This window comes from Patella vulgata, chromosome 4, assembly GCF_932274485.2.
Source record: "Patella vulgata chromosome 4, xgPatVulg1.2, whole genome shotgun sequence".
In the NCBI taxonomy this organism is placed as follows: domain Eukaryota; kingdom Metazoa; phylum Mollusca; class Gastropoda; family Patellidae; genus Patella; species Patella vulgata.
In genome coordinates this window covers 20,686,297-20,820,126 of record NC_065882.2, presented here as the reverse complement: position 1 = coordinate 20,820,126, position 133,830 = coordinate 20,686,297, and the positions used below count along the sequence as shown (strand labels likewise).

Genomic DNA, 133,830 nt, shown 5'->3' with positions numbered 1-133,830 from the left:
TCCATTTCCAGTGATCTGAGACAAGAGTCCGGTTCAAAAATAATGAATTGGCCGGGGTGGGGGCGTGCGTCGGTGTGCCCCCACTAGATCCGCCTTTGAACTTTATTTGTAGAGTTAGGCTGTATATTCATTTTTCTTTTATGTTTTGTTTCTTCCAACCACACCAACACCCTCACACTCTTTCATTAATAAAAGTAATTCTTTATATTCTTTAAGTGGCATTTAGTAACTGGGTAGATAAATAAATTATACACATACTTATGGAAGACTGCTACTGATTTATTTAGGCGACGTTTCGAAGAGTATTCTCTCAAAGTTTTTAAGCTAATACAATAACAAAATTTGAAGCAACATAGACAAAATTACAATAACAAACTTGAAAACGTTGAGAGAATACTCTTCGAAGCGTCGCCTAAATAAATCAGTAGCTGTCTTCCATAAATATGTGTATAGTTTATTTAATTGTTTATAGTTGAGCCAAAATTTGTGATGCGTTTTCGGTGTACGTAAATGTCTGGATAAAAGAATGCGGTATTTAAGTCTTGGTTGTCAAGAGTGATTTTACTGCACGGGTATTTTTATCCAATCAAATGCCAGTTTATTCATTACTCCGATTCTTCCTTTTCCGCTGAACATTCAACATGGTGGGAATTAAATTTTGACTTACGTTCCAAAAATCCTTTATCATCTTCTATTATTCGATATATTTTTAGTAAAATAGAATACAAACATTTGGTTATATTATCCCTTGGTCTATTACAAAACTTTTTTTCAAATGAAGCGACAGGATATCTCGTTAAATCTTCTTGAAACACGTCTACCCTTAAATTCTTTATCATTAGGTTGATGAACATCAACATAGATTGGATCATGGAATTTTGTGGCAAATTGTATAGATTATATTTCATTGCTACAAATACATGTGAATTTAAGAAATGTGGTATATTTTTAATTCCATTTCCAAAGACGATCGATTGTTGGACAGAAGTGAATATTGCATTAATAAAAACAAGCTAAAAGGTCGAATTACAAAAATGTAAAAAAATAATTCGGTTTTATTTTTTGGTTAGCCTGAACTCAAGTGTGAGACAAAAACAACAATTGTTTTTTTAAGCCATGTCTGCTTCTGAGATAGTACTCTGTGTTTCGATTGTAATAGGGAAGCCATGGTGGCTAAGTCAGTGAATAAAACGCTGCATGGCTCGCTAGCCTGGAGGTCGGGGGTTCGCTCCCGGTGTTGCTGTTGGCCCAAGAAATTCATCTGGATTTTCCGGCGTGGTATCCCCTCGTCAGTGGTGCAGGGACGGAGGGCCTGACCAGGACAGCTGTCTAGTCGTTCAGATGATGTGCACGTCAAATATTCCTTGGCACTTTTGAGTTCGATACAAGAGTAGCTGTTGTCCGGGCAAAATTTCCCTTATTAGCACACTCACACTGTATGGGCATATGCGCGTCTTCATTAGCAGAACCCCTGCATTGGCCGAGAAAGTTCATCCTGATTTTCCGGCGTGGTTCTCCCTTGTCAGTGATGCAGGACGGAGGGGCTGACAAGGACAGCTGTCTAGTCGTTCGGATGGGACGAAAAACCGAGGTCCCGTGTACACATTGGCGTGCACGTTAAAGATCCCTTGACAGTTGGAATACGATATAAGAGTAGGCCGTAGTGCCGCTGTCCGGGCAAAATTTCCCTCATAGCACACTGTATGGCGTATGCCCGTCTTCATTAGCCCAGTTCGGAGCAAAACAGTAGGACGTTAAACCCCATTTCATTTCATTTCATTTCATTAGCAGAACAAACAGTAGGATGTTAAACCACATTTCATTTATTATAGTAATAGTTTCTTTTGGAAAGTTCTACTGACTTCTTCGCCGTTCGGGGGTTGGATGGCAGAATGGTTAGCACGTGCGAGCTGTATCATAAGGCCTGTCATTGAGTCAACTGGCGTGGTTTTGAATCCCAGGTGTACGTGACAAGAAGTTTTCTCCGGGTCCTCCCTACTGCTAAAGACCCCTATGCGCAAGCGAATTATTGAAATAAAATTAAACCACATGTTAGTCCCGAAATGACTGAGTTTGTGTCGACTGGACATTAAACCCCATTTCTCTCTCTCTTTGCCATCCTTAACAAGCTGGAATATGAAAATACCGCTCTACCCCTACCTCTGTTCTAAGGCTGTTTTGGAGTCCTTACCTTCTATTTTTCACCGTAATCCATGTAACTCATCAAACGGAATAATGTCGTGGCATTGTTGGGTTGTATAGACTGCATTTAATGCCTTGGCCTGAAATCCAGTTGAATTCCATTACTTAATAATAGAGATAGCTATACCCTGTTGCAATTTTACTGACTGAGAAATGATAACGAGGCTAAAAATAATATGCTGGCTTTGCATTGTTACACCTTGTTTTGTAAAATCAATGATAGGCATTCGATCTTAGTCAAATTATCAACAGACCATATTTTTGTAGCGTCTTGTTCGTCATTCTTCCGATTTCTACTCTATATTATGATGTACATGTATTTTGTCTCGAGATATCTACTGGTAGACAATATTGTCTGCAAAAGTTTTCTACTGAACTAAACAATATTGTCAATGGAAAAGTTTCCTACCGCACATTGCACAAATAAGGATAGATATGTTACCATGTTTGTCGTAAAATGATAACGTGACAAGGAGTAGGGTCGCCTGTCAAACCTCGTGGGTTTTCTCCGGGTCCTCCGGTTTCCTCCCACTGCTAAAGACCCCTACGCGCAAGTGAATTATTGAAATAAAATTAAAAACCATATGTTAGTCTGGAAATGACCTACTGTCTGAGTCTTGGTAAATTTTAAACAGATTTCTTCGATTATGAACAAACTACTTAACTTTGATTATTATAAACTTACCTGTGTGTTTGTAATCAACTCCCGTTCGATAAAATCTATTGCACAACTAATTATCACAACGATGAAAACAAGTTCTCTCTTGAAAAATTGAAATATCGCAAACTTTTCCCAGAGAAAAATACCAATATTGAAGATGGTTAAGTCACTCTGCGGAGGATATCATTTCGTATTAGGGGTGACAGCATAGGAAATTCAAGTACAATTACGACAAGAATCCATGACCACTCGGACCAAAGACCACCCGGTTCAAGACCAGTCGGACCAACTGATAGACCACTCAGCCCAAACAAATAGACTACTCGGACCATACAAAAAGACTATTCGCACCCAACAGAAAGACGGCTCGGACCAATAATATAGAGTTGTTTTAATAAATTGATAATTGCGTTTGTTTTAATATGATTACTCGAACCAATAATAAAGTGTTATTTTAATAAATTGATAGTTGTGTTTATTTTAATATGACTACTCGAACCAATAATAAAGTGTTATTTGAATAAATTGCTAATTGTGTGTGTTTTAATATGACTACTCGAACTAATAATAACGTGTTGTTTGAATAAATTGATAATTGTATCCCAAATCGCAAAATATCGAGAACCACACTTGTTGTCACGTTTAAAAAGGTGCATATTATAAACGTCCGGTCTTCGTATTATTATGGGCTGTTTATATTAACGCATCAAGGGCGGATAACTTGAAAACGTGTCCCCCCCCCCCTCCCATATATTAACCCAGTGGTTAGTGGGGTAGAACGGAATGAAACCACTGGGGATACCGCGAATTTGGAAAAAGTAAAATTAGGCCATCAGATAAGAACAGTATACCCGTATATGTAGAAACTGTCAAAAGTCTGGACATACCGAGTCTAATTGCAAGAGTAAATAAGAAAAATTAGATTGATATTTTTTTTTGTCACCATTATTAATTAATTTTAAAACTAATCGTTGATTTATTTTCCGTACACAAAATTGAACTAAACAACTCTAAATATAAGAATTCCGTATAAGAATTATTTGCTTCTTTGTATTGTGATTTAATAATAAATAAATAGCATAATGTCTAGCCTTATAATATAATTTAGTTGGTCCGACTGGTCTTGTTTTGGTCCGACTGGTCTTAGTCCAAGTAGTCTTTGGTCCGAGTGGTCTTAGTCCAAGTAGTCTTTGGTCCGAGTGGTCTGGATACCTACGACAATTGGCATTGAGTTTGAGCGTTCGCACACATAACTACCCGCATTCCTGTTTTTTAGTTACCGTCTTTTACATTCTAGTAAAATCTCTGCAAATTTTATAGCTTTACTTTTTGAAATACTTTGTTCTAATTATTTGATTAGCGATTCGGATGGGATAATTTACTTTTGAACACGCATGCCGCACAAACACAACTATACATTCGTTTTACGGGCTTTATCACACTTCGGTCAAAACTGTCGAATCGAGAATTAATGTTCCGCTTCTTACGGGGTCATACGGGCTTAGTAGCATTATATACCCACCCGGGCACCAAATAGGCATGTTGAGGGCTGTCGCAACACGCTTAAAGATGTTACTGAAGCGGTTATTATTCGATCGAAAGAATGCGTATAAAATTAAAAATGCACTCGGAGAATTCGGAGGTAAGCTTCATGATCCTTGTTAAATTATTTATAACAGAAAGAAGATAGGATATTTATAGTTTATATATGACTTTATTTTTACAAGTATCCGTGCAATCAGTGATAATTTAATTGTGAAGAAAATTTGATAGACTGGCGATCAATGGTTTCCATATAAATCTCCTATGTAATTGCCTTCAATTGATATTTTTCGTCGCCCAAACCCATATACGATCAAAATGATCGCGCTGTCAAACTATCTTTCAATGTTAACCAACCCCCGCAACAGGTATATTGGATTCGACCAATACGTCACGAAGACATTGTTGACATCGACTCTGTCGAAATTACAAGTAAATTTTCAAATTTTTCAAGAGAAAACTTGTTTTCATCGTTGTGATAATTAGTTGTGCAATGGATTTTATCGAACGGGAGTTCATTACAAACACACAGGTAAGTTTATAATAACCAAAGTTAAGTAGTTTGTTCATAATCGAAGAAATCTGTTTAAAATTTACGATGGTTCACACAGTAGTTTGTGTCAAGTGGATGTTAAACCCCATTTCTCTCTCTCTCTCTCTCTCTCCTAAAATGATCGAAGTGTTACATTGACAGACATTGAACGCCATTCTGTTCTGACTATATATATAGCCTACATGTACACATTTCAAAACCATGATCTTACTGAATCTTGGCAATCATTTTGATGTAGAATTGTTTATTTGTTTTAGCCGAGTGTCAGAACTAAAACCATCAAGAAGGCTTCTCGAGTCATCATCGAGAAGTATTATATGAAATTGACCACCGATTTCCACATCAACAAGAGAATATGTGATGAAATTGCAATCATCCCTAGTAAGAAACTAAGGAACAGAATTGCTGGGTAAGTTAATGTGTGTGTAATTGCTTTAAATTATATTGTTTCCTCTTTTAAGCATATTTATCAATTTAAAGCTTGTGAACATGACACAACACCTAGTTTGCGACAGACTTTTTAATAGATGAATCCTATTGAAATTTGTAATTTTTGGTCAAATATTGCTACTCTGGCTCTCCTATTTAATTAATCACATTTGGTATTTAGTTCCAGAGATATTTCTTTGTGTCCTCTAAATCCCATTGCAATCCTGCATAAAGACATTCAGGATTTATTTATGGAAATACCCCTACCCACTTCGAACCATACCTGATGTTTCAACTATGACACAATTACTCCCTGCCATACATCGATTTCAATACATTTCTGTTCATAAATATGTATGGATATTATTCCCCAGTCAACTTGCTTCGATAGCTGCTAACTGTAGCTATGTTACGTTTATCACGTGATTGCCTAAACATGCGGGGAATAAACTGAAAATAATTATCAAAACTGTCCTGCATGGCCATCCCCAAGTATGAGTTTGCACAAACCTTCTGTTGTCTCAGATTCAGCTACCCCTACCCCCCATTTCCATACTTATGACAGATAGATTGTTATCTAGGGAAGAATCCATCAAATATTGATATTCCATCTTAACCCTAGACAAAAAACTATCAAAATTTCCATTTGTTTACTTATGAAATCCATAGGAAACCTAATAAAAGTTTTTCCAACTATTTCAGATACTGTACAGATTTGATGAAACGTATTGCTAAAGGTCCAGTAAGAGGTATTTCTATTAAATTACAAGAAGAAGAAAGAGAAAGACGAGATAACTATGTTCCTGAAGTAAGTACTGTACCTAGTTAGTCTGGGGGTAAAAATTATTTTCCAATTGGTTGGGATTGGGAAAAGGATCTTAAAAGACACAATGCAACAGAACTGTTAAACATTTTCCTTATTAAACTTTACCAAAAATACTGGATAAACATTAATAGTAATTTAGACGATTAAAACATTAACCCAAAAGCCATAATATAAAGAGTCTGGTCAAGTTTAATGGATGAACATTAGACTAAAATAAATATACAATAATGTGTGTTGGTGAAAACAAAAATGATAGTCCTGCATAAGAAACAGTGGGTAATGGGTGGAATCTTTTTAAGAATATGTATTTGCGTAGCATTAAGATTAATACACTAAGAATAATAAGAAATTTTGTTAGAATTCAGACTATATATGGCTATAATACAAACTATATTGACCTTATAGGTTTTGGATAGAAGTGAGTTATTAAGACAGTCTGTTAAAGTAATGTGAACATTAGATGGTCATAACTCGATTATAATTTTTTTTAAGACCTTGCAAAACAAGTTAGATTTGGATAGTATCAAGTTTTATTTTGTGTTTCAGGTTTCAGCTATTGATCAAGATTTGATCGAGATTGATCCTGATACCAAGGAGATGTTAAAAGCCATGGTGAGTTTACATTGTAATATTAATTTCAAGCTAAAAACAATGCTGAAATATTCTGATGAGATATATTCAGGAATAATTTCTTTCCGACACCAGTTGTGAAGTAGCAGTAAAAGTAATAAATCCATTGGAAGAACATGACACGGTTTTGAAATTGGATATAAAGGAAAAAATGTTTTTATATATGTAACTTCCTTTTCACCTAAATACAATATCTTCAATATAATTTTTAGACTGAGTTGATATAATGTCAAATAGAAAATGTTATTTTGAATTGCAAATTTTACATTAGAATTCTATATAAACTGTCTGTCCCCATCTCACCTCACAGACCTCATTCAGTCACATTAACCAAATCGACCAGTTCACTTCACTCATAAAATAAGCACTCATTGGTTGTGGGCCACACGCTAAACTGAATTCCTATGGAGATAAATCCTTCAGTGTCTGCAGACCGTGTCTGAGTAATAACTTACCATTGGAGGTAGTTCTCAAATGTTAGCTGTCTTCAAATCCAAACTTAAAACCCATTTGTTTGTTACTTAACAGGATTACATGTATCTATTATTTTCCATGTGCTTATAGATGGAGTGAGGGCAATCGTAAATGTAAATTATTATTGTTAGGCAGAGTTGAAATAACCTGGAAATATAGTGACACCCCAAGAGATTTACATTGATATTTGATCATTCATTGCAGGACTTTGCTAATATCCCTAATCTTCAAGTTGTACAGCCTATTGCAGCTGTGGGTGGTACACAGAATCAAGGACAAGGTGGTAACAGACCTGTTGGTATGCACGATCGTGAAGAACGTAGTAACAACAGGCCCAACAGACCTCGATAAACTTTAAAAATGTAATAGAAAAAAATACACAGAAGAAAATCCCATATAGTTCTTTGTTTTCTTTAGTGTTGGGAGGAGAGGGGCAAGTGTAAGGGGGTTGGGTGTCCACCATCCTTTACTAATGTAATTCAATCATTGTATTTGAGAAGAACTGTGACTTAACTCACCACTGTGTTTTCTTGGTTCGAATTAAGAAAATGGCCAAGTTTAAGCCCCATTGTCTCTTGAGGTCTATGTATGCTTAATAGAACAAATGATAAGCATTTTTCAAGATCCTTCATTGATGAATTTATTCCATTAAGGAATGAAGTTTTAGTGACATTTTGGTGTTCAAGTAATAAATCCTCCCATTCCATACTCTACAGTCCAGGTGCATGTTTCATGAAGTGTAGGTACATTTGCATACACAAGATTAAAATACTTGTAAATTACCCTGCTCATATAATCAGCCCTACCCTCAACCCATGGTTTGGTAAACCCAGCCCCTTAAAGATTGATACAAATTGTTTAACTATCGACAGCCATTAATGATTACTAAAAGCAACTATTTAACACGGTATTTGCGTCTCTAGTTCATAAGAATTTCAACTGCATAATGGCATATGGCTGTGTGTTAAATGTATGTAATAATGGCAACAGTAAAGATCTACTTTTGGTATTTGTTGACTCTTTGGTGTAGTACCGGGAGTGATAATTTACATTTCCTATCAATTTTTGTTGAATATTCATGGTTTTAAGGTGGAAGGATGAAAGAGATTGGTTATATTGAAATATACGGGCCAAGCGTTACTAGATTACTACTTCCAAGTTTTCCTGCTTTTCAGCAGAATGCAACAGCCTATTGCTCCATCTGTAGTAAAAACCGTTCAATTCAATGAAAATTCTAGCCGGTCATAAAGGTGAGAATTAACAGTCAGTGTTGGGTTAATCAATGGTGATCTGTGTGAAAAATGTTAGCTGGTATTATGGAGTTACTTCCCCTATTATGTTAATCATTTAAAAGGTAATATTAAAGATACATTCCTACGAAAGTATTTATAGGCTATTTACGTACTTCTAATACAAGTATGACAAATTTAGTATATTGTATAAAAAGGAAACCAACTGGACTAATGACGATGGGCACACACCAGAAAACTTGCCCACACAGCCACGTTTCTGCCTATTCGTCTCAGATGAGACGAGAAAACAACTGAGAACTTGTCCTGGCATTGCTAAGGGATGGCCCTTCTTTAAGCTAACATAATGTTGAATCTTAATGAAAAATTGGGAGGTTGGATGGTTAGAGCGCGCGCTGCATCATAAGGTCTGTCATGAGTCAACTGGCGTGGGTTCAATTTTCTGATTGTACGGGACAAGGGGTAGGGTCGCCTGTCTAACCTCGTGGGTTTTCTCCGGGTTCACAGGCTTCCTCCCACTCCTAAAGACCCCTACGCTCACTCGAATTTTTGAAATTAAAATGGACCATATTTTAGTCCCCCGAAATCAATTAGTTTGTGTCGAGTGGTCGTTACCCCCCCCCCCCACTTCCTCTCTCTCTCTCTCTCTCTCATGAAAAATTGAAAGAATACAGACAGTCGTAGGTTAAAAAGAGTCGTTGGTTTTTTGACGCATGCTTTCCACTAAGTTGGCGGTAAAGTGACCAACCAATGGGAAGTACACATGGAAGATCCCTAAGCTGTTGGAGCAGCCGAAAATACACCAGTGGCTCGCTGCATGAACAACAGTTTCAGCCGGCATTGCACCCGTTACCATAAAAAAAAAAAACATTTAATCTCAAAATGACCGATGTTTTGTCTGAACTATATATTAATTTTTCTATCTTCGTGTCGTTATAGTGTTTCGTTTCGTACATTTAATCTGAAAATGACCGATGTTTTGTCTGAACTATATATTAATTTTTCTATCTTCGTGTCGTTATAGTGTTTCGTTTCGTACATTTAATCTCAAAATGACCGATGTTTTGTCTGAACTATATATTAATTTTTCTATCTTCGTGTCGTTATAGTGTTTCGTTTCGTACATTTAATCTCAAAATGACCGATGTTTTGTCTGAACTATATATTAATTTTTCTATTTTCGTGTCGTTATAGTGTTTCGTTTCGTACATTTAATCTCAAAATGACCGATGTTTTGTCTGAACTATATATTAATTTTTCTATCTTCGTGTCGTTATAGTGTTTCGTTTCGTACATTTAATCTCAAAATGACCGATGTTTTGTCTGAACTATATATTAATTTTTCTATCTTCATGTCGTTATAGTGTTTCGTTTCGTACATTTAATCTCAAAATGACCGATGTTTTGTCTGAACTATATATTAATTTTTCTATCTTCGTGTCGTTATAGTGTTTCGTTTCGTACATTTAATCTCAAAATGACCGATGTTTTGTCTGAACTATATATTAATTTTTCTATCTTCATGTCGTTATAGTGTTTCGTTTCGTACTCGACGGTGTTTTATCTACATCTTATATATCTAATACTTAAAATCTTGATGCGTGATATAGGAATCCCTTGCAAACTACAATATTGTTGAAGTTTAATGTCTATTAGAAATATCGGTCCAAATCAAAAATGGCTCAATTCCGTTCAGTATTTTTAAAGTTATGATAAATTGAAATTTCAACGATCTGTCCTGTTCGCTATGTATCCAGACGATAGCGTCTTTTTTTTCTTTTTTTTTTTTTGGTATTGTAGAAACATGATGGGCCTAGTTTAAATCCGATTGAATCCGAGCGTTTGTATTTTGATTATGTTTTCTTAATTAAATGTTATATAATCAATCTGCGTATATAGTTAGTGTGGATAAAGCCGTGAGAAATTTTATATTTGAGCGAAAATGCAAATTACGCCTCGAGCCTTTAAAGGAACCCGGTGATATTTATTTCGAGTGTTTGTGACGCCTTCTATCAACGAAAAACGTAAATAGATCAAGACCCATTTACTTCTTTAAGGTAATTTCCGGATTTCTCCGCGGTTATCTTCCGTCCATGGCCAATAGCTAAAGATCGTGTCCAAACTACCAATTTCCTGAATTGTTACTAACCCATTGTTAGTCCCTCCTTAAGAATAACGATTAATGTGTTATCAGGCACTTTAATCAGCCTTTAAAACATAACTCAGTTCAGAGCTCTTAAACACAGAGCGGTTCGAAAAGGAAAGAAGAGGAATTTAACAGGATCTCAATCAATTTTAAACCGATAACCGATAATTTTATAAACTATTGAAGTATCAAGGATTCTTTTAGCTTCACATCAATGTGTACACCAGTAAACCTTGGATTTTCGTACCACCCGAAGGACTAGGCAACAATTTTCTAATCAGTCTATCACCGACAAATGGCATAAAATAAAACAGGGGAGAAAGCCTTTGTAGTGTCGATTGGGAAAATGTCACATACTAAATAAGGTAGGCCTATACATGGCAGGACTGTCTAAGCGAGCCATGGACACGCCCGTGGTTAAATGTTTTAGGCGACGCTAAGTACAGCTCAACAAAATAGGAAATGAAATGAAATGGGGTTTAACGTCCTACTGTTCTGCTCCTAAACTGGGCTAATGAAGACGGACATACGCCATAAAGTGTGCTATGAGGGAAATTTTGACCGGGCAGCGACGCAACGGCCTACTATTATATCGAATTCCAACTGCCAAGGGATCTTTTACGTGCACGCCAATATGTACACGGGACCTCGGGTTTTCGTCCCATCCGAACGGGTAGACAGCTGTCCTCGCCAGGCCCTAACAAAATAGGACAAACAGTACACAAATACAACACAACCAAAACAAAGCAACGACATTAATATCTCATATTCCTGACATCAAATTTTGGACTAAAATTTTATTTTTTCTGAATTAACCATAAATGGGATAACGGTAACACAATCGATGTTCAAATATTAAACCTTGGTTAAACAGATTTGGATTTTCCCAAAAGACTCTAAACATGTTTCCTATGAAAATAGACCTTTTCTTGCTGTAATGTACATTGATTTTCTCACCAAATTTCGTTTGCTTCAATTAAGAAAAGAATAGAGGAAATAGATCAGTTAGTACCTAGTAATGCTCGGCTTTATCCCATTCTCTGTTTTCTGAGTTCGTCTTAAACCACACGCATGTTCAAATCTGAGCCCTCCTAATTGAGAGCTTTCTCTCCTCCAATAGCATTAAGTTCCACCATATTACGTTTAACACTATCCAAAGTATACTCTTGTATTTTTTCTTACGCTCTTCTTTGTGCTATTTTAAACTTGCTTTAAGCTACAAGGAAAGGTTGAGTTCACACATTATACTAGTTTAATGAACACGTTATGCGTATCCAAAAAAGGAGTTCAATCATTAGGTACAGACGTCATAAAACAAAACTATGAATGTAGGCTAATCAGTTTAAAATGGAATCCAAAAATGGATCGTACAGTGGTGTAGGATTAATAATTAATAAAATGCAATGGATTTTCCTTCAAAACACTTCGTGCTAACCGAGGACAGCATAAACTCACCCTAGAGAGAGAGAGAGAGAAATGGGGTTTAACGTCCACTCGACACAAACCAGGTCATTTCGGGACTAACATATGGTTTAATTTTATTTACATAATTCGCTTGCGCGTAGGGGTCTTTAGCAGTGGGAGGAAACCGGAGGACCCGGAGAAAACCCACGAGGTTGGACAGGCGACCCTACTCCTTGCCACGTACAACCGGGGATTCGAAACCTCGCCAGTCGACTCAATGACAGACTTTATGATACAGCGCGCGCACGCTAACCATTCAGCCATCAAACCCCCCTCACCCTAGAGAGAAATTGTCAAGTAAAGCCAGACTTGATACACCCAAATTAAAGTGTGTTCTTACATTGTTATCGGCTATTGGTCTGTCTCCAAAATTTATAGTGGGGTCTCTAAGACTTGGAATTTATTTGCAGTATTTATGCTCATGAAACGAAAGATCCTACTGTATTTACGGCCCTTGATTATACAGACAAATCTGATTTATCGTCGTTATTTTAAGAGTTATTGTCCTTGTTTACTTTTAAGATTATTTTGGAGGCCCTGGCCGTTAAAGTGATCTACCGATTGACTTTGTTGCTATGTTTTCGTTGGTTTCCGATAATTATTTTATGGGTTGTTTACCTTGATCATTCTTTAGTGTTTTGTAAATGCACTAATAACAATACGTGTAGGATAACATTAATGGAGCACCCGGACGACTCAGTTGTCGTTGACCTATACTTCATTGCTTGATAGCCTATTTCATAATAAAAGAGAGAGAGAGAGAGAGAGGGAGAGAGAGATGGGATTTAACGTACACTCGACACGAACTAGGTTATTTCGGGACTAACACATGATTCAATGATATTTCAATAATTCGCTTGCGCTTAGGGGTCTTTAGTAGTGGGAGGAAACCGGAATACCCGGAGAAAACCCACGATGTTGGACAGACAATCCTACTCCTTGTTACGTACAACCCTGGAATCGAAACCACGCCAGTTGACTCAATGACATACCTTATGATACAGCGCGCACGTGCTAACCATTCGGCCATCCAACCCCAATCATAATAAAAAAAAGTTTCGTATGTCGACTGTTGCAATAAATGTAAATGTACCAATAACTGTATATAAGGGTCATTGCAATACAATTAACAGATAGCAAGACACAATAGAGACACAGTGTCGTCGATAACTTTTAAGTATTTAATCCTTTGAGAAATCATTTACTTTATTTTATGAAACCTCATGTAATAATACTGCGGAATATGAATTTACAATGTATTTAACAGACACGCCAGTTTAAAGATGAAATAAAGTGAATTTAACTTATATTATCAATGTGGTAGTTTACAGACGGAGAACGATGTGACATTAGTTGACAGTGCGCCATGACATGTCTGGCGAGTAAAGATTTTACCCTAACAAATGTATTTGAAAAGCACTAGGGCTTTTTGGGAAATAGCAACGGAAATCAAAACAAGTTTTACATGACATCAATGATATTACACACCCAAAAACCTACATTTCTTTAAATAGATCGATTTAACAACATCAAAGAAGTCAGCCATTCAGAAAGAAGACCACCTATCCTATAATTGGTTGTAATCTGTTATTGTTTATGATCAGCTTATTATAAGTCTATTGATTTATAGATATTAATATCTGAGTATTGTTTACATTTGTCTGGATATCATCTCACCTTTCCTCATCATTATAGTATTATACACCACTAACGTGGGACAGATTCTTTGACATTGTCTTCTTGAATAATATTTGAATTCATTTAATAACCTTGATAATGTTTTTCTTTTGCATTATTCGCAATTTATTACAAAGCAATTGCCATGCGGATTATTTTAACACTGAAAGCCAATTTAGTAAGCATGTGTAAGACAGGAGATAAATAATAGTCGTTCGAATGCAATACCTCGAGTGCGACTACGGCCTAGAGTATTTGATTATTATCACTAAGAGATAAAGTATAGGTACATTACCAATGTAGTGTGACTTATTGCTTAATTTAAACATGCATTATACAAGAGTTAAATCTGCCTATTACACATTAATTAACTTACCAAGATTATAATCAACTCTGGATAACATCGGATGCCTGCGATATTTCGTAGATTCAAATACGTTTTGTGCCGGATGTGGTTAAGGTAAAAATGGATAATCGAGACTTTGTTTATTATCGTAATAACGGTATTAATGGCAATCGAGGCTAGCCTATAATTATATCGCCGATTCCTTGGCTCAGAGTGAAGTAATCTGACTAACATTTTCAAAATAGTCTCTTTTCATTACCTGTCAGCTCTTTATCTAATCTTACCTAATACCGCTTTAATTAACCAGAGGACAAAGAACAGTGGTCTAAATACAGACCCCTGAATAAGATCACATCTTAGAGTAATTAATTATCGTTACTGGGAGATAAGATGTAGATCAAAAGCAAAGCAGTCGACCCGATTAAACATAGGATAATTAGAACTAGTAATCAGAAATTCATTAAAATTAATATGAATCGTTAATATTGTGTTTTCCATGTTTACAGATCAGTCTAATTCAGACATAAAGGACCATTATCAGCTAAATAATTACACCTTTAGGTCTGTATACACAGGAAAAAATGTATTAATATGTACTCTATAATTATACACTCCAATCATTTCTCATAAATTTGACCATTCCCACCCGGCATATCATCTCACTTGTATTTACCCCCAACTCAGAGTACAATCGAAGATCTCATTGGTTAATTGGGTAGCAATTTTGTTATCTGTTAAACTACTGGTCCTTGGGGATATTTGATTACACTTTCATCGTGTATATGATCAATTATAGTCACTTTTTAAAATGTATCCCACGATAATCTTATCTCTATTGTATATCATTGTTTTTTTCTTATGTTACTAATTTAGAAACAAACGCATTTACCAGTTTAGTTTCAATGAAATGTTAAAAATGTTGTCGTTTCAAGTAAAATACACTTTAAAAATACTCCTAACGTTTTGTTGATGTCATAAATGATTTTTATGTGGACTTTTTGTTTCGACCATATATATCGAAGCTGCTGCGAATGTTAAAAATGTTGTCGTTTCAAGTAAAATACACTTTAAAAATACTCCTAACGTTTTGTTGATGTCATAAATGATTTTTATGTGGACTTTTTGTTTCGACCATATATATCGAAGCTGCTGCGAATGATGGAAACAGATTAGGAGGAACGCCACTCTTGGGGTAAAATTCTCCTCCCCAACACTGCACACGTGGCCTTAGGAAAAATAATGCATGTTATATGACCGATGTATATACTGACGAGACGTCAAGCCCCATTCCTATCCTCTGAACCCAAGTTTATATTTTACACCTTCAGTCTCTGAATCCAAACCATTACTCCAGCTAGCCATGATTCGCGACTGATGGCGTGTACAAGCAGATTTGTTTTACTTTTTTAGAACACCTAATACCACTTCCCAATTGGGAATATCTAGGACTTTTTTGTCGTATTCTTGTATTATTCATATTATTGTTTACTCTAGATTCCGACTTTTTGTAATGTTAATTGATGACTAATGTTATCACCAGACTCCAGATTGTGATTGTACTTGTTGATACTGACAAATATGATTAGTATAACCCAACTAGATATTATTATCTCGGTTATCATATGAAAATATGATAAAATACCATAGGTCTGTTTCCTTGTATTCTAAAACTTCATATTATTGTCATACAACAGAAGCTTGCACTCTTTGTGTTTTGTGTATGGCTCCACATTTGTCACACAATATTCAATCATAGAGGAATAAAAATAACAACATTACGGTTTTATTTAGCCGATGTTTAAACCTAATCAACGGCTCAGCATCCGGACGCAATACAAGAAAGAACTTTTGGGGATTTTCTTAGGAGCGTTCTTAGCCGGCCACATCCTCAGCCCCTCCAAAAAATTCCATAGCCCCCCCCCCCCCAAATTTTATGAGCTGGCTACGGGTCCGACAGGAAGACCACAATACACGCAAAACAAAACCGATAAGACAAACCTGCGTACAAGACAAACTACAGAAACACGGCAAGAAATAAATGAAATGAAATGGGGTTTAACGTCCTACTGTTCTGCTCCTAACCTGGGCTAATGAAGAGGCAAGAAATAAACAACAGATATCAAATCAGTGGAATGGATCCGAGGTCAAACCGTAAGCGTCCACTCCGCTGTACAATCCCGGGCCTGTAATGAGACAGGCTTCACTCATCTGTTGGACTCACTTAAAAACAAATTGGTAGTGGTTCCCTGGCAGTGGAAGTTCGTTAGGCGAATTTTGACCGAGCTGCTACGTTCTGTCATATGGAAAATCGAGACTTCGTTTATTATCGTAGCAATTTCATTATCTTTTTCTACTAAACTATTATAGCAAGAACGACCGGCTCCTGATCTAAATCTTACATAATGCATCTTTAATATCGGAAAGGACCAAATTGATTAGAGTGATCGTTATTCCATACCTATATATTAAGATAACAAAAAAGAATAGCTACAAGATTAAGAAAGAAATGAATGTAAATAGGGTTTAACGTCCTACTTTTCTGCACCGACTGGGGCGTACGTCATACAGTGTGATATAGGGGAAATTTTCACAGGACAGTGGCACTACGGCCTACTCATATTTCGAATTCCAACTGTCAAGGGTCTTTATGTGCATGCCAATGTGTACACGGAAGCACGGAGTTTCGTACCATCCGAACGACTAGACACAGTCCTTTCAAGGCCCTACATTCTGCACAACTGACAAGAGGAAACTGCGCTGGGAAATCACCAGGAAATTTCTCTTCTAACACCGAAAGCGAACCCGAGAGCCGAGAGCCAGCGTTTAACTCCCTGAACTACCGCGACTCCAAGACCCTACACATTAAATTATATTATCGAATTGCATAGATTCGACACAATGCGGAACCAGCGTCCTGTTTAACATATTCAGACCAATATATCTATAGACTATAGTCGGCCCATATATATAAGCATCACTTAATTCCTCAGTTTGCTTCAGCGACTAAATGCCAGAAATCTACAGGAGTACCCCGACGGAGAAATAAAACAAATTGAACTCGAAACAAACCCGGGTTGTAATCGGTCTCATCCCGACGTAAATCTTTAAAACGATTTTGAATTTTATTACATGCTTAGTTGAATTTATCGCTTGACGAGTTGACAAAAATCACTTGAGACAAATCTGACAATTTCGCCATTTTATCAGATTCACTCCACTTAGCAAGGAGGTGTTAAATAAAAGGAATTAAGCTCAAGTAAATCACGTTTTCGCAGTTAGAAACACCAGCATCGAAAATCGATAACATTCAAAGGAATTTACTCAAGAAATTGAATTACAGATGGAATTGGCTAAATTTGGTTTTAAAATTCAATTAGAGTGGAGATTTAAAGAGTTAAAGCGTTAGTAGTCGTGTTTTATCGCTTATATACATTCTGTAGAAATTAGATTTACATTGTCTTTGAAAAATTTATGCCACTTTAAGTTAGACTAGCTGAGATTTGTTTCAACGTGATGATGCATACGCCGGCAAATTTCAGAAGATGATGACGTTATGCCTTTTTACCCCATAGATATTTACTTTACAAGATAGCAACATTTATTTATTGGTGTCTCCCCCCCCCCCCCAGTAAATGTCTACTTAAATATTACCAACAGCAGTTTATTATTACATGAAGAGCGGTCACAAATGAGATTTGTGCGAGGTTTGCATTGCCAGATTTGTTCAAATGACGTTGCTCCGGCCCACAGGGCAAATGTAGACAATTTTTATCATTCCTCCTAAATCATGTTTTGAATTTCATACAAATTTTCTTTTGTGGGGCGCCAACTAATTGTAACTAATTGTTTATATTGGAGTGAAATGTAAAAAGAAATTAAGTGTAGATATGAACAGTCTGAACCGGGTCGTAAAATGTGGTTTGCTTGAAATGATTATGTGTGACTTTCGGTTTGGTATTATGGGTTTCTAACATTTAAAAGTAGATTTTACGACTGACAATTGATCAAATTAATAAGTGACTACCACTTCTCATTTACTTTGCGGGGCGCGGGGGGGGGGGGGGGGTTGTAACGCGTGTAACCACTGGTAAAGACTCCTACGCGCATGCGAATTAATGAAATGAAACTGAACCATATGTTAGTCCCAAAATGACTTGGTTTGTGTTAAACTCTCTCTCTCTCTCCTCTCTCTCTCCCCCTCTCCCTCTCTCTCTCTCCCTCTCTCATTAATAAATAACCACTGGTAAAGACTCCTACGCGCATGCGAATTATTGAAATGAAACTGAACCATATGTTAGTCCCAAAATGACTTGGTTTGTGTTAAACTCTCTCTCTCTCTCCTCTCTCTCTCCCCCTCTCCCTCTCTCTCTCTCCCTCTCTCATTAATAAATAATAGCTTGTGAACCGTATCAGGCACGAAGTAGAAGAGTAACTTTTATACAGCACCTCATACCACTTGAGGTGTTCCCATTGCTAACAAATTTTCATTCTAATTTTGCAGCTAACAATTTCTTTGGATTTTACAAAAAAAAAACCCATCATATATCTTCATTATCAATTCTGAAGAAATATCTTCTGTTGACGTAAGCCAAATTTCACGAAAACAACATTCTTTAATATGTCTTAGAGAAAAATTAACTGATTCCATATTCATAAAGCTATTCCCGAGCGATATAAATTATACATGCTTTTGATGGGGAATCAAATGAATTTCTGATGTATTATTAAGAATTCTTTTGATTCCAAACAATCTATATCTATCTATTGGTGTCGTAAATTGTTGTTTTGATTACAAAAAATGAGAAATTGTTGTAAGTTGTTTCCTAAGTTTTGCAACAAGATTTAGTGTTGTTTGTTCAGTCTATATTTTTAACAGTTTTCCCGAACCTTCTTTGAATTAATATACAAGTACTCGACGTTAGAAATATGATATCTCTCATTCTTTGATTCTTTGAGCGGCTAATAATTATGGCTATCCCACACTGTTACGAAATCCTCGAGTAACACGTAATGGTTTTATTTTTTCAAAAGGTTATAAAATAAAAAGCCTAGCAGTTCGATCAATATGGTTTTGGAGAACAATTTGGAAGGATATTCTTTTACAAATGAAGTAGTCTTAAGTCACCGGTTGAATCATTATTAAGAGAAGCTATCTTGATCATAAGGGAACTCTATAGAGATTTTAATAATACCGATGCTTCGTGTTGTATCGAGGATATGACACCAATACAAATAAGTGAATTGATCCTTGGGAGTCTTGTGAGCACGATTACATCGCCTTGGCTTCCAGTCTTTAATTTCTATATTGATGCTATTGTTTGGTCAGAGACTGACCCCCGTGCCGGACACATGCCGAGTAACACGACCTTTGGCTTTACTAAAGCCCTTACATGAACATTTCATCAAAAAATATTTATCACTCCGGCTCATTTTCTAATTGCTTCTCTAAATGACGGATCAGACTGGCAACTAATACTTAATAATATTCCCAAGGGATTTTTGTTCTTTTTCCACCATCTAAATTTTCAGTTATTTTTCCAATACCCACAGATGAGTGGTCGTAGTATGTGAGATAATATATGACATCAGTTCAAAAAGTGTATGCAATTTCTATTGTTTTTACTAATAGGAGGTTCCTATACAAATTGAACAAAAATAGCGGGATAGACTTTGTAACAAAATGATATTGTTATCATTAATTTAATAAGGGACATTCCCAAATATGTAATAGTGCCCATGTAATAGTACATCCCTTAATACGAGAGCTGGCTGAAAAGTTCTAAGCCTATCTGTGAAAGACGTGTATAAAGTCGATGGTTTCCATTTATTTTTCTACATAGTCCTCTTCGAGGTGTACAAGACCTGGTTTCCATTTATTCTTATAGATAGTACCCCTTCGAGGTGTACATACGTTTACCAACGATGTTTCAAGGCCTGAGTGCCAGTCAGATAGAAAATTTCTTCAGCCACCCTAAAAAAAAAAGTCATTCACAGCTGATATGACGTCATCGTTACCAGAAAAATGGGGACCGGCTAGTTCCTGCTTCAGTTTTGGAAAAAGGCCCATTCATTTTTATAAATTGGGCCAAAAGATTATCAGGATCTGCTTTAAAATAGGCGCAGATTTTCGCGGAAAAGGAAGGGACATCACCCCCATCCCATAAAGCGGAGACCACGTCGGCATGTATCTGTGTTGAGGTTAGTCCTTCCAGTTGCAGGTACTTGATGACTACTCTAGAGTATGTTTTGTCCATTTAGTTATTTCAATGGGTAGGTTCACAAGATGGTCTTGTAAGAAAACAATGATAACACTACAGTTGCAGTTATGATTCATTCAGTAATTATATATGTCGGAGGCAAAAATTTGTTTCAACACAATTGATCTATCCTTTTCAGGCTTAGAACTTTTCAGCCAGCCCTCGTATATTAAACTGAGAGATTGTAGGAGAAGATTGGAGGACGACGCTGACAGACAGTGGATGGCATCGAGATCGAACCCCTATATGTAGACGTGGCCGTTCAGATGATTTATCCCCGTTTGATGTTCTATGGATAAACGTATTGAGACGTACCTGTAAACCATGTATAATGGTGAGGTAACCAATAACTACATCCTACTGAGATATGCCTTTATTTCTGGGAGCTGTGGTGGTTCAGTGAGTACGGCGCTGGATCGCTGACCTGGATGTCCCTTGCCGGTGTTGGCCAAATAAATTCTTATCAATTTTCCAACGTGGCTTCCCATTTATCTGTGGTGCTAGACGGAGGGTCTGACAAGGAACAGTGTCTAATCGTTCGAACGAGACGAAAAGCCAAGGTCTCGTGTAAAATATGGCGTGCACGTAAAAGAACCCATTACAGTTGGAATTCGAAATAGGAGTAGGCTGGCCGGACAAAATGTCCCTCATAGTACACTGCATGGTGTATGCCCGTCTTCATTAGCCATGATGGAGCTGAAAAGTGGAACGTTAATCCACATTTCAATTCATTTAACTTGTGTTATATAACCTGCTTTCCTGTAAAGTGAATATGGGTGATTTAGAGAGAGTTTAAAGTCCACTCGACACAAACTAGATCATTTCGGGACTAACACATGGTTCAATTTTATTTCAATAATTCGCTTGCGCGTAGGGGTCTTTAGCAATGTTAGGGATCCGGAGGACCCGGAGCAAACCCACGAGATTGGGCAGGCGACTCTACTCTTAGGTGATTTAGAAGAACGAAGACAAAGAAATTATCAGAGTCTATGCGTACCGAAGAATTGGAAAATGAAACATTCAATTAAAGAGCACTATTGTTGTTTTGTTTTGTTTTGTTTTTTAAATGATAGAAACCCACTTATTCAAACAAAAACATTCCAAATATTTAAATCCAATAACAATTCTAAATTTGTTTTCTTTCTAAATTATGGAGATATGTTTTGAGTCATAAATATTCTAATGAAAGCAAAGAAAAACGAAATAAACTATAATGAAGCAAATGAATGAAGATTAGAAGAAACCTATTTATTATGGACGGCAGATGATTGTAAAAAGTAACTTTTAGAAATGAGGTAACGTCGTAAAGTTTCCAATTTCGCCGACAGTCTGTGCTTTTTAGGCGATAGTGTATTAAAGTATTATTATGGTAATTCGTGGTTGGTTTTATTCACGGATTTATCGCTGCCTTTTTTCAGTTATGTTTGTAATCTTATGAATATTTGTAATAAATTAAGGATAAAAAGTAATAGAGTCCAGGAGAATAAAATAAATCATCGAAAGGATAGCTAGAGCACTAGATAATTTGGAAGTACAAGGTAGACGAAATATAGTTACATGGAAAGCGGGGTAATGTCCACTTAATCACAATGGTCCTAGCCTCGGCGGTCTACCCTTGGTGCACAGCCCAGCCCCTTTATTGTTTTGTATTGGCATCGTAGCCAAATTTGACATTTGATGGGCTTTTGACGGGACGTAATATAGGCGGTTGTTATGATACTGTTGGCATGGTGTTTAGTCTTTATTATTTACTGTGACGGATCGAGGAAAAGCTGAAGACCAAGGTGAGCCTTATTCGTCATAAACACCCCATAGCCCTTCCTTATCAGCATCATATTGGTATATGTAATCTAATTGCGAATCCCAATTGTAAGTAGACCAAAATAGAATCATCATTTCCAATATCGCACTGCTGTATGACTAAGAATATACGTTTCAGTATCTTATTTTACGAAATATTGAAGATTTTGACTTCTTTAATAAAAGTCGATTCCAGGAAAATCCCGTATGTTTTTTTTATTTGGATCTTAGTTTATTTTCTATCTAGTAGCTTTGGTGTTCGAAAACCCGGTCCAGATGAGTAGTGACTGGTGTCATGCACGATGCAAGTTAGACATATTCTTCCTAGATCATCCTATACCTCATTGAATAGCTAATAAATGAATGTTTTAGTTGTGTTTATAAATCCCAGGCCTGATCGTCTGCCCTACTGCTTCTGAAATCCAGGTTACAAAATTCGGCTTCTTAATTTGTTTTATTAGTGTATCTTGTAATATGTTGATTTGTTTATAATTATCAGTATAAAACCTCACTAGGAATGATGAAACCCATTAAGAATTTATGTATTAAACTGTTCATACCATTTGTCTTTGCTGGTTGACACTCTATCCCGACACTTTCATCACAAAACCAGTCGGCTACTTCGACTGTTCACTGTACAAATGTATGAGAGCCGATTGATATGTCTTCTTCTGATGGTTCTTTTTATTATTTAGGACACCACTTGTTTGAAAGCAAAAACCAACCAAATGCCCTCATTGGTACTATATTATATAAATGATGTTTTCAAAATATTGAACCGGATGTCAAAAGCTTACTAAGAACAGTCGGTTACTACCGAAGAGTATATAATTTAGGGATAAGTGACCAGTCAGCCTTTGATAGCCTCCGTCGTGTAACAGATACTGAATTCGGTAATATCGAGTGGTTTTTTTTTAGTTCAGCGGTTTCAAAGTGAAAATGCAATTTAGAAAATTCGTTAAAACTCGTTAAAATACAACGTAGCTCGACATAAGATACCGATGTGGGTAACAAGAGTAAAAGATTAAATAATTATAGAACAGGCGTTCTAGTTGATAAGAGGAATTAGCCAATGAAACGATCTGTTACGGCCAGCTTTTGGCGTGTAGTGCGCGGAACTGTGGGTAATCCACTAGAAATATCAATGCTGATTGGTTAATCAAATGTCTGACGTCATAGGGTCAAAAGCCGCTCGTATGACGCGACCTCCCAAAACAACTGGTCAGATATTCATGTAGTGTGAGCCATCGAAAGTATAAAAAACATATAGATCTGTATTTTAATCATATTGGTTTTTTAGTGTGCTACTTAAGTTTGTGTATTAATGGTGGTCTGCCTCCAAACCGTTATAGTCAAGTTATCCGGATGTTCGTACTACGTAAACATTCCTTTAGATTACCCAACTTTTTGATGTGTGGCTTTCAGTTTTAGAAGCAGCTGCGTAAAGCACTGTGTAACATTTGGAAATTCCAACCTTGAATAACAATGGATCAATAAAAGGGGGAGTAAGAAAACGGAGAAAATTCTCTACTGGAACAGTTTATCTTAGGATAAGTCTTTCAATGTCCAATTTATTCATTTAGGAGGATGAATTTTCTATTTTATCTGTTATCTCCATAATACAACAAGCAATGAAACAATTCGTTGTTTAATATACGAAACTATTTCTACCAATAATCGCTTGTTTGAAGACATGAAAAAAGAAGAAAAGAGCGTAGAGTTGTCAATCTGTTTAAGACTATCTTAGAAATAATGAGAATACACGAGACAGTAAGATGATCTCTAGTCTAAGATGTTCTTAATCGCTTCTCGACTTTTGCTTGTTTTAAGTTGATTGCTTTCCGATTTCCCCTTCGTGTATCGATCAGTTTGGGTTTTCGCCTATAATTTAATCTTGTTTATCGACTGTTCGCTACTTCTTATCCACTCAGACGTTAGACTTGACGATAGAACAACATGGAACCACGGATAATTTGCTGGAATTATTTCTTCACTTTTACTTACTCTTCCAAACAAGATTTCTAATAACCTACTTGAAGAAAAATTATCACCGGCAGACAAAAACTTTAGTAAAATATCATAAAATGAAATGACTTGATTTTAGTCTGGCAGAAACACTTAGAAAATAAAAAAAAAGTTGAATAAGGGCACTTTCTCCTGGAAGCATATTTCGACCCTTCAAAATTGTATTATCTTTAAATTTGGGATGGTCAACAAACCATAAAGCATAGCGTTTGATCGATATTTGTATGAATCATACATACTACTATACATGATCTATTAGTATCAACGTGATGTCACAGTTTTGTTCCAAAGTCCAAATCAGTGTTAGCTATTACACAAAACACAATCCGAAAGGGATGAACCTAATATTGTTCGTCCAGTTTTATATGCTATAATATAGTAAACCTGGACAACTAAATAACAATTCATGCAGCGGCAACACTGAATCCAAATGTCAACATGATGATTTTTAACGTCATCTTGATTTCAAATTCGAAAGTGATTTCAAAAGACAACGTTTTTAAATTTCAACTTGATTTTAAATTTCAAAGTGGATTCAAAAGTGAACGTGATTTCAAATTTCAAAGTTATTTTAAATGTAAATTTGGTGTCAAATTTCAAAGTGATTTCAAATGCAAACGTGATTTTAATAGCTGTTAGATACATAAACTCAGGACTAGTTATCAAATTTTCCAGCTATGAAATAATCAATTTTAAACCCATATAAGAAAGAGCTTTATTTTTCCTGAATTTGTTTTGGAATAAGACGGACATATTCTTGATTTTCTCAGAAAGAAATATTAACATCCAAGAACAGGCGGTATACGTATATAAATCGTTTGGTTCCAGAGCAAATGCCAATCTTAACTGCCATTGCACCGTTAATCATTGTGTTTGCCGTCTCCTTGGAATTTCAAAGATTAAATACGAGTGGATGTTGTAATTTTCTTTATAATCAGATGAACGAAATTTGGGCCTTTATTGTTAAAGACAGCAGAACAAGAACGCATTTTAAAATCAAAACTTTAATTCCAGATATTACACCCAAAATACATCAGCAATTAAATTGTATCATGGTCTTGGTATCATAAATCCTACAACTTCATGGAAGGGATTCTTGCATGGGGTTACATGGATTATAACTATATCCGACGATTGTAAGACACGCATCGACCTTTATCGCCACATCAGAATTAACCAAGGAAGAAATTTCACAGACACTCACATCTATAAAATCTTGACACTAAGCATTTAATAATACAGCGATCTGAAGGCTTTACAAAACATTCTCTTCTACTGAAGGACTTTATATTGTCGTTTAATGCAATAAAGTTGTTATGTATGTCATCTGTGAGGTGTTAAGATAAATCAAATCCGCGTAATGGTTTAACACCTTCTGTTTTTTCGGCCTGGAATTTCTGGATCAATACGAAGAATGCGATACAGCATGTTATACCCCCGTCTGTTGTTGCCGCTAAATTAGAAATAAACCAATAAAACAAGTCGAACCGCTCAAGCAGATAAACAGTTCGGATGTTTAGCAAATATTCACAAATTTGGCAGATTGTTAAAGATTTATATCATTTAGAGAAAACCAAGCGAACATGATTCAATTATATCGTTTTGGTTTGAAGAGGAAAGAGAAGAGATCGATATAAATGAGGTTTGCTGTGCAAACATCACTAGAATCTAATATAAGGTTTAACATAACGAGTTAGATAAACTGATAGATTGTATACACAGATCAAAGTTTGGTAATATGATAGCAACAAGGTGACCACTTCTATTACACCCCGCTCTTTTCATTCTTGTCATGGCTTTTCTTCAGATAACTTGCGCCTTCCTGGCATCGGTGCCAATTTTTTCTGAGTTTTTCTGGCATTCTACAAGAGAGATTGTAATAGACTCAAACAAGTTGATTGATTGCTCAGTCGAGGGATGAGGTATCAATTCAGCCATGCAACTCTTCGCATCCTTTCAGATTTTCTTTAAAATCCTATCCACCTGTCAATCAATGGCGTGTTTCAATTTGACGTTTGTCAGTTGTAAGTTTTATGATATCATAGGTTATATCAACAATAAAATAACATAAATTGTAGTTATTTTTTGACAGTTTGTGTAAAATTTCAATAGAAGGGTATGCCGTAACCAAAAAGAGGGATTTGTTGAAGAGGAGGAGATACAGATGATTGGAAGACCGGTTAGCGGAATAATTTCAAAAGTACATAAACATTGAAAGAATATAAGATTCATTAGAGTTGTTTTGGATTGCAGAGATGCCATTTAAAGGGGTTCCAAAACGCATAGACATCTTGGTCATTGGGTTGATTCGTTTCGTTGTTACTGTCTTATCCATAGTGATGATTCTCGACTAAAAACTTTATATTTCTAAATTTATCATTGTTGTGCTTACCTAATCCCCAACAAGCCCCATCTGCCGTGCTCAGAGCAATTTAACCATGCTCTACAATCAAAGCACGTCCTTGATTTAGTTCTTAACATTTATAAGCAATAGCTAGCGACAAATTCTACTAGTCATTTCCATTCTCAAAACATCAAGTACTTTATTTCTCAATGTCTTTTCTTGCTTGTTTTTTCTTCTCGAGAAATTGTTATTACATTTCTACATTGGTTGACTTGGAACATTATCTGTGATTGACAAGATGGCTGTAAGAAACAAACTTAGTTACAGCCTTTCTTGTACCTAACGATAATTACGTGAAGACGGGAGAAGAATGGCCATCTAAAGCCAGTATATATCCCTATCAGTGTATAACAACTTTAAGCTCATATAAATCTCTCGATAACTAAGCTGGTGACGAAAATGGGATTTAGCGAATTACCTCGTCAAGGGGAAAATAGTTTATCTTATAACGCCTACCTTACGAAGTAATTGCATAAATTATAGGCGAGAACGATATTGTTGCAGGCGAGACGCGCTCCTCGATGAAACTCTTAAGAAAATCTCTTCTCCATTTTCTCGCTTCTTCTCCAGGCGATTGACAGCCCAATTTCTCTTCATTTAATACATTCATCTAAGTAGAATTAGTAGATACTCCAGCTATGGACTTTTACATCGAATGATCAGCCCACTTCTCTTCCCGTGTCTTTCAGACATTTTGAGCAAGGAAATCACAGCGTTTACGATCCCGTCTCACAATATCACCCCTTCATTACTCTTGATTGACAGCATGAAATAGACATCCTGACTTTGACAAATTCCTAATCTAGGTTTCTTAGATAAACCTACGACTCGGCAGGTCAGAAAATGCCAAAGAGAAGAAAAATATGGTAATAAGAAAATTAGCATCTTGCCATCAGTGTCTGTTAAAGGATAGCTATTAATACTTCAAACAACACGAGTCTATAACAGCCAGCTTGTTTGTTACTATTTACTCTTTACATGGTAACAGGGAGTTTTTAGCACGGTATTGAACGATATCAACTCGTTGTCCGCTACAAGTATAGTAATCTTAACTTATGCCATATATACAGCTGAGTATATCATAGTATCTGGGAGGGGTTGGGTGGTGGAGTGTTCTAAGGCGTGCACTGTAAATAATCAGATCTGTCATTGAGTGAAGTGGCGTGGTTTCGATCCCAAGCTTGTATTTGACAAGGAGTAGGGTCGTCTGTCCCACCTCGTAGGATTTTTGAGGCCCATTTAAGGATCTTCGGGTTTCCTCTCACTGCTAAAAATCCCTATGCGCAAGCGAATGGTTGAGATTAAATTGTATCAAATGTTAGTCCCGAAATTATCTGGTTTGTGTCTAGTTGACTTGATTTGATGTTGTATTTTATATTTATTTACATATTTTCTTTGTTCCTTGTTATCATTAGGTCTTTTTTAAGTACGGTATTGTATATTATGTATATTATGTATGCTTACCATTTTAATTGCCAAAATTCAATGGCTGGGGTCGCGTTTATATAACAGTCGAGTCATTTCGAGAAGCGCTTCTATAGTCCTGATCAGTTTTGAAAATTCTTAAAAATCTGTATATGTGTGTGGCTTTTGTCTGTTTGAGGTTGCCGGATACACCAGGGCAGCTCGAGCTAAGAAGTGTTGTACTACTTCCGGTTTCTCGAAACTCCTATAAGGAAGCATCGTAGGATTCAACAGAGAGAGAGAGAGAGAGAGAGAGAGAGGGACAACCCGTGCAACAGGTAAACAACTAGTTTAGCATGTAAAAGTTATTGCTTTTGTTTTTCGTAAGCAATTTACCCATATTATTTGTACACCAAAACGGCTCGCGAGTCTCTTTGACAAGAATTTAACTCTCAAATAACTATACACCTTTTACATCAGTTAATGGTGTTCTATGGCCAAATCGTCTATTTGAGCAATGAATTTATGTGCAATGTAAATTACTGAAGCCATATATTATAGGGAGCCAAGGTAGCTCGGCGAGTAATATGGCACTGACTCACTACCAGCAGGTCGCGGGTTCAATCCCTGTGCTAGTCAAGAAAGTTCCTAGTTTAGACTTGTCTTTGGTGTAGGGTGGGGATTGGGGCAAGGAAAAAAGCGTCTAGTCGTTAGAACGAGGGCCCATGTATGCCACTGGAAGAATATGGCATATGCCCCATTTCATAACAATGTTTGTATAGGAAATTAAGACTTTACGTCCTATTTCATTTCCCTAAATTACAAAAATATGTAAAAATATGGCATGTATTAAGGCAATGCTGAATACAGACTTTATTAATTTTATGGAATTCCAAAGATTCATAACGTTCTAACCCGACCTTTTGTTTCATCCAGAGATTTCTTTATCTCTTTGAAATTTTTTTGCTTGAAAGTACCAAAGGCGATCTATCACCCTTTAATTCGAACTATTAAATCGCCAGTACTTACGCTAACGGAATAGAATTGAAACGGGAAATCTAATATGACCAATCACTTATATATCAAGTCGAAGGAATCTTCATGCCAGAAAGAGACAAAAGCCAGGCTATCAGCGGCACTTTGAATAATTCAATAAAACCCGTGCTATTATCAATAAAATAGTCATTGGGTGCCACTAATGGCAATTCCATTGTCTCTTGAGTCCTTTTATTTGATGCTTTGTCTACTGTGACTGTTTATCAATATGACAGCTCTGTCATAATGACCGTTTCCAAGAAGAAAGCGACACAGAGGTGTATAGAATTTAAGGTTGTCACAGTTAGCCCAGGAGACGAGGACATATCGAAGACATTTTTCAACACCGTAAATGAGTGTTGTTCTAGAATTGTTAAGATTACAGGAAGATCAAGGAACATTTACCATTTTTTATTTACTGCATATTGTGTTACTTCTTATATTATATTTATACTTTTAACTCGTGTAACTAAAGAACGGCTGTTGACTATTTGTCGGGGTGTTGGTGGGGATTGGGGTGGGGCTTCGCACTCACTCTCCTCGTGATCTTTTAATGTTAACAAAACCAACCTAATTTTCATTTTGGTTCATTAAAAACAGGACAACTTTTACGACATAACCCATTCCCAAACTTTGTGCTTTATCTGATCTGCCCCGGTTTGTCCTGTATGTATTGTCCGTTATCGACCATAAGTCCTACTTCTGTATATGGGATACTATCATGCATTTCTGAATTTCCGAAACTTTTAAATACATACCTTCATAATATATTCTAAATCTAACATCTCTAGAGATTATCTACTTGAGGAAGACTTAGTAACTCATGCGAAAGATGAGGCTAAATGCTTGAACATTGAATATAGATATCTATGGGGACCAATAAGAAGTGCTCCATATTAGATTAAGGGCTTAGAGATTTATGATATAACTTTACAGTAGTCATAAATAATTCATTTATCATACTTGTTAAGTTATTGCTATATCACCTTATCTGTGTCTCTGTTTTTTGGTTCTATCCTATATTATCAAAACGTATTGAATAACTTTTATTTTACGTGTGTGAGGGGTTCTTCACTGGACTAGAACGTCCCGGGTTTAGGTGGGGTTCATCACTGGACTAGAATGTACCGAGATTGAATAAGGGCGTGGGCCAAGAAGAATCTTGGAGATTTGCCAATCTGGTTCCCACTTGTCAGGGGTAACGACCGTGGGACTGCCAAGGAATGTGTGCATAGATATTTCTGGAGAGACGAAAACACGAGGTTTCGTTTACGAATTGGTAGTGCACGTAAAAATAAGATGGGTGGGCGGAAACGACACTCTCGGATAAATTCCCCCACCCAACCCCAATACATAAAAATCATAAATTGCCCATATTTTTTAGTCTTAAAATGAAAATGAATATAAAAACAGAACCAGACATTTATTTTGAGACATTATTTCCTAATACCGGCGATTGCTTTACCGAAAAAACTGCCATTTCCGTCTTCTTTCATCTTCACTCTTATTTCGAATTCCAATTCTCAAGGGTTATTTTACGTTCTAGTCAATGTGTAGACGGGACCTCGGTTTTTCGCCCCACCCGAAGGACTATCCGTTCTGCACCACTGACAAGGCCAACACCGAGATTGAACACGGGATCTCCAGGTTAGCGAGCTTAATCATTGTAGAAATTTCCATCGATGTCTGATTTTTACTCCTTCAACTCAAGCTTTTTGATGTTCTCTTATAATGTATCGTAATAGATATGTAGACAATATAATATCAAGCAACCTAGGGGAAAAAATCCGAAACAAATGATGTTTGCTTTTTTGTGAGGTGGTTGTACACACTCTTAACTAGGGCAATTTTTTATGGACAATTTAGTTTTGGCACCCGACCTCAAAATGAATGATCCATGTAAAACCGCCCTATTTAAGTTATTCTCAACACCATGATTTTTTTAAAAAAAATAATAATATTATTAGCTCAACTATTAATATCCACCATACTCGTCTCATTTGGTAGGATGAACTGCCATGGTATTGTATGCTGACGCGGATGGGGTGATGGCTCAGTTTTTGTTGACTTTGTGGTGTTGAGTTACATTGAGTAGCAGGTTTGTGGTTAAATGTTGAAAAGAATTGTTTAGGATTGCATTATGGGGGAGATCATGGTCACAAATATTGAGGGACGGTTGGAGAGTGTCGTGATGGTGGCTTTCTTTTGAAAGTGACATCTAGAAAGGGAAGACTATTGTCTCGTTCTGTGCCCACGTTGAACTTAATTTCACTATGCTGTGTGTTGAGGTGGTCTAGTAAAGGGATGTGTCTGTGGGCGGGGGGGGGGGGGACCCAGTCGGCAATACCGTAGGGACGAACTTACGTTGATGTTATTTTAGTCAAGTGAAAATAAAAATTTCGAAAGGTATTGGGATGTTTTGTAGTAGACATAGTCTCGGGAGCACATATGTAACCTGACTTTGGATGAATTTTGATGGTGAAGACGCGTTTCGAATCATTGGTTTGATGAGCAGAAATGGGGTCTTACGTTACCTGTGTGTAGTCTGATTGGTCTTGAAGCGGGTTGACAATACTGTCGTAGTCAGATGTATCCATTATTACAGCTATCGTCTCTTTGTCCGAAGGTACTGTGGTGATGGCCCTGTCTTTCTGAAGTTCTTTGAGGGCTTTGTGTTCTCTTTAGGTATGGTTGATGAGTAGTCACCTGTGCGGAGACTAACATTGATAACAGTTTTGGTAATATATTCATTCTGTGATGTTTTAGCAGGTGCTTGGGTTGAGTTTTAGTTGGTCGATATTGGTATGGCTGCATTTCACAAGGATGTATAGTTTGGCATTGGCTTCAATGTGGAGGCGAGCTGGTGACGCTGAACTCAGATAATTTGAACTGTTTTTTGTACTCTAACAGCGACGAAAGAATCTGCATCGACACTTCGCCAGAAATAAACACCTTAGTAACCTGTGATTTATACAATTGTGTCATGTTACATGTTTGAAATGTTCTGTATCGGGTACATGTAATTCAATAGTCAGTGAGAAGCCCAACAAACTAGTATACGTCCTCCTCTGGATCAGAATTATTGGATTTGTCTGTCAAGGGTTCATGATCAGAATCATCAAGGTCATCAAGAAATGCGTTCGTTCTCGCAATAAAGAGTTACAGTGAGCGCGAGGAGACAATTATTTTTGTGAACGGTCCGATTTACAGTTTGTATAGTTCCTCCTGGCAGGGATACTTCATCACTGATTTGTCTGGGAGTGGCCATTTATGATTCGTTGGAATATGTTGATGGTTTTCGGGTACATTTTATACGTTAGTCATGTGTACATTAGCTTTTCGGGTGGAGCAATTAGATTCCAGGTTGGGATACTCCGCTATTGAAACAATCGGGCCATTGCCATTATTATGAGGAGCGGGGGGGGGGGGGTGGATGGCCGAATGGTTAGCACGTGCGTGCTGTATCATAAGGTCTGTCATTGAGTCAACTGGCGTGGTTTCGAATCCCCGGTTGTACGTGACAAGGAGTAGGGTCGCCTGTCCAACCCCGTGGGTTTTCTCCGGGTCCTACGGTTTCCTCCCACTGCTAAAGACCCCTACGCGCAAGCTATTTATAGAAATAAAATTGAACCATGTGTTAGTCCCGAAATGACCTAGTCTGTGTCGAGTGGACGTTAAACCCCATTTCTCTCTCTCTTATGCTGAACATTTGTCAATAAGTTTCGTGCGATAAGGAAATGGGTGCATTTAGCTTAGCCTTTGGTGTGAGGAAATAGGAACGTCTGGATGGGAAGTTTACCCAATACAGGCCAAGATAATTGAAGTAAATTTATGTCAGTTTCTCACAATAATGAGGTAGTATTTGATATTTAGTTAGTATTGGGTAGTAGTGAGTAAATCGCTCAACCCGGCGGGGATACCCCACCACTGGAAATGTCTACGGGTTGGTCTTTATTAATACATGTGAATTCGCTGAACATTTTGCAACATATTTCGTGTGGTTAGTAAATGAGCTAGTGGGGTTGGGTGGGGCAATTAGGGACGCCTGACGAGTTTCACCCACCACTGAAAATATCACTTTTGATGCACGTGACGATGCTGAACATTATGGAACAAATTCCATGCAGTTGTTAAATGCGATGTTCTAGCTTAGCTTTTTGGGTGGTTCCTGATTTTGTCGATGGTCTCATAGCGGGAAAGCATTTGTGATGTACAAAAATGTTCTCAGCATGCCGAAAAAAGTTAAAACAAATTGTAAATTTTGTAAGTCGAATGAGTACGAAAACGTTTTTTGCCCACGGCCGATTTTGGCGGATTTTTTTTCCTGAAGTTGTCCTCATATAGACCTTTCATAAAAAGCAAATATCATTTGTTTCGAAGTTCTCCTACCAGCTAGTATATATGACATTATAAAGATACATCACATTGGTTCACGATGATTCAAATCCAAATTCAAGATTTATAAACACACAAAAAAATACGACATGATTAATTATTACAAAACGTTCCCAACATTAAAGGTATAATTTTCTGATCAACCTAAGGCAAATTATTAGTGGGCAGAATTGAAGTGGACTGACACCCCATAAATCACACGGCACACCACAGCGATTACATAAGATGAATCTTCTATGTCTAATTAAAGATTGCTCAATAATTTCCAGAAAAAACTACAAATTTAATAACAATAGCATGCGATGCGACAGTTACGTGTATGTATCCCGAAAAGCCACTTATCCGACAACCGTTTAATGCAGCAATTCTTTCAGATATATTACAAAATTTTTAATTTCTAATCGCATCTGTCTGACGTTTCGCATGAATGAATTTTATCAGAGATTGACGATTAAATGTTTCATGTGAAGTCGACAAAGGTTTGTTGTTCTACACTAGACCACTTTGATTTGGGTGAAATAAAATGTCAGTTTTTATGATTTTTATTTGTTGATTTAAAGGAACTAAATCTCTATCCTTTGGCACGGACATTAATAGGTCGCAACGCATATAATAATGTAATATGAATGTATATAAACTGATTTGAATTCAATCGTTTCTGTTTTACTGTAATTTCTAATCAGTTATGTTTGGCGAAATACGCGAATATTTAGTACTATCCGACTTCTTTTCTTGTTGTGTTTGTTTCTTCGTTATCGTAACAAGACTACAGCATTGATGGTTTTACAACTTTATTGCTAAGCTGTAATGGCTTTGAAGGTTCCTCGTTCTCAATAATAATGGCTGCTATGAATCTCTGATCCATGCCGCTCTACACCCTAATTTATACCCCCCAATTTCTGCAGGTCTTAGATAACCTTGACGTTAATTTCCATCCCAAATATGGAATAAACCTCTTTATGTCACACGACTATAAAAGGAGGAGACATTACCTTCGGCGTCTGGCTATTCCAGTTTACACCGGTAGTATTGTTCGGTGGGGTATGTTTAGCCTCGTTCATCGAGTCGCTCCATTACATATGGCGCTCGGAAGCCTTCTCGCACGCGATTCGTGTGCCAACTTTAAAATTTTCATTTTGTCTTAAATATTGGATATCAGAAGCCCATCTCTTTACGGTAAGATAACAAGATCAATGTTAATTTAAATTGACCAATAAGTGTTTTGCATGTCGAAGAATATGGATGATATTGAGTTAGCCCCCTTTAAATTGTGGGGTATTTGTATTTAAAAATTTTACGTTTACCAATAAAGCAAGTGTGTTCCACCATTGACAGAGTAAGTCAGAATTTAAACTAAAATTAGTAAAAAGTGGCTTTATCTTTTGAAACCAAAACAAATAAGCATAGTGAGCTTACCCTATTGCTAATCGAAATAGCACACCGGATTAACCAAATTTTATGCATTATTTTAAACTAAATCAAAAAAATAGAGTTGGATTCTCTAAAGATGCGTTATGTAAGATTTAGATAAAAGAGCTGGTTGTTCCATAGTTTCAAAATAGACAATGCAAAACGAATATATTGAAAATTTCAGTCAATTACTCGTTTCTGGGCGAAGTTATCAGATCCCTTGGCAGTTGGAATTCGATATAAGAGTAAGCCGTAGTGCCGCTGTCCGGGCAAAATTTCCCTCATAGCACACTGTATGGTGTATGCCCGTCTTCATTAGCCCAGGTTAGGAGCAGAACAGTAGGACGTTAAACTCCATTTCATTTCATTTCATTTCCACCATATTATATAATCTCGATTATCAAGTACCATTGTTACAACAGTAACAAAAACTCGAATATCCAGTTTTGAATTATTAAAATGCGATCGTGTTTTAATATCGATTGAAAATCGTGACCATTCAATGGTCTAAAGATTTGATTATGGGCTTGTCATGTAAATAAATGTCTAATTAATAATTTATCTAACATTTGAGTCCAAAAGAAGGGCCTGCAATAGGCATATTTATCTCTTTCATAATGCATGTTTAAGTCCTACTCCGATTCCAGCAAGCATTGGCTTAACTATTTGAGATTTATTGCCCCAGACACGATTTTTGATTAAAGGATATTATAACATAAGGTGAGTTTTGGGCTAATTTTCACAAAATTTGGGTCGTAAGATCATTGTTTACATTCGCGTGTCCTATTACAGCGTGTGTTACTTTGTTTGGCCGACCACCTATTTTTTATCGTTTTAAATAAGCCACTTTAAACATCATCTGTGCCAAAACGATTTTATTTAATGCAAGATTATCAATGTTCATAAACTATTGTGCAGTGGACAAGAAACAACTCATAACCTGTAGTCTCTAGTGATTTAAAGGCATTAAATCCGGGTCAATAGCACAACAAATGTTATTTATAGGGTCTTTATATGAAAATATTACCCCAAACTGGTCTAATTAGGGATGACAACTACATTCGTGATTTATTTCAACTCCAGGGGCTAATTTTCGAGAAGGATATCATTATTTCTACTTTCAGATGACCGATATATCAGTAATTATTAGTTGTAGTGATAATATATTGATTGATTTGGTCAAACCTTATATGCAGCTATATATTGCCCTTCTACCTACATATACATCACATCCGGCTGGGGAGTGTGCATAAACTTGTTGATTGATGATATCGAGAAAAGCTAAAGAGGAAGTTCAGTCGTCACGGTTTCTTCATATTTTATTTATTTCATTTTAATGACTGCCCTGTGCCAGGTTATTCATGCTTTCATACTTTGAAAGTTGCAACTCAACAACAGCACCTCATCCCCTCTATCATTGGCCATCTAATACAGGGCGAGAAGCAAACTATTAATTGTGGGGTTGCGAATCGAATGATTTTATCCGATTGCTGTTGTACATATTATAACTCGTACATTCAATGCCATGAAGCTCTTGTCAGAGGTAGAACTAGCAATTGTCAGTTGAAAAGGGTTAAACCACCATCAAGTTCAAGTCAGCGCCATTTTTATGTTTGGCGACGGCATATTGATTAACAGTTGCGATTGAAAGGAGATACTATATTTTTTTAAAAGTTATTTCGAGTAGCTATAATTATTATCTTTATTTTGTAAAAATATAGAAACAGATGGAGTATCCAATTTCATGTTATTTGGTTTGAGCGGGGTATGATGGCCGAACGTTTAGCGAGTACGCGCTGCGTCATACAGTCTGTCATTCAGTCAACTGGCGTGGTTTCGATTCCCCGTTTGTAGGTGACAAGGGGTAGGATCCCCTGCCAACCTCGGGGGTTTTCTCCGGGTCCTCCGGTTTCCTTCCACGGCTAAAGACCCCTACGTGCAAGCGAATTATTGAAATACAATTGAATCATATGTTAGTCCTGAAATGACCTAGTTTGTGTCGAGTGGAGGTTAAGCCCCTCTCTCTCTCTCTCTCCCTCTCTCTCTCTCTCTCTCTCTCTATTTGGTTTTGAGATATATTGTGCTATAGATTAAATGATATACAATAATGTTACCGTATTGTCTATGATTATTGTGTTTATGGTTATATAATCATACTACATCAGTTTTACAATTTACACTTGTCAAAGCTACAAGGTACTTTATAGACCTGGCCCAAATTTTAATTGAATCACACAGAACATTCCTCCACAGCTTATTTTAAAAAAATTCCAGTGTTTTTGTGACCATAGATACACACACGAGAACTTAGTGAAAGACCGATAGAAATGAAATGAAATGAAATGGGTTTTACGTCCTACTGTTCTGCTCCTAAACTGGGCTAATGAAGACGGGCATACGTCATACAGTGTGCTATGAGGGACATTTTGCCCGGGCAGTGGCGCTACTGCCTACTTTTATATCGAATTCCAACTGCCAAGGGATCTTTTACGTGCACGCCAATATGTACACGGGACCTCGGTTTTCAGTCCCATCCGAACGACTAGACAGCTGTCCTTGTCAGGCCCTCCGTCCTGCATCATTGACAAGGGGAAACCATGCCGGAAAATCTGGATGAACTTTCTCGGCCAATGCAGGGATCGAACACCCGACCTCCAGGCTAGCGAGCCAGCGTCTTAACCACTTCGCCTCGTGATCCCTCAAAACCGATAGAAGAAACGTTACAGAAATATAATATCAAAGACAACACAATTAAATATACACCCAAAATAAAACTGTAAATTGTCTTTTAATATTAGCGCTTTACCTCACGGGGGTTGGATGGCTGAATGGTTAGCGTGCGTGCGCTGTATCATAAAGTCTGTCATTGAGTCAACTGGCGTGGTTTCGAATCCCCGGTTGTACGTGACAAGGAGTAGGGTCGCCTGTCCAACCTCGTGGGTTTTCTCCGGGTTCCTCCGGTTTCCTCCCACTGCTAAAGACCCCTACGCACAAGCGAATTATTGAAATAAAATTAAACAATGTGTTGGGTGGACGTTAAACCCCATTTCTCTCTCTCGCTTTACCTCACCATTAATATGGCGATCTCCCCTTGACGAAATGTTCTTCAAACTGATGCCATCAAAACTGCAACTAAGCCATTGCACTAAGTATTCGACTTTAATAACTTATAGATTTTTCTTAAGACTGGTTGTCACATTATATTTGTAAGAGGAATATCAACAGTAACAAGATTATATGTGACAAACAAGTCTTCGTAGCATTTTTTTCACCACCTTCTGAATACGTCGCCATTTTTGACATTTAGTAAAAGTTTAAACGAAAGTGTTATATAAATATTTAATTTAAATTCTGAAATAACCTTTAAAGTCAGGAACTGTGATAAACGTTATTGTTAAAATGAATGGTTGGATGCATTTTCGCTTTATATTTAAATTTTCAGATTCGGCTATTTGTATTTATTAGAACGTACAATATAATTTTCTACAGCTGTTACAGTAACAGACAAACATTTTTCCAGTGAAAGGTGTGTGATTCACGAATTGTGAATATACGAATTCTAGTTTAATTTGACAAATAAATAAAATTCAGCCAAATCTCATACAATTTTATAAAAATAAATAAAACCAAAATTTACTAACTAATCTCCCATACAAAAAATTACTTAAAATTGCGGAAAATTCTTCGGATACTGAATAATCTTAGTTCCATAAATTATTAACTTGTCCTTTATCCCTTGAAGCGATCAAAACGAAAAGAAATGTTACTTCCGGTTTAGCCCTAAAGAATAGCCCCCTGGTTTTCAGCGAGCTTCGTCAAGTTATGGTCATGAACGGCTGATCCCGGTCATAAACGAACTGTTCACAAAAGAACAAAAGAAGGGAAGAAAAGAGAGAACGTAGCTATTTTTTTTATACTTACAATAATTGAAGTCCTTGAAAACCATTAAAATTATGTCCATATCTCAGCAATTATTTGGTGGATTTGATTCAGATTTTGAATAGGCCTACAATCGAAGACTTAATGGTTCAATTACACTGACCAAAGTGCCTCCTTGCAAAAATGAGCTTGGCATTCTGCATACTTTTAAAATTTACCTTTTATATATTGAAGAGAATAGGGTTTATGCACTGATCTATCAGTGAATTATAAATAATAGTTCTATATTAATCAGTATTGTTATTTAAAGGAAGGTTAGATTCTTCTAACTCAAATCTCCAGTGATTACCGAATTATTGGGAATGGTTCCAGTGTCAGTATTGAAAATTAATTAAGAATCGTGATCCTATTTACGTCTGGAGTTGGGGCGCTCTATACCATCTATCTGTGATTTCTAGCAAGGTTTATTTCTTAGGGAAGAGAAACCCGTCTAGACTAGATGAGCAATACAAGAATTACTCATTTATAATTATACAAACTATAGATTGTTTACAGTTAGCAACTGGAATAATAACACCTATAATTTGGCTCATTATACAATGCTATTCAAATACAGATTTTACAATGCATGGAATATAAGAACAAATGAAATGTGAGACCCCACCCCCGCCTTACACACACACAAAAAAAAAATGAAATTTACTAAATTAATGAATTTTAATTAAGACGTTGTCCACCAAATTTTCACAGCTCTAATTCTTTTAGAAGGTACAGCATTATCAATTTTGTACATACCTTTGGTAAGATTTGCTACAGTTCTGTTATTAAGGGTTATTAAGGCGACTCGTTAAAATAATGGCCCTCGGGCATACTCTAGAATGTTTTAAATAAATATGAGAATGGTATCCGATACAGAGTTATAATACAACTAGAAAAGAGATCAAATACAATGAAAATGAATTAGGATCGTTAGAACTTATATAGGGGATCAAGGTGGCTAAGTGGGTTAGACCCCGGCTCGCTAGTCTGGAGGTCGGGTGTTCGATCCCTGCATTGGCCAAGAAAGTTCATCCAGATTTTCCGGCGTGGTTTCCCCCTTGTCAGTGATGTAGGACGGAGGGAATCACAAGGACAGCTGTCTAGTCGTGCGGATGGGACGAAAAACCGAGGTTCCGTGTACACATTGGCATGCACGTAAAAGATCCCTTGGCAGTTGGAATTCGATATAAGAGTAGGCCGTAGTGCCGCTGCCCGGGCAAAATTTCCCTCATCGAACACTGTATGGCGCATGCCCGTCTTCATTAGCCCAGTTTAGGAGCAGAACGGTAGGACGTTAAACCCCATTCCATTTCAGAACTTATATAGTTCTCAATAGTTGACAAACGAGGACACGTGTAAGCTATTATTAGTTCTTAAATATTCAATACAAATCTCACTATAATGTTAAAAACATTTTTTTTTTAAATTCTGTAATTCAAATCAGTAGAAGTATAATATCAATATGTGTGTGTAATAATAAACCAAATAAAAACAAATTACCATCGTTTTACAATAACCAAATACTGTTTTTCTTACACAAAACAACCAACAGAACGTGTGAGTCAATTTAAAGCAGGCAAATTTCTATCGATTTTTCCAATAGAACTTGTATGGAGTTCATGATTGATAAATATTTGCTCATGTCTGAACAGCTAATCGACAGATAGAACAATAAGATAAACTCGACCCCTTTATGAGAAATAATGCACAGTTATAATAGACACACATTACTTCTCAACTATACAACAAATTAGGATTTTCTGCACCAATGAAAGTATTTCTGTGTAAGTCCGCGGGGCAAGGGAAAATTGTACGGCTTCCTGTCATACGTTTATGATAACGCCGTAATGGCTGTCCTGTAATTCCTAGCCTTCGGTTACAGAGATAAAACCTTACAACTGTGGCGCTAGACAGGTATCCTAACAATGCTATACGTTTCACCTTTTCCGGCTAATGATGTTGATGCCTTTCTTGAACGCCATAAATAGGATTTCACTGAATAAACACAATTGTTGATCAACAAAAAGATAAAATTCTTTAAGGAAATGTGAATAAATCTGGTAGTTTTCTCAAACATTGACGCTATATTGTTTCATACGAAAGTTACCGACGACAAAACAGTTAGCTGTGTGTACCTCAGAAAATAAAGAGTAATTTTTGAAATCTTTGATATTTTTAGTTATTTCTATTGGGACAAATCACAATACCGTTTCTTATTCGATAATGCACAGCTTAAAGATACATTATGGGAGATTCGGTAACGAGTTGGCAGTTCTCACTATAATAGTTAAAAACTAGATAATGTAAGGCAATTTGGTGAAAATTTCATTCAAATTGATCCACTATGAACCGAGAACTAAGCGACTGAAAATCCCATAAGCCTCGGTCATCATTACTAAAGTCAGTACGATAAACAGCATAGTCTCGATTATCCATTTTTAAATGGATAATCGTTTAATCGAGAAGGAAAGTTATGCAGTAAATCGGCTTACAATCCACTAAAGATCGCAGGCTAGCGCTGCCATCTAGAGTAGATTATGGCCTGGATAGGTTAATTAATGTCTAATTAATAATTTAGATAACATTTCAGGGCTAAAGAAAGACCTGAAATAGGCAGATTTAGCTCTTGCATAATGTATGTTTAATTAAATTGTTAGCTTTGTGTACCTCCAAAATAAATAGAAATTCCTGAAGTCTCAAATGCTTTTCTATCTTTTTCTATCGGAACAATGCTCTTTCTTTTCAAGTTTTCAAATGTATTCGACGAGGTTGCGATTTTTGAATTTGATGCACTAACATAACAGAGGTAACGCCTAGAAAGACAATAATTATACCCCACTCCCCTTGTACAACATGGATGGTCTCATTGATTTCGAGTATTAATTATCACAGAATCAAGCAGTCTATTTAGATATTTTGCATGTCTTTGGCCAAACCCGATTATTTTAAATAAGGTACAGAAATCAATTGATTGAATTGCAACAAGATCTTGTAATACTATAATCAACTAATATATCTTTTAGAAGGTTATAAATTCTTATCATCTTTCGTTAAATTAAATCTTTTTCTCCTCTTCGCTTTTATTTATTTTTGTTGGGGTCAAAGGTCGGTATCAGATTGGTATTGTATTCCTACAATGCGGCAATTTCCAATAAAAACTCCATTTAGGAATGATATTTATGGGTTATGGTGTATCGACACTCGATCTTTCTCTCAATTCCACACTGAGTTCGCTGAAGTCATATTTTACTCCACTTCTTGTCTTAGAGCGCCTTATAGATTTCCTGAACCGTAAAGCGGATGGCGCGATGCTATACGAAGTCTTAAAAAGGTGCTCGGGTATTTACGGTGATTCATGATGGCTAGTTCTCGTGGGTTTCTCGCTATACTGATGCTTGGTAAACATGATCAATTGATATGTCAATAATTATTGTGTATAACAAGACATGATTTAATAAGCCACAAGCCATTGGCGAGTTAAAGAATAATGGTCCATTAGTCACAAATATAAGCTTGTCCAGAATAAAATACTACAATTCATACAAGATCTTTTCAACACTCATAGACTAGGAGTCCATTTGTCCAGACCCTGCACATTATTCACAATTACTCCCATTCACTTATTCAAACAGCAGTGATTTATGAATGATTCATGTGATTCTGAATATATTCATATAAACGCCCCGCATATATTTATACCCTTTTAACGAGACAATACTCATTACTTTATTTCATTTAAGTACTAACAGCAATAACTTTCCTTCTTTAGTTTATTACATTTACAAAGTAGAGTTAAACACTGTGCTACTGGCGTTTAATTTTCTCTTTAAAAAAGACGTAGAAATTAAAGGAACAGTATTGGTAGGGACCTATGCTTTAAACAGTGCCATCTTACTGTGCATTACAATTAAGAAAACAAATACTAAATTCAGGTTTACCCCGTGTTATTGGGCTTTTGTTTTGCATTAGAAATTGATGTAGATTTTAAAGAGTACGAGCAGGAACATGATTAGGATGAATTTCAGACAATTCCATGTTACCGTGGATTACGAAGAACAACCACCAATTTATTTATGATTATTTTAAATACAAGAAGATGTCATTCACGACGAACTTAAACACTACGGTTGTATTCTTTTTAAATGAAAACAGTATGTGTCTATTTTGTTCATATAAAACAGTTTAGTTCTTATTTGTTAAAGCTATTTATACAAAACCGACTTCTATTCGATTTATAAAATACATCCAGATTCTATTTTGTGATGTTGATATAAAACCAAGCCCCATTATACTTCTGTCGAATAAATTGTTTGACTACTAATTGAACAACTATCTTATTAAACAAAAATCAAAATGACCAGATGAAATATTAAACATTTTTTTTTGAAAATTCAAATATATATTTATTCTATAAAACAATTACAGTATTGAACAGATCAAACAAATACTGAATTTCAGTGAGGCATTTAATTTTTAACTTTTAATAAACAAATTCATTAACGCCCCTGCTTCAGTCTAACTTTAAAAAGATGGCTCTTCTGAAACTGTTCATAACAAAAATAGTTAGATAACTATATTGGAACCGAACATGAAGTCATCGTAGCCATTTTGGAATTGTGACGTCATCTCAAAAACTGATCCGTCCATCGATGCCGAGTTGTTCAAGGAACAAGCATGCCGAGTTTCATGTCGATTGTAATGTTTTTTTCGAAGAGAGCCACCCCAAGAAGAACAACAACACGATGAATACCGCTTGGGCAGCAGTTCCTGATCCAAAATTTACAGTTCACATATCAACATTAAATTTTGTCAATGTGTCTTACGTCTTACATCACGTTTGAATCCCAACAAAAAAAAACAGAAGTGACGCATGTAATGAATAGATTCAAGTAAATATCTACGAATAGAACTCGTCTTTCTGTTTTGCATTAATCAGCCTTTTACTAGTGTTTTCCACTCTACGTTACTGTAAAAGCACTTTTAATGTCTATTCTATAAGCCGTAATTGTTAAAGATGTTACTGAAGACATTATGACGGACCATCACTTTTCATGAATTTTCATTATATAACAATTGCTCTAGAAACCTAGCGCTAGGGATCATATTCCCAACCAGTGATTAGGTCTAATCAGTCTTTAAGTGGCCTTTACTTCTTTAGAATCAAACTCTGTTTACATGTAGATCTGATCAACGTTTGAGAATATATCCCTAAAGGTCATTTGAAACTATGGATTATAGAGAGTCCTGTAAATACAATGACCAAGCAGTCAATTATCAGCAACTTTTATTATTTAAATCGCGTCATATTTAAATACACATAATATATTAATCTATGTACAAGCAACTTTTAAACTAGGTGTGGGAATAAACGGTCACTGTGTAATTTATGTTTAAAATGACATAGACACTAACACATGCCAACAACTCTTTCATTATTCCATAATAATAGAACTTTTTAAAAAAATTTTTAATTGAGAACACCAGCCTAATTATTAAACAATAAATATTAATTACATTAATTACAATCATTAAACAACAACATTAATATTATATATTATTTGAGCTCCGATAATAACATCAATATAAACAAATGACAACAACAAATATTTGTACATAAAAACACTCAATATGATCATCTATGTACAAGTTATCTTAATGAGCACATTATTATCAGGAATAATACAAAATAAGATACGTTATTAGTTAATTACAAAATTGCGCTGTTCTTAGTTATTTTTAATAAGAAATCCTTTAAAAAGTGTGGTTAATGATGATATTATGCCAAATAAGAAAAAAATCTGAGGATTTTACCTTTTAAAGTTGCTCATTAAAATAATTAGAAAATGAACTATGATACATGATATTGGGTATTCAGAAAAATAACTTGCTCATTAATTACAATATGTCGTTTTTAGCTTATTATTGAATGACAAATTCATAAATAACTAGATATTACTGACAAAGCACATTTTTTCATTATTGAAGAAAATAAAATTCGAGTTATAATTTGAATACCTCAAAGAGTATATGCTTTGGGGCAAGTACATCCCGCTATAAGAAATGATACACATTTACCAGAAAAATAAATGTTATTAATTTCTTCATATGGAGAATAAACTTACACTCCATGCGTTATAGCAACGTAATTTATAGTCCTCCTTAAAATGATTTCAAAGTACAGCATATACTACTGATATATTTAAAATTTAAATGTCTGTACTTTGACCCATTTGTCTCCTATTGGACATGGCCGACTTGCGTGTGTATACACAAATTCACGTTTATTTTTAATGTCAATAACTTTAAAATATCGACTCTTCTCCTTTCATAGAAAAGTTTATAGTATTCTACATTTTGTATACATGTGGAAAATCTTGATATGTTCACACAGATAGTCATCGACAAAGCTCCATATGCCCAGTGCGCACAGATGATCGCGAACACAAAAGAACGCTGCACTCAGCTTGGAGCATTGCACTAAAACAGCTTACAGTACGTAACACAATCACTGTATAAACACTTCTGTCAGCAGTGTTGGAGCATACATAGTTGTAATATCACAAACACGATTAATACACAATTTCTGATAATTTTATTTTCGGTGGAAATATTTTTACACTGGAAGCAAATTTAGCACTCGGTATTTTTGAGTTTTGTATCGATCATGACAGCCATATTGTAAATATGAGAGTTACCAGTGAAATTGTGAGATTATGGCTGATCGATGGGATGGTACCAATACCACTGGCTGTATCAATAATGGAAGCACTTCCGGTTCCATATACGCCTGCTAAAATATATATATAAAGGTTCATTAGAAAATATACAAAAGTAAATAAATTCACAGTTACTTCACAACATAAATGTACGTGAAATGCGTCATTAACCGAAACTGAATATTCAGGTGGGGGGGGGGGGGGAGGGGCTCGCTTGTCTTACCGGAACGTCACACAGAATTGTATCCTGTCACAGTTCCGCCAGTCCCGAAAACAGATGTCGTGTGAAGGGAATCGTGACGTAATCAGTAATCAAATATTTCAGCTATTATGATTGGTTCAGACAGTATCATATTCGGATTTCGCTCGCTCGATTGACACCTTCTAGGGATTGGGAGTATTCAATTCTGGAACGTTAAATCGACTCTCCCCAAACTAGTTTTTTTTTTCAAAACGGCCAATACAAAACATTCTGAGCAGATCTTTTCAGTGAAACAAAACTGCATGTAGTAACTGATATAATTCATTTAAAAAAAATAATTGAGAGAATGGCATGGTATCCATCAATACGCTGGTAGAGCGGACGGGGGGGGGGGGGGCGACGATCAGCTGTTAACTTTATTGTGAAAACAGCCTGATTTAATTTGAATAAAAAATATATTCCATCTGTTTTTATCTGAGTACTAGATCATATATTTGAATCTCGGCATGTGAAGAACGCGGAACATTCCTGTCATTCATTTTCATTGTTCTGAGGTAACATTCTATCATGAAGCTACGACTTCTGAAATCCAAGTTCAATTATTTCTCTGCCCAGTCGTGCACGAGTCAATGTATGCTTAATAGTTTTAGAACAGTCGGATGTGCAGATGCTAACTACTTATAATATTGTACTTTTAGTATCAGTGTTGACCTACCTGATATTCCGCCATTAGGTTTACGGGCAGCAGCGACACCTGCCGTGGATGGTGTGGAACCACGTGAAGCGTATGGTCTTTTTATAACATGACCATTCTTATCGTATACACCCTTTTGTTTAGTTAGATAAATTGATTTTCCGTTCCACATTTTAGGTGGTCGTGGTGACGTGGTGGTTGTAGTCGTAGTCGTTGGTCTTTCTGTCTTTGGTTTGATTTCTACAAAGATAGAATAGATGTATATTTGAAATGTATTCCAGTCACCGACATTGGCGCTTTGACCATACAATATTATTATTATAAGTATGACTCATTTAAAACATTCCAAGTAACACAGATTTAAAAGAGACCCCACCCAGAAAAAATAAATTTCAGTGCTACAGATGACCAAGCATTAACATCTAGCTCGACGTATGGCAAGAGTACATATTGTCAGTGGATGCTTTCATTCTTCTATACGACCTGGTATAGAAAAAAATATTTTTCATATCATTGCACAAGGGCCCAAAATGCCAGAACATATCCATAAAAATCAAAAGCACTCATATATATAGTAAATATTATTCAAATCGGTAATGTTTAACGCCGGTGATAGCCATTTGAAGTTTACATTAGTCTGTAGGGATTTTCACACCTTTTCTTATTGCGGCTATGGAAAATACTTATGAGAACAGTGGCTTGTTTATACTAAAGCGTAATATGTTGTAATATCATGAAATGGTCTCTCTGAAATGCTAACTGTAGGCCTAACCATTAAGAGAAGGGAGAGGGCTAGAAATGGCCATCTAATTCTCTAATACTGTACACTATACAAGACAAATAAATGTGAAATCAATATCTTGTAATATAATAGAAGATGGTGCAAATACGAAAAGAAGGCTTTTTTACTATTTGCTAGCAATTTGAAATGATGGGAACCGCTCAGATATGTTAGACTGTCTATCAAATACTGGAGAAAGCACACGGTACGCCGAAAACCAATCCAATCACTGTAATATGTTTCCATTTCTAGTATTTCACGCCGTACAGCCGATATTTTTAGGTTTATTTGATATGCATTAAACGTATTGTATAACAAGCAAAGGGAGAAACTCCATTTCTTACGCCACCGCGCACTGGTGACATGTTATTTCCATATTGTTGAAAAAGACGGACATGATTGCTATTGTTGTTACTTAACAATCAGAAAATGTCCAACAACATTGTTATGTCTGTTGAGAATGTCACACGGATGATTAGACAGAATTACTTGGTTTTGTCTCTGTTCACTTTAAAAATCCACGTCGGAAACAGATAAAAAAAATCTCATGACAATGTACTTCAAATGTTCGCAGTTTCTTTCCTCTTTTTGCCGGGCCTTGTTTCTTATATTGGGGTTTCTTTGTGTCTCTTAATTCAAAACATTTCACGGATTTTCCACAGTAAAGGAAAAGATGCATGAACTATTTGCAATATTTTCTGACTAAGGAACCCCAAAGATTATTACTAGATTCCAACTAGCGAACATTTTTGCTTTATCTAATCTAAAAAAATTCAAAGACCTAAGCCGACAAGGACAATCCAATGAATTGACAACAATATGTCGCAATATCTTAATAGATAATAATATCATCTTAACTACACGACCACCTTTTAAGAAAATGAATTGCTAAATGTCAGTACTAGTAGTACAGGAATATGGACATTACTCCACGTGTAAGCAACATGTCTGACACAGTTCATGTGACTTTAACCCCATTTATTTTTGAGATCCTAACGTTTGTATATTATGGTTCGTTCGTGATGCTTAACGTCCGCTTCCAAGGAGGGTAATATCGTAGACAATTTGTATACTTAATCTATTTATGCTTAGATACCACCGCACAAATGCGAAAATTGAATGTTTTAAAGTTTATTTGTAACTGTAAACGGGCTATTTTATTGATTTCTCAAAGAACAAGAACTAATGAACAAGAATAATTAAATGATTTGTTTTAAAAGAAATAACATTTTGAGAAAATAAAATAATTTTGAGTGAATCATTGCCTGTAGGTTTCAAATTAGAAATGTGTTGAATATGTGTATCAATTTAGAATTTTGGCTTAATCTCTAGTACTGGCAATATTCTTGAATAATGCCGATTGTTTCTCTTTCTATAACATAACTGTAAACGGGCGTTATTTTGGTGGTCTGCCAATTGAAGAAATAGAGATTTCAAACATTGTATTTGAGAATTGTTGGGGTGTGTGAAATTGAATGAAATGAAATGGGTTTAGGCCTTGCTTTTCTGCACCAGTCGGGATAATAACGATGGATGGAGGTTTGTAACATTCAATGTTTGTAGATGACCAAACATTAATACATTAATATAATTAATTAAATTAAAATAATTTTCGATAAGATTATAGGCATATCCATAATTTTATTTTCACTAGATGTAAGAGTTTCTGGTAGGATAAAACGTTGAATCCTTTACATTCCGTACTGATATTCAATAAGAAACAGAATGTGCTCTAAGTATTTTTTTTCAATGAAGACTGATAGATTAAGACAAAGAATGAAACTTAAACATTTAAATCATTATTTAAATTTATTTGAATAAAGTGTTATTTTGATTAAAACAGATGTGTAGCTTAGATAATTTAATGACATCGATGTTAGATAATTGATATGGATGTTAGATAATTGATGTTAACGTCGATGTTAGATAATTGATGTCGATATTAGACATTTTATTAACGTCGGTGTTAGATAATTTATTAACGCAGGTGTTAGATAAATTATTGCCATCGATGTTTGTGGATTAAAAACAAAGATATCTGAGAAGTTCTCAGGGGCATAAAGGAAACTTCGTATGAAAATATCTTACTTTCGAATTAATCGATTCGAATGTTTTCTAGATCAATATGGCCTTTAGTTAGAAAATAGTTTAGGGTCTTAAATTCTATATATCTAACCTTTAATCCGGCTTATCGAATGGTCCTTTAAGTTAGACATGAATATAATATGTAATTATAAATTTTAAATTAGTGCCTAATTAACGCTTTAACATTATTATAAGCATATTTTACCGTAGAGTTGCATTTTGGCTGAAGCTATCCCCAGTGGATTGGAAGCCTCGCAGGTATATTCACTGAAATCCTCGTGGTCAATATTAGCTATTCGTAGACTTATGGTAATTGTGTTGTGATCTTCATTATAAATATCCACTTCATATTTCCAACTCGTACTTAATTCTCGTTCATGTTTCTTCCATACCGTCACTCCCAAAGGCGAGGCCGATACAACACATTCTAATATAGTTTCTTTACCCAGTTCCTGACTAATTCTTGTATTTGGTAGTTTTACCTCGGGTGGGTCTGAAATAAGGAGTTAAAAATTAAATGAATATTGTACAATAGAAGTTTGTTATTTCGAACCCCACATTCTCGAATAATCGGATATCACGAACACGTTATTGTATCATGGACGACTCGGGTAATGCCGAAATCTGCTACTGCTTAATTCACTATAACATTTTTTTAACTGTCTAATCCGAGAACCTAGCTGTGTTGAAGCAATGAAACTGGAATTCTAACTGGAAAGCAAGATCAATTCTATTAAAAATAGAAAAAGGTAAATAAAGTCGATTGTTGATCTTTGTCTATGCGTTGCAGTTGTACATTTTTAACATATATACATGTATATAAAAGCAAAATATCTATCATATGTACATGTCAGCTTTAAATGACTTGAGAATTTAATCAAAGGCCATACCTGTTAACCAAAAGAAAATTATCGTTTGTAGTTTGATTAAACGACTAAGAACTGTCACTGATAACGTAAAAGTGCTTAGTAACAAAACCAGTAGATTTGTGTATCAAAATCCCAAAATTAAAGTAAAATAGAGACTTTTTATAGTGTCATGGCGTGATGACCTTTAAAAATGAGCAAAAGTTAGTCAAGCGATTTTGGAACATGTAAATGTATCTACGACATTTAAAAAGACGACGCAATGACATCATACGGAGTAATTATGTCAAACTAAAAAGGGCGATAATTACGACTAAAATTTACTTGCAGCTCTGCATCGGCTTTCGCGCTTCTTGCCGATCAAATTCCTGTTAATTCTTTGCCTTTCCGTGATTTCGAGGTTAAAGTGAATGGTATTGGGTTAAGAAAAATTAGAGTACCTATTAGATTTAAGTGAAGCGATTTGAACAACTCGAGTGATTTAACGATATTGTTCTACTTCTTTTATCTCATCGCTTGATTGTTTGTTTTATCGAATGTTATTCTTTGAAAAAACAGGAGAGCTTTGGAATCAATAATGTCTCCAATTAGGAAAGCCATTTCCAACTCAATACTTATTTTGTTTCGCAAAATAACACCGATACCATTTCGGGCAGCCGTTGTTACTAAAAAAAAAGCCGGTAAGAATAGTTATTCCATTGTAGAAGAAAGATTAATACTATGTAATATCTGTTAATGCGCATTTGGTGTTTCAAACTGCATAGCTTTAAAGTAAACATTGGAACTACTTTCTCACTGTAATGGAACCCGACAACCTATACAAATTTAAAATAAACACAAAAGAGTAGGTATACAATCTAGTGTATTAACGATTGAAGATAAAAAGACCCCTCCCTCTTAGATAGCTAAGAGACCTGTATAAATTCCCAATACATCAGGTGTTAATTTGTGCCTTCCGGGCGTCTTTGATGCTTAATCACAAAGGGCCATAACCCCGGAAGTTAACGTCAGAAATTGTTTACAGCCAATCGACTTCTTTTATTACGATCACAGTAGCAGTTTCCAAAATTAGCTAAGATGGCACTTGGTTTCGTTAGAGGATAACTTTGAGATTTAAAGTTGTATATTGCTGGATAACTAATATAAATTTGGAAAAGTACCAACAAGGTTTTTGTTTACAACGGAAAATATCTCAGAGCGTTGACAATGAAAATAGTTGAAATTCATTATTATGTTTCTTCAATTTCTAGGCAAGCTACACAATAATAACCGTAGTATCTAGAGTGTTTACAAGAATTGTGGAACGATGGACAGATTCACATTAAAATGCTGGTGTATAAAATGTCTTGATTGTATGTTTAATCATATTCAAAAAATTTATAGAACACCTCCCACATCCGAAAATTTCAATGGAAAAACCCCTATGCAACCGATGTACAAGTTTAATTAATTTCATATTGGTATCTTTTTTAATTTTGTTTACATTTACACTGCGGAAATATGTAACAAAATCTTTCAGAAGTCTGTGTTCAATTGGCTTGACCCGAGCTTTCATTTAGCCAATAGAGGGGGCGGGGGTAGCTTACCCAATCAGTCAAAGTGGCTAAAGTTCAACTTCAAAGAGTATAGATATAATAAAGAGGTTGCTTGATCTTCGCGTAGTGTGAGTTAACTAGAATTAAAACCATAACGATATAAAGATCCTGTCTTATTTAGACTACTAATGTACATAGATATATGTATCAAGAAGAAATAGTTATCACAATAAAACATACATTGTACAGTAACTCTCATTTGTCGACTTCTTGCAGGAGGTACGCTGTTATTAGCTACACATTCATATACATCATCACAAAATCTAGAAATATTATGTATCCTCAATAATTCTCCTGACATACCAACACCTGAAATAATTCAAAGTTAAATAATATGATGGCTGGACGTGACTTTCGATTTCCCTGATGTTTGCGTCGTATGCAAATGGCAAACACTTTCATCGTATACACTACAAGGTTCATTCGACTGCAGCTACAGGAGTCACTGTGCAGATTACTCTGTATTAGATGTAGGAGACCAGAAGTAGCGGGGTTACAGATTGTAGTCATTGGAGTATAGTAGGCTGGTCGAACGCTGTGAAGACGGGCAGCGCACAACGGATAATGTCGAAAACTAGAAGCCTGGAAGTGGAAATGCCATTTTCAGTGATCTGAGACAAGAATCCGGTAGATCCGGCCTTGGAGACTGCCGTGGTTTTTGGATGTATCCTTTCGCTCAATGCTCTGGCTAATGAGGATTCCATTAATCAAAGCGATCATCCACGAAAAGAGGATATGTATTGTTTAGAGAAACTATAACCTACCTGTTTATTATTGAATCTTAAGTTTCGAATTTAAAAAAAATAAAAACTACGGTAAAAATTCTTAAAATTCTAAATTTAGGAAAAATAAAAGCTACCCAAAATAGACGGTGCTTCTTTCTTTTAAATTCAATTATATGTCAGTTTAAATTCTAAAAAAATAAAGGTCCATTATATTGAATAATGTAATAATACTACTATATTCTACATACTGTACATACGTTCTCGTTCTCTGGTAGTGAATTGATTAAGACGAAACCATTTAACGGTTGGTTGAGGTACACCTGTAGCGTTGCACCTCAATTCCACCGTTTCGTCTTCTTTTACTTTTATATCACCTGGATAGGAAAAACTTACAATACTTGGAGGCACTGAAAAATACAGAACAAATATAGTTAAAGGTCTAATATTGTAGAAGCATCGGACATTAACAAAAAAATGTATTTATTAAAATCTATCATATCAACCCTAATGTAATGGCAATCTAAAGTACATTACATTCTATGTGTTTTTCATACCCTAACCTTTAATTTTTTATAGTACTCTATCGACATCTGACCCATTTATATCCACGAATTTCGTAGCCAAGATTGGTATCTGATCTATGTTTTGGAGTTTAATCATCAAAATTAACAATTTTCAGACCTATTTTTGTTATATTTCAAATGATAAATGTTTATCGGCCGCACTGCGACTTCAGTTGCGGAGATGTCTCAAGTGACAGATCAAAAAGTGACTTCGATTAAGTGCATGATTCCGAAATCCAATATGCATATTAGTATTAGATCAAACAGTAAATCGACTTGAGCCTGTCCTGACCATCCAATCTTTCCTTTTGCATTGTCAAATTTTGTACAACTCATAATATACAGAATATTGATATTTAAGTAAAGCTTGCTCCTAACATATCAATTATCCTAATTATTGTAGGAGAAAAATGCTAGGTTTAGGTTAATAACTAACCTTGTACAATGAGTTTAATTCGTTTCGTTTTAACTGGTTCTGTGTTAATCTGACATTTATATTCACCACCATCTTCCATTGTTACATTACGTATATGTAAATTCCAGTCTGCCAGATATGGTCGTTCAACGCTTATTCGCATATCGTTTATCATTCTTCTATCTTGTAAACTTATAACTGTATTAGATGGATTCACCCAAACAACCTGTTGTATAGAAGTCATAGTATTTTTATTATGGAGGGAAACATACAAACCTTCATAAGTTGGGTTGCAGGGCAACACACGTATGCATACCTTCAATGGGGATTTATAGCCCCCTCAAAACAACTAGTTGGAATATTTCAAGTATAAATCTCGATCATACGAAGACTGACTGAAAGGTCTAAGCCCATCTGTGAAAGACCTATATAAGACCCGGTTTCCATTTATTTTTTAAAGATAGTCCCCTTCGAGGTGTACACACTTTGGCCAACGATGTTGCAAGGCCTGAATGCCAGCCAAGAACAAAGTCGTCCACAGCTAACATGACGATTTTGGATTCTGGTTGAAAGTGATGAATCAAGGTTTCATCCATGTTTTCAAATCTGGCCAAAACATTACCAGGATTTGCTTCAAAATGACATAAAATTTCATGGGACCAGAGTCAAGAGCTTTGGCATCCATCATACAGAAACTTTTGTCATTTCTAACTCGTTAATCCTTTTCAGGCTTAGAGCACTTTTCAGTCAGCCCTCGTACGCCACTGATGCACAAAACAGCGTCTTGTTGGAAGGCTAAACCCACTTGTCTGTCATTTAAGCCGTATTCACACTGGTGTCAACCGAATGAAATATTGGATGAAACCGCTGGATTCAAAAACTTTGTAATTGTTCGAAGCCAGATTCTCCACTTCTTTGTTATGTACACCGCGGCCCCATATGTAAGATGGTTGTCACCGTTTCACATGTTCAGTTTCAATCAGAACACTGGTTCGACTAATAGTGGTGATCAAAAGAAGTTCAGTAGTTGCCAAACGAAATAATATCAGTCGAAGAAGACCTGTGCCATTTTCGTATATATTATCTATAGATGATATACCATTAGGCTTAGGCTTTTATTAAACAATAAAAATTCCACAATGATCGGGTCATATAACTATAGTCACTAAACCATAAGATTAATTCTATAAAATGATCAAACAACTCTACATAGTGATCAAGGTCAATAATACCGGAGGACAATTAACAGGAATCATTGACATGTAATATAATGCATGTAGATTTATTTTTCTCACTAAATTAATCAATGTATATTAAACAGATCGAATTATAAATCTGACGGACGTAGAAAGCCCGGAACGACAATATCCGAGAACTTATAGCAAGCACTGTGTTATAAATTAGGAATAGATTCACCCAGAAAAACCTTTACTAAGAATATATATTCTGGCTACATCAACTAATTTCGTATAGAATCCAAACTGCATTTACAGAAAAGACATAAATTTGAACAAGAAAATATATTTTATAAACTTCATATATTATATTTAGATAATATTCAAGCACTGGCAGAGTATGAAACATGAAGTATGAAGAGTATGAAAAGTGTACGACTTTTAAATTTTAATTTAAAATCTAACTATAGGTCGATATCTTTTCAGTGGATTAACAGATTTGTCTGGAATTTTGACCATAATCTTATTTTAATATATTCGATTAACCTGCATCGACAAATAAATATATAAAATCATTAGACCACGAGCTGTGGAGTGAGAGTATTCGTTTAAAGATTACCTTATAATGATCTCCATATTCTTCTGTATATTTGGGTGCTACTGTACAAGGCAAGATGGCTGTGGAACCAGAAACAATATTCAAATCTATTGGTGTAACATCTAGGACTTTCTCCACTTCAGCAAAAGCTGCTATACCTTTAAAGAAAAGAAAATGTTTATTATGTTTAGGCTTGTAAGACATTCTTAAAATAAAGGACACGTATTGTTGGGTTAGACTACGGGACTCACGTCACAGTCAAATATCCCGGGGTCTAAGCCAAGTTTGACCCGATAAGAACCGTCTGGGTTTTGCTATCCCGGATTTTACTATATAGTATTCACAAGTTCCCGTTATGTTTTAGTCATAAGGAGTCGAAATAATCCGATAACCGGATAAACCACATAATGGAAACTGAATTTATTTATTTTTTAGAAAAAGTATCACAGTTCTTGGGATAGTAAACAGGGCGGGGAAAAGATCACCAAGAGTGTACCACAAAGAATTATCCATATTATTTACTAAAATTTACTAAAATTAAATCCGGCATAGGATAAAAATTTCAAATATATAAAGATCTTTTCAATCAGATAGATTACGATGGAGAAACATATAGCTGAAAGGCGGTGTCCATAATATCATAATGTGAATGACAGAGATTGTAATATTTCATTTGTTCAGTAATTTATTCGTTAGTAATATTTCATTTGTTCAGTAATTTATTCGTTAGTAATATAATTACAGACGGTGGACGACAGACGATTTTAATTGCTATCTTATTGTTTAACTTTATAGTAGTGTTTTTTATATTTTAATTATTCCTCTTTAATTGTTGGGGGGGGGGGGGGTGGCGGAATGGTTAGCACGTGCGCGCATTATCATAAGGCCTGTCATTGAGTCAACTGGCGTGGTTTCGAATCCCCGGTTGTACGTGACAAGGAGTAGGGTCGCCTATTCAACCTCGTGGGTTTTCTCCGGGTCCTCCGGCTTTCTCCCACTGCTAAAGACCCCTACGCGCAAGTGAATTATTAAAATAGGATTAAACCATGTGTTAGTCCCGAAATGACCTAGTTTGTGTCGAGTGGACGTTAAACCCCATTTCTCTATCTTTCTCTCTTTAATTGTTATTAGTAACGCTGTTATACAGTTAATTCTTATGATTCCATTTTATTATAAAAACCGATTTGTACATTGAGTATTCCATTTTATAGCGTTTCTAAGACACTCTCTGCTAGTCGGGCGTGTTGTTCTACGTATATGATAATTTAATGCTGTCTGGTATTAAATAGTTCCAAGGATAGTTCCAGCATGTACTTATTACTGACGATTCTCACTTCCACAATACATGTAGTAAAAACAGTTATCACATCATCACACCAAGCTATTGGTAGTCAATGTGGAACTGGAATTCTTTTTTTTTAAGTACCTTTATCAAATTTCCCCCGTATGAAATCGGAGAATATTTTAAAAATACATGTATAATAAAAGAGAATATTTGAAATTCCTTTACACCATGACCCGGTTCTTTTTTGGGAATAAAATGACACGTGCTTTATTTGCTAACATGTATATTATAGTTCTATGGCCAGACGATAGCGGAAACAGAATGATAATAGAAGATCTAGACTATTTATTTAAGGGAACTAAACAAAGAAAGAATTCCAAAGATTAAATAGAATCATTGATCATAAAAAATGTTACAAAATGACATAAGCTTTCTATAATAAGTATTGAAGTAATCTGATGAAAGTAAACCCAGATTTATATTTCATTTCTTATTATAAATTTTGCCTGGATATATTCCTGGATGTTCGGACTATATTATCAGGACTCAATTACAATGGACAGAAGTCGATGTGTATTTTACGGGCTTCAGTTTCACATTCCTTTCAAAATAACGAATCAGGTACATAATTGGTGTGTATACGCGTATTGCAAATATATTCCACACCCGAGATCGAACCTGTAGCTTGACGAGAGGAAACGTTAGACGACTCTAGCGAGTGTGCTACAGTTGAATACGACGGATGTCTCCTCGTGGGGTCATACCACAAATTGGTATGGATTAGATAAACATAGGCTAGAACATAACACATGAGCTATCAAAGATTGTTGTAAGTAACAATTTCCGGATCATGATCGATGTCCCAAAGAACAACAAACACCAATAAGAAACATGGATAGTTTTACTAGTTTGTTTACGGAAAGTGATACGCAAACTACCAATTGCAATGACCATCGAATTTCAGTATAGTAGAGTGGTATCCCTTTATTGATGACCATGAGCACATGCATATTTATTATCTAATTACTAACACAAGTAAACATCACCCATCTTATGTTTAGCACGTCCACCACAACACTTCAATTCATCATGGCTACTATGAAGAAGCGTGAGTTTATCTGTTTCGCCATGACACGTGAAGTTAGCACGTGAAGGGTGTCAAACTTCAACGTTCACATGATCACGAGATGTTTACACGCATTCGTGTTTGCCTATTATTGAATGTCAATCACTCGTGACTGGAGATGCGCCTAGTGCAACAATCGAAATAAATTGATAAATAGTAAAAACAAATCTGCTGTGAGCAATGAGAAAATCGATGACGATTGGCTTTCCACTTCCCCCAGGAAGGGATGGAAGTGCAATGTAAACGTCGTATGTATCGTCATGATGGCGGCCTACATCCACTAATGAGTTATGAAGAGGGAGTGAGAGAAGAAACTGAACGACAATCAATATATATTTAGAGTTATCCTGACAGCCAACCGGTTATAAAACCAGTTTAAGTACTTGAAGATTATCTGTAAACAGTTAGAATTTTAATTTCAACTTTCAACTTGATTTTCTTCAGTAAGAGTAGACAATTGTTCCTTGGGCTTCTTCAGATATTGAAATAACCTTAGATCATTTAACAATTTTCGCTAAATTGACTTTAATTTTGTGGTGTTTAAAAGTATTTAAATGATACGTCGAAGTCAATTTTAATCCTAATTTTTTTTTCATAGACACCCAAATACCAGAATGTTTGCATCGGAAGACAGAAATATTACAAATGAACGGAAAAATATAATCTTGTGCTTTTAAAGAGTATTCTTAATTTGCAATTAACGAACTAACAAGCTCTGTTCATAAACTAGTAACGACAAGGGCACAGCCAGATGTACTTGAAAGTACTGCAACTTCGGGAAACTGCAATAGTTGTTGTGTTAAAATATGTGGCCACAGCACACCATTAATTTCCCCATAGACATTGATTATAATTTCAATTCTCTTCTCTTTGACCGACTCTAACTTGTTCTCAAGTCTTTGTAGGGTTGATTCGATCCCTGCATTGGCCGAGAAAGTTCATCCAGATTTTCCGACGTGGTTTCCCCTTGTCAGTGGTGCAGAACGGAGGGCCTGACAAGGACAGCTTCTAGTCCTTCGGATGAGACGAAAAACCGAGGTCCCGTGTATACATTGGAATGCACGTAAAAGATCCCTTGGCAGTTGGAATTCGATATTAGAGTAGGCGATAGTGCCGCTGCCCGGGCAAAATTTCCCTCATAGCACACTGTATGGCGTATGCCCGTCTTCATTAGCCCAGTATAGGAGCAGAACAGTAGGACGTTAAACCCCATTTCATTTCATTTCATTTTGTAGGGTTGAACGTTTGCTACCACAGATGGAGCAACATACTCGAATGCATGTACGCGGTTCACCATGGAAATCTTGAGATACACAAACTCGAAGTAGCATACCAGTAAAAATGCAACTGTCGGCCCTACAACCAACCTTTTAACTATCTTAAGCCTCCGCCTTAAAATCATGAATATTCCCCAAAACCTGACAGAAAATGTATATTCAAACCATTTTCTTCGACTCCGCCACATCAAAAAATCAAAAAGAAATCTCCATGCAAAAGAGGGGAAGGGGAAAGAAATACTATCTATAACTTTTGCATTATATTCGTAACCAGCGTAGGAATTAATGTTGTCCGGTGTCCATGTGACTTAAAGCATCATTACTATAAAAACATGCTGGTAGCCGCGGTGGCACAGTTGGCATGGCACTGGCTCGCAAACCAGGTGGTCTCGGGTTAAATTTCGGTGTTGGCCGAGAAAGTTCATATTTGAAGCAATGTCTGAATTTCGCAATGCTACCAATACCTACTATCTAGGACAATAAAGGACATTTTTATTCAAAATATTTTGTTTGCTAATTGGGAGATTGCCGGATGTATTGGACAAAGTAAGCATATTGTGTGTCGAGTCAAAGAAATTCCTATCAAACTGTGCCGAATCCGAAACAATTAAATCTGTTCACAAATATGATGTAGTTTATTATTGTATTTATCAACCACAGATTTTTTTTATATCGAATATAGATATTTTTTTAATTATAAAAAAATTAATATTTAAAGGCTACACAAATATTTACAAAGAGTTACAATTGTTATGTTTTTGCCATTGTCCAAAATTAAATAAAAATCAAGAAAAACTAATTAAAACACGTGGTAAGTCCACGTTTCTTTAAACAAATGATTATTTTAAATCACATTTATAAATATATTGTATTAAATAAGAGGATAATGGGCGCCTTGAAGCCTACCGTGTCAGTATTATCCAGAATTGTATTAAAATAATGGTTGATTTGTTACTTTTTAAAGATAAATGAATACTTAAAACATGAATAAATACTGGTTATCATATTTTTACTAATTAGTAAAGATTTATTGATAACTTTTTTTCTGAATACTAGACGCCGATATTCTGTTTGTATCAGCTTTAAAATTGTTTTTTGAATCCATCCTCTACTCTCTCGTTACAATTTTCGGATTTAATTGCTCACACATTCCTATCATCATTAATAACGTCGTTCAGAGCAAAACATGTCAACATCAATATTGTTAGCCAATGTACGGTCTATAATCAATTTTCTGCGGACTTAGAGCCATGTTACTATCAGCCATTTCACAAACCATTACCCACGATTATCTCCAATCTAGACTCGGATACAAACCCCGCAACATTTGTTTCTAAAGCAGTATAAGAGCTGTGTGTAATAGAACTCGTGAACTGCATGTTAATGGCAGTCTAACAAGAGAGACATGTAATACATTTATCTCAAGGATATTAAACGAGATGGATAATAACGTGTTTATATCACCCTGTCTCATAATTGATAAAAGGCAATCTTTTTTTCTATAATGGAATTTGAAAACTACATGGACGTACTAAATACAAAACCAGATTGAATTTCCGTAATAAAAGTTTAGTGGCATATATATAAACGCAATCTGCCTCGTACACGGCACCCATCATTAAATATAGAACTGCGTAGATGTCCAAAGTGTCAAAACCAGAGCAGGGAATTGTTAGCCATAAGAATTTACGAAATAAAACATAAGTGGTATATATGGGCACTACCTGTCTTGTACACGACACCCATCAATAACTATAGAACACGTGGATTTGCTAAATGCAAAACCATAACAGGGAATAGTTAGCCATACGAATTCAGAAATAAAATATGTGTTGCATAAATGCACCTTGCACACGACACCTGCTATTAATTAGTGCTAAAATTCAGCCAATCACTCTATATATTTGATTATGGCTTTAATATGTTGACCCACTGTGATATTAGACTTCTATCAAGTGGATATTATACGTGCAAGTTCACAGCAACTTAAAAGATCCTATTTTCAGATTTGGCATCTTTTTGTCATTGTCAAGAAGCATGGTAACCAACACTAGAAGTGTGCCAAGGAGGCTTGCTCTAAAACTATTTCCTGTGACATGTCATATTTGAAAGGCAAGCCATATATAATGCGCCCTTCATATGGATTAGTCACACATATGGAGTCTTATGGTTGCAGACCGTCTCTAAGTTATGCTTCTATAGCAACTACATGTAATGAAATGGGTTTAACGTAATACTTTCCTGCACTCACTAACCTAATGGAAACGGACATATACAAAGCGCTGTGCTATATGGGGAAAATTTTGAACAACGATGTTTTTAGAACATGGCTAACATTTACAAACATTTACCACACAAGTCCAACTAGTAGATTCATTATTTTGAATTTCGAATATTTCTACAGAATCCTTTCAATGATTAACATTTATTTCGTTTTATATATTCCATATTTTAAATCTTACCGATTGGAATCTAATTTTGGAATGGAGAAAATCAGAACTATAAAATGCAACGAAATACACCTATAATTTAAATTCTGTTGATAAGAAATATTAATGCATGTCATGTATCCTTACATCTACTGGAATTAGAAATTCAACACCTTACTTAGGGTTAGTAAACAGCGAATTAGCCGAGTTATGAATAATACACAATACTCCCAGAGTTTGGTGGTTCCATTACTAATCCTTTCAGATGAGCAAGAGCTTTGAAAAACTTGATCATCAAATATTTGACTCAAGATTTATCTGAACATATTCTGTAAATGAAGAGGTTGTCGAAAGGTTAGGCAGGCAATAGAAACTAATACGATAACTAAGCAAATAAACGCCTAGAGCAGTCAATTGCGCTAACAACTACGGCAAATACTCCTATATTTAAACCAATAAGACGAACTTTAACTGGAATTGACCGTGGTATGGCTTTACTCGATTCTTACATTCACCAGAAAATGTTAAAGCAATAAGGCTAACTAGCTAACATGATTTAGCCCTGATTTATATGTATGTAACGTACTGGACTTAAGAGTGGATGAATGTAAACTTGTTAGACCTGGGGTTATGTCCCATTCATTTAATACATACGAAAATGGAGAAATAATTTCCGATTCAACAGCTCAAGCAATTAGGTCAGCATCAGGAGACGAAAATAAATTATATTGCGAAATTAGTCATATTTCAAGCAGCAGGTTTCAGTCCACCTATTAAATATTTGGTAAATAGATTTAACAATAGGAAGTCGCAGTTTCCAGATATAAAATAATTTGATCCACAAATAGAACAACAAAAGTTCATGAATAAACTCAGTTAGATGGGGTGTATATTGACATGCAAACGGGAAGGGCACCGGGTGTTTTCTTTCTTTGCGGGGTTACTATATTTTATTGTTAAAAGATACATTCTCGTGACAGTATTTATCGGGTGGTTATTTCCCATAAAAGTATGCCAAATTTGGTATATATGGAAAGTAGATAGGCACTAACAAGCTTACAAGAAAAACAATGGATTCCCCCGAAAAACACCCATGGACTTGGGGAGCGGTTGTTATTTCTTGATCGAGTGGTTAGGCGGTTTTGGGTTTAAACGTACAACAGCCTCTGCAATAAAACGGCGGAAGAATTAAGTTGGCAGAAGATAATCCAAGAATTTGCTTGGGCTTCAGTATATATGGTAAATGGACAGTATATATGGTAAGTACATTCTGAAAATGGAACCTCCATCAATCAAGTTACGTAACAAACATGGCTTCTAAATATAGATTTTTTTATATCCTGGGTTATTTCCTCTCGAATAAAATGTTTGAGGGGGCTCTAAAGCGAATTTTTGATAGATTAATTAGTTTGAATATGTTTTTAGTCCAAATATATCATCAAATCACCCAGTTTGTACACGGAAGGCAACTTTTAAGGAGGACTGTGTTAATCGTAAGCGATTAGAATCCCGGCCTTAACAAAAAAGAACCCATGGCACCTGGAAATCTAAGAAAAGTAAATGGAAAGCCACTGTCCGGGCAAACCTTTTTATGCTGCACTAATATAGAAATAATAATATGGACTAGGAACCGGGTATTACGTCTCACAGAATATCACGTCCGTCAATCGATGAGCATGCATGCAAGTTTCACGTCGATCGTACTTGAATTCGCGGATCCTTGGGTTTCTTCTAAGAAGAAGGGCAAGATGAATAGAACACTAAAATCAGTAGTGCTTGAGGCCCAGTTCCTTGTCCATAAATTACCGAAGAACCTATTAAGACATAAATCGAAAGGGTATTAAAACTGTAGTTATAACTTAACATAAATAACCCAATTGCCACCATTGATAAAATATGCAAAATGCCAAAGAAAGAGTGACAACAGACTTGAAAAGAGTCTTTGTAACAGCGATAAATGTGTATTACTAATGCAACAAAATCGTTAGTTATATGAACTCCTCAAGTAATTTGGCCAGTTTGTATTTAAATTGTCCACGAACTTCTCATATATCAGATTCCGATGAGCGTTGTTAAATGGAGAAGATACGCATTTATATCTGTCGATGTTGGACGAAGATAGCCGCCAATGATCCCGATAGTCTATTCCAACATGTTGTACTTTGTTTTAATATTTATTCTGAACACCGCCTCTAAACAGTGGACAAAAAATCTCTATTCGTATGCTCTATTGAATTATATGCTTTAAAGTGGTTACTCCGTAGTCTCACATGTCTAGAGCATTCTGGATTGTGTGCCATAAGGTTTGCGGGAGATTTCTCTTCTCTTTCATTCTGAACCAGGAACTAGTCCCCACGGACTAGTCATCTACTCATCTTCGGAAAAAGCATAAGGATCCGCCAAATTACGATTGCTATGACGTCACAATTCCAAGATGGCTGTGGCGATGGTGCCTGATCCAGAAAGTATACGCTCGCAATTGTTTCTCGCAACCGGCTCTTAATAATAAAGACACATACCAAGACATAGAAATCAGATTTCGAAATCTATAACCAATTTGCATTCTTATGTATTTGAAGAGAATGTTAAACTACATTAATGTTTCAATTAAAACAATAGTAAACTTTGCTTTGAAATATTAACAATTCAAAAAGGGCAGACTGACACTGACTGGTCTAGCACCTCAGTCTCTTGACTATAATTGAAACTCACTTGAATAATAATATTGTTAAAGAATAAGAATTCCATAAATCAATTCAAATGTGCGGAAATTGGTTTATTTGGAATATTAATTCATCAGTATCTAATGTTTAATATATCTATATACACGAGATGTTCATTTCCATGTCGTTCTTTATTTATGTTTTAGGAATAACCGGGGTGACGGGCCACATAACAGGGGGTTTATCATTTTGAAAACAGCATTAATACGGATTCATATTTCTTATGCTGTTTTTGGTGTTCTGAGATTCTTATAGGAACTGTAATCTACAAATATCTTCGTTTGGATATAATTATACTCGGGTGAAACTCGTCATATAGTAACCTAAAATATAATATAAAAAGTGACTAGTTATTCCTGTCATAATGTCTAAACGTACAATCCGAGCATGGGACCTGAACCTTTCAATTTATAAAGACTTATTGTTGGTGATAGTGATACATCTTGCTTGATCTGCCGTTCAATCAACATTATGTAACCTGTCATCTTCGCGATGTTTGTCAGTATGGCCGTATGAGACACATGTTAGCTTCAACTGTCAAATGATTCAGACAAGACTTCATCAAAATTCGGCAAACGTCGTAAAAATTGGAGAAAACTTCAATATCTTCATGGAATATTTACGTCACGTGTTTACATAATGAGAACGTGGGATAAAGATCACATCACCAATCAAACACGAGCTTTAAATGGCATCTTTGTTAACTGTCTCGTCTGACTGGTGAATGAGATATCGTTACTTCATCAATCTCGGGTTGTTTTATTCAGGAACCAGTATTAGGATCATCATGGTTTAATTTAATCATAATATTACTGTATACATAATTATAGAAGATCACAGGAAACCAGTCGTCTCTTTTCCAAATTTATAGCCAATGATATCGTCCATGTATGTATGTTTGGTGAGTTAAGGAATTCCTTTTGGGGCTTCCATGAAGCTTGATTTGATTCACTTGATCAAGATTTGATGACAACAGAAAGGAAAAGTTTCAAGTCCCAAAATTAGTTTTGCTTCTCTAGAAACAATAACCACCATGAGTCGAGCAGTATGCATGCATTTTTTTTCTCTGAATAATATGAAAAGGAAACCTGCAATTAGTACCAGGAAAATTGACTTAGTCAAAATGGCACATACACAAGGCCACATCGGCATTGGGCAACGTCGTGGTCATTCACAGATCCTAACCTAATTTTCTGACTTATGATGGCATTAGTTGGACCTAATACCAAAGATTCTTGGTTAGGCATCTCAGAGGATTGTTGATGATCTACTCACAGAGACATCAGGTCATCATGAGCCCTTCAATATTTCATTCTGATATCCATGTAATGCCATAATCGATAGCATCATGGACATCGCCATTGAACGTCTTCACAACTGCCATTATATAAGACAAAATGTACTCTTCTTGATATGAGAGGTCACTAGAATCACCTTTCAAGCCCTGATTATCAGTGTCACGTAAGCTGTGATTTGAAACGCGAGCATCGCCATCATCGGCACTATTGTTGTTATGTGGCATAATTGTGAGCACTAAAAAATACAAATTGGACGGTTACTATTACAGCGTAGGTGGTGGCTTCTAAAAATGTGGTGACAATGATAGAGTGACCGTGGTTCATGGACAGATAATGTCAAAGTCACTTTAAAGCTTTCTTTAAAATAACTGAACCATTATGTAATAAAATGAAATGAAATGGGGTTTAACGTCCTACCGCCGACTGTCACACGGTCATTCAGTGTGCTATGAGGGAAATGTAGCGAGGACAGCGGCACTACGGCATGCTCTTACCCTATATTACCAAATGTCAAGGATTCTTTTACGTGCAAGCTCGTGTGTACACGGGACCTGTTTAACGTCCCATCCGAGCGACTCTACGTCGTCCCATGCTAGGCCCTCCGTCCTGCATTACTGACAAGGGGGGGGGACCAATCCGGAAAATCTCAATGAACTTTCTCGGTCAACATAGGGATCGACGGTGGCTCCCAAACCGTTTTGTCATTTTCATTCGACTTTATGTTCTGATTTGTTTTGTGGGGTGACAATTTTACCTCTATATAATATAAAGCTAATGTTGAGATTTGGCGTTTTCCTGTCGACACCGAAAAACAAAAATGAAACTAAATTAGTAAACAAGTCAACGTCCGGTTATTTTATCCAAACAAAAATTAAACCATGCATAGTGTTCCCTATCACTATCAGTTCAACCCTATTACATACTTTAATTTTATTTAAATCAGAGAGGGTTAGCTTCTTTAAATGATTACATGTTACATGTACATGTAGTTAGCTATAAATAATGATAAGTGTCGTTTGCAGAATTCACATAAAGCTAACAAAATTTGTTGTAATTTTGGTTTTAAACAAGTGGGTGGGTAACCTCTCTAGTGGCCTTAGGCCCATTGGCAGTTGGCCTCTGAACTCCAGTTCTAAACCAGTTAGCTTACTAGTTTTGGAACACCTGATGCGACTTCTTGTTAGAGTGAGTTAACATAGCTAACAAATTATTAGTTGTACTTTGGCAGACACACAGAACAAAGCTGAATATAAACAGTTATTAACATAATCATCATCATCTTATTATTTAACATTCCAAATATTTCTTCGTGAACATATTTCAAATCATGCATTATTATTAACAATGAAAGTAATGGGTTTTAACATCCTACTTTTCTATACCAAATATTATTAACAATGACTTGAACAAGAACTGAACTGATATCCGATACGTTCTAATAGGGCAGATAATTACATTGTAAATCACAACTGAATTGTTCTTATTTGAATAATTCGGGATCATTTGTAAACTCTAGAAGCGGATATGGTTCAGCGAAATCCCGACTAAAACATAAACATTTCGCAGGTGGCGTTTTTTCAATACGATCAGAAGTTGCTATCCACTTCCAGATAATGTGAAATTGCCTAGTTTTATTGAGGTAAAATTACTCGTAGCTGTTAAAGAACTCTCGATGGGGGTCATAAACCAAAGACATTTGTATTCCCGGGATGCGCCGCTGCAAGTAAATGGGCTGTCGATCAATGGCGCTTGAGGATCACACAGAGTAAATAGGAAAATATAAGTGAGTGTGGGACATATCTAAATTATGACAAAGTCTAATCTTCAGATCAAAGAATCCCCACTAACCTGAATATTGATTCTAATATGGCAGTAAATGGTTTTGATGTCTATAAGAAACAGATAAATATTATATTCTATAGTACCATCACATATATCGTACAAGATGATCTCCTCGTATAGCGGTTTAAGAGCAGGAACGAATAGAAGCTAAAGGCTTTACAAGAACTACTCGCATAGCAGTTTAAGAGAAGCCCCGAAATAAATTACTTGCATATCGCTTTAAAAGAACACAAGTATACATTGTATGATATTTGGAGTCTGAATTTCATGGAAGACAAATATCAACACTTATTAATACGGGTATACACCAAGATACCAATGAACTTCCCGTGTAGCACTTTAAGAGAACCCAGGAATACATGTGTTTGATGTTTGGAGTCTGAACTCCATGGAAGACCAATATCAACAGTGGATTTATGATATCATAATAATAACTAAATCTAATATGCCACGTCATGTGGGAACCTAAAGAAAATAAAACTATTGATTTAGAGAGACAGATGAAGACGACATCATTCACTTATCGACGTAAACTTGTAAAACACGATCCGAGTAAATCAAAAGAATTTGAAAAGCTTTTTGTTTTGTGATTTCCCCAGTGAACACTTACTCAATAACATAGATCAAATGTAATATGAAGTTATAGAGGTTGTCAGGTCAACATGTTTTTTTTTAGAATGATTTTTTTTTTCAGTGGCAGGTCTTGGTGAAGAGAATCGTATATCACACGTTCCGCTGAATCATTCAATTTTCACTTCTACCAGGAATTCAAGACGTCAAGTTGTAATGTTAAAATCCAAGAGCAACTTTTTTATGACACGTCACAAGCAATGTTGTTGATATAGAACAATGTATATTCTGTCTGAAAGAACAGACAATTCGTATACATCACCCACATGTTACTTGTTTTGATACTAACACAAAATAATTCGTGCGTGTCGCTCATGTGTTACTTGTATTGACAGTCACTAACACAAATAAATCGCGTATATCGCCCATGTGTTACTTGTTTTGACACTAACACAAACTGATTCGTGTACATCGCTCATGTTACTTGTTTTGACCATAACACAAATTAATTCGCATACATTGCTCGTATGTTACTTGTTTTGACACTAACACAAATTGATTCGTGTACGTCGCTCATGTTAATTGGTTTGACAATTCGAATACGTTGCTCGTATGTTACTTGTTTTGACACTAAAACAAACTGATTAGTGTACGTCGCTCATTTTAATTGTTTTGACACTTACACAAAATAATTCGCATACGTTGCTCATATGTTACTTGTTTTGACACTAAAACAAACCGATTCGTGTACGTCGCTCGTGTGTTACTTGTTTTGACACTAACACAAAATGATTTGTGTACGTCGCTCATGTTATTTGTGATGTTTTGTTAATTATGATTTTAAATTCATTTGGTATTGTTATTATTATTAAAGCATATTTATAGTGCGCCCTTTCATATAACATGATCAGGGGCACTTTAAAGTGACAATGTAATCATAAATAAACAACAAGATTATGGACATGTTAACTATTGTATAATATAAAAACACAAATTTATACGGAAAACAATAAGAATTTCAACTAAAAGTCTGGTATGCACATTAATAAAAAAGAAACTTCACGCCACAACTTTTCGGGAGAAACAGATTTAGTTGCATGGATTGTCATATGTATAAGTTATTTTAAAGTTAGGAAATTGCACAAGCTGGAATGTTACATGTGGGACAATGAGAAGGTGTGTGCGGATGGGTGTGTGTGAGGGTGGGGCGGGGGGTAGCGGGGTAGTCGTGTTACTTAAGTCATTATTTCATAGTTGGAACAGGCGGTGGGAAAACCTCGGTGATTGCGTCGTGTTATTGTAGACTATAATTCTTGGCCGTTTCGTAGAAGTAGAACTGAAAGAGTTTTCTTTTCTCCCAATTTCATTTAGTGACAACCGAATGTAGAACCCTGTGCAAGTACAAATCGGATGCCATTAAGTGGTAATAATGGTGAACCATCTTCAAAACAAATGTTTAAAGGACAATATTGGTGTCAGTACTGTCAGTCATTATCATATAAGTTGTTATGTGAGGCTGTGAAACGAAAACATTACATTCCCTTGTTTTTATTCATTCTATACTTAACAAAAACAATGCAAAGTACGGACTTTTTCTATTTGATTTCATTTTCTCTTATCCAGTGACAATCAATTATTTTTTTGAATTGTCAGACATCCTCCCATAGTCGCATATAACATCTTTTGGTCTTCGAAGGAATTATTAGTGAGCAGAAATTTGCCCGTGTATCTGTTATCACTCGTCACTTCAGTCAGTTATATAGAAGGATAACTCGTGTTTAACCAGTTCTATGTCAAATGTGATAATTACTGACACCAATATTGTCCTTTAACAATCTTCCGGTAATGTTTTTAGACCGTACTTGCATTCCTGTTCCTTATTTATGTTGCACACAGTTAAACACATGTACGGTCTGATAACATATTTAAATGTTTTATGTTAAACTGATATGGTGTAACCATTTCATCTTGCCAAATGAACAGACGATTTGGCTTGGGCAAGAAAGATTTTAATCGATCGCCATGACTAAAATTAGACATTAAACAAAGAGATAATGTATAAGGTAGTTGTTAGATCTTCGTGTAGACCAAACAAAATAATGATCAAATTTTAATTAGATTGGTAGTTAAGTTGTAGTATTATAAAAGAGGTTAACATCCACGCCCGCTTAGAGTGATATCGTGGAAAATTAGATTGCTGTTTATTGAGTCGGTTTAACTGAATGATACAAATTAATAGTGATTCTTATTATTCCTGTAAACTGCTTCATGGTAAAAGTGTTTGTGAAACATCTACATGTCATGTGACATAATTTGAAGTTTAGATAGAATAATGGACTTAATATAAAGTTACTTATACGGTAGCAAACCTGTCTTTAAAGATGAAAAACAATTTCAAAAAAATTAAAATCACAAACTTGAAAATGTCATTGCCGGGGGCGCTAATTAAGAAGTTCCCTAGAAAGTCAATAAAAATTATTTTCCCCGGTAACTAGCTTTAAAAATTATCTTTTCTAGCTGTTTTGGTCTCAATGTGATGGTTATTATTATATATAGCTTTTATATGAAACCCTTCATTAGGGACAAACTAGAAATTATTAACCAGCGTTGCTTCATAATCCCAAAGGAATATAGTTATTATCAGCAGATCCAATTAGATTTCATTATGAAATTCTGTGCTGGACAGCAATGGCGTAGAGGAAGTCTATTGTTGGACATTGAAAGAGGGGGCCATTATTGCTATTATCAATAGGAAAACACACATAGCTGTTATAGTAAATATCTTTAATCAAACATATTTAGAAAGCGAAAGACTATGCAATCAGGAAATTGTTCTTCTTTCAAATGAGTCGTTTGTCACATTTGATTATGTTGATATTGGTGATAGTTTCGTAATTACAGTATGAATTTCTCTTAATAAAATATCGATGTCTTGGTTACCTGGGAGACGGTTCTTAAACATGATAGATCGACAGATGTAATGGCTACCTTATTCTTTATGATTAAAATATCTGTAATCCTCACTGATTATCGTACGAAACTATTCATTCCACTTTGTTCGATTCTTGCTATTTATTATTCCTATCAACACTGTTGGAGCCGCAGTGGCTCAGTGATACAGGCACTATCTCACTAACCCGGGGTTCTGGGGCTCGATCCCGTGCTGGCCGAGAATGGCCGAGAAAGGTTTTTCCAGCTCACTGTATAACTAACGTATGCCCGACTTCATTAGCCCATATGGCACCGAAAGTAGAATGTTAAACCCCATTTCGTTTCATTGCATTCCCTATTGACATTGTTGAGAGATATTACACTGGTAAATTAGCTAATGTATTTGTATAATGGACAAGGTAAGTTCATTGTAAACTTCTAGGTCATGAAAGAATACGTAGCATCTAATTAAAGCCCTTTAATTTTAGGTTCCGCTATCCCGAGTTCCTAATTGGCAGGTTGGATCTAGTATCGACCAATGCTATTCTTAAAATTACCGAACACACCCCATAAAGAAATGTCATAAGAACAGGATGAAGTAGAGTAAACTATCTGGGATATCATCCCAGTTAAAATATGTAAGTCAGGTGTAGTAAACAAAGGTGGGGGGGGGGAATAATAAGAAACTCAAAGAAATTGTTGTCTATTTTTTTTTTTTTCAATTAAAGGGCGTATAACTCTATTCTTTGGAACCTTAAAATAGATCAATGTGTCAAAAGCACATATTAATGTAATATGAGTGTATATAAAGTGAATTAAATTCAATTTTTAAGATTCCTTGTGTAAGTCCTAATCAATTATGTTCGCTGAAATTTAATACGCAAACAGTCCAAATTGAACGGCAGTCGTCTGTGCCTGCTTAGTCCATTCTACACGTTTTTTTTTTATCATTTTGTCGTTTGCGAATCAGACATTTTTTTTTAAAATTACTTCCGCATTGTCTCCCGGAATATGTTTGTCCTATTGGATAGCAAATGGCGCTCGAAAACATGATGTCAATAGAGTACACGACTCGTGTACTGATTTAAAAATGTCCATTGCGTCTTAGGTGTTGTATATCAGGATCGCACATTTTGACGGTAATAACAACACCAATATTGATTGAAATAGACCAATATTGAATTCTAATTCGTGTGTTCAATTTCGAATAATTTGGATAAATAGTGAGTAAGAGGTTTAACCAAGGCATTTAAGAAAACTTAGATTTCTGTTCCTATAAAGCTTTTTTTAAAGGATTTAAACCATTGATAAAAAATCATTATTAACAAGAAAGCTGGTGTTTTTTAAAGAGCAGTTGATGTTTTGTTAAAAACACTATCTAGCCGCTAACACATTTCTCAAACACGAATAGAAAGTATGGTGATCATTAAAATAAATTTAAAAATATGTAGGTCGTTTTACAATCCCCTGGAGGTATGATTAGCCAACTTTTATATTTAAAAAATATGGTGGGTGGAAGCAAATTATGTACAATATGACCATCAAAGGCTTCGAAGAAAGAAACACATTCCGCGAAGAAATGAATAAAGGTTTACTTACATTTTTTATACTTTTAAATTTCTCATATGGCAAATAAGGTCACAACGGAAATTAATGCTTTTAAATATAACCATCAAAATAGCTTTGAAATCTGGATTATTTAAATTCGAAAACCCTTATGTAGAATGTTAAATTAGAATAATTTGCACATATTAGATATGCCTTTATCTATAGGTGCATTATGTAAAAGCTAAATCTACCTATTGATGTTCTTTCTCTTGGCTTGAAATGGCACATAAATTATTATTTATTCACATGACAAGCTTATAAACAACTTTCTAAAGCATCGGATAGCCGATATTCAAGTGGATTTGAACACCCGCGAGATTTAAAAACTTAACGATAAAATGGACAGTCGAGACTTAGTCTCCATTGTCAAGGACACGCGCTAGGTCAATAAACGACTTGCGCTGCATCTTCAAACGGTCATAAATTTTCAATATATTCATTTTACATTATCTATTTTTGAACTATTATAGCAAGAACGGCCAACTCTTTATCTAAATCTTACATAATGCATCTTTAATTTTCGTCGATTAAATAAAATATTTCTTTTTCGTGGTGTCTATAGGTTTAATCTCTCTAGAATTATTATGGCTTATTATTGGGATGTATACCAATAAATGAAAATTTGGAGAGCCGGAAGTAAATTTTCTTACATACTGTTTTTTTTGTGCACATGGATATAATTTAATCAGTCATTTTCTATAACGGATACAATTTCTTTTTTAAAAAGTGAAAATGACACACCCTTTCATGGTGCGATGATTTGTTGCATTATTTTATATTAATTTGAAAGGTTTTATCTTTGTGTTCATTAGATGATACAACGTGTTTTTTACTTTTGTATCATAAAAATAAAAACACCAAAAAGCGAACATATGCAGTGATATTTAGACGTTGGTTGAATAAAACAAATTAGAACTCATGGCGGTAGATTCAATATGTAATTCACAGAATCTTGATGACTGGTAAGAACAAGGCCGAAAGGTCAATAGGAAAGGAAGAAATGGTGTTTAACATATTTTTTCCGTGGTTACGTCTGCAATAAGTGGTGAATTTTGCCCGGCTAGTGTCGTTTCGCGTAACTCCTCGTGGAATTCAAGCTGTCGGGGTTTCTTTTACGTACTCGCCATTGTGTACACGGGTGGATCGCGGTTTGTCGTCCTATCCAAACGACCAGACACACTTTTCTGTTAAGTGGGAGCTGGCCCGACCGCTCGACGAATCGTCCAAGTAGTATATAGATGGAACTTTGAATGAACAACTATGCAATCTTGTTTCCAAAAAGAAATTGTACATGTACAAACTAATGAAATACGGCAAGGGGAAGTTGCCTCGGGTTGTTCCCCAATATTTACTGAGATATTTTTTTTTCGGAAAACACATACTACATGTATATTATGAGACTTGATAAACACATACTACATGTATATTATGAGACTTGATAAACGTATGAAACAGGTATTATGAGACTTTATAACCATATAATACATGTATATTATGAGACTTGATAAACATACAAAACCTATTATATATGAGACTTGATAAACATATAAAACATGTATATTATGAGACTTTATAACCACATAATACATGTATATTATGAGACTTGATAAATACATACTGTATATTATGAGACTTGAGAAATTATAAAACATGTATTTTATGAGACTGTATAACCATATAATACATGTATATTATGTGACTTGATAAAAATGAACAATAAACGATGATTATATATGATGTGTATATTAACTAGATATAGAGAGAAACTCTAGAGAGAATGGGCTTTGTATTGATTACCCGTGAAAGATGATAACTGACCTTACACTCGCCTAGGTTAATAATCTAAGGAACTATATCTATTTAGTTAGAGAATGAATTCCCCTAGCGGCAATAGTGCTGATTATTAACACATTACCAGCCTTTCAGTGTCCGACAGGCCATTTACAGTCTTATGCGTATTATATACTTTATGACTGGAACCATATTTCTGATAGCGAATACATCAAGTGTGTACAGATTGGAGAGTGAAAAGTTACCAGAAACTGTGACTACACTCATGAATTTGATCAGGGGCGTAAAGTTTATTTTTACCACTTTGATCATTTTCAGCAAAATTAGATCCATACATGGAGGAACTATGTTTTCCATTATCCTTCGTCCTGAAAGGTCTAAGCAATCTGCAATCTGGAGTGTCTTAGCGTTTGGGAACTGGGTTCCAAAGGCTACACATCTTGTTGTACGGTGGACATGAAACTTGGTATGCTTGTTCCTTGGTATGCTTGTGCCTGACGTTTTTATTTTACCAGGCCCGTAGCTAGCGGGGGTAGGCAAATGGTGCAGCTGCCACCCCCGCCTCCCACTGGGCGCCGAACCGCGCCCTTTCCATTGGACACAATACGAAGCCAACGACCAACGTGCGCATAAACTTATGGGCGCCCCGAGTGAGCCTGTTTGGGCTGCCCCCCTTGCCCCCCCCCCACGCTAGCTACGGGCCTGTTTACGTTACAACTCTAAGATAGCAGGCGATAACGCCATGCTCCTTATATTGCCCCAACCCACACCTACGAAAAAATTATAAATACTTTAAGTTCTTCTTTGTCAAATGCACTATTTCGGCCACAATTGTTTATATGGTATAGTACCCATCAGCCGTTGTGCATCAAGGTCGCGTACTGGTAACCAAATTTGTATTATATTCAACTCCATTAATTATCATTGATTTAAATGAACTAAGTTACAGGTTTAACGTCATACTTTTCAATACCAACCGGGATACTGAGGACGGTTTATCTTTCTGAAAAATACACTAGTCGAAGAGACAAGTCGGGACAAAAAATGAACTCTATGAGAAATGTTTATTTAAAAAGATGAATGTGTTTAATATATCAATGTCTTTAACCCAATGCATGTCTATAGATGAAAATATTATGGAATAATAAACTCGGAAATAACATTTTGAAATATCTTTACATTGGTATAACAAGGATTAATGGCCCAGGCTAACACTTTCATTTATTTAACTCACTATGTCCATACAGCTTTCTATAGAGATCATATCTATAGCTTAATACTTGTCATTATCAGTAACAGATTCCATCAATTTGTTACTTATACATGTATAGAAAAACTTTTGACATTGACTGGTGTTTATTAACTATAGACATGAAATATTGTGACATGAGATAGTCATCCTTAAGACATCAATCCAAACAAGCTAACAATACAAAGAGCAATCCTATCCCAAAGCATTGACAATCATTTTAAAAGCTTTCTGGAAGTCTTGTCATGATCGCAGTTCCCCTTTGACTTTCTATTGACAAATACCAGCAAACACGCACAGAACAGCTATTACTCGAGTCAAAAAGCAGCAGTCAATAAGCCTATGATGGATGCATCCGTGTAGAGTAGATATCAATTAGTATTAGATATACACCGTTTCACAGTCCCTTTTCGCACCATTTGTTACGCGATGGAAACAAGTCACATGCAGATAAGCTACATCCTCCAATAACCCTGTTATTAAGTGGGGCTCCAACTTTTTTGAGGGATGGCTCACATTCTATTTTGATCAAAGTAATCATCAACAGGCGAAAGCCCTCTGGTTAATACCTAAGAAAAACACCACTGTTCCAGATTTTATGGTTAAATCAATTGCTTTTTGCACCTATATAGATTTTTGCAGTCGACAAAAGCCGTGAGCGTAATCAATAGCTCTCCATTGGCGTTCAACCATGTCTGCTCGACAAACAAAAAACATATCTCAAGTGGTTGTTGTAAATGTTATTTGTCATTAAGGTTAAGCACAGACACTTAAAAAAATAACTGTGTTGTGTTAGAAAAATAACGATTCGTCCAAATAATAATACTGCCATTTTGAGACTAGCAGACGGTTGGTTTTAACGGTTCTTTTCTCAGCTTGCACACGGACGAACCTCGGTTGTTCGAAGACTAGCTCAGTTTTCTTAATGGCCACACAGACGCGATCTTTAGCTTGAGATATATCGAAGGTACATTCGAACGCGAGACATTCGAGTCGAAAGTCCAAACGCCTGGATACCACGGCATTTGAAAAAAGCCATTATATTTGAATTGTATATCAAGCAGACGTAAAATCATGAAATCGTCTTGTATTATTGTTGTGATTGTGTTATATAAGTTCTAACCCGATTGCTAGAAGATAATTTTATTACAAATCTGTATAACTCTTTTTCGTGTCGTCTGATTACGGCCTTATTATAAGCTGGCCTTTGGTGAATTAATCGGTGGAGGATGTCTTGGTATGATGGAAAGGTTTTACTGTTTACAGTACACAAATAAGATTACTCAATGATAAAGCGTGTCAGTTCGGTAAGGTATAAAACGAGACCTAACCAAAAGACATGTTGAAAAACATCTGATGTTTTTTGATTGATACTAATACCAAAATGTTTCTTATGGGAGATTAGATAAAAATAGATAACGTAAATAGAATAATGTTGAAAATTTCACTCAAATTGCTCCACTCTGAACAAAGATATTAGCTTTGAATTTTAAACTTAGTCCCGATTATCCACTTTTGGATTTAATCGTCAATGAGCGTTGAGTAGCCGATGGGATTCAAATCCAGCGAAAATCCTACACATAAGATGGCATCGAGAGTTGATTATGGTTTGGATAAGTTAATTAATGTCTAATTAATAGCTTTTATAACATTTCAGGCCTAAAGAAAGACCTGCAATAGTCAGATTTAGCTCTTGCATAATGTATATTTAACCAATAAATATTAATCAGGAAATTTAAATGGAACGCAATTTCAAAAGGTCACATTCTCTTTTGCATATTTTTAAATGGTATAAGTTCTTACAAATTTGTCCAATCAAAGCAAAGTATTTACTACAAACCTATGCAATAGGAATTAGACGAAACAAAATCAATTTTGAAATATCTTTTTGACAGTAAAACAAACATGAATTTGTCGGAGAACATGATGGATATATCCTTTTAACGGGTCACAAAAAGTATCTTGAATGTGAAATAAGATAAAACATGTGCAATATGTTATGGACTAGACGATATTAATGTTTTGCTTTAATTCAAACTAAAACCCTAATTCCATTTTCCAGCCTTATAAATCTGATATGTCGATAATGTTTTATTCTGCTTTAAAGTGGCCCAGTGAGTAGGACGCTGACTCGCTATAGCAGGGGTTTCGGGTTCGCTCCTGGCGTTGGCTAGAAAGTTTCTCTGGGGAATTTTCGGCATTGTTTCCCCTTGTCAGTGGTGCAGGATGGAGAAACTGGCAAGGGCAATGTCTAGTCGATCGGGTGGGAAAGTAATCGACGATCCCTTGTCTGTTGGAATTCGAAATAAGAGTGGGTCGTAGCGCCGTTGTCCAGCCAATATTCTCACTGTATGGCGTATGCTCGTCTTCATTATCCCGGTCGGTGCAGAAAAGTAGGACATTAAACCTAATTTTATTTCATTCTTTGAATAAAGGGACAACCGGCGAGAACAAAAGACAAATAATAGTAATCTTACCGAAATCATATTGGTTCTAAACCAAATTCAATAATTAATTCACTAAAGGTTAAAGGGATGTTATGGCCATTAAGGTTTTACAATATATATTGAATTCACCCAGACATCTTTGCGTGATTGTAATGCTATCAAACATATTTCATCAGTATCTAGTAACATCGAAACCTTGATAGTAATAAACCCTTATTTTTGTTTAATGTACTAGTAAATGATGTTTTTTTTTTCTTTTTGGCCTTCTGTCCTGTTACCCGTTTTAATAAGACGGAATCCTTGTTATGATAAGTGTTTTTATAGAATCGGCAACTCAGCCAATACTCAACAAATGTTCTGTCGTTACATACAACACCTGCAATAACATAGCCTTGACCATCGTAGATCTGACCATAAGCACCGACCAATGGTCATTGAAGTTTGATACTCGTATATCGTGTTAAGGCATTCACAAGAACATCATAATATCATCAGCTGTCTTGTATCAGACATGTTTTCTTGGATTGTGGTATAAATAAGCATGCGTGTCTCCTACGGGAGTTAAGCTTCTGATCTATATTAAATACAATAAACTCTGTTAGAAGTAACTACTAACGCTCTGAACCATATGCTATTTGTGATCAACATTAGTATGTACGTTTACTCCTAAAATTTAAGACCGAGGCAGGTTGCATGTTTACCTTTTTTCCTCTTTTTTGGGGCGGGGCGGGGCGGGTGGAACATCAATTCTTACTAATTTGAGTTTTATATTATATAGTTAATGAGTCGCAATACCCCTTTATTTATTGCATAAAATTACATCATGAACACAATGGGGGGTTTCATTAAAGTGAAAATGCTAGATTCGAAGCTGACCATTTGTATCTCTATATTTTATAACCATTTCTCTCCATTCTAATTGAAATTAGATCTTTACTTCGTTAATCTACCCTACTGATTTTGGATTCTGGTTTGAACTTGAGCTACTGTGAATGTCTAAAGCCATTAATGCGATAGGAAAAGGCATATTTTCATTGGCTAAATGGGCGGTTAGGTCTGGTGAGTTGAAGTTTTAATGATTTTAGACCTTGCTTACTGTAGTGTAAATACAAACGACATAAAATCGAATAAAAAACTAATATGTGGTCTAAATTTAATTTAAAAGGCGTATGGCTCTATTTTTTAACTTTGAAATAGACAAAAATGGTTCTAAAAGCACATATTAATGTTATATGAATGTATTCAAAGTGATTTATATTAAATTTTTGAAAAAAAATTATGCTAATTTCTAATCAATTATGTTCGGTGAAATATGTGAACAGTTGAATTTGAACAGAAGTCGTTACGCCTGCTTAGTGCATTCTACACGGTTTTTAAATTATTATTTTGTCGTTTGTGAATCAGCCTTTACTAATTACTTCCACATTGTGTTGTAAGATATGATTTTATTTGTTCATTACAAAATGGCACCCGAAACGACTCGTGTACTGTGTCTTAAATATTGGATATTAGGATCCTATAGTTTCACGACAAGACAACAGCATCAACATTAATTGAAATTGATCAATATTGAATTCTAATTCGTGTTTTTAATTTCGAATATTATGAAAAATATTGAGTTAGAGACTTAGCTCCTTTAATTTTATAAGCAAATTGAACAAATGAAATAAAATAGTATTCATTTCATAGGTGCCAATTACTAGTATCACTTTTCCGGTTACAAGTTCATAGCAATTTATTCTATATATACTGGCATCGTTAGGTATTTTTTCTTTCAGTGAATTGGTACTTAGAAAATGGCTTGGGGCAGACATGACTGTAAAATTGATACTCGAAGAACTTGAGCCGATTCGTCCCTCGTTACAATCTGACCTTTTGCACATGAATGTAAGTTTTTAATAACGAAGATGTCAAGAGATCGAAAGATGGGTGATATAATATGCCGAATGCCTGTATTTATTTATATTTCCACGAACCCACATTTGAATTTACGGACGGGTTGACAAGGAAAGCTGTCTAGTCGTTAGAATGGGCCGAAAACCCGAGGCCCCATGTACACATTGGCGTGCACGTAATAGACCCCTTGTCAAAACCTCCCTCATAGCACACTGTATGGCGTATGCCCGTCTTCATTAGCCCAGTCGAAACAGAACAGTAGGGCGTTAAACCCCATTTCATTTCATTCCATGTATCATGACAAGTGAACGGTATATTTTGACTGATATGGCTTTAATTTTAAAACATTTAGTTTATAAGTCATGGGTCTATGGCAAAACACGGTTCGGGTTTCCGTGTGATCATTACCCCCAGTAGCTTAAAATTATTTAGTTTAAGTGAAACCAGAAATGGACATGGGTTTAACGTCATACTTTTGTACACCAACCGAGACGAATGTAGTGCACTGGGGTGGATATTCTTAATCTTTGTAGAACACACGATTCAGCTTCTCATGTGATCACCCCACCTCCACCGTTCTACACTATCAAGGGTTCTCTTACGTGCACGCCAATGGGTACGCATGACCTCAGTTTTTGGTTCCATCCGAACGACTAGACGCGGTTCCTTACCATGCACGAAAGTTGTTTTAAAACGAAATTGATGCTTCTGTACTATACATGTATGTATAACTGACAGATATGTTCAATTGCCTAATATTATACATAGACCTTTAGATAAGCAGCTGTATTTAAACAACCAGACTCATCTTTCTACCTAGAGACAGATTCCTGTAAATACGGATTCCATATGACAAGAGATACAATAATATTAGTTATTATCCCAGACGACAAACACCCATCGTTCTAACGTGCATTTATAGTTTTATCCTGGCAGTTTAATACTGGGAGTTATATCATTACGACAACCAGAAAACGACGGTTAAAAATAAACCCCAAGCTTTCGATCGCATTGTATTCCAGTCGCTGAAAATGAATTGAGTTTTTTTGTCTATCTCTATACTGGTCTTTATTCATGTAATTCCAATTCGAACAGATCGCATTTGTTTCAGGTTTATTTTCCACATCGTTGAGTCAGTACAATCACGGTATAGAGATTTTTTTGTCTAGTGGTCTACTTTATAAAAGTAACGGTAGTTCTATATCGACTTCTATATTTCACTTCCAGTTAATGTACTGAACCCATGTGAATTGTATTTGAATCTCAGACATTGTTTGTTTTCATGTTATTGCGTTATTTGATAATTTAAACAGCAAGGTAGAGACGGTGTTCACATTGAGATTATTTACCATGTGAGCCGTGAGCAGAGATGCTGTGGGAACTGCATGTGAAGGAAATTAACTGAATTGACTGGGGTTTAACGTCTCGTCACCAAATACTCCGTGTTCAATGCGCGGAGGAGACATTTTCCCGGACAGGGGTGTTTCCGCTTACTCTTCATTGAATTACAAATGCCATGGGTTCACACAAATGTGTATATGAGTGGATCCCGGTTCCTCCTTCAGCCATACGACTAGTTACACTTTCCGTGTCTGCCGCCTGACAAGTGAAGGCCGGGCTTGAAAAAACCCAAAGGGTCTACTCGGCCCATGCCGGTATATAAACGCAACCATTTCAACGTTAATGGTCCCCCACCCCCTCCCCGAAGCCTTACTAGACGAAACAAAACCAGAACAGCTGTAAGATCAGATACTCTCTTTCTCTCACCCCTTTCGTTTCAGGTGTTGGATTCTTCCTTCAGAGAACCAATAATAAAAGGAAAGAACAAACAGAAGCAAAGATGAAACCTACCACCATACCGGACTAGAAGATGAAATGGAAGGAAGAATAACCCAGGCCCCACACTCACCAATAAACCCCAAGGAAGATGTGCACCGCTCTGTCATTTAGCCGGACAAATCGACCTGACCGACAGAAACGACTTATATATATATATACTCTTCAAAAAAAGTAGGGGATATTCAGAAACAATACAAAACTGCGGAAATGCACTGCTGTTTTTATTAGAGGTAACCTGTGTATGTTAATAACAGGCCAATTGCCTACACATGAACATAAAACAGTTCATATGGGCGGCTTATCTGACGATCCCATTTCACCCGCAAAGAGATGCACCGCCAAAAGTGAAAATGGACGTTTTTGATTTTTGTCTTAATAATGAGTAATTGCTCCACCAATCCTCATACATTCAGCAATTCGTCATGGCATGCTCCTAATCAACCGTCCAATCACGATTTGGGGAAATCTGACCCACTCCTCTTGCAGTGCCACGGCCAATTCTTGCAGTGTTGTCGGTTGACGTTGACGTAGATAAACCAGCACGCGGCAGTTTTCATCAAACCTTCCTTGAAGTGTCAAATTTAACAATGAACCCCTCCCACGTGTATGGCGCTATTGCGTGTCGCATGTGCAGCTCAGTGGTTTTGTTGGGGCGATAAGTTCTTCATCTGTGAACATTCTCTCAACGCATGTCAAGTGTCCATGACTATTTATCATATCACAACCTGCATAGGTATTTGCATTTCAATATCCCCTATTATTTTTTTTGAAGAGTATGTATATATATGTTTGTCCGCGTTCATCTCTGTTTTGTCCCATATTCGTTTTGTGTGTCCGTCATTATAATGTATGTCCGTCCGCACTCGCACTTATTTCATTTTACACTTGTCATAAAACGTTTCGTCCCGTCTTTTACTGTCTTCTGTACACATATATAAATATCTAATAATTCTTGAATCCTTTTTTCACTAATCACATTGTAAAATACTGCACCATGTATACATAACATGTTATTGTCTGCCATATCACCTCGGTGGAAGCGGACGTAAAATACAACTAACTCGCACACAAACGTTAATGGTACCGCTGCTTGGTGTCGCCATTTATGATTCCTGTTTAAATGACATTATTTCACCGCCACCAGAATGATCTATTTTGATCTGTTTATCCTAATTCTAATACTGTCAGTGTGCATAGAAACGTTAATCAACATCTAATTGGTTCCAGTAATAAGCTTTAAGTGATATCATTATAAACACAGCCGACGTACTGATTTATGACTAGTGCTTTACAGACAGAATATTATCCTGGCTGTCTTACATTCGTTCTGTCCCCTTTAAATATACAAATACGGTCCGGTCTGTCACCATGACTTATGTCTTGGTCTGTGAATACAATAAATGAAATAAAATAAAATGAAATTGAGTTTAACGTCCTACTGTTCTGCTCCGAACTGGGCTAATGAAGACGGGCATACGCCATACAGTGTGCTATGAGGGAAATTTTGTCCGGACAGCGGCACTACAGCCTACGCTTACATCGAATTCCAACTGTCAAGGAATCTTTTACGTGCACGCCAGAAGTACAATAAGAAACTTAGTGACTTAAAAAATTTTACTTCTTCTTGCTCTAAGCTTTCAGATTTATTAATTCTTTCTTTTAACCTTTTAGGACATATTCTTTCAGCCCCACATCCCACATTCCGGAAACTAAGAAGCCATTTTATAAATTAAATTGTAAAAGCTGTATTTGGCATTTGTCTACTCACACACCAAACAAAAACACGTAATAAATTTATCCAAAAACTAACAGATCTTGACATTTCGATGATTAAAATAGATGACCGCGAGCCTCCTGTAGGTTTTAATTGATAGTTAATTGAAAGAATGTGATTTCTTTTATTGAAATACTACGAGCGCAGGAAAGAATTACGCCCACGGGATGTATTTTGACCCTAACAAATAGTCATTGTGTTTTGAAATAAGAACTTGTATCCAAATAAAATAATTAAACCAGTTTAACATTTCTAAATGGCAAGTGGCACAACTTCAGTACTCGATTGTTGAGTATATAAATACTGGATGGTTCTTAAGCTCTGCTGTGGAAACGAAGCCCGCCCACCGATTAGATCAAATCCAATTTTATACATGAAAACGGAAAAAATAAAAGTTAAAAGTTTCTAAATAACAAAAGGCACCAATTCAATTTTACATAGAGTTGTATTACATGGAGGTTGTTATGTGTAGAATGTTTCGCAAGGAATATTTCATGGGTCTTGAAATTTGTTCCGAAAAGACACCCAAAACAACACTACATCTAGTTTCCCTGGAAAACAGGAAATATTGCCGCTGATGAGTGAGTGTACACAAATTAAATGATCCTATAAAAATTTTCTATCTAGCCATTCGGTAATATTTGTTTTTTCTCTAAAAATGTCTATTTCTATTGGAAGCGTGGGAGATTTTAAACTTATTTATTAATTTTAATGACTGAAACACAAACTCTCTTTTTCCCAAAACAAAGGTGTACAGGCGGCGTACATATTACACAAGAATGCACACGAACTTCATTTTTTCTGAATGAATAAATGAAATGGGGTTTATTGTCCTACTTTTCTGCTCCAATACAGTCTGCTAAGAGGGACATTTCTCTTAGGGGGTCAGGGAGTCTTTTACGTGCATGCCAAGGTGTACACGGAACCTCGGTTTTCCGTCCCAACCGAACGACTAAAAATTTTTCCTTCCCAGGCCCTGTATCCTGCACCTGCACTGATAAGGGAAAACCACGCTCGAAAATCCCGGGAACTTTCTCGGTCAACACCGGAATCGAACCCCGGACCTCATTTTAGTAAAGCAGCGCTTTACCCACTGGGCCATCGTGGCTCCATTTCTATTATCAAGTTGACGAAATCAACAAAAGCATTGATAACCACGATAACATCTTATAACCCAAAATATACTAAGCGATTTCTGTGCAGACAAGGCATGCAAATTATCCAAATTATAGAAGAGTTCTTGTCGAAAAAAGAAACTATTCAAAAGATGGTCTTCGAGTGGAGAACAGAAGTCAGTCTCTAGCAAATTAGCCATTAGCTTGACGATTTGCGCTCACAAAAACCACATCAAATGATCATGGATCAAATTTGCTGAGTTCTGAAAAACACTTCTCTGGGGACGGACAAATGATTTTGATTGATCAGAAAGTTCGTCTTTTACAGAAAAATTCTCTTTGGTTCAATGGAAAAGGAGCTGATTTTCAACAATGATTTTAATCATCGTCCCTGGACGACTTCTATTACCTTTACCGAACGTCTGAATAGAACAATTAAATGTTATTAGAGGTCAACAAAAACTGCTTAAATCAGATTGAGAAAAGGGAATAAAGAGATTTAAAAAGTTTCACGGGGTGGTGGTTTGTGTCTGGTATCGTATCGCCATACTAAATGCTCTTATTAACGTTAATATCAAAGAACTGATATGTCTGATATCGATGCCCGTTACTGGATCTTGTTGACCATTAAGTCTATCTGTACCTAATGCGTTTCCGGGTACAGTTAAACGTTAAAAAGTGAAGCTTTGACAAGTGGCGTACAGAGCCGGGGGGGGGGGCATCTAATCAAAAGAGTGAAATTTAATTAAGTATTTTGAAATTACCGCCGTTAACTTTGTTGGGCAAGCTGCCCTACTTAATCGATATATTTCATCTGTTTTTGAAATGTTTTCCTTTCTCGCATATCTCGGAAATGAAAGATTTATCTGAGTCTGGAGGGCATACACTCAAAGCGTTGGGCGGTTTGTCCTTTGGGTAGAAATAAAGATCTCTATACCCTGTTTATAAAGAATTCATATAACACCCCCATACAGAACTGAGATCTGTAAGGCAATATTATACCTCCATACAGAACTGAGATCTGTAAAGGCAATGAATGTGAATGAAGGGAAACTATTAAGAAAAATACAGACGTAGTACACACTAGACAAATACAGGCAGCACCGACTATATCAATTACAGAAAATGAGAAGCTAACTGAATCAAATGTCAACACTAAATTCCAAATGACAAATTGAAAATAGCTGTTAGCTCCTTTGGTCATTGAAATAACGTATGTTGATTTTGATAACTTGTATTATTTTTGGAAGACATATTTCCAGAACAAAAAAGCAATAAATAGACATGGTGTATACTCTTAACCATTTGTTGTCTAGGATCAAGAAATATGCAATATTTTTAATGTTTTTGTTAATTAGGGTTTATTAAATGCCCATTGTGGATAGTTTCTTCATCCACCATGACAGAACAAAATGGCTGAATTGTAAAAGGTAACACGTGCCCGTCTTTGACAAGGCGTATTCATATATCCAATGGCCATTATATGTGTTTGAATCAAAGTGAATTAAAACCTATAAATTTATTAACTTTATTAACGCATCGCTTCAGCATTCTATAATTATACGCTAATAAAATAGCCATAGATAATGAACCTTAATGTGAATATGGCGCATCACCGAGCTTCGGTTGACGGACACCTGTTTACGTTATGGACACAGACAATAGCATACTATTGATTTGGTGTTATTTGCCATTGATTTCCGGGAAAGGACCATCCATGGTCTTTGTGTCGATAATCAGTAATTTAAAGCTAATCTTCTTCTCAACATAATACCATAGATCACACCACCTGCTCTTCTGGCAGTTCGTGTGACAAGGTCGAAGCTGGTGGCAAAACAAAAACCGCCACACGGAACTGCGAATCGTTTTGAATTATTCAACCTTTAACACTTATTACATAACTACACAAAGCCCCTGCGGAATTACTCTCTATGTGTGATAGCATAGGATTTGTATGGATCAACACGTTACGTTATCGATAAAACGCTTGACCAGCTAATTGTTGACTAGAGAAAACCAATTAAGCCCGAGTGCCACTCTTTGACAGAACGCTTTAAACCCGCGAAACACAAGATGTTTGGTCGACCCAGAGGGACTACCTTGATGAAAATTCCTCCGCGGCTCCAGGGGTCTATTATAATGCTATTTGTATTGTTCTAGCTAACTGGCTTTGACAGAAGTTCAACCCCTTGATAAATTCACCAAGCAAATAATGATAAATCTGTTTATTAAAGATAATTATCTAGAGAATTAACTTGACATTATTTTTTATTCATGTAAATAAAGTGATGAATATAAAATAATCACTGTTATTACACGAATGTTATAGTTTAAGTTTTTGGTAAGAGTACATGTTCCAATTCTTCTGGCATTGATGTAGTGTTTTATGTCGTAATGGTCACAAACCAAAATACGACCACTGTCTGACCCGTCAATGACATTAAATGAAATGGGGTTTAACAGCCTAATTTTTCATTCCATGCAATAAAGGAAATTTTGTCTAGACAGACAGCGGCGCTATGGCGTACTCTAATTTCGAATTCCAACTGTCAAGGGTTCTTTAAGTGCTTGCCAACGTGTACACAGGACCTCGGTTTGTTGTACCACCCGAACGACCGTCTAGTCAAATTGTTCCTAGTAGTTTTACTAAATTCTATTTATAAATATGTTCTCCATTTACAGTGTTTTCATTTACAATGCATACTTATGCTCTGCCGCGAACAATACATAAACGTAGCGATGGTTTCGACTTGCATTTAGGAGCCGAAATTCCTGGCTAGAAGGTAAACTCGGGACTAAAAGTCATCATATGATTAAATATTAAAATATGTCTAGTTTTGATTTTGGAAATCGTAATAACCCCCTGAACAACTTGGCTTCTGTGTTCGCTACCGTGCTCCAATGATTCTCTTATTTGTCATTTTTAGAAGAAGACTGTATCACCTTGTAAAATTTTGTTTAGCAGGGACTTTAAGATGTAAATTAGAACCGAACTATCTGTCATATTAATTTATATCAAGCCTGGCACTAAAATGGCAAAAAGCAAAAATTAAGTAATAAGATTTGAAGCCGAGTACCGATGTATACATGGACGAACAAGCAGACGATATCTGTTCCCTCTAATGGTTTTTATTTTCATGTTAAGCCTGGTGCTTCAGCCTCCAGCTAATCGCCAAGGCTAGAAAAGCGGAACGATGGATTAATAAAGACATTGAGGAAAGAAAATACATATCCACTTAAGACGAAGGCTAGGCATACAGTAGTGGCTCAACTTAAAAGGAAATTAATCGACCCGAGGTGAATAAAACGGATATTGCGTGAATTGAAAGGACATATATCAGTGAGCGACGAGGGTCGAGAAAACTGCACGGTAATGGATTGATTCAAACCAAATTGACATGATGGGCGGGAATCTTGACATTCTCCATTTTTTTCTACCAACACAAAAGTGTGGTTTGAATTTAGATAGGCGATCATTAGGCGGTGAAAAAATTGAAACTGTCAGCATCACACTAATGAAGTAAGAAAAGGATTAAGGTTTAATCTACAGGTTTATTATTGGCTCATTGTAAATTGTTCACAGATTTGTAACTGTTTTGTCGCATTAAAAAACTCCGACTTCAACGTTTATTCCTATTTAAAATGTTATGCTATACGGAAGAGAAAAGGAAATAGGTTTTAACGTCCTGCTTTTTGGGCTCCATCCGGAGCAGTGTGCTATGAGACAAATTTTACCGGATTCCAACGGTCAAGGGTTCTTTTACGTGTACACTTGAACTCGTCTTTTAGCACCATCCGAATGCATAGACGCTGTTCCTTGCAAGACTCTCGTCCTGCACCACGGAAATCCAGAGGAACGTTCTCGGTCAACACTGGGATCGAACCCGGGACCTCCAGCGCCTTACTCATTGAGCCACAGTGGAACCCACACCGGCAAACAATACATTGTTTTAAACAATATTTATTTCATAAGACCACCTTTAATTAACGTACGAAATTCAATATACGTGATACTGAAGCAAGCTAATTAAAAGGCTTATACAGGTATTAAATAAGATAGTCCATCTGTTTCTGTATTCTAACAAAGAATATGTAATGAAGAGCTCAGGTCAACCTTTTAATCAATTATAATTATTATATCCTTTCAAGCACCACCTTTAATTAAAGAGGTCGTTAGTAACGTCATCAATACGGCCCGATTTTTAATATGGCGTTTCCAAGGTTAAAAATTAGCTTTTAGTAAATCGGTCAAATTTGTTACATTAAGTGTCGTTTCTACCGTTTTCAATTGACACATGCGTTCTGGTTCCGCTAGGGACGTCACGAATGTAATCTTTAATGCAGTGTGGGGTTTGAACAGACGTTGTAAGTGTAATCTGCTGTTAAAATGTAGAAATTGATGGGCCGCCTCTTTTAATCAGGTCCCCGAACCAAACACTGTCCACTTTGAACCATTTAATTACATTTGACAGTTCATTACAATACATGGTTGTTGTTATTACTGTTACTACAACTACCACCACTACTACTACTATTATCACTAAGGATTTACGTCCGTTTCAAATTTTATTATTACGAGTAAGTATGTCTCTTTATGTAAGTGAAATGATGTCCGAGACTATATTATCATGTATATAAACATTAATCATTCTGAATGTTTCCTCTAAATATATTGCTACCTGAACTAGAAATAATACGTCTACACTACCCCCGTCTACGATGTATATAGTCAAATCTTGTGAATTAAATATCGTCTGTATTTGCCACCAGAGGATTTCATTTCTTGGCTAACAGAAATTTGAATGAACATTCAATACCAAACCTTTGATTAAACGTTTAAAATAAATTGATTCCATGTAATGCATGATTTTTTACGACTCGTCAACCCCAACACGATAGCAGCGCAATCAACGATAGAAGCTTGTCTATTAATATACATTACTTTGATGTTTTGAATCATACTATATACAAGACATTTTACTCCATACATTTCTTGAGACAACCGACATGGCACTCCCGGGTAAAATTCCATAAAATCTGGTTGTTGATGTCTGGCTCCAAACCTTGTATTTTCTATTTGAATGTATTTATGAGCCTTCTATACACGCGTGTTGTGTATTCTATATTTCGTTGGGATATTATTGCATTCCCAAACTCTGGCCAATTCTGGGCCTATAACTACATGTTGTGATGTGTGTCATGCACAATGCAGAGTTTGTTTACTTTGCCGGAACACCTGGTATCATTTATAACGGTAGTAATTTTAAGTAGTTGACAATTTAATATTTATCATTTTGTCTTTAATTTGGTATTCACATTGTCTGTGGAGCTATGTGTTTTTGTTGGGAAGTGGGCGCTGCATAGTCTTTTAACTGTAATTCAGTTTTAACTATGAAACTAAAAAGATCGTTAATGATCCACTCTTATAATAATATACTAATAGTAACATAATAAAAATGTTCCCTTAAATGCAGCACCCCAGAAAAGGTTACATCTTTGGAACATGATCGCAAAACAATCTCTAACTGAAATATTCACCAAAACGACAAAGGGTAACTTTTCAAATACATAAATTGATAGAACCTTTATTTTGTTGGATAAAAAGTGAATATATAGATGTTCTTTTGAAAATACGAACGAACACAATTGCGTTTTGTATTCCGTGTGGATAATATTTGATAGTTGACAATGGTCCACATACAAAAGTTACGCAGTCTGTACACAGTTAGCTCCGTTTAAGAAAACACACACGAAGCTGACTGGCCGACATTTTATTTCCTTAATCGACGAGTTTAGTCGACACACAAAGCATTCTTCGAGAATTTGGAGAAGTATTTATTCTGTTTCCATTTAATATAATTTGAAAGGGTTATTTAGTCTTTGTGTGTAAATGAAATGAAATGAGGTTTAACGTCCTACTGTTCTGCTCCGAACTGGGCTGATCTTTGTGTCTAAGAAATATTAATTTTTGAATATGGCGGTCATCCAGGACAGAGATCTATTCTCAAAGTAGATAGTTCTCTATGTGCAGAAAGACAGGGAATGTCTGATTGTTGACAATTGTACAGTGAGATATGAAGATCAATGTTATTAGAAGAATATTAACGTCTACAAGATGGTAATCTTATGTCATATAATATGGCGATGTTAGTCTACACTTATCCTTCTGGTAAATAAGTAAAAGACGATTTATTTACATTTATTATCAGTGTAATCCGCGTGCTTGTATTAACTATTGATCTATATAATATTTTCTATAGGAAATATAGATTTCTGTGGTGGGAGGGGACGTGAGGACACAAAGGCTTAGCGGATCAAATGTTGGTCGCGCACACAGCCTCCAGGACCAGTCTCCAGACCTCACGATCAGGTTTTCATTACAATAAACAAATGTGTTCATTTTATTTATCTGGTTAGCACACATCCAATATAAAAGAAATAACATGGGGTTTTACGTCCTACTGTTCTGTATCGGCCGGATTAATGAAGACGGGCGTAGGCCGTACAGTGTGCTGTGAGGGACATTTTGCCCGGACAGCGGCACTACGGCCTACTCCAATGTGTACACAGAATCTGTTTTTGCCCAGTCCGAACGACTAGACACTGTTCCTTGTCAGGTCCTCCGTCCTGCACCACTGATAAGCGGTAACCACGCCGATAGCGAACCGTAGACCGCCTGGTTAGCTAACAAGAGTCTTACTCACTGAGCTACGGCGGTTCCACATTAAAAATGAAATGAAATGAAATTGGGTTTAACGTGCTACTGTTCTGCTCCGAACCGGGCTAATGAAGACGGACATACGCCAAACAGTGTGCTATGAGGGAAATTTTGCCCGGACAGCGGCACTACGGCCTACTCTTATATCGAATTCCAACTGTCAATGGATCTTTTACGTGCACGGAAATGTGTACACGGGACCTCGGTTTGTCGTCCCATCCGAACGACTAGACAGCTGTCTTTGTCAGGCCCCCCGTCCTGCATCACTGACAAGGGGGAGCCACGCTGGAAAATCTGGATGAACTTTCTCGGCCAATGCAGGGATCGAACACCCGACCTCCAGGCTAGCGAGCCAGCGTCTTACCCACTTAGCCCACCGTGATCTCCCCCTCCCCTCCCCCGGTTCCACATCCAACATAACTGTCCATGTATCGAAGCTGCAAGACAATTTCTGAAAATGAATATTTATTTTTTTTTTTTGGGGGGGGGGGAAGTAATGAGTTTTGAAAAATAGAAGCCTGGTCTCTTCTAAAAGATTCCTTTTTTATGAGTATATTACAACGTATCCATTAGGGCATGAGATGGACCCATAATGAAATATAGAAATAAAATGTGTTAATCCGAAAATGACCTAGTTTGTGTCGAGTGGACATTAAACCCCATGTCTCTCTCCCTCTAATTGTATGAAATAAAGCAGTAAAAATATAATTGCTCCTGAGACCGCTGAAATTTATAGAAAAATTTGGAGAATCGTTGGGGACAGGAATAACTTGACGGTTATATTACATCATTGTCAATCCAGTCGACAGAATGTATTTCATAAATATAAAATATTTCATTGCAGATCTGGAAAACGAGTGAATCAAAAATTAAATAGATTGTCCATCGAATGTGAATGATTTTTATGACGGTTTGTTCATACTCAATACAGTCGTCCATCCATCACCCTGGGGCAGAATGGCAAACAACGTGACCAATTTTAGTCGATTTTATTAATAATAATATTATTAATTTCGTTTGCATGATTCATATATCGTAATGGGATCCACAGATTCTATGGGGCCCTGTTAGGGAAACCTAACATCAACAATATATCTGAGGCGCACATGGTAACACGCCAGATTTATATGTTTTCGTCTTGTAAGCTCCTTACATTTGTATTTCCTCTTACTCTTCATCGAAATCCAACTCGAAAGGTTATTTCACGTCCAGACCAATGTGTACACATAAACTCGGTTCATCGTTTCCAGCCTTCTCGACCAACACCAAAATCGAAACCAGATCACATTTGTTTTCTCCTACATTCATGGAAAAAAACCTCGAACTAACGTGTTGGCCTCATCTCTCTCTAATCCTACACATCTATGCACCGAAGTGATCAGAAATATTGTCTCGAGTTTCTGGTATTAAATACTCGGGTAATAATTCCCCAGACCTCGCACCTAACTTAACGTTGTCTCCAGCCCGGACAAATGCTCAATGCACCTTACTCACTGAGCCACGGTGGCTGCCTTTTCGTCTATATTTGACAGTAGGTTAGCTAGTGATACTATCTATATAGCTGAACATGGCATTGAACATGATGTATTAGTATTAAGTGGATTTATCAAACTGATTTGTTGGTCGCATGTGTAAGTCTCTCAACTGCCAACTTAACAAGAAAATGCGGAAAAAACCATCCAAGCTGTTTTTTTTATATAAATTACCCCTTACAGGACAAGGCCACTACTCTTTTCGTCTTAAATGATGTAGATTCATATTCCTAATAATAAAACAGACTCTATGCGAATATAGTTTTACTAGTCCTATATCTAATAATTCCTAATAATCTAAACATAGACCCAATAAATAGAGTTTTATTAGTCCTTCGTGTAATAATTCCTAATAATAAAAACAAAGATTCTATAAATTGAGTTTTGTTAGCCCTTCATGTAATAATTTCTAATAATAAAAAGAAAGACTCTATGAATAGAGTTTTATTAGTCCTTCATCTAATAATTCCTAATAATAAAAACAAGAGTTTTTCTAGTCCTATATCTAATAGAAACATAGACGCTATGAACTGAGTTTTGTTAGTTCTACATCTAATAATTCCTTATAATAAAACATAGACTCTATGAACAGAGACAGAGTCCTACATACAATATTCCTAATAATAAAAACATAAAGAGAGAGAGAGAAATGGGGTTTAACGTCCACTGGACACAAACTAGGTCATTTCCGGACTAACATATGGTTTAATTTTATTTCAATAATTCGCTTGCGCGGAGGGATCTTTAGCAGTAGGAGGAAACCGGAGGACCCGGAGAAAACCCACGAGGTTGGACAGGCGACCCTACTCCTTGTCACGTACAACCGGGGATTCGAAACCACGCCAGTTGAAAAACATAAAGACTCTATGTATAGATTATATAGTCCCACATTTAAAGATGGGTTCCCACGTACAAACTGGGTGATTTAATGGTATATATGGACTAAAAACATATTCAAACTAATTAATTTGTCATAACTTTGCTTCAAATCCTTCTCAAACATTGTAACTACGAAGGAATGTCCTGCTATAAAAATTCGATTAAACCAGGTCATGTTTACGTCACGTGACTTACCTCTCTTGGAAGTCGAAGGAGAATTCATTGCATACATAAGACGATGTTGTCTTTAATCGCTTACTATTTATTACAAATATCGAATCCTAATTAAATTTTCGGATTATCCACTACCCGCGTCTTTTTACGTCATTTTTATCTCAGAAAGTGTTGTACGTCTAACTCTTCATAAAGTTTATCAACTTGTACATCAAACGCTCAATGTTCGCGTGTGAAATTCCTAATCGTCGGGCTGTTGATTAGGGGAACCCTTACATTTTTGTCCTGTATACGCTCCATGAGTGTTTTCGGGGAATACAGTATTCTTCTAGTAAGATTGGATATCTCTACTTTCCATATATCCAAAATTACAATACTTTTATTGAAAAAACAACCCGATAAATACTTTTTCTGGGAACCCATCTTTAAACGCATTGTTCCTCTTAAAATAATTAATTCATTAATTTTTCTAATATTTCGATTTACTGTTTATACAAGTTAGTTCTTTGTTTTCTCAGATACACCTTATTAATTATATCCAAAGCAACAGAGAAACAATCAATCATTACCAATCTCATTTCAACAATCACTTCAATCGGGGCGGCTCGGTATTAATTTATTCCCATGAAGATGTGATCCCCTAAAAAAAAACTTGCAAAGAGGCAAAACAATTCCATTAAAACATCCATTTAGAAAACCAATGATCCTTAATCGTGTTTGAGCATGCCATGTTTGGACTAAAATGCCACGACAGTTGCTGTGCAACAACAATTAAGAGAAAATAACAAGACGTTGAAGGGTTACGGGGTGTTACAACTTAGTCAATGATTATTTTGGTAAAATGAAGATATTTAAAGCCAACCCACACGCAAGGATTACAGATGTTTTTTGGCGTTGTTTACAGGTTGCATCGTTATTTCTAATTCGCATTTTGATCAAGCCAATTCGCTAGGTTGAACTGTGATACTGATCAGCATAATTTTCGTCTGGTTGATGTGTGATACAGATCGCGTCAATTCGTTTTGTTGGCCTGTGATACCGATCACTCTAATTCGTTTGGTTGACCCTTAATACCGACCAAGCCTACTCGTTTAATTGACTTGTGATACTGATGATCAAGCCGGGTCGTTTTCTTGAAATGTGATACTTATTAACCTAATTCGTTTGGCTGACCTGTGATACCGATCAAACCTACTCGTTTGAATGACTTGTGATACTGATGATCAAGCCTGATCGTTTAGTTAACTTATGATACTTATCAACCTAATTCGTTTGGTTGATTTGGCATAAAGGTCAAGCCCATATATTTGATTGAAACCAATCAAGAAAATTCACTTAGTTGACGGCTGACACAGATCAAACTAATACAGATAAACAGTATTTGCTCTTCACATCTCCTATCCAAATGACCCCTACCCCACTAATATCAAGCCAACCGTTTATCCTTAAAATTAGATTTCACCATATGGAAAAATAGTTATATTCGAGTCTATATTACCTAATGTAATTCAAATGTTCTTAGCCCTTGCGGGGGGTTGCATGGTCGAATGGTTAACGCGTGTGCGTTGTATCATAGGGTCTGTCATTGAGTCAAATGGCGTGGTTTCGATTCCCGCTTGTACGTGACAAGGAGTAGGGTCGCCTGTCCAGCCTCGTGGGTTCTCTCCGGGTCCTCAGGTTTTCCGGTTTCCTCCCACTGCTAAAAGACCCCTACGCGTAAGCGAATTTATTGAAATAAAATTGAACCATATGTTAGTCCCCTCTCTCTCTCTCTCTCTCTCCCCCTCTCTCTCTCTCCCCTTCTCTCTATCTCTCCCTCTCTTAGCCCTAGCATGGATTTCATAATCTAGCCATTCTAACATAAATATCTCATTTACCAAAGCACCAACTTGCACACACGATCTGATGTTTCCATATAGAGAGAATGGGAGTGAATACTATTTGATAGGGTTCATCTTTACGCCTAAGATATAAATTTCTTTTAACAACATTTAATTATAGGCAGATATGAAAGTAAATTCTAAACCTATAATGGAATGTCTAGCTGTTATTATATTATTCAATGTCGTCCGTCTGGATTCTTCTAACGGTTTAAATTATACCTAGTTTATTTCCACTTTTCTCCTTTAATCGCTAAAAATATCTACTATGATTTAACTAAGCGTCTTCGCAAATACATTTGTTGATTTTAAATGAATAATGAAAGCTCATTAATCTTGCATGAATAAAACCTGTCTCAGACACAACAGATTCTTAGTTTTATCGATTTGGAACCGTCTTAAAGGCTACCTGCAAATACTTCTGTATATGTCTTGTAGAGTATCATTGAGATATGATTTTTGGTACAGAATTTTTTCTGGTTCATTAGATATGGGATTGTGTAGAAGTCATTGATGACGGAAATAGACATATATGACAACGTAATGGATATAATAGGAAGGAAATCGGGGTCTGGATGAATAAGACTATATAGACTATCCCAGCCCGCGAGTACTTTGTGATGAATTGAATTCAAGTCTATGATAACCTAATGGCCAATGACTTGTTTGTTACAATATGTAGTGACGTCCATTGAGGGAGAATTTAGCGTCCTTAACTACCCTACTTTTTTCATTGTGTCCCATTCACGTGTCAGAGTAGAACCATCGTCTCTGCCCGATGTCTGGCATTCTTTATGTGTAGCTTCTTATCACAGGTTTCTTATTAGAATTTATACTGATCAGAATTCCGCTTCAATAGGAATCCTAAGTACTCGGCCTTTTCTCTGACCTCTCCAAGTTAAGCAATTAACGACTGTATTGTGACCGTTTGCGTCCTTTGGTGTGGGTCAAATACGAGCGACTCAGTCAGGAAATGAATGTCCACCGGGGTTGATGAGCTTCACAGACTCGTATAAAGGCCAATAATCATAGAAATTCCGGCGAAAACACAGAAATAGGATACTCGTCTTGTAAAATCTGTTTCGGGTTGGTTAGGTTTCAGTCGTACTATTATATTGACCAGTACAGTCACCGTTGCTCTGTTTACGGGAAATTTCGTTTGATTTGTTGGTTCAGGATTGACAACTGGACTTGCTGTGTCTGCCGCTAAAACAATAATTTAACAGTTTAAGAGAACACTGCAGTCAATAGTTTCAATACAAGGTGTCTATCACTCCACCATAGCCTTTTACTAAATTTCTTAACGCATGGGTTACTTTCTTTAAGTGAGAGGATAATCGCGTCAGATTTGAACTAATGTGGTGACCATTTTGTCAGTAAACTGACTCCACTCAATGAGATTTACATCAATACAATACAAGTTACTTTGTATTAAAATGACTTCATCAAGTCGATAAGTTCAGATTCAGATCTCATTGTCCCAAAGCAGGCTACTAATGACCCTCTCGGTAGGATACGCTACTCGCCTAATTGTTACCGTAGACGATGTTGCGCATAAATTCAATTCCCCTAACAAATGGTCATTGTCGATGAATGGAATCTATTGAATCAAACAGATTTGTGGCTGTGTAGAGAATAAATAGATCGACTTGACCAACCGATATATTAGCTGCTGTAGATAGAGGAAGATGTATTTATGAAGTATTTATTAGATAGAACACATGAAAAACTACTAAAGACTCAACGGATCAGATTAAAACTATGATGCTATTGTAAATTCTAGTGTTTTACTACCATTGTCGTATTATTAGATTCTAACATTAACTGCGATGTAATGTCTTATGTTGTTTGTCGTGTTATATTATACTGTTCCTGGTGTTGAATGACCATTGAAAATAAAACTATTAAGTACAATGGTATAGAACTGAAAGAAACGTCAGTCGCGACGGAGGTCAGTTGGGGTCCTGGAATAATATCGGCATTATACGTACCCCTTTTGTCTATTTCCAGATATTCAAAAGGTCGCAGGATATCGTCAACTGTCTTATAAGGAAAGTGTATCTAGTTCTTCGGAGGGTACGGAAAACCTTGACCGCTGGAAATCGAAGAAGAGTGGTGGAAACCCAAAGTCCGGGCATGCACAAATTATTTACCATATGTTAGTCTCAAAATGACCAAATAAAAATATTAATCCATTTTGGCGGAAAAAAATTGAAAGCCAGTGTGAGCCCTGGGCATACCGTTGCCTCATTGAATTATTATTTGTCTGCCAGATTATCTTTATCTATGTGTTAAGATAAGATTACAAAATGATTTTTTATTTTACCTCCATGCTACCTCTAATGAAGGAATAGCAATGTTGCGGAACCCTGAAAATTTTAAATATTTCAAGAAAATAAGATTAGAAGATATTGCCTACATCAAGGTAGTTCTATTTATGTGTACATGTTAACCAAGGTATATACAGTATGACGAGCTAACAAAAATCGTCGTAACATTTGTTTGTTTTTTGGGGGTTTTGGGGGTTTTTTTTAATTCGTGTTCTTTTGTTATTATAATTACCATGGTGGCCTGTAGTTAACCCCAATGAACTATATATCTATGTTAAAGTGGCTCGGTGTCTTTAGTAATAAGTAAAGAAATGTTTAACCGATGTAACAATATAACAGTAAAATAGACCTGTGGTACTCAAAAGTATAGTTTGCCATAATAATAGGGAGCTGTCCTATTGGTCAAGAATACCACGACGACGAGTCCCTTTAAAATACTTCAAATCATACTTTGCATTTATATATCTGAAACTTAGAACTTACTGATTTCTCCAATGACCACAAACACAGTGATCCGTTTCAAAAGAGCGCTGAAACATTTTAACGTTATATCAATGATTCGTAATTGAAGTTATAAACAGACCGACATTACAGCCAATAGCGCTATAGCATTCATATTATGTTCAGTACAAACGGTTTTGTATCAATGAACGCTATGGGCGAACTCTACAGTAAATTGTTGAGTTCCCTTAATTTCCACATACGACACATCGATATCGTATATACTTACATGTCATATTATACTTAAGAGAAAAATAACGTTATATGATCAATGAACGTTATAAGTGAAATCAATGAACGTTATAAGTGAAATCAATGAACGTTATAAGTGAAATCTACTGTACTTGTGTAAGTCCCTTTAATTTCCAACTACCACACATCGAGATCTTAAATACTAACATGCCATTTACGCTTGAGAGAAAATCATGTTTTAGATGACAAGGATGATTCCAGAAACAGCAAGCAGTGTTTTCAGATTGATAAAAAATAACAAGCACGATTTACAATAAATCTGTTAAACTAATTTTAGGTTACATGCAAATTGTGTACCTTGGATAAAAGCCAGACTTTAAATGCTATGGTTTAAATTATTGAACAAATTTGTTCATTACCCACCACGAAGTAATATTCAAAAATATCTAAAATACTATAATAATTCAAAAATGATGATAATTCACAAATAATTGTCTGTCGCTCGCTGCAGTGTCGTGCTGGAGAATTATTACAATTTTTTTCATTTATTTTACTGTGTGTAGATTCCAAATTGATGATGAAGGTGGACAAATTAAGTTTGTTTCTCTTAAATTTCGGAAGCCATCAAAGTTATATTAAACAGGTTGTACTTGTTCTGATTGTTCGGTTAAGTTGCAGGCAGTGTTCTATGACGGTAATTTGCCCGGACAGAAGCGCTACGGTCTACTATTATTTCGAATTCCAACTGCCAAGAATTGTTTTGCGTGTAGACCAACGTGTAACATGGGACATCGATTTTTTGTTTTTGTCGCATCCAAGCGACTAGACGCTGTACCTTGCCTGGCCCCTCGTCCTGCACCACTGACAAGGGGATACCACGTTGGGAAAGTCCAGGGAACTTTCTCGGGGCGAACCGGGGTTTCCAGGACAGTTTCAAACGTGCGCTGTGATTGACTGGAAAGCAGATTAATCGAGTTACTGTCCATAATTTATTTTTGCAATAGTCAGTAATTAATCATTAAGTCTAAGACAAATAAAAATAAATGGATTTTTCTCAAATTTCAAAACTTTCGGGGATGTTTCGATGAGGTATATGGTTTATCGTCGGCGCGGACGATAAAGCTTGGGTCCGGGTTTGTATGTAACATGAGATCTACGTGTATATAGGAAATACATTAGCAGTACCATCTTCTAAGAAACTCGTATGGTAAATCCAATTCTGTGTCTAAATGTAATAAGTGTTTGGTAGTTAAAGTATTAACCATGAGTCCACTGATTTAACTCATATAGCCTCCAAGCTAAACTTTTAACATGCGGTTCTGACATGTTCAATCTCTGCCAAGACATTTTTGTGAGCTTTCTACACGGCCTTATAGAAAATTACATTTTCTGAAAAGACCTCTATTACACGATTCGACTTCAGCCCCAAGTAAAAACTTGACTATGCTAAGATTGAGATAATGACAGAAAATTACCACTGCTGAACTTGGCACTCGTGGTATGTTCCACAGCAAGAAATATGTTGCTTTGTTAAAATGGACGTCAGAAAGTGCTACATTTTTTTTCCATTAATCGTTTCAATTTACACACAAAAATATACGAAAAAAACATATACAGATAAACACTCAAATTTTTTTGTATTTCGTGACTACGTCTATTGTGATAATAAAATGTTTCTAGAATGATTGTTTTAGAGCGTTGCTTTGTTCACAGTGGGAAATAATAACATTTAAATAACATTTAAATTGTAAGAATTAAAAACACAAAAATATACAGACGAGATTATAGCAGGCTTCAATTTTGTAAATATTATTAAAATTAATAGGGTATTAGTGTTTTACAGTTCTTTAATGCATGGTTAACAAACGATTTATCTATTTGACAATATATCAGACTCCCTTCTTTGAGCGGCATTTAGCAATTGACATACGTAATACAAAAACATAATATGAAACACAATTACTATTTTAATTAAAGCGACGTTTCGTTGAGGGTTCTCTCAACGTTACGTTGAGGGAAAGCAAACGTTGAGGGAACCCTCAACCAAACGTCGCTTTAGGAAAGGTTGAGAGAACCCTCAACGAAACGTCGCTTTAATTAAAATAGTAATTGTGCAAACGTTGAGAGAACCCTCAACGAAACGTCGCTTTAATTAAAATAGTAATTGTGTTCCATATTATGTTTTTGTATTATAATATATCAGGCTGTATGCAATATTTGATACAAACTTACATTGCTGAGATATAGGTGTTTGAACTTTCAAATTTATGTATTATGTTGGTGGTTTTCGAGGCGTTTAACGGGATCTGGTTATAAAACCTTATTCTAAGTAGATCAGTACTTGGATTTTTGATAACTAGGGAAGTTTAAGGTTATTTTATTGAAAATTATTTACATTCATTTCCATGGCGACATTACTAATTCCTCGTTGATTATCATTATCCTTCATCATCAAAGAAAACAAAAGTACAACAAAATTTGTGGATATATATGTACAAACTTATCAAACAAATGAGAATTGGTAGCGGGTGTTCCTGAAAGAAAGAGAACACATATTTATCGTGCACGACACTCTTCATTCTTCTAGCTTATTAAAGGAACGATAGGCTAGACCAGGGTTTCATAAGCCGACATACTTCTCGTGCACGACACCTTACACAATTTATTAGATCTAGTTTTTAAAAACCGATACCAATATATATCACAAAGTTCTGAAATATCCCAAATACACGAGAAGTGGTATCAAGTGTTCTAGAAAAATACGCATACCCTATCCAAGAAACCGAATTATGATTTTTTCGCATTTTATATCATATGATACATGCTTATTAATTTTAAAATGTAGTCAATAGGCAGAGGTGATAATTTAAAAAATATTTGTGGTGTGGCTTGCGGTGGGACAAGTTTTTCTCGTGGCTTGTGGCATAATTAGCGAGATAGTATTGCAAAGATTTGACCAACAACTACATAAATAAAATATAAATATTCTTTTAGGGTAATTGACTCAAAAGTTTTTGTGTCCGGCTTTGCCCACATTCTTTTCCTGTAATACCAATTTACATAAATTCTAAACGTTTATGCACCCACCCCAGCTGTCTGAAATCCTACACTGCACCGAATCTCCCCAGCTATTTAAAGATACATTATGTAAGATTTAGATAAAGAACTAGCCATTCTTGCTATAATAGTTCGAAAGTAGATGATGTAGAATGAATAATTTCAAAATTTCATTCAAGATATTAGCCTTTGAAGGCTTGACAGACGTGTGCAATAATTTCAACCATCGTACTGGTTGATCGAAGCTAAGTCTCGGTCCTCCATATTTGATTAAATCAAAGTATCGCTGAACCATTCTAATCTATTTAATATCGGAGAAATCTGATGCCATCGAGAGTTGATTAAGGCCTGGATCAGTTAATTAATGTCTATTTAATAATTTAGAAAACATTTCAGGCCTAAAGAAAGACCTGCAATACGCCGATTTAGCTCTTGCATAATGCATGTTTAACTATTATAAGAGTGTTGAATATCAGTTCTTCTCGATGAAGACAAATAACTACAAAATCTAACCATAATACAAAATATCAGACAGCATTTATAAATATAAAGTAAAGCGCAAAAGTATGACATTTTATGTATACACTGTTCTGATTTTTTTTTAAAAACTTAAATACAGTGGGTGTCATATGGTAAAAGGAAATTATGAATAGAGATCGTGGAAAACACACTTTTACTTCAACTACTCGTCGTCACTTGACAATATCATTGAAAGTTCAAATTTATAGTTCTTCATACATAATATTATAAAAAAGTGGAGGTTTAAAGAGTAAAGTATTTGGTTGGTTTAATTTTACCATTATATGTAGGTAGATATGGAGCCGTGGTGGTCGTTGGGTGGGGCTAGAATGGCATTGAACTCATAACGAAATCACATATGCTAGTCTCAAAATGACCGAAATATTTGTTGACCACACGCTAAACCTCATATAATTCCATTTCTAATGGTAGAAAGGGTTTTTTTTAATTGCTGATGTCAGTCTTCATTAAAAAGGCTTGATCTCGCTTTAACTCGGTACATCTTATCAAGCCTTTCACGTAAAACACTGCATATTTCGGCTCTAATTTCGACTGGCTACTCAAACAGCTGGTGAGCCTATCAGATTCCTCGAACATCGCGAATACCAAGTCTCGCGCTTTCCAGCTAAAATGTCTACCTGTGATAATCGAGTTGCAGAGTTCAAGGTTCGTTCAATGTCAAGGTTTCCAGGTTTCTGATTGGAGATGGCGTAGCTATGAGTTCGTTTGTCTGCGATATCACCTCGGTGGAAGCGGACGTTAAATAAAGCTATTTCACACACTATGAGTTCGGGAATTGCTGACCAGACTAGCAACGGCTAGATCTTGTAAAACTCGCGGTCGTTGCTTCACGAACATGGATGAAGTCCTTTAAAGTATCGTTCTCAAATCCAATCCGTGGACAGGACACGCTTGCTCTTCTGGCTCTAGTTATTGGGGTTTTTTTATATATCTGTGCTGATTCCGTATTAAGATCATCGAACTATTACTAAACTCTGGTCTATGTACTTAAACACGATGTAAATGGACTGTAATTTGACGTGGATTTCCACTTGACATGTTGATACAAAAAAAAAATAAGATTGCTGGCCAAAAAAACTTTTAACTCGACATTTTCAGATTTGAAACTCCAGCTAATCGATTCTACTGCATGTAACAGTAAACGAAGATTTCAGGGGTTTTTTTTTTAATCTCTAAACGTTCTATCAATTAATATATTTGATTGTTTTAAGCCAACTACAAGTTCGGTGTTCATGATTTCAAGATAAAGTATTATTCTAAAGAAATCACTTATAAACCGCTCATCAATTCAACTACAAATACAAAAATACAATAGAATATGTTAACTAAAACGGGAAGTGATATCAGATGCTCTATAAAGAATATACAGACATTGTCTTGTGGACAAAACTAATAACTAATGGCAAATACTAAATGTTTCCTGTTACCCGATTTACATTTATAACGAAAATGTTTCAGATTAATAACTGTTTCTAATGAACCACAATTAATTATTTAATTGAAAATAGTAGTTTTACAGAAACTATTAACTAAAAACTAAGCAATAAATTTCTATCATTCTGTTGTATTAAAATGTTACGTCTCATCAACTCAACAGTGATTCTGGAAAGTTCGTCTCCTAAATCACCATGTTATTAATAATTATGACAATTTTAATGAGGCGCATCAAAGGGGGAATACGTGTGTACAGGTTCTAATAGCATTTATATTCTTTTGTTTTAATGTTAAAACTTTTATTAAACGCTTTATTTTATCCGCGTGGTTCCTTTCTTATACAGCATGTAACCATCCATCAGGAATCAGTTCCTGACATTGTCACACTATAAGAACGATGTTTTAATGTTTCCATATCACGCTATCACCTGACAGCCTGATTTGTTTTAATGTATATATATACATATTTTCATCCTGTTAGTTTTCCAGATCAACAGGTGAGAAAAAAGTAAGTGATGGTTTATTCAAAATTTGACATTCTATGAATTCTCAAACGATTTACATATATTATTTTTTAAGGGATTTTTTATCGATAAAAATTACAAATTTATCATCATTTGTCTAAAATTTGCAAACAAATTTAAATTTACAACATTTCAAAAACCCAAAAATGAAGTATGGAAACGGTATCGTGTATCGTTGTCGGAGAAATTTTAGAATCTGTTCGCCAAATGTTCCTAATCCTAACCCAGGGGTAAAAGGTATCAATATACAAAAATAGCACTTAAAGGCAGATTTTTGAAGAGTCGCATTAAGGCCAATCAGCTAGTTTATGATGTGATATATCAGAATAAAGAATAAAAGTGGGAGATTGTTCTTTAGCGGGACATAATTTTATTTGATATGTATTTCTCTACTGTAAACATAGAGCTACTTTTGCTTTAAACTGTATATTTATTTTAGAAAATAAATTTAAAGACTTTGCATCATTTAAACCCCTGATATCACGTGATTGGTAAAACATAAGTCAATAAGTAATCACGTAATGTATAACTTGGTTGTTAAAAAAATTGTTAGACGATAGGTAAATATCATGTGGACAAAATACATTGATACATTGATTTATCAGCAAATAATACTTTTATTACGTATACCTTAAATGTCCATATATGCAGAATACAAAAACGTCTTATCAAAACCACTGTTCAAGTAGGGAAGTCTAAGTAAAGCATGTAGTGGGGGCTAATACCCAATTGCTGAAAATAAATGACTTAACTGCTTTGTAATAGTCGGGTGTACTATTTTTGAGAAATGAAATAAAATGAAATGAAATGGGGTTTAACGTCCTACTGTTCTGCTCCGACTGGGCTAATGAAGACGGACATACGCCATACCATGTTTTATGAGGGAAATTTTGCCCTGACAGCGGCGCTACGGCCTACTTTTACATCGAATTCCAGATGCCAAGGGATCTTTTACGTGACCTCGGTTTTTCGTCCAATCCGAACGACTAGACGGCTGTCCTTGTCAGTCCCTCCGTGCTGGACTACTGACAAGCGGAAACCATGCGGAAAATCCTGAATAACTTTCTCGGCCAACACTGGGATAAAACCCGCGACCCCAGGGCTTACTCACTTAGTCACCGTAGCTCCTATTTAAGAGAAGGGAAGTAATATATTTAGGTAGCAATCACACTTGTATACACCAAAATCCACCCTAAAGATATGCTGAAATACAATTATTTTCTTGCGCCCGGGGAAGATAACCATCCAGACCCCCACCATGTCCCAGTGCTACAAATGTCTGTTTTACAATCGAATTTTGAAGGCGGATATCTAGTTAACACTTTACAATTTTTAATTATAAAAAAGAAAGAAAGTAGAGGCTTACCTAAGTCCCATATTAACAGCAGGGTTAACAATATATCCAACATTTTGCACGGGTAAAACATTTTGTCTGAAGTGACCATTGTCACAAATTTATGACCTATAACAACACAGTTATCATAATAACTAATGATTACATTAGTACCAAATTATGACATACTGAATTTCAAATTGCTTTTCAATGATATGCACAGATGGTTGTCTGTCACTAATGTTTGATAAGTATTATACCCCCGTGTGGCTCCCTGGGGCTGGTAACTTATTCCCTTTTAATGAATCATATAGTTTGGCTGTAACAACACGCGTGAACACATACAGAACTAGCAGTAAGCTCTATTAGTACTATTGCTTGTTAAACATAACCACTATAGCGGGAACCGTTGATAACGAAGCGCGTGCTGGCGATTTCACGTGGCTCGTGAGAATAGACCACAGAATCAGTGTAGCTACCAATCGTTTCCCCAGCTAGAATTGATTTGGGATGAAACGTAATTGATGCATTGTCTGTCACTACTGCTCCGCCTTTCTCCCCTTCCATTAAAACGGCCCCCGATCCATTTAAGAATTATTAAGAAAAGCTCCCATACGAGTTCTGTGAATGCCTTTTAACTTTTGAACAGCAAGGGTCAGAGTTGAAGTCGACGTTAATGTCATATCTAATGAAAGGGATGGTCACTTCAATCGCCATGTGGACTATGCTGTTAAAGAGAATAGAACTTCTGCCCTATTGTTAGAGAGGTGTGGAATACAATCACTAGAAAAGATTATCGGAAGTATATAAATTTTTATGACCGGACCAATTGCGTGCAGAGCTGTAGGCATTCATTCTGGAAGGGGTTGGGGGATAAATTGAAGTTTTTAAAATCTATCAGCTCCTTTCTCACATTCTAAGTACTAGGTCTGATACGTGAATCTTGGGGGCATATACAATCAAGGAGTTGGTCCCGGGCATCACTAAACCCCAGAACACCACAGTATATGATTAGCGATAATTTAAACAGGACGACCAGAGAAACCAACTCACAAATAATGAATTATGAAATAAACAGAAAATTGCTACTTTCTTGCATTGGGCTAAAGGGGTAATTCCATATTTAACAAGAAAACGAAAATAAAAGTACGGCAAAAAGATACAAAAACAAATCCGCTATATAATGTTGCCATACGGGTTAAAACTGTGGGCGAACGGAGTGAACGTAATTGCCGTAATGTAATTGGAAATGGAGTACCTTGATCCTACTAGGGGTGTGTTACAATGTGTCGTGGTCGAGCAAGAATTAGCTGTACTTGGGCAGTTCATTTTTTTCGTGTCCTTATACAGGCCTCAAGTTGTTTGTTATAGAGAACTTCATTGGCATTGAGCCATTCCACCATGCCGTCTTCTTGCTCAGGTGTGAGATGGATGTGAGTCCTGGTTTTCTTCGGGGGCTTCTGCTGCTCTCCAATTATACTGAGGCAGAGTGTGGTGATCTACAGGATCCAGGAGGCTCAGCAACTAAGGCCTGATCTGGCAGTACTAGTGGCTAACACATGACACAATTATATGGACTACAAGATTTTTGAAGCGTTTATTTCAGAGATGTTTCGACGAGGGTTCTCCGGTCTTTATCAAGCAAAGTACTAGTGGCTACATTCCCACGGGCAGTCCTTCTGGGGATTCTCTGTGGAGGCATGATAAAACACAGGAGGCAACTGTAGTACTAGATTTGAATGTCTTGATCATCACAGCTTGAATGTGGAATGGCACGTTCGTTCGTTCGTAGGATTTTACGCCCGCTTCCATCTTGGGTGATATCGCAGACAAATGGCAAGACGCGTTGGTTTTTATAGGCCAGGAAGGGGTTGTACACGCAATAGGAGAGCCTTCGAACGCACTAAGAACAAGATAATGGTTAAATTGTCACTGAACGGACTGGTCGGGTTATAAACTGTGGACGAGGTACAGACGATATGGACGTATTGAGGACTGTTTATGAACGAACTAGGATCGTATCATACACATTATTTACACATTCTTTGAACTTGTTTGGTGTGATGGGGGCTTCAAGGATTTTTATTCTTCCATGATGTGAGTCACTCGATAATTATTCATTTAATAACCCTCTTCGATTTCTTTTAATGAAATTACATATTAAAATAAAAGTAACATTAAGACTGCATATCTTAATATTATTTTCATTTCAATATGTAATTTCGTTAAAATATAATATATAATATGGTATCCTGTTACGGTTTTAATTCTGTCTGTAAAACAGTGTTGTAACCCTGTTAGCATAGTATGCATACAATTTTGAGCTACAGGTATAAGAAAGCGTGTCTGTAAGATAGAGGCTATATTGTTTTATTTATTTCAACTTTGGTGAATAGCATGTAGGTCATGTGAGGACGAGTTTGATCGATATTCAGTGTTCCATTCCGCAGCTAAGCCCCCTTTTCCGAAAGCACTGTGAACACGATAGACGCTATCTTTTTAACGGATTTTTGTTCAGAAGCAATGGGATCTTCCTAGAGGATGAATCCTGTTGATTTTCAGCCTACTTGTACTTTATGTTCCAGAGATATATTACCTACTGTCCAGAAGAGCCCGTGAACACGATAAAGATTAGATTTCTTGAAGGATAAAGGGTAGTCATCAAATTTGTCCAGCATACAAGTTTGCATTTCGGATAAGCTGCTGTGGGTGTATTTCCACGCTTTGCGTGCCTAGCTTCTAACGTGGTTGATAATTACCTATAAAGGTTTATTGGGGGATTTTGTTTGTTTTGTTGTTTTTGTTTTTCTTTTGTTGGGGTTTTGTTATTTGTTCAGATTTTGTTTTTGTTGCGGTTTTGTTGTTGTTTTGTTGTATTTGATTGGTTTGGGTTAGTAAATTGAAATAAGAGTGTGTCAGCTTTAAAACTTACAAATTTTGTTAATTAATTGTGGTGACTTTTTTATTTAATTGTATGGTTGAGTGATTGGTCAGTTGACCAATTAAAGAAGATTCGCCTTTTCCGCAACTGTATTACGCTACTCAATAGCACATCTTGGTTTGAAGAAACCTATGAAAATTTTATTGATTGTTCATAGAGTTATCCCGAAACTTTAACATGGGGGCGCCACTAACATATGGCGAAAGAGCTTGTAACAGAGCGGTTTACCTTGAGGACAACCTACTAAATATCCCGCAACATAGATTGTGTTTTAGTTTGAGGCAGAGCGTGATGTTAATCTACACAATAAATGTGCATCTAATTTAAATGTCTGTACTGTCTGTATCATTTGTTCTGTCCTTGTTTCATGAACTTGGCAGTGGTGGTGTTGTTTCGCAATCTGTAATTCTATACAAGAATTCGTAAAAACAAACGATTGCCATTACAACCTTCATAGTTATTTCCGATTATCTTTCAGGAGAGGTTGCCAGGTTCGATGTCAGCTTGAACTATTTATTTTGTAATTATGGAGGAGACTATAGATATACGTATGTTATTGAACAATAAAGCTGTTATTCAAAAATACGATAGCTGAAAGGAAGCATAATTTGTATACCGGGCAGGGGTGAAAGAAACCTCAAGTGCGCGGTTGAGTTGTGCGGGGGAGGGGGAGGCTGGCTGACACCTTGATTACATCATGAAATAGCAGTGGCATAGGCACCGCTTTCACCAATGAGCTAGAAAGACGACTGTATCACAAGTTAATTTAATCTGTTCCATCTCTTCAATACAAATTTTGACCATTCTGATCAGTTTGGACTGTATCACAAGTTAATTTAACCTGTTCCATATCTTCAATACAAATTTTGACCATTCTGATAAGTTTCGAAGTTGGTTAATCTTATCCAATGCACTATATTTTTGCGTGGGTACTTACGGTACGTGTTGCCGCAAACCTGATCACGGGCCTAATGATATACACTGTTATTGATTTAAAGCATTTTAGGGCAACATTAAAAGTCCAATCTCGATTATATTTTGGAGAGTAAAACTGCATAAATTTGCGTTAAAAGCTCTTAAAATCCTCTACCTTAGGGTCGAGCAACGAACTCATTACATGATACGTTTTGAAACAACTTAAATCCCTTCACTAGAAGTGGAAACGGGTGTCGCAAGCTGTATAATGCGGGGTCTGGATAAAACTAGACTTCTATTTCATGAAAGTAACGTGTAGGTGAAATTTACCTTTCGTTATTAAGTACAGCTCGTGGGTCATGCACTGTATAGACCTCTAAAGGAACGGCAATAGATTAACAGGTCACCCAACGAAAAAATTGACCCAAGATCTTAAAAGGGTTACGTGTCCGTATAAGCGGTGCTGACGTTCACGTCCAAACGAAAGGCGAGGTAAATACATCATATATTAAATTTCATACGTACACGGACTTTTATTTCTGAGACTCTGTTAATACCGGGATGGTCCCATCAGCATTAAATCAAGTATTGCTTTAGCTAGGACACTGCAGCTACCAATGGTACCACGTTTCGTTGACCGGCAACTTATGTTTAAATTGTAGCATGAATTTCTAGAATGTGCTCCAACAATGTCGAATAGTTTGCTTATTTAGATTTCAGCTCTCGTCAGATATCATTTCCTAATTCTGGACAGATATACCCCTTTTAATGATCTCTCCCCAAAAATAGAAATACGGCTTTTGTTTTATATTAGAAGATTTAATTTTACTGAAAATAAGATAACATATTTATATTCCTTATTTCAAAACTCTAATAGCTATCTAACCGAAACACCTATTTAAAACAAAAATTATAGCCTACTCTATGAGAATGTATTTGCTACAAGCCATTTCTTAGATGTGTTCTTTTGAAAAAGCTGCTTGAAGAAAAAATAAAATCTTTTAAATTAAATACCAGTTTTCTTTATCGGCCATGGGGTTCTAGAACACCCATCACACTGTGATGACGTCTGGTGACAAGCAAAATGGCCGATCTAACTTTATAGCATCTTTCAGGACGTCTTAATGTTTGTCACATCACGATCGGTCGTCAGCTAGTAAGTTGTTAGAAACAAGTTTCTGTCACCATGTCACAATGTGTTAATGGTGAAAGGTGCTAAAAAGACTTACACAATGTATGAAATTACCCTTTAAGACGACATTTCAGTCTGAACCGCCATTTTATTGTTCTCAATAATCGCGCCCTTCTTCTGTCGATCTACACTCTCTGAGAAGTTAAAGCTTGACTTCAATCTTAATGGCCAATTAACATGTTCAAGTGAAATCGGTTGCGCTCTTTGACTGTTTTCCCCTAATGTACTTCATCCTTATCATAAAATGTTTTCTGTTGTCTGGAATTAAGCCTTAAAAGAATATTAAAGGAGTCGTCCCAGGCATTTTTTTCTAAAATTAAACCGGTTAATTCGGGGTGGACTCTTTCTCTACCAAGCCATTGTCTACAACTCTGTGATAATTTTTTTCTAAGAAATACAAACGTTCACCGTATCTTTGGAGATTCTTTCTTTTTTGTGGGGTGGAGGGGGGGATAAGTTCCCAAACGAACAGATGCAGTTGTGTCTTGATAACCATGTCTATAACGATATCCATAAGCAAGTCAATTTTCTTAATCTGACACGTATTCTCATAGTGTTGGCCATATTTTCCGATAGGCCCAATATATTAAACTAATTCAACCTCTACATTTTATCGTGCGGATAGCATCGACGAACTAAACACCAAGTGAAATCTGGGACGTCACCTTTATTTCTTTGCAGTTTTTTTTTTTTTTTAGCAATATGTACTTTATCCTTATCACAAAATCCATTCAATTGTTTAAAATTAAGTACCAAGACATTAAAACTATTTTATTAACAGTGCGTAGAAATAGGGCACTATCGCAGACTAATTGTTGATTTTACTTAATATAGTTCACACGACACCCTTCCGCATACACTGTATTTAATTAAATTAACTCAGAATGTATTGATTATGTAATTGTATAATACTATGATAATCAGAGTTGGGTTGATATTAAACGGTGTGTCTGTTGACTTATTGCTAGTATAATGACATGCTACAGCTTCGATCCTAGAGAATAATTGATGGATTTAGTCAAATACAGGTCACAGTTGCGTGGATTAAAAATCGAACAGGCTGTAAGAACACCTGTGCTTCATTTCATGTTTAAATATGGCTTTAGTTTATGTTTGTTTACTCGGTCTGTCTGATTATTACAAGAAATGAAAACTATCTATTTAGATATAATTATATGCAGTTAGTCTTTTTATTGAGTTATTTTTTTAGAGGGGAGGGGTCAAGTGGATTATTGACATCTGTACCATTTGTTAGTCCAGAGATGATCTGGATTTTGCCGTGTTGACGTTACTATAATAAACCCAAATTTGTTTTATTATACTTTTGGGGGTAGTGGTGGGGGTGTGGCTTGCGATTTCAAATTATTTCTGAATATCTTAAAATGTGTAGTGGAAACTGAATAAACATTAATTATAGTAAATTATATTTGCATGATTTTACACGCTTGACAGACCTAGGTGTTTGCTCGTAAAATTTTAACAGTTTTACTCGACGTACATACTTGCTGGATTGATGTTTAGAATTCTTAACTATATGTGAGTTAAGGTTTGGTGGCGTTGCATATGGTACTGACCGTACTGTGGTTAGTGAGCTGGTCTGTTGATTAGAATGTGACGGGTTCGAATCCGAAGGGGATATTTTTTTTAAGCCTGCCTTTCTCACTTATACACTGTACACGCAGATATGGCGCGCTGTGACAGACGAGCAAGGAACATAATCCTGATTTAATATTAACGACAATAATTAGGGCTGAAAAGAGCAGCTTACTAGAAAGCATTTTAAACGTAGGTTAAATATTATCTAGGTCTTGAATTTAGTTGACAGAAATTAGTTTGGACGTCTACATAAATAAAGATGACGGGAAGAAATTAACTTAAAGTAATTTAAATTTAAACTTAAAATGACAATAACTTCGATTAGGACTGAACGATTTAAGCAATTTTGGAACAATATCCTTTCGTTAAGGGGGATACATCTCTATTATTTAAAACCTTAAAGAAGACGAAAATGTGTCTAAAACACATATTAATGTAATATGGATGTATATAAAGTGATTTACATTCAATTTCTTTTTAAATTGTAATTTCTAATCAATTATGTTGAGTGAAATACGCAAACAGCCCAAATTAAAAGGCGACCGATTGTGCCTGCTTAGTCATTATACAATCATCAGCCATTTTTAATTACTTAAGCATTGTTTTTCTTTGTTCATTCTAAAATGGTGCCCGAAACCATAATATCATTTGTACTGATTTTAAAATGTGCATTTTGTCCTAAATATTTGATATTAGGATCCCACGTTTCTCGGTAAGTATAAAATGAATATTGATTGAAATCAACCAATATTAAATTCTAAATCGTGATTTTTAATTTCGAGTATTATGGAAAATATTGAATTAGAAGCTTAGCTCCTTCAGAGTTACCATTTATTCAGGAATTTTGGACCTTTAAGCAATATGTGGATCGTCCAGGTGGTTAAAAGCATTTTAATAGTTATACAAAATGTCTGCAGAAACAAGTAACACGATCAATCGTATCAATTGCTTGGGGTTATAGTTCCGACTAATCATATTGGACAGTAACAGTTGGCCCTGTAACAATTTATTTAACAGCAATTGGTACTGATGATAATTATTGGCCTTAAACTACTCTCTCTCTCTCACTCTCTCTTACTATCTAGGGTTTCTCCCTCAAAGAAACTATTGCGAAATGCTACTGCGAAACCAAAGTATATATAGTAAAAAAAACAGACTTAATATAGTCATTCTGTAATTTTAGAGCTTTCCTTTCAAAAATAAAAAAAATCACTGGAAATAATGCCTCTAGGCATAAAGTAATAATTCCTACAAGAGCTCACAAAACGTACATTTAGTCACAAAACGTGTTGATTTTTCTCCCAACACGCAGAGATAAATATCTTATTAAGATGATCTCTGTGTACATGAACAGAAATGAATAGCTTTCACTGTTTGAACCATATGGTTGTTAATATTCTTCTTCCCAACCAAGTTATTTAATGTATAAATCAATAGCGTGTAAAACTAAAACAAAACCATACTATATAGCAGTCTTTGTTCTAATATTTTTGTAGAGTTATTTTCCCTAAATAGTTTATTTTCATACCAGGACGATTTTGAATTAATCTGAACCTCTCATTATTCTGCCACTGTTTACGATGGTAGTGACAATTCCTTCATTGTTTTAACCTAATGTACATTTACCACTCTATTGTTTTTAATCTGTCATACATTTACCCTTCACCATTTTAATCTGTTATACATTTAGCCTTCTATTGTTTTAAATCTATCATACATTTACCCTTCTATTGTTTGAAATCTATCATACATTTATCCTTCTGTTGTTTGAAATCTATCATACATTTGCCCTTCTGTTGTTTGATATCTATCATACATTTACCCTTCTGTTGTTTGAAATATATCATACATTTACCCTTTTATTGTTTGATATCTATTATACATTTACCCTTCTATTGTTTTTAATCTATTATACATTTACTCTTCTATTGTTTTTAATCTATTATACATTTACATATCTATGGTTTTAATCTATTATACATTTACCCTTCTATTGCTTTAATATATGTATTATACATTTACCCTTCTATATAATCACCAGACCCTGTATTAAGAAGTACCAAGTGTTAACTTCTTCTTGATTGTCTTCAATTTAAAAAAAAACTCACGAGAATTCTAGTTACGATGTAACCTATTTCCAGCTAACAATTATTAGAGGAAAAAGAACTTCACCAAATATTGATAAATCTGCGCCTTTGATTGTACAGACAGCAAATTTGTGTTATTCTTTTGTTATGGTCGTAATGTTGAAATAATATTTTCAATGGCCCTGTTGCATGTCGAATAGGAAAATAATGCATCAGTTGAATATACAGAGGCGCGGATTTATCGTCACGTAATAACCGCTTTATTATAGCTTAAAGACAACGATTTTTTCACAGATTGAAGACGAAAAAATAAATCGGTAGTCTCATACCCCATCTTTTTTTATGCTTTTAAAATTATGGAAAAATCCTTTCATATCTAAAGCTAATCGGAATACAGCAGGCTGGTCCCATTGTTCCGTCGGTTAGAACAGTAGGTACTCCTTTTCCGTTCCAGACATATGACATTCCTATCGAGGAAATGTGTTATAAAAGAGCAACCACAGTTCACCTGACCGGTTGCTTTGCGAACAATATGGCCATCGTTCATAATTTCCTTGGAATATTTTTTTTTTTTTTTTTTTTTTAAAGAAACTGGAAAGAAACATCTGACTTTAAATTAATGCCCTTTTAGATATAAATATTCTGAATGTAGGCGTTTAATAATGTTAGTGTTAAAAAAAGACGTGTGTATATTCCATCTGTTAAAGTGATCCCCCGGGTAATTGCTTACTAAAAAACATCCATAATTTGAATTGAATTGAAGAGTTTGCTTAAATTTGGTTAATAAGAATAGCATTATTCCTGTCTGTATTATATGAAGGATAGGACTTGATGACCTGCGGAACATCCATCTTACAGGCATTTGGAGAAATAGAGAATCTCCTACCAGTCTTTTTTTATATCAAAAAATATCAACACAAGTTGATAAAGTAACAAAAAACGAGGCTCTGCCGAGTTTTTTTTTTACTTTATCAACGAGTGTTGATATTTTTTTTATATCAAAAAAGACGTGTAGGAGATTTTATTTATCACCCAAACCCTTCTTACATGCACAAATAGATAAATATAATTCTTTGCTATAGATTTCACTTTTACTGAACATTACGGCGTAGTGATACATCATTTTTTGACAGCAATTCAACCATTGCAAAGTCCTTTATATTGGCCCAGTCTTTCCATCAAGGTCAATTGAATAACAATAGTTCATTTTAAAAAAAAAGTTACTTTTTATAAGAAATGAACTGTTATTTGAAAATAAAAAAAGTAGTTCCTTTTCAACTGACCAATCAAATTCATGTAAAGCGATATCTCCTAAGGAGATATCGCAGTAGATTATGAAATATATCACACAAACGATATCTACTGTAGAATGTATTATTGGGTGATAAAACTGATTAATCGCCGAGACACCATCAGGAAAGTGTTATTCTGTTTTATAAATTGGCCTACAAACTACTTTAATTAGACTGCCATTTTGTTTGGTGATTTATTTACGTGTTATTGTTTATATCATAAAATTAAATTATTACTTTACTTAGAATTAAATGCTAAAGATTTACTCTTACGTTACATTGCTAATTCGACTGAACAAATACGACAGTAACGTATGGACCAGGAACCGACTATGACGTCATCGCAGCCATCTTAGATTTATGACATCAGTCGATGCACAATTGTCCAAGGAACACACATTCAAGGTTTTATGTCGATCGTACTTGAATTAGAGGAGCCTTAGGCTTTTGTCGAAGAACGTCACCCTCAAGAACAACAACAGGATGTGCACTTGCTTGCCAAAAAGTTTAAAATATTGTAAAACTGGACGATATCCAGTTATAATAAGTAAGCATACGCACATAAAGTATAATTAACTCATGACATCATCCGTCGCACATTTTCATGTAACTGTCAAATATTGTAATTTAATGTAATAATGCACTTGTTCAGCTTCTAAAATCAAGCATCGATCCTTGCTCATGCCTTATTGAAAGTTCAGTACTACACTTCAAAATTATTTCATTTTTTTATTTAATTAAATTAAATCAAGATACGAAACAACATTTTACAACAGTAAATACTCTGTCTTGCATATTGATAAACCTCTTTCAAGCCACTACAGTCAATTAACTAGTGCCACTATTGGCTTAACTTTTTCAAAAGTAAAAAAAAACTGAAATACCTTACAAGAATTTTGATTATTATGTGAAATATTAAGACCAGAAAGTCAGGTTCTCGTATCGATTCAATCTTATTTTATTGTTGAAAAATAAAAATGGAAATTGGAAAACAAAACTCATACATATTGATCAAATTTTATAAATTGCTTGTGTTCATCACGTTCCTGGATATCATATTTCAAAATTACGGCATTTTTTTTTATCATTCCTCGATGGCGATTGTTGCTTTTCATACAATTTTACGTTATTTTTCGAACAACTGAGAATACGACGTATTTTTTACGTAACATTTATAAACTTTGAATGCAAAAATTAAAAGGAACAGCTGATTTTTGGAATATATAACAAATCCTGAAATAAATGGAGAAAAGAGGCTTTATTCAAATATACTGCTATCTATTAAAAGGAAAGTTTGGCGCCGTTTGGAAATCATTGTCAAAATAGTTTATGTGGTTTAAGTAACTCTATAGAGCGCTTGTCTTCAATTCAATTCGATGCCGTTTTAAAATTTATCCAAGAATTATTTAAAACGCAGTAATAGTCTGGATAATTACTCTCTGGTAAACAAAGACAGAAGTATAGCGGAAAGTTGTCACTGCACGAGACGATTGTCAATCCAGAAATGAAATGAAATGAAATGGGGTTTAACGTCCTACTGTTCTGCTCCTATACTGGGCTAATGAAGACGGGCATAAGCCATACAGTGTGCTATGAGGGAAATTTTGCCCGGGCAGCGGCACTATCGCCTTCTCTTATATCTAATTCCAACTGCCAGGGGATCTTTTACGTGCATTCCAATATATACACGGGGCCTCGGTTGTTCGTCTCATCACTGACAAGGGGGGACCACGCCGGAAAATCTGGATGAACTTTCTCGGCCAATGCAGGGATCGAACACCCGACCTCGAGGCTAGCGAGCCAGCGTCTTACCCACTTAGCCACGTAATCCCCTGTCAATCAAGAACCTTATGTCCAGTTGGACGTTGCTACTTCTTTAAAAAACGTCACAATTAATCAGATAGTTAAGTTGGATTCAAATAAAGTTAAAGGCTTTTCATATTGAATTAACCAGTATTATTCATCGAAGTCTATCTGGGGCTTCTTCTTAAAATCAAAGTTTGTTAACATTTTGATTTAGTATTACTATCGTAGTGTGATTATCCCCAACTGATATATTGTTCAATCTTGGTTAATTGTATGTTACACTTGACAATAACCCATAAATCTGACACTGTCAGCCTATGATCGATGCATTAACTGAAATTAATCCTTTTTTTTTTGTTTTATTTCAGTGTATATACACGTTTTCAATTTCTTATGGCAATTGTAATTGTTATCTTGATTAATGACAGATTCTTCACTTTTGTTTTAAATAACGATTTGTAACTTGAACACACGAGTTAAGTTTTCCTTACTGTACGGTATCTGATCAGTCAGATTCGTAAGACGTAGTATGTTAATGTTTTTACCAGTATTGAAGAATTCAAGAAATATTCGAAGTTTGTTCAATATCCCGAGCTTTATACAACTAAATTGTTAAATTTTAGATTTTAAGTTGCTATATATTTAAAGAGAAAAGAGAGCCTTCGCTGGGGGAGTATAGTGGGTAATTTCGTGACTATATGGTACGGACATGTTCAAATCAGATTGTATGTCAAGACAGAATCTGATTAAAATACAGATCTATTTCGTTTCGGTTTTTTTTATACTTTCGATGGCCTACACTACATAAAGATCTGACCGGTTGTAGCGATAGTTCGCGTCAGAGGTCATACGAGCGGCTTTTGACCTATGACGTCAGATGTTTGATTAACCAATCAGCATTGGTGTTACTAGTCGATTACCCTCAGTTCCGTACAAAACACGCCTAAAGCTCGCCGTAACAGACTGTTTCATTGCTAATCTATTTACACCATTCAGAACACGTCAATGACAACAACTCTTCCAGATCCTAGTGTAGTAAAGACAAGTAAAACGAAATTTTGAACTATACTAACGAAACGAAATAGGATCTGTGTTTTAATCAGATTGGCCAAGACAAGTCTGAGATATACACGTTTAAACATTCAATGTACGAGTCTTACAAATATTTCAATGTTCTACAAGGAGTTTAAAAGACGCTCATGAAAATTATTCAAATGCTTTGATTTTTGATAATAACGCGAGTCTATGATTAATATGATATTATTTTTAAAAATAACTACACTTGTTTTCTTGATGAGATGTGTTTAAATGGATCTCTAAGACCCCTAATCGCACAAAGTCCGAAATATCGGACTCTTTCCCTTGCCTTTTCAATGACCATTATGATGGTCGATGGCCAAAGCATATTCAGGAAGAGGCGATCTAGTTTTCTTTTGTTAGTTTTTGTCGGAGGGTTTTTGAAATGTTCATACAGATTCTGATTCAGACATTATATTAAAAACCATCAAAAGTTGGAAATCCAACAAAAATTAGAGTCTTTCTGAATCCATCTTTGTACCTGAACATAGCCATAAAAGTTCTTGAGAAGGACATTCTAGTTTTAACAATATTTTGTTCATTTGATTGGAAAACGGGTTAAATCCAATTAGTCATTTCCTAGGGATACATAAAATGTAAAAAAAATACATCCAAAATATACATTAGCCTTTAAAAAAAGATTCGGACTAATTCTTTATAAAACATTTTTACAAAATAAAATGATTTGAATAGGGTTTAACGTCCTACTTTTGTGCACTAGATGGACAATACGTTTGGAAATATTCAATATTGTTTTATTAATTTCCAAAAAAAAATGTGCTATTAAACTTTCTCTGTAAATTAATGGTTGCTTCCAATATTAAAGAATTGTAAAGCCATTCAAAGTTCCATTACGATTAAAACTGTCATACAATTAAGGATATTTCGGAGAACTCTTTAAATGCATTTAAGTCTTTTTTCTAACACGTTATACAGTATTAAACGCTATGGGGTCTAAATTATATACAATGCTTTAAGCCGTATCGTTTCTATCTAGAATTATATCGTTTCTTTTTAAGACCATTTGCACATGTAAATATTCTCGAGTTTTCACAGTACAGAACCATTATCATTTCAAGAATGATTGATCACTAATCGCCAATTGCTTGTACGCAATACATGGAAATTATATGCTTGTAAGTTTAGAGTTTAACAATTTCAAACTACAACATATAACTATTCATTATTTACTCTTCTGTTTTATCTTCCTTATTGATTAACTAGTTTTTATTTTCTTTATTTTTTTAAATCGAGCAGATTGCGACTTTGTTTCAGAGGACCGCTTTCATAGAATGACAGAACAGGAGTCAAAACTGCTGTATTTATAGGCATTGGTACAGTCAGTTTGTTCACATATATCTCTTCAGTCAAAATATATACTATTTTAAAGTCGTTGCATTTGCATTTTTCGGAAAATATCAAATTTTCCACGAATTAATCGACGCTAAATTGTACTCAGATTGATTATGTAATGTTTAATTAAGAAAATAAAATCAAATATAAAGGGTAGATAACCTCCCGACTTGGATCCACCAAAGATTCAGCGAAACTCATACATTTTGTCCTATATCGATATGTCATCTACAGATATTCGTTTTAAAGATTTATCTTTCACTATATTGTAGTTTGCAAGGGATTACCAATGTAAAAACTGTTGTTACTATCTATGTAAAGATCGTCTAGGTATCGCTCTTTGAATTGATCTCTATAAAGAAAAAATAAAAGAATTAACAAAATTACTAGTATGTAGCTCGTTAAAAAATGGACGACCAAAAAGGCGGGAAGGGGGCAGGTAAGGAAGCAACCCCAACCCCCTTAATATACGTTACAGTAACATTTTATATAGTTATATAAGAATGGGAACCCTGCAGATAAGGCAGGATTAAATGTTATAAGATTTTTTTTCTAGCATTCAGACTTGGGCTGTGGGCATTTTAAATACTTGATAATACGAACAAACAGTTCCAACTACACAACCACGGGCCTATCTGATCTAATTTAGACTGCTTGTATTAAAACAAAAAAAAAGTTCACAAGTCATGACAGCCTTGCAGCAGTATTTTAATAAAAGAGCATAAACATGATATCCCAAATGGTATTTTGACAGGACTTTCTATGGTTTCTTTTCATTTGGCCTGTAGTAATGCAATTATTGTACAGCTAATTAGAGATATGGCATTGTAGAACGGGGAAAGTGACAGAAGTCTCGGGCTCAAAGTTCAGAGATTGTCACTGGTGAAATATTAATTAAACACGACATTAAGTGTGCCCGGACGAACAAATTTAATTCAATTATTGATAGTCATTAGAAACGCTTTGATTGTTTTGATTTTCTCGTAAAAGGACTTAGATTGGGTTTTCTATGCTTTACATTACTACAAATGGTTGTTTATTATCTGTTGTTAGAAATGGGGATGTTACTAATTGAGATGCGAAACACTGATTAGTGACGTGTTTAAAGCGTCATCTGAAATATTAAGTCGATCTCTGGGGGATTACTGTAGCAGAATTTAGAGACCAATTGTATTTATTGCTGTGAAACATGCGTGATTTGGAATAGTTAATTGTTGTCATCGTGATGATGGATTTTTAAAATAACCTTAAACTTGTTCGCCTAACTGTATCCCCGTGCCCGATTTTTGCGAAGTTCGTACATTTTTGTTAAAAAGATCAAGAAATCATCCCCGGGCCCAATTTCTCGAAATCTTAACTAAAGATAAAATCCAAATTTTAGTAGATACTTTAATTCTGATTGGCTAAGCACTAAAATCAATCTAATATTATCCAATCAAATTACTAAAATTTGGATTTTAGCTTTGTTAAAATTTCGTGAAATAGGCCCCAGATTCCGAGGTTGTATAGCCCCTTATATTGGAATATAACCTTAGTTCTACCCCAATCAGAGTTCTTTATTTTTATCATGTGATCGTTCCATCCTATAAAGTATCCATTTTCTGTAATCTTGTAGGCGCATTATGTCACATGTAGGGGAAACACTTAATGGATGTTTCCCGATACTGAAGTTTAGTATTTGATCACTATCAGGGTCACATCAGTTCAGTGTCTTCTATAAACATCACTACACGATTTATGCTGGTCTTCCTTGACCATTATCAAATCTCATAACTTCTGACCTCCCCCATTTTGTCTTATTAACTAGCACGGAGTATCTTCTCTTAATTAATTAAAGATATATTCTCTGTTATAGCCTCTAGGTACTATGAAACAAATAACACCGTTCATCATTTTGAACTGTCGTTTTCATGTACATAAAATTGACCAAAATGACCCGAGAAAATGACATATCTTTTGACAATTGGACATAATATATATATATGGAATCGATAGATCATGCTCAATTTCTGTTTCTATCGCGAAAGACTACCCCCAGCAGAAGTCATGTTAAGTGGATGCTGTCAACTGTTGCTTTGAATCTTGACCATAAATGGTAGATTGTTTTCCACTTCGGCCCCATGGTGTTTGATCAGAATGATAATGGACTCTGGTTGCTTCTGGTAATATTAGTACTACCGGTCGGTATTTACTAGTAGAGGATATTATAAAGGTGGTTAGAACTACAATCGCAGGTACACAACTTGCTTACAACAAACACACAAAACCTTTCGATGAATTGGCTTCTGTTCTGGTTCGAATACATTCCAGAACAGTCAATATAAAAAAATAACAGATATTAAATCGCAACATCTCATATTAGTTATCTACACTTTTATTTCTCTTTTATTGCAATGCCCCTTTAATTGTGTAGTTGGGATATTAAACTCCGCTGTAATCCCGCTGTGAATCAAGCAAAGGGTTTTTCAAGTCCGGTGTCCCTTTGTCACCTGGAAAGTATTTATATTCGTTATAGTGTTGCACAGGTCTATTGTAAGATGTAATTCGAAATGGAATGGAGTAGGCCGAAACGTCGCTATCTGCATAAAACAATAGCAATAAAGCAACATATACCGTTGATTGACATACTGTGCCGATGAGCTGTTAGATCAACAATGAAACTGGACCAATTAATAAATAAGATCAAAAAATATCTGCGTAATCTTTAACCACTTTGGGGACGTACTGCTGGGTGTCACATATAAAGAACATGGTTAATCAGTTTCAATCTTAGGTCCTCATAAACCAGAAGCGCGGCTCTCTTGGCTTTGGACTGTTATTTGACCAATATGTTCAGTGGTCACTCTACTTAGATTTTAAACTCGGGTTTATTGCCTATAGATCGTCTGGCCAGTTAGCTTATTGTGATACTTCATACAGTGCTACTAAAATTATTGGGTGTTAGCTTTGTGTTGTTCATCGTCTAAACGCTGCGAACAAGTACATGATGTTGGGCTACCAGACAGTTAACAGACTGCCCTGGGCTTGCAGAATAATTGAGACAGCGTCTTCAAGTTAAAATCAGATCTAATCCATCTGATAACCCGACCCTGTCTTCGTGAAACTAATGTGTTTCATTTAATTGGTGTGAATGAAACATTCTTAACTTTTTTATAGACTCTGCTAACCCGATTCTGTCTTAGTGAAACTATGTATTTCATTTAATTGGTACATGTATGAATGACAAATTATTAAAGATCTACTGTGTAAGATTTAGGGATCCACGGTGGCTCAGTGGGGAAGACGTTGGCTCGCTAACCTAGAGATCTCGAGAAAATTCATCAGGAATTTCCGGCGTGGTTCCCCCTTGTCAGTGATGCATGACGGAGAGCTTGGTAAGTGACAACGTATAGTCGTTCGATATAGGAGTAGGTCGTAGTGTCGCTGTATGGCGTAACCCTTCTTGATTAGCCCAGTCGGTGCAGAACACTAGGACGTTAAACCCCATTTCATTTCATGTAAGATTTAGGTAAAGAGCTGGCCGTTCTTGCTATAATAGTTCAAAAATAGATAATGAAAAATGAATAATATATTGAAAATTTCAATTAAATTACTTTATTCTTAGAACCAATTAGTCTAATCCATTTGATATCTCAGCCATCCGATGTTCTAGAGAGTTGATTATGTGATTATGTATAAATAATTATTTATATAACATAACAAAAGACCTGCAATAGTCAGATTTAGCTATTACATAATGCATCGTTAACTTTATTAATCCTGATAACCGACCCTACCTTGATAAAAAAAAAAAACAATATACTCTATGTAATTGATATGAATTTAAAAGAAAATCCTAACTTTATAGATTTAAGTGAAGTTAATATCACTTAACTGTTTATAGTGGGCGTATAATATTTTGAAAAATCCCCAACTTTAGTCCACAATCCGTGTCAACATTCTAGAGACTGCCATATTTATGCGATCTGGAATTTTATAGTGTGTCTTTACATTCATGTAACGTGGGCGAACCCGTTTTATAATACAGTTTACCTAGTTTTGATTATTTAGTATAACATCAATACAATTTTAGGAGAATTATCGCATTAAATCTAATGGATTTCTCAGAAATATTGAGGCTTTGCTGATCGCAGTACTCACCCCTTTTTAATATACAGAAAGAATACGGCTTGAAACATGTTCTTTAAATTTGTCCTTTGTTATTAACGACTAAAACGCAAATACAGACTATCAGAAAACACAATAAACTGAACTCTTCGCTAAAAGCATATTTTTTCTTAACGAAATGATCAATTTTATCGTAAGTAACGTCATCCAAAATGTACATTACATTTTTTTTATTAGGGCATCTTTTACTGAACAATAAGTTGTTTCAATCCATAACATCTTGGTTAAAATGGCATGTAACCTAGTTTGTTTTTGTTGATTTGTTGATAAATTTCAAGTTTACTGTTATAAGAACACCTTTAATCCGAAATTGACTATTAGCCATCAGAGGAAGGGGCGGGGGTAGAAGGGCAGAATGGTTAAACGCGTGCGCTTTATATCATAAGGTACGTCAAGTGGCGTGGTCTTGATTCACCGCACGTACGTAGTAAGGAGTATGGTCGCCGTTCCAAATGGTGGGTTTTTTAGCGGGTGCTACGGTTTCCTCCCTCTGCTAAAGACCACCAACTCGCAAGTTGAACCATATGTTACTCCCGAATTAACCTAGTTTGTGTCGAGTGGACGTTCAGCCTCTCTCTCTCTCTCTCCCTCTCTCTCTCTCTCAATGCTCTGGGGCTTTAATTATGAATATAGGAGTTCAATTGGTAGATTTAAACCGTCATTAAGTCATGCGTTATTTCATGACCTCGGAAGTAAAATGGTCGAACTTAATATATTTATAATGACAATCATCATCGTCATTAATAAAACTGTCGTCTTCTATAAATAATTATATATGTCACTTAGAGATGAGTCACTAGAACTTTTTATCGATAATACCTTTAATATCAAATCACATTATTATGCACATCTAACGTCATGTCCATTTTCTGGACTCAAGGGGTCAATTTTGGTCATGGCGGCACTCGGTCTGCTCAAATTCCGGCACAACTTGTCAAAATTAATCCAGAATCATGGATGATAATTATAGATACGGATTTACATTGACTCATATCCAGATACTGCTTTCTTTGACGTCTGCTGTCGACATCTTGTTGTACGTCATATTGACTATAGTTCCCAGTACTTTTGATAGCTTGTTCGGATGTGGTGGTATAGAGCACATGGGTTACTTGGCTCACGGGAACTTTTACTTTAATGCGAGTCTATCATTATCATGGCGTTAGCTATGTTCAATCTATTCAGAAATTATTGAAAGGGGAGTAACGGTTAAATAAACTGACCCAAACTTTCACCCTAGCGCCTGTTGACTACTCACACAGCACAGGTAATATTAGATAACAAACCTCATCCTCCAACCCTCCGTGTTTCGAGATAAGAGATGGTGCTATATAGTTCCACGTAGCAAAGCCCAACGCAAATCTCATCGGGATCCGTAAGCAAAATTGACAATATTTTTCATCAAAATAACGATTGATTATTGTTATTTATAATATTTCTGCCACATCCAACTACAATTAAGCATATAATCCTACCTGGAACGGGTATAAATCATCGTATTCAAAATCGAAGCGTTAAGCATTTACTAGGAACACCATTTTTAAACGGGAACTGTATTACGGTGTATGTCGGATAAAAACCCGTTTCATTTAGATTCGAATATTTGGAGTTAGGCGATAGTTGTGCCACTACATTGGCCTCTGTAAGTTTAATTAATCATAATAGTATAAAATTATCTTATTTTTAAGATGTTACATGCATTTATAAAGAAATTGAATTTGCAACTTGGAACCAAAAGACAATAGTAGCTAAAAACAAGCACATCAGTAAATATCAACGTTTTTAGCTACATTCTCGTAATTTAGGTAACATGAGTGATGAACAGACTCTAGTATCAGGCCAAATTAAAATTGTAACTTCATAATTAGACCAATGGGTTTATAATCTATAGTCCTCCTCGGGGCAGAAATCGTTAATATAAACTCTTGTGGTTATAGAAATGGTTTAAAAAGGGAAATGAAAAACTCATCATAAATGAAATGACATGTTCATGATCACCTTTTTATAAACAAAGAATTTAATAATAAAAAACAATAATAAAAGATTTAATTTAATAATTGGGATGAAAATTTAATCCGTGCAGCCCGATTCGTGTGACCATCAATAGAAATTAATATTATTCATAAGTGGAATAATTAATTGAATATCAAATCCATCATGGGTATTGCATTTTCAAATTATAACCATTAATGTATTCTCCTTCCGTCCGTTAATCTAAACCTTTCAGAGATGATATTTTACATGGCCACTATTGTTACCCACAATACCCTTCAGCTCAACAAACTGATTAAATGATGTTAGCTTCCGGTAACGTCTGCAACACTCGGCGTCTCATAAAATTTTCATCGGTGTTTTCCCCTCATTACGTCTTATATCTTCGGCAAATAGAATCTAAATTAAACCTTTTCAAGTAAGACTCCTAATTTCTGGTCTAATAGTGTCAATTATATTCAGAAGAGTTGAGTCAGTCAATGTTTGTCTTTGTGGTAAGCAGCTTGAGGGTTTGATTATGAATATATCGTCAAATGTAAGATGGCGGAATACAGAAATATACGATAGTCTATTATACTTGATGTTAAATTTACTGTAATAAATAATCAAATCTCAGGAAATTCTATTTCAAAATAAATCTATAAGACGGGCAAGTGTCTTACTGGAAATATCTGGTAATTATTGAAACAGTCGATTATTATAGTTAAAAGCGATTCTTTTTAGCATCATTTTCAGATGTCGTATTTCTTTCTTGTAGATAAATTGTTACTTAATATAACTGGAAGGTGGTATTATGTGTTCTACAAAGTTTAGCATACCCTACCTCGTGTAAGACACCTCTCTACATTTCACCTAACTGATGACGGAATCGGAATTGATACTTATTAATCACCTTGTCTCTCTCCATACTTGAATTCTTATTTCTACAAAACGTAAAAAAGTCTTGCTAGATTGAGCAATGTTTGTAGTATCAAATAACGGTTGCTTACCTTTCAATAACCAGGAACGGTGTTAAATAAAACGTGCAACTAGAAATCATGAGGCTACTAGAATTTAGTATGCCCTTATATCCAAAATGAAATGAAATACTGTCCAACATACAGTTATCCATAGTTGAGATAACAAGGGAAAGCATCTGCAATTTTAGCCAGGGTTTGAACCAATTAAATAAATCAACCGAGATCCTGAGAGCAGTATGTAGTGACCTAGCAGCAGTGTCAGCCACTAGCAGGAACTGGTTTAGCTTCTTGTGGGCCCTAGGCATAATTCTTCATTGATGACCATTGTGGGCCTATACTTATTGTACAGGGACCCATACTCCAGACTCTATACTTATTGCACAAGGACCCATAATCCGAGCCCTATACTTATTCTACATGGGCTCTTATGGTTTTGAATATACTGTATTATTAAATACCCGGGTTACACTTGAAACAGGATTATACGCTGGCACGCTGCGCGACAAATTGGTTTTGGTGGGCCCCCAGATACCAGTGGGTCCTTAGTCATTGGCCTACTATGCCGATTGGCAAACCCGGCTCACGTCTTCAAAGGGAACGGTCCATGTATTTAATTAACAAGGATACAGTAGAAATAATACCAGATTGAAATTAAAAAGTTACATATTATTGGCATGCAGGGTCAAAATATTTTATGTAATCTTAATTATGATGAAATCTGATTATAAGAATGTAACCTTTACAAATCTGACGCATAAAACTAGAGCGCAATTAAGATAATCTATCAGTGATTAATTAACATTAAGAATAGTTAATGTGACGATAGTAAATTATAGTTTGATCTATAAAAAAATTATTACATACATAGTAATTAAGCAGCGTCTACATCAGATAAAATTAAAAGTATGCAACAATTTGTTTAAAGGGCAGTTGGTGTGTTGTTCAGTACAAGGTCATTTGTGACCTTTATAATCCCTGTCACAAGAAGCTGCCACGAAATGATAACACATCCGTACCAAGATGCCTCAGAAAAGTACAAATGGCACCTTTGTTCACAAGAGGATTAAAGAATCACAGATATTCGCCATATCCCCTAATTGGACCTGAAAGCCAGTTGTAATAAAGAATTGGTTGCTCGTAAACCCAACTGCATTATCTGGTATTCAGCTGCGGTTTTTTTTAAATTATTGTAATGGAATCAAAACATTAATATATATCTTATAATTAAAGATAGGTTGCCAGGCAACGAAACATACACCCACAGCAGTTAATTCGTCCGGGCCGTCAACAAGAGTTGTCACATATTTATACTCTTATCGGTAATGAAACATTTATAATACACTAAAATCTGATTAAGAGTAACGACTCATTAAGTAATTATCAGAAAATCATTAGAATTTGTTTGGCGCGTGCGAACGTTTAGTATACATAACATTTAATATCATGGATTTGGCTGTTCAAGTTATCAAATATAATTGAAAATCAATATACTGGTTCGTCTCAAGACCTTAAACTCTGTGTATCAATCTAAAGTCAATCGAAATAATTATCGTTGAAAATCAAAATGCTTCTTTGTATCATTACCTTAATCACTGTGTATAAATTTAAAGTCAATCGGATATAACTTTAGCCTGTAAAGCATCCACAAGATTTTTCAAAGTGATCAAGGGCCGTAATTATCGGAAATCCGGGAAAATCAATAGGACCAATGGACGGACGGACGGGGGCGACGACAATATACGACCACATATCAATATGGGCGTATAAAAACTAATCAATTATCTTCATAATTTTTACACAGTTTGTACACAAGTTGACCCATCCGAACATCTAGGCAAGCTTTTACTGTCACCGCTGTAGACGCCACCCCTGAAGAGACTACACATGGAAGTTCGTGTCAGTATACGTCGCGATTCGAACCCGGGACATTGTAGTCGAGAGTCCAGTGTCTGTATGTTGCGACATAATTCGGAACCATTTACTTAAGGGAAAATGTGGGGTGGTAATGTAATAGAAATCCTTATAGTAATGCTTTAAATATCAAAAAAGTCATTTGGGTATTAATCATGCTCATATTGTACTTCAACCATTGTTAATAAAAAAAAATAACTTTCCCACTTTTACCATCTTACTGTATTTTATAACTATTTATGTTATCATTCATAACTTTTATTCTTCCTTTAGTCAATATTAAAACATCATTTTCTCAGATGCCATGGTTATTATGACTATGATTATTCTAAGTTTCCGCTTCCAGAATCATAGTAAAACGATGACAGGAAACATAAAATATGATAGAATAACACACGACTTGTTATTTCATAATAAATATTTGAATGATTCATCAACAATCGCCGTTGCTAATCCGTTAGAAAAACAGATCCATACAGTCTGTCTTCAGTATAGTGAGATTTTGTAGAAACATTTGACAGGAGGGGGCATGGTACAAAAAAAAGGTTTTCTTTAATGTTCAATCATGATCACATAGGCCTACTACGAACTGTGCTAGTTTAACATCTGAGTTGTCAAAACACCGCAGCTGTCGATTTATTGGTATGTATACTTGGAATATATATTACATATTTTGTAGCAATATTTGACAGGACGGGGTGGGTGCGGGGGGTGAATTCTATATAAAAAAGTGTTTTTCCTAATGTTCCATTGTTAGCATGTTCACATACTACTACGAACTGTAACTGTGTTAGTTTAACATCTAAGTTGTCAAAACAGATCAGTTGTCGATTGATTGGAATGTATACTTGGAATATATATTGCATAAAGAAAGAGATATCGAGTTTATTCAGAAGCACCCTATAACATCCCCATTATTGGAAGACGCCTTGGATATGACGTCATTTCCGGAAACTGACAAATCAAACTGTAAGATTGGATTTGGTCATCTGTTTGTTGGGTGATCATATACTACTGTGTTAGTTCAACAGCCAAAATGTCGAAAACACATAAATTTATTGGAAACTTTCTTGGCGAAGCAATTGGATAAAGAAATAGAAAGCGACGTTATTTCATGGCACTCTTGAACAACCCCATTACCGGAAAACGCCCTGGATACGATGTCATTTCCGGCAATCAACAAATCAGAATATAAATCTATTTGATGAGTTATGAGGTGGGCGTAACTAAGTATGAACCTTAAGGACGGAATGAAAATTATTTACAGGGTCTATCATACATTGAATTTACATTCAGGATTATGAAATTTCATTCCATAAATATCACTTGGTAGCAGTAAACACATCAAAGTATTTTACCTTAAGATGAAGAACATTGTAGATACTGTTATATCTACGATTAGTTTGCCAATCAGAATTCTTCTAGCAGTGATCTTCCTTCAAAAACAACGACGTTGACTGAATGAATGAACATAAAACTAGCACTCTGCAACCTCGGTTTCATGATCGCCATATCTGATAAGAACATAGCAATGTAAGCCATCTCTCTTTATATGCCAATTATTCATATTGACTTGTAGCATACTGAGACTGGTCGTGTCTAATCGCCAATTTTACCTATCAATTATTGCTTTATAACTGTCATAACTATAATTTGGTGTTGATGCTAAAAATTGTTATCTTGTCACTCGGTTTATCCCGACTAATTAAAATTAGGATTAGGAAACCACTCTCAGGTCACCCACGCATTTCAAAATCTCTTAAACGTGGCGAAAGTTGGAATTAGTATGAAAAAAATCTATTAAATTGACATTGATGCTTAAAGAGTACGAAGTCAGCTGTCGCGTTTTGTTTATCATTCCTTTCAATGAAAAAATATATGTTTAATGAAGATCACCAATAATAAAATATTCAAATTAACTAATGGTTGACATACCCGAATGTTTTTGTTATGCATTTTCAGTACATGCGCGAAACATTAAAATTTGACAATCTCGGTCAAATTTGAAATTCGACCTCTCGACACCATCTGCATATAATGCATAATTAAGCCTGGACCGAGAGAGGAAAATACCAATACTTTAACACGAAACATGTTAAATATAGGTGTCAAGATTCGGATACGCCCCAAAGTGAGTAAGGCGCAGGCTCGCTAACCTCGAGGTCGCAGGTTCGATCCCGGTGTTGGCTGAGAAAGTTCATCGGAATTTCCCGGCGTCGTTTCTCCTTGTCAGTGGTGCAGGACGGAGGGCCTGAAAAGGACGAAAACACGAGGTTGGAATTCGAAATAAGAGTAGGCCATAGTACCGCTGTCTTGGCTAAATTTCCCACATAAGTAGGACCCCACTTTATTTTATTTTACATGCAAATAAAATATTTGTGACCGAACTATCAATGGTTGACGTCTGACGAGGTTTGACGAGTGGTAAGTAAAGATGTCCATAATATGATTATGTAAAGTACTATTTTTTTGTTCGTATTCTCCATTATCTATTTCATTTATTGTAAATTACATTTTAACTACACGACGCCTAAAATATAAGTAATATTGTAGCATTTAATTCTGCGTGATAATGAATAAAATATTAAAAACAAACTATATATATAAAACTTGCCGTGTATAATTAAGCCAGTGCTTCTATTGGCAACAAGGATATTCTTCAAACGGTTACCCGAGTAATACATTTATAGGTTATACATCTTTCATCTAGATCATTTACAAACCTGTGGATGAAAATAGAATGTCCAGGCTTTGTATTATTTGAAAGGTACATAACTTGAAATCCCTGGTAGGTATTGTTGATTTAACAGACAGGTAAAAAATCAGGTCAATCGATTATAGAGATAGTCTGTGTTTTTTATATATAAGTTGTATGAGTAAAACAGATGAAAGATAAATGTCAACTCTTGAGTTATGTTAATATCTGTGAAGTTTGTATATGTCATTGTTAAATATTTCTTCTGATTGATAACAAAAAACAACACGAAGAACTTGAAGATTGTTTTATTTTCTATGTGGAAGCTGAACAGGTTGTCCATAGCTGATAGCCCGAGGATGCATTAACAAATTATTTTTATACGCTTGTGTTTCATGTAAAAGTACGTTATTATTTATCACACCAGTGTGTCCGTCTGTATACCGTTATTCGGTTGGGCATAGCATGGAGCCCTATCGAAATTCATCGCCACGCATAGATATACATAGTCACTGATTTGGCCACGGATACTGTGTAATGGGCTTTGGGATCTTTTGTTGAAATCACTGGTACTGGTGCCCTCTTAAATTACATGTAACCCAATAACGCGTTCTCGGTGTTAAGCTGATAACCTTGGCATATCGAGGCGTCCTCCATAGAACTGTAAAGCTGGACTGACCCTAGACACATTTTATATCTCATGTATGCACCATAAAATCGTGGTTCTCAACATTCCCATTCTGTCGAGTTCAATTTTTTTTTTTTTTGGGGGGGCCGGGGGGGGGGGGGTGGAGAATTGACGAGTTATTGCAAGATTTATGTGTTTTTATTAAGACTCAGTACATTCAGTGCTGTTCGCGGTCCATATCGGACAATATAATAATAGAACCCTCTTGAAGGCAGACAATATAAATAAAGGGTAAATATGCCTTGCTTCGTATTTGTCTTTGAAAGTTAAATTCGATGAACATAACAATCGTGTTACACACTAAATTTGTCAAAAAGCTAAAATCATGAAAAAGGATAACAGCATGGTAAATGTGTTTATGCGTCTTGTGGCAATCATAAATTCCTATGCAATGGCATTCCAATTATTGGGCACATCAGGGAACTGTCAACTGGCAGCTAAATCCAGCCGAGGTATATTGGCGGGATGCTTATTACTGTGTTATCAGAAAGGCCATTGAAGTATATTATATATTCTGTGTCAGTAGTCAGCTAATCTTCAGTAATAAACATCTGTCTGTGAGCGGTGATGATTGGGGATTTTCAGGGGGTTTTGCGCATCACTCGACAAGTTGTAGGATTATCAATACTGGTGATGATCAAGCAACCTGTCGGAGTTTATGGTAGTTTTATCACGGTGATTATTGTCAAATTGAGATGTTTTATAATTCTAACCAACTCGTAAAAATGTCCGACTGGTCTCCTAAAACATATTGTGATAAACGATTTCCTGAGATTACGCATCTTTCCTAAGAAAGCTGGTATTTTGGCTCTATAAAACTTCAAGTGATTAAAGGTGGTCTGTAAGTTTGATGATGATGATAGTCAATTGTTTCAATTTCGATAATTAGACCCATCTAGGGGAAGTACAATCCATGTACCATATATCCAAAATAAACTTGAACACTACGACGAATTATCTCCTTATTAAAGTCAGTGGTTGCAAAAATCTTAAAGTACGATGCAGGCAAGTTTGGATCGCAACAATACAGTTTAGGGATAAAATAAATATAAAAGGTTGCCACCTGAAATACGTCATGCATTAAACAGTTACGTTTCAATATAGTATTGTCAAGTATGTTGCTTTGGAATTACCATCTTTGTATTACAAGATGTTTAAGTTGGTTTAGTTTAAGGAGATGGAGATCACATTTCAATGATACCATGACTGACAAGGTCATTTTGTTCTTGATTTTAACATTCAAGAGTTTATTTGGCCTAAAGCATAGTTCAAGATATCAATCAAATATCTACAATTACTTTAATGTTTAAATCTGTCTGTTTCCATTTACTGGAAACTTTTCATTTATTTTGACCAAAAAAACTATTGTACACTTACCGACATCATTTTCTTTTTGTGGGTTGTGCTCTGGTTAATCTAGACAAAAGATGACTGTGTGCTTACTCGTTCTAGAACACCTGATATCCTTCTCTTTTTTCTTCTCGTTTATCTCGAGAACACACATTATCACCTCAGATTTCTTTAGAAATTCCACAAATTTTGTTTTTCTTACTATTTACGGGTACTTATTCTAGTATAGCAAAATGTGTTTAATACATTGAT

General features: G+C 35.7%; 1 protein-coding gene across 2 annotated transcripts; it reads right to left on the bottom strand.

Moving 5' to 3' along the window:
* Positions 1-43,231: 43,231 nt before the first annotated feature.
* LOC126818493 (opioid-binding protein/cell adhesion molecule) lies at positions 43,232-106,039 on the bottom strand. Of its 2 annotated transcripts, none has more exons than XM_050545956.2 (8): positions 105,591-106,039; positions 55,285-55,421; positions 53,512-53,716; positions 52,761-52,919; positions 51,968-52,096; positions 49,532-49,819; positions 46,482-46,700; positions 43,232-45,638 (listed from the first exon to the last, which is right to left on the bottom strand). In XM_050545956.2, the coding sequence occupies exons 1-8, from the start codon at positions 105,667-105,669 to the stop codon at positions 45,511-45,513; spliced, it is 1,344 nt and encodes a 447-aa protein (XP_050401913.1). In that variant the 5' UTR covers positions 105,670-106,039; the 3' UTR covers positions 43,232-45,510. The 2 variants fall into 2 exon arrangements, with proteins under 2 accessions (XP_050401913.1, XP_050401914.1); XM_050545957.2 differs by having other exon boundaries at positions 52,770-52,919.
* Positions 106,040-133,830: the final 27,791 nt, after the last annotated feature.

Bases quoted from the DNA above. Each gene is read 5' to 3' on its own strand.
- LOC126818493 (XM_050545956.2), bottom strand. From the start codon at position 105,669: ATGGTCACTTCAGACAAAATGTTTTACCCGTGCAAAATGTTGGATATA. The intron at 55,422-105,590 runs GTAAGCCTCTAC...TTTTCTTTAAAG, and splicing joins GCTGTTAATATGGGACTTAG to GTATAGCAGCTTTTGCTGAA. The intron at 52,097-52,760 runs GTATGTAGAATA...GAATTATTTCAG, and splicing joins AGAACGAGAACGTATGTACA to GTGTTGGTATGTCAGGAGAA.